Source organism: Phyllopteryx taeniolatus, chromosome 9 (assembly GCF_024500385.1).
Source record: "Phyllopteryx taeniolatus isolate TA_2022b chromosome 9, UOR_Ptae_1.2, whole genome shotgun sequence".
Classification (NCBI taxonomy): domain Eukaryota; kingdom Metazoa; phylum Chordata; class Actinopteri; order Syngnathiformes; family Syngnathidae; genus Phyllopteryx; species Phyllopteryx taeniolatus.
Genome location: NC_084510.1, coordinates 18,763,527 through 18,907,705, shown reverse-complemented (window position 1 = coordinate 18,907,705; position 144,179 = coordinate 18,763,527). Strand labels below are relative to the sequence as shown.

Sequence of the window (144,179 nt, the reverse complement as noted above, 5' to 3'; positions counted from 1 at the left end):
ACACAAAACATAATGAACTTGTTTTATATACAGTATATGTACTGTAAATAAATACCATGTTTGTTGCTATTTATTGAGGACATTCAGTGTCAGGATGACTGATAAATGATTCCAAGTCAATCATAGTTCAGTCAAATTGATCTCATTTAAAAAAAAAAAAAAAAAAAAAGATGACATTTCCCCCATTCAGATAAAATTATCTGTTGTTTTGTCTACCTTGTCACAAAAAGGACAGGAATTATTGGAGTAAATCAGTAATTGTCTTTTAATTAGATGCCATGTCTTTTAATTAGACGCCATGCACATGTCTATTTCAGTCAGGGGGGTTTCAAAGCATCCAAGCAACCAGTTGAATTCTAATGAATTTTCTGGTGACAAAATTAGAAGGCCGTTTTGTTGAGATAGACTGCAATAGTTGTCGGTCACTCCGGCAGCATTCTTATCACGCACAGATTCATTTGGACAGAGCAGGTCCAAAGTTTCTGCTTAAAATTAATTAAACCTTTTTGATGTCATTTGGTTTGTAAAGTTACAGTTAATTGGTAATCACATCTATCTCTCGTCATTTTGTCTTTTTTTTTTTTTTTCCTTTTTCTCAAATATGAGCTTGAAGATTTGAGCCACAGGAATGATAAAGAATCAGTGATCACTTTGGGGGTTTGCTGATATTGAATATTTTGAAAGCCACAGTTTTGCCTCATCTTGTTAGGAATATTAAACAGCAGAAGAGAAGTTATGTTTACAATATTTTTCTGTCACACTTACTGCTGTTATACAGTATAGTAGTGCCTTGAGTTACGAGTACAGGGGACCCCGGCTGTTCGTGGGGGATAGAGAGCGGGCCACAATGTGAATAGTGAAAAGCCGGGGCCAATTGACGGCCATTATAATTGCATTGAAAACAGCTTTTCTCTGCGGTGCCTTCTGCTGTAACCAACTTGCAGACAAACGAAGAGGAGTTTCATAACAACTGTCACTCAGTAAGCTGCAGTTATAATAGTCGTTTTCTCACAGACGAAAAAGAATATGACTTTATTGTTATATTATCCATCTACTTGTTGCCGCACTGTTTGTGTTTAAACCGCTGTTGCTTGAAGCATTATAACAATGCCATAGATACTATTTGTTAGCCCGTCTTTGGCATTTTCCCATCGTGTGTTAACATTAAGCTAGCAGGCTTTAAGGCAAGGTTTATTTGGTTGTTTTAAATACACAATGTGTAATTCTCTTTATGTGCAGTTTAACAGTAAACTTTAACTGGGAGTGGCAATAAACAGCTTGACACCTTATTTATTTTTTTATTTTTTTAAGAATGGTTTACTATCTGCCGAACTCCTGCTCGTTGTGAAGTGAGTTAAATTCACTCACCATACAGCGCTCGTATCTCAAATTTTTGTTTGCAAGTCCATCCATCCATTTTCTGTACCTTTTTATCCTCCACAAGGGTCGTGGGAATGGTGGAGCCTATCCCAGCTATCTTGGAGCGAGAGGCGGGGTACACCCTGAACTGGTCGCCAGCCAATTGCAAGGCACATATAAACAAACAACCATTCGCACACACATTCACACCTACGGGCAATTTCGAGTCTTCAATCAACCTACCATGCATGTTTTTGGGAAGTGGGAGGAAACCGGAGTGCCCGGAGAAAACCCACGCGAGAACGTGCAAACTCCACACAGGCGAGGCCGGGATTTGAACCCCGGTCCTCAGAACTGTGAGGGAGATGTGCTAACCAGTCGGCCACTTTTCCGCCTGCTTTCAAGTCAACTAGAACGGTCCCGTATTTCATGGCTGTACAACCTTTAGGCTTGAATTTTACACTCGGCCCCATTATACTGTACATGTTCGATGAGTATCTACAGTGGCCTCTATAGATGGCAGGAAGTAGGCACATAACATATAAAAGCCAATTATTCGTGCAAAGGAGTGCAGTAAAAGGCAGAATGTTTTACTCCAAAACAGTTAAGCATCTGCTGTTGGTATCTTATGTTCTAATAAAACTGTCCTCTTCAGGAGATGTCTTTTAAGAGAGATGTCGCATATTTCCTCTTACCCTATTCAAAAATGACCAAATGTTCTTCTGAACAGTGCCACAGAGAGGACTTCTGTCAAAAAGCGGTCGTCTTGCTCCCAGAAATCCATCGCTGCTTCATCGACTGCTTTGGGGAAACGGCACCGTAAAACATGAAAAGGGATTTATTGAAGATGGAGGACTAAAGTCTGCCCACATTCAAGACAAAACTTGATGGAATTGGAAGAATTATCAAGAACTTTTTTGTATGTGATGTCTTTTTTTAACTTCATGTGATTTGTGTTTAAATGTTCGGCATTTAAACACTTTGTTACTTTGCAATCCACTGTGTGTCTCTCTCCGTTTTATTAACAACACCAATTCCACTGAAGTTGGGACGTTGTGTAAAACAAATAAAAACAGAACACAATGATTTGCAAAACCTTTTCCACCTATTTTCAATTACTACAAAGACATTTGATTTTCAAAGTGAGACTTCGTTCAAAATGAGAATATTTGCAAAAAAGAGCAATGTTCATCAATTTGAATATTACATATCTTGTCTTTGTAGTGTATTCGTTGAATATAGGTTGATTTGCAAATCATTGTATTCTGTTTTATTTTTTTAAAGTTTTCTTTTTTCTTTTTTTTTTTTTACACACCATCCCAACTTCATTGGATTTGGGGTTTGTACATTGTGTATGCTGCTCATTGTTTTTACATTAAATTGGTTTCAAAATTCCAAGCTGTCTGTATGATATGCACTTTACATCTATGCCAAGATTTATTGATCAATTTTAGTGTTACTTTGTCAATTAATTAGATGGTTAAATTAGTATTTGCTGTACATTTATTTTTTATGCAACATGTGCGAATCTAAAGTTTTCAACTCTGGTCTAGTTATTGAATTAGGAGCTGTCTAAGTGATCCCCATAATAACAAGACATCTTGAACTGGATGAAGGAGTTCTCATGTTTTTTGTCAGGCCAGCTTTGGAGAGTTCACTCTCGCAAAGCTGACAAAGACACTCAGTTGGATTTGATCCTCTTTGATGGAAAAATGACAGGTCACTAATTCAATCAATCCAATGCTGATGGAAAGCTCAGGTCACGGCAAGTGTGTCCACACTTGTGGAGGAGATGTGGTGTTTATGTAGATGTGAATGAGGGAGGGAGAATTTAATCTTGATTGAAAACAGAGTTTGCCTGGAGCCTGGACAGAAAGCGGCGCTCCAGACTCTTAGCTCTCCCATGGGACCGAGCAGAGACAAGCTGACGGACAAAAGCTGGACTCATACCTTCGCTGCTCATTACACGTCTTCTGATCCCATCTCCTTTGACTTCTTCGCACTGCACTGCGTTTTACCTTTCTTCAAATTAGCATGGATTGTCCTCCTGCTTGGAACAGCACTCAGGTCCCAACTGGCTCCTGATTCTGAGCCCATTTCAGAGTGAGATGACACAAAGACTTGATAAGATTTCCATACAGTCAAGTCTCTAGGAAAGATGTGTGGAGCCTAAAGCCTTTAATAGGAATCATAGCCACTATTTGTATGTGGCACCGCTGAAAGACTGTAATCTTTGTAAACCTCTTAACCATGTGCAAGTTATATGTCGTGTCTCAAATGCCCTGCACACAGTTGTGATGGCTTTTTAAAAATGTTTTTATTGTTTTACTCCTGACCCTCCTTTAGACTTACCTAATAGTGAAGAAGTAAATTCATAGTCACGGTGCCGACTCAGCAGTGACACATTGCAGCCACATTACAATAGCTCAAGTGATATTGCCTTAATCCTGTCGGAAAACAATTTATTGGGTGAAAGTAATTAAAGCACAGAACATGCTTAAGATTTAATTTAATGAGTGCAAAGATCATCGGAGATTTGGTTATGAAAGAGTATGAGGTTGTCCAGGGTGCTCGACCAGATCGGCTTTAAAATCTGGCTTTAGTGGAATATTTCAATCCACTACCCTTTGAGAGTAGTGGTGACAAAAGAAGTGATCAGTGTTGGAAAAGTTCATTTTCTAAAAAGAAATTTTCAAAATAAGCTTAATATGCTTATATGAAGCAAATTTCATTTGTTTTGAAGAGCCAAACATTGATTGCCTGATCTCCCTAGACAGCATTGACAATAATAATAATAATCAGAGGCTGGGTTATCCATCCATCCATTTTCTGAGCCGCTTATCCTCACAAGGGTCGGGAGTGCTGGAACCAATCCCAGTTATCATCGGGCAGGAGGCAGGGTACACCCTGAACTGGTTGCCAACCAATCGCAGGGCACATATAAACAAACAACCATTCGCACTCACATTCACACCTATGGGCAATTTAGAGTCTTCAATTAACCTACCGTGCATGTTTTGGGGATGTGGGAGGAAACCGGAGTACCCGGAGAAAACTCACGCAGGCACGGGGAGAACATGCAAACTCCACACAGGCGGGCTCGGGCATTGAACCCCAGACCTCAGAACTGAGAGGCAGACGCTCTAACCAGCCGTCCACCGTGCCAGGATGGGTTATATAAATCAAAATGATCTGCTTACATTCCTGCCTCCTGACACATTTTGGTTGACATTTTTTGGAAAGATCAGCTGTAGCCAAGTTTTAGCATGCTGACTTTGGCCTAATCATTGTTGACCTGTTTGACTGCTCTCAGCGTTCTTATGGAGTTCTCAAAAAGCTTGTTTTTGTTACAAATAAAAAGATTAATAGGCGCTTATTAGATTTCATGCTTGAGTTTTTGTTTTGGTCCCAAGTTTACCGATTTTTACACAAATTTTATTGTATTCAGGATTTTCTGCCTTTAGAACTATACCTAACAGACACTGTAATGATTCCCACTCACAGAGATCACATTAGATGATTGTGTTATAGTAGCCAGGTTACTTATTTAGCCCAAGGGTCACCAACCTTTTTCAAACCGAGGTACTTCTTGGGCACTAATTAATGTGAAGGGCTACCAGTGTGTTACAAATGTCTGAAATCATAAATTTGCTCAAATGATTCTTGATCTGTTATTAATAATTAATGATAATCATCTATATCACAGGTGTCAAACTGGTGGCCCGGGGGCCAGATCCGGCCCGCCACATCATTTTATGTGGCCCGCGAGAGTGTGCATCAACTTTGTGTTTTTGCAAAAATACCAAAATTGCAAATCGGCTTCACTTTTAAAAATGTTGAGATATTGCAACACATTTTTTGTTACCAACCCCCCTTTTAAAATAAAATTAATTCATACTGTATTTGAACAAACAGTTTTTACTGGCTTCTGATTTCAAAATTAATTAATCTATATGAAGACTGATCATATCAATGTTTCATCACAATTATGATCAACCATTATTTTACAAGCTAGAAAACATAAATAACCTGCAATGCTTTTTTTTTTATTTTTTTTTAATAAATCTTTGCAAGCGTTACCATTTTAAAATGATCACTTCGACAACATTCCAAGCATATCACAATGTCCTATAACTGGAGAGCTTTTTTTTTTATTGATGGTGAAGTCGCCTTGAGTTGGCAGCCTATTGCAACATCTCTGCTACTGGTAATTTTCCACCCTTTTTTTGGCATTTAATGTTCATTGTGTGTCGTGTCAACCCGTTGTGGAATGTTTAAACATTTTTAGTGACATTCTTTGGCGGAGCGTATCAGAGCCAAACTCGTCCGGGAGAATGTCTGGAGATGGATGAGAGTCGGCGCTTAGAATGTAATAAACTGAAGCAAGAGAGAAAACTAAATGGGACAGGAGAATTGAACCTATCTTTCTGTATGTGTGTTACTCTCCAAAGGACAAACTATTGGCTGTTGGAAAACTACACTTGTTTGTTGTTTGTTTACTGTCAAACTCAGCTTGTAGAAAACATGAGTGATGTCATGCACACTGTGATCGGGTGATTTCAATTTTAGTGTCCTGGCGATCGAGATTTATGATCCCAGCACCCTCATAATGATATTTGGAGATTTCAATCTTGGTCCTCTCTCTCATCTCCTAACAGCTTCACACAACATGTGCAAGCAGAGAGAATAAAACTGCACCTCTTGTATGCTAAATGTTGCTGCTGGTCAAATGTAAAGGGAGCTCTTGTATATTTGAATTAGCAAATAATGTTTTATTTAGTTATTTATGATTGTATTATTATTATTACTATTTAATTTTATGTTTAACTCCAGCACTTTTTGCAGCTGTGGTTGTTGTTAAATTACTATAGAAATAAAGTGGAGTTGCGTTGGATTGGATTGGACTATCGCACTAGTTGCATCGGAGTGTTTGCATGCCATATGGGACCATTTCTGTTGTGCTAATTGTTCCTTATGTGAGAGTAGCATATCATCAATGGCACACTTAAAATGATTTGATAACCTCTAACATATGCTGACTTAAAATGTAATCTGCTGTTGCAGGTTTCAGAGGAAAACATGCATGATTTTCCTTATCTACACCTGCTAGATAATTAGACACAAGGGCTTTGTCACTTTTGATTGAAACTCTCAAAGGTATGAATTGAAAAATATGTTATTAGGGTTAGGGTTATTAAGTCATTATTGTGTATATATTGTGGTTTTGAGTGATATAGAGCTGCACTGCATCACACTGAGAACATTTTGATGGTGCACCTTTAGTTGTGGCTGTTTCGATGCCAATTCGACTTCAGTCAACATGAATGTCTGTTGTGTCCGTATTGTGACTGCACTTAAAAACACACTCACGTGTGGATGACTGTCAGTAGTCCAGGTTTAACTGTTATTTTCCTGAGCCCTTAGCACTGTAAACAAACTATTGTAACACAGATAATACTGAGTAATTTTCTTGCAGTACATGTTTGAGGTGCAGGTTCAGGTTTTCCACATTTTGCTTTTTTTGCTATTTTTGAAAAATGTAAAAAAAAAACAACAAAGGAAAAAAATAATTCAAGTGTGTATAAGTATTCACGGCGGCACGGTGGCCGACTGGTTAGAGCGTCAGCCTCACAGTTCTGAGGACCCGGGTTCAATCCCCGGCCCCGCCTGTGTGGAGTTTGCATGTTCTCCCCGTGCCTGCGTGGGTTTTCTCCGGGCACTCCGGTTTCCTCCCACATCCCCAAAAACATGCCTGAATTGGAGACTCTAAATTGCCCGTAGGCATGACTGTGAGTGCAAATGGTTGTTTGTTCCTATGTGCCCTGCGATTGGCTGGCAACCAGTTCAGGGTGTACCCCGCCTCCTGCCCGATGACAGCTGGGATAGGCTCCAGCACGCCCGCGACCCTAGTGAGGAGAAGCGGCTCAGAAAATGGATGGATGGATGGATAAGTATTCACAGCCTTTGCCATGAAGATCAATATTGAACTCAGGTGCATCCCGTTTCCAGTTTCTACAGTTAATTGGAGCAGGAAAAAATTGCTCCAGAGCGCTCTTGACCTCAGACGAGTGCGGCAGTTAGTTTTTCAGGTGGACGGCCAAATGCATACAGCCATGATATAATATTAATCCTCTGATGCATGAATTAGGAAAGCCTTGGTCAAGATTTGTTTTTAATTATTCTCAGAGCATGAAAAAAATTACAACTTTTCTCTTTTTTTTTTCTAAAATATGATTATTATTATTTATTTTTTTTCATGAATTTACAGACATGTCCAATTCAGTGGATTATAGGACCAAAGGACCGCTATGCACCAGAGGGTTAAAGGAATGGATTCAGGACGACTCTGAATATCCTTGAGCAGCCCAGCCAGAGTCAAGAATCGATTCCAATTGTAATCTCTGGATAGATCTTAAAAAAAAAAAGAAAAAAAGCTGGTTACTGATGCTCCCTTTTCAACCTGGTGGCCAAAGTGCCCAAAGATAGATGTTCCAAACTTGTGGCGTCCATTCCAACAGACTTGAGGCTGTAACTGCTGCCAAAGTTGGATCAACACAGTTTTGGGCAAAGGTCGTGAATACTTGTGTACGTATGACTTCTGAGCTTTTAGTTTTTAATAAATTTGCACCGAAAAAACGTATTTTGTCATTTTGATGTTGTGTGTAGAGTTTTGAGTTTAAAGAAAATCTTTTTTTTTCCATGCGGTAAGAAGGCTGTAACATCAAAATGTGAAAAAGCACTGTGGATGCACTCCGGTTGTAGGCCTACTGTATATTTAGGTCAGCAAAAACCCATAGTGAAGTTATATAATGTGACACAAATTTATATGTAAAGTTGATGTGAGCGAGGCTCACTCATGTTCTGTATCACTTTTCTTGGATTTTTTTGGAGTGCTCAAAACATCTGGGAGAACAAAAGGTTCCCTGAATTGAATCGCAAGTCAGGTTTCTTAGTGGCTTTTTAAACTTTGTGCTTTGACATTCCTGAAGTAACACACAAATCTCTAGAGACTCAATAGAGAATGTACACACATAACATAATATCCGTAGGGACACATTTTTGAGAGAGTGCTATTTCTTTTAGCTGAAATCTCAACAACCAGAATGACATGTAGCCTCTGCCACGTTTTACAAATGAGTCCATGGTGATTAACCAGCAGGATTATCTGCGCTTGTTATCAAGTTTATTATCATATGGCCTCTGTGGAGAGCAGAATGACGCCTGCTCACGAAATGAAGTGAAATGCAATCCTTGTTAGGGCTTTTTGTCACTGCAACTTGATTGTTTCTTAATATAATCATATGTCATCTTGAACTAAGGGCCAAAAAAAAAAGCCTTTATCCCCTGTGGTGTAAATTCTAATGAACTGCCATTCAAAGAGTTTTAAGGATTATGTAGTTGTTTAGTGAATAGTGACTAGTTCAGTTTGTGGATCAGTTGAACTAACCAGAAAAATCGGTTCTGCTTGAGCTAATCATTGTAACAGTTAATTCATTTGAGAATTCATGTTGAATATGGAAATTATAATGGTGCCGGGCTTGTCATAACGAGTATACAGAACTATCAATCATCATCAATCGCCTTTGCAGTCATCAAATTTGGAATCCAACTGAAAGTTTCAGGAATACTATGGGCCAGAAAAACTGCTCTGGAAGAAGCCAGCAGCAGACAATTATCAGTGTGCTGCAACGAACCAGATGCGTCACTGGCTCCAAGTAAGCCCTTCGATAATTGAAAAGCGCCACAATTTAATAGCTGAATAGACGATAGGTTGTGATAATTTTGTTTCTGGCATTTAAAAATGTTCACACGTTCTCCTCGTCGCCTCTCATTTTGCCTGCCCTCTTCATCATGGTTATGCATCACGATGCCATTTGCACCTGCCTTTCGGATGCTAGATTTAAGGATGCAATCGTAATTCGTTTCAGGTTTGATAAATCACAATGTGCATGCTAAATTAATATAATTGCATGTACTCCTTCCAGAACTGCACAGCAATTTTGCGCATTTGGCTAACGCAGTCCTCGGTGCGGCCTGTTATTAGATCAGCATTCCACATCTTTTTGTGTGACAAATCAAGTTTGTACGCTCTTCAGTAAGTAAGGCCCTATGCCACTAAGGTCGCAATTAGGTTTTACTATGGATAACATCTTTTTACTCTTGCGTGACAGGTAATTTCTGCATTATTAAAGTTTAAACAAGTAGTAAAATTGTTGAAAAGCTTTTTAAATGAGCAGATCCATGTTTTCACACCCACTGTTTGGGAATTCTTTTCTATTCGAATAATACTTGGTTGTATATTTCACACTATAATTTGTCGCGCATTTTACGTTCTCCATTATTATCCCTGTCATGTCTCCTGTTACACGTTGCTTTGATTCACTCTTATTTTCATTACTGCTATGAAAATCCATTCCTGCCTTTAGGTGGCGATTCAACAAAAGGCAAAGAAAACTCCCCATGATCAAGTATTCTCTGTTGCAACCATTGTCTGATTCCTGCAACTGTTTATGTAATTATCAAAGCCATGTAATAACTCCATTATCTTCTGCCTCTTGCCCAGTCGTTTATCAACATTTTAATTAGGAAGAATAAGTGCTTTCAGCTTATTTTTCCAAACAGTTCAAAGAAATGGCCTATTTGAGTCCAACTAGCCATTTATTAAATTTGAAGTAACACTGCTTGGTCGCCACAGAACCATAGAAGGCAACAAAGTGACTATGTTTGTCTTGCGTCTGTTAAATGGAATGCCATACTGATGGAAAACCACTGGAGGGTGAACTGGTTTTGTAATTGTCTAACTTTAAGTCTTTTGTTTTCTTTCTTCTAATCAGTAAATTGTCATGTGTGCCTGAAAGGGAACTGAGTTTTTTTTATGTTTATTACTGTAGAACTCAGCACATCACATTAGGCTGCTCGAACATTTGCCCCAAACTTCGCTGAAGCTCGCCGGTTCCTCCTGTGGCTCAAAGCAAAGGATTCGAAAAACAATCTGAAATTGGATAGTTTCATTTTTTATCCTGTCAGTGTAGCACTGTGGTCCTGGGACACTTTCTGGCATTTGTTCAAATGTGCCTCAACCAACTATTGCAGTCTATTTGTAGTACGGTGGAGCTCCTGAAGTAAAGAAAAGTACACCTCTAAAGTCACACCTTGCGCTTATTCCAAGATTATTTCCAAAATGAGGAGCAGTCTCAATAACGGCAGTAAGACTCCAGTGTTACTTATAACATATGCACTCCTTTGTACATATTTAACAAGTAATGTTTAAAAAACTGGGTAAATTGCATCTGACATGTTAATCACCTTTGCGTTACGACATGAAGAGTGTGAAGTTATTTTTCACATCTTAACACAGGTTTACTTATTGTCACACTCTTAAGACAGTTAAGGATGCTAAAATGTTACTTGAAATTGTCTTTAAAGTTAGTATGAGCTTTATGATGGTAAAAGTTTGTGAAATAAGTTGCACAAGCTTCTTCCCATCCCCAACATCTTTCTCCATAAGTTTGCTGCCACAGAGGTTCTTAAAAGTTGATGTGGAAAGAGAGAAACAATTTCAAGGACCCCTTTGAATGTTTATTTACTATGGTATGAGGCCGTAGGAATTACATATGAATATTTCACTTTTATGCAAATGAACCTACGTATTCAATCGAAACGCGTTTTTTTTTTTTAAACAAATTATATACAATCCGCAGCATTTTCAATACAAATAGTAAAATGTCCTAATGTACCCAGGTCATGTTTAAGTCTGTTTTAACTTTACCCTCCTGTCTTTGTCCTGTGCATGTTGTATGCATCAGTGTTATTTGGGGTAAAATAAATAAATAAACGTTTTACCCATATTTGTTCTGGTTCTGATTTTTTTTTTAAGTCCCAATGAATGTTCCTGCAAAAAATAATAAGCTGAATGTTGGAAAAAAAGTAATGTATTATTATGTGATATTTAAGGCCAAGAGCATTTAGTCTGTTGCGCTCATGTTGCATTACTATGCAATTCAAGAAACAGTCTCAGAAGTGTGTTCAACGTCATTTGTGTTTCAGAAGGTGAAATATGGAGACTGAAGAGAGCTAAGTTACAATTTTCCGGGCTGGATTGTTAGCCATAATATTATCTTTACACAGTTTGACGCCTTAAGATGAAGGGATTCAATGTTGCAGTTACACTCTCATAGCTGCACGTCCACTATATTGCCAATATTATATTTGCTCACCTGTCTTGACTCACATATGATTTTAAGTGGTCTCCCATTTTAAATCCATATGGTTTCATATTTTGTTGGTCTACCCTTCGCAGGTGTAACAGCTTTCAACAAGGTTTAGGAGTGAGTTTATGGGAATGTTTGCCCATTCTTCCAGGGAATATTTGTGAGGTCAAACACTGATGTTGGATGAGAAAGCCTGGCTCTCAGTCTCCACTCTAATTCATCCGAAAGGTTTTCAGTCGGATTGAGGTCAGGGTTCTGTGCAGGCCAGTCAAGTTCATCCATACCAAATTATTTCATTTATGTACAGTATTTATGGACCTTTCTTTGTGCACATGTTGGAACAGGAAGGGGTAATCTTCTAACTGACTGTCCAAACTCTCTTGGTAAGATGAAGCATTCAGTTCTTTTCACTGGGGCTCCGGGGCTAATATTTTGGACATTTCCAACTTTGTGGGAACAGTTTGGAGATGGCGCCTTCCTGTTCCAACATGATTGTGCATCAGTGCACAAATCAAGGTTCATAAACACATGGATGAACAGTTTGATGTGGATGAACTTGACTGGCCTGCACAATCCTGACCTCAACCCTATAGAACACTTTTGGATGAATTAGAGACTGAAAGTCAGGCCTTCTTGTCCAACATCAGTGTGTAACCTTACAAATTCGCTTCTGGAAAAATGGTCATTAAGTCCCATAATCACACTCCTAAATTTTTTTATGTGTTATAAATGCAGACGGGGGACCGATTTTATATTAAATGAACCCTATGGATTAAGAATGGGATGTCACTTAAATTCATATCTGAGTCAAGGCAGGTGGGTGCATACTTTTGGCAATATAGTGTATCCTTAATCACTATTTTAGAGGCCCCATAGTAGCACAGTTTGTGAGGGCTTGGCTCAATCAGCTTTGCTTGGAAGTCGAACGATCGCATGTTCAAAGGGGAGTTTGCAATTTAAAAAAAAACAACTTTTTGTAATATTTGTTAAAACAGTCATAATGATTTGACAGTAGTACATGATAACTATGATCTGAGAAAAAAAAATGTGTGGTGGATGTCAGACGTATTCCTTTCATAAATATGCAAACCCTCTGAATCACTAGAAATCAAATCATTGAATCTTACTGGCTGGCACAGCTATGGGGGAGGCACCCAAACGATTGGATGTGGGGATAGTTTCGTGGTGGACGGAGGGGCCATAGGCGCAGAATGGCAGCCACACTTCTGTCAGACTGCTACAGGGCAGCTGTGGCTACACAAGTAGCTTACCACCACTAGGATGTGACTGTGGAGTGAATGAATAATGCGTGCAATTGTAAAGCATCATTGAGTTCCTTAAAAAGCGCAATATGTCGAATGCATTATTATTATAGAGACATACACTGTACATGAGGTCTGCAGATATTTTTAAGTCGCCGGCAGTTATCACGAGCTCATTCTGTATTTAATTAGGGTACCCGCTCACATTGTCTGTTGCCATGTTGGCCAACAGCAGTGACAATGCTCCAGTCAAGCATGGATCGCTGCGATTACGCATTGTCCTCTTCCGCACATCTCTTCCGAGATGTCTCCATGTGAGAAGTCATTGCGCCTCATTTAAAGGGAATGAGAGGAGCTACTTTGATTGGACAGAATTTAAATTGGCTGTGTTAGCTCCCACACCGGAGCACACCTCTCTCTTTTAATTACGCCTGCTTTTGCTCATCTGCAAAATTACCAACACCCGGTCCAACCCGCCTCCGCGCAGATTTACACCGCTCGCCATGCCGGATGCAGTGTTTCGGTCAAGGAAATAGATCTCCAAATGTCATCGGTTTTAAGTTACAATTTTTGCGAGTTTGCTGGAGAGATCTCAGATTAGAACAGTTATGCAACAAGTAGTGATTTCTATAAAACTCTTTGGAGTGCTAGAGCAAGGATTCAAAGAAGAATCCATTGAAATTTGAAGCCCATCCAAGCCCAGTTTTTATTCCCGCTTGTGATGTTCTTTTTGATGTCAGTGAACAATGCATTTATTCGTAGTAATGCAAGAAAGCGTCCATCCATCCATCCATTTTCTGAGCCGCTTCTCCTCACTAGGGTCGCGGGCGTGCTGGAGCCTATCCCAGCTATCATCGGGCAGGAGGCGGGGTACACCCTGAACTGGTTGCCAGCCAATCGCAGGGCACATACAAACAAACAACCATTCGCACTCACATGCACACCTACGGGCAATTTAGAGTCTCCAATTCATGCATGTTTTTGGGATGTGGGAGGAAACCGGAGTGCCCGGAGAAAACCCACGCAGGCACGGGGAGAACATGCAAACTCCACACAGGCGGGGCGGGGATTGAACCCCGCTCCTCAGAACTGTGAGGCTGACGCTCTAACCAGTCGTCCACCGTGCCGCCAGAAAGCATACAAAATAGTCAAAATTGTTTAGCTTTGGCAGAGGCCTTCAATGCAATTTAACGATGTTTTCTCTCTGCTCTTGTGCTCACTATCTTGCAAAATCCAGTCCTGTGATTCCTGTCTCTGATTGGGTTACAGAGGATCCAGACATGGAAGCCGATGAGTCCCAAGCAGCACATTCAGCATAGAAAGAAAGACAGCCCTCCTTGTAGTGGGTATAATTAAATTCACCTTCTTCTTGTCTGCCAATGTGTCAATAAATGAATGTTTTTTTGTCAGTCTTTCATGACTGCAGGCTGCAGGAGGGAACTATCACTTAGTTGCCATGCAACCATCTTGCAGAACATTAACATTGATTCTGTTTGATGAACAGAAAAATGATCATAATGCCTGTGAGTTGTTTTTCCAGGTTTTTCTTTGGGAACCGAAGTGAATTGCAGCTCTGTGTTTTTCTATGCACTGGCATTTTTACTGATTTGATTTTCCAACTTCTGCGCCAACGACGACTCATTCGTATATTTTGAAGGATGGCTGGGGTAGCATGAAGGAACGGGGAGGGCTGATTTGATAGTGGTGCATCCCAGCACTTTCTGCTCTAAAGACGATTCCATAGCCCAATATGATCGGAATGGAAAAAACATCAACAGTGCCTTAATGCACTCCAAACATGGTGTTATGGAATCATTGTGGAGTTTAGAATAGAAAGTGTTCCTTGGTGACAGCACTCAGCATGTCGTCAAATGCATTATCTGCTCTGATCTGGTCACTGGGGGCTACCACTTAATCCTGTTTAACCACAGGATGTGAGTTATTCGGTGTACTCTTTATCAGAATCAGAATCCTCTTTATTTGCCAAGTATGTCCAAAAAACACATAAGGAATATGTCTCCGGTAATTGGAGCCGCTCTATTACAGACAGTCGATTGACAGAGAACACTTTTGAGACATAAAGACATTGAGGAAAACAGTCACTGAGCAATAAAGGGTTGCTAGTTATCTGGTAATGTTGGTTCATTTTTTATTTTTTTTACAATTGTGAAAAAAGATGCAGGGTCCTCTAGCACTTAGAGCAGTTCGAATGACTAATATTGCAATAGTCCGGTGCAATGACCATTGTGCAAAGGGCGCTGAGACTTCAAGCGAGTAGTACGATAATCTGGGACAATGTTGATTGTGCAAATGTTGCAGATACTCCTCAATCAGTGTGCAAATGGAGCAGATGCTACTCTGGCATGAGTGGCCAGCATTGGTCAACAACAGATATGCAAATAGTGCAGTGTGGTGAGACTACTACAGTGAGTGCACAAGTAATATATAATTGGCCCGACAGAGATGTGACAACAAACTCAAGACAAAAAGACAAAAAAAATTGCTAGCATGTTGCAATGGAATTACTGTATCTCATCGGGCTGAAGATCAACAATCATTTTTCAGCACAAATATGGTCACGTAAATTATATATTCTGACCAAGGCATTGCTCATTCCATCATGCTTTAGCTTAAAGGTATAATCCACAACTACTTTTTGTTTAAAATATGTAATTTTCACCCAAGATCCTATAAGAGTAGATGATAGACTGCTGATTAAGCCTATCAACTTTTGACACATCTTCCTATATTTTTCAATATGCATTTTTTTATATTTAGTGACTATCCTATACACTCCCGCGCTGGATCACTTGGTGGCGTTCTAAAACGACGTAGCGGAAATTCCGTATTTTAGCTACGAACGGGCAGGCCCATATATGGACAACATGCAGGTCGACTGAGCCATAGAGAAAGGAGAAAGCATGCGGGCTTGGAAGGAGGAGGAGAAGGGTGGACAAGCATTTAGCCTACGTCTTAAATATTGAAGCAATGAATGTGTTGTTGTCATGCTGAATTACATTTCTGGGGGCGCCAGAAATCACGGATTATAGCTTTAAAACGAGAACCCAATGTTTCCATTTTAAGAAAAATCAACTTTTTAATACTCAAGGGCATGATTTAGTAGCAGTTAGTTAGTAACAGTTGAGTTTTGGAACCTCCCGTCAATGGACACTAAGTCACTCGCATAATTAGTTAGGCACACCAGCTGGGATAGGGTCCAGCTCACCCATGACCCACCTCAAAGAGGATAAGCAAAGAAATTGGATGGAAGGATGGAAGTTAGTAAAGTAGTTTACTGTCAGAACAAATTAATCTACGTGTATATAAATTACAATAACACCCCTCAGTATAACCTGGTGAACTCATTCATTTCTGAGCAGCATAGTGCACTAGTGTTTAGTGTGTCTGCCTCCTAGTTTTGAGGTTCGGGGTTTGAATCTTTTCTCTGGCCTTCATTTGTGGAGTTTGCGTGTTCTCCGGATTTCTCATTCCAAAAACATGCATGTTAGAATCATTGAAGAATCTAAATTGTCTGTAGGTGTGCATGATAGTTTCCAGTTCACTCTTGACCCTAATGAGGAAAAGTACTATGGAAAATGGATGGATGGATGGATAATTCAGTTCTTACTAAACCTATTCTTCCTAACCTTCTAATGTGCACTCCAGATTCTCTCAATCCGAGAACCACCTCTGAGTAGGTCTTCTGTAAAATATCAATGAGTGTGCGGTGAATCCATGAAGATGAACAAATCTCGACTTCCTGTTCTGGGACATGATTCCATCATTCTTGCTTTGCTGAAAGACGTGGTCTGAATAGGAAGTCGCCTGCTTACTCTCTCTGTATGATCCAGGTTACTCTTCTATAACACCAATATTGTGCATTTTGCTTACAAATACCACAACAGCACAAATATTTTAGATGTTGAAGTCCAATCTGTGTGTTTGTAATTCTCGTAACAAAATTAGTACAGTAAGATTAGAATCAAGACTCTATTTCAAGAGTCTGCTTGATATCCCAGTGTGAACCTGATATATCCGTTTGCTTTCATCCATCCATTCATGCTTGTATATATTTCATGAAAGCCGGATGGTAAATAAGAGGAAACAGTTGAGACTAGAACGAATCCCATCCGTCTAGTTTATGGACACCTCAGAAGATTGTATCTGTAACCTCTGTGGAGCTAAATACAGTTGTACCCAACATTACATGTGCATTAAAGTGCAAGATGTGTATGTACACAGCCAAATGGCTACAATTGTATTATTAAGAATCTGGGTTGGAAATCCCTAATAGTTTATTAGTTAAAGCAACACAAAAACATTGTTAAAAAATTATTGTTCACTGACTTCTAATGAGTAAGTATCATAGGAAAATACTCTAGTAGCGTATGTGTCATTGTAATTCCAACCTAATATAACTTTTCATGATCGATTATCTTGGTGGACCAGCCAGGACCCCTTTCATGTTGTGTTACAAAGCAAGATCACTATGGGAACATTCTAAAAACCGCATCAGTTCTGACTTTACAAAGATAACAGTTCTGTGTAATTCATGGAACCTGTTTATTATTTATTAGAGATGTAGCGCTATTTTAGGCCACTGCATGACTAAAAATGTTTGCCCCTCCTGCAGTTAAAAAGGGTAGCCTTGATATAAGAAACAGCTCTTAGTATGATGCAGTGCAATTCTATGCCAATGTAAACTGATCATTCATTAATTTTCATTCCATTTTGTTTCAATGTACAGTGTCACCTCCTCCCTTCTCGAATCTAAGCCCAAACATTCAAAAATCACTCGTGCTTGTCTGTCAGGACCATCTTGACCTTCCCGTCTTGGGAAAAAGAAATCAATGACAATTTTTTGGCAAAGTATTTGCATTAGGAAATTATATACCGGTATATATATATATATATATATATATATATATATATATATATATATATATATATATATATATATATATACTTTTGATTTAAAAAAAAAAAATATTTTTTTAACTCAGTTGCTTTCTGTTACAGTAGATGTTGATTGTCCATGAAAAATGCTCAATTCCTATTTTCTTACAAAATGTCTGAAGGTTACCTTGTGAAATTACATTGCCATGAAATTATATGTCCAGTATGTTTGTTTGTTTGGAGAAACTGACTTAATTTGTGAGCTCAAAGATGAAATGTTTCATGAATTGATTAAGAATAAATAAGATTTGTAGTTGCCCGCAGAGCAAGTTTACTATGTGCTTAGCTGCATACTATGCAGACGGTGTGGTCTTTACTGTAACTCAGACTTGGTCTAAGGTGAGGACAGCGCTTTTTTTTTATTGAGTTCTTACTAAATTTATAAGTGACTCATCATTGCCTCGGCAGCTCTTTAGATCCCTGCTGTGACATGCAGATCAGCGCAACAAACAGTAATGAAAATGCAATGAATGGCCATGTTTGCTCCTTGGCAGAAGTAATTATGTCCGGTCAGTTTACCCTGAAACCATCCATCAATCATTTATTTATTATGAAGGCAGAATAAGTAGTGAGATTTGAACAACACGGTAAAACAGGAACTTGTTTTTTATTCTATTGCTGTTTTGAAATGTTTCGCATATGGTGTACAGATGAAAATGTAGATCCCTGTACATTCCAAAATGGATTAAAACAGTGTAATATGCATGACAGCCAGGCCATTAATTGTCTCTGTTGGGCGAAAAGTTGATATAAAGCCTACTCACTCCTGTTCAAATGCTGTTTTGTTGTTTTTGTGGTATAAAAATTCGACCAAGAAAAAAATAAATTCAAAACGTTTTACGCCATTAATGTGACCTATAACTTTTTCCAAAGGTTATGTTTGGTGGTGGGAATTATGAACAGTTCAAATAGTGGTCAGAGCTAGCACAAAACATTCAGGTTTCTGCTACAGAGCAGAAAAAAATGGCAGAAAAGCCTACTAGAACAGCTGAGATTTACTTGGGGTTAATCAGAGGCACTTTAAATGATGCCAGGTGTATACTTTCATTTCAGTTTGAATGTGGAGAAATCTTGCTCTCTTTATCAATGTTTAATAACAAAAAAAAATAATTTAAATGAAATCAATTTTAAAGAAATCATATTTTCATTTCCTGTAGAATAATGGTTTTGGAGATGCGACGATTCCGCCCTACAATGATGTTACAATGTAATGTATCTGTTTATCAGTTAAACATTTTGTGTCAATGTCTATTTAATGTGGCAAAAGACATTAGACACCACTCTGGGATTGGCCTGCTGTCTGCTGGCATCAGTTCTCCCGCCTGCTCCATGGCATCCACAGGAGTGGCGCGGGCAGGCCTTCAAAATCACAGTCAGGGTGGGAATGCATTTGCACTTAATAGCTCGTTGTGATGTTGTCCCCAGCAATTACTCAGCTGGCTTGTTGGAGGGAAGTCATAAGTTTGGAAGGATGATGCCTAACTTAGGTTTGGCTTGCCTTGCTGTATGCTTTCAGCATCTTGTGCTTTCTGTGGCTGGATAAAAAGGGCATATCAAACTAGTAATGCATTCTGATTATTTCAAAGAACACACCTTTAAGTTTTACACAATTTGTCCTCGGCAAGTTCCCCTAAATCTTCCTGTCAATGTGCAGTTTCCTATCAGTTTTGAAGGTGAAGGACACTTACAGTATGTGAATATCGTGTATATATATATTCAACTTTTCCTTATCTGTTCAATGCAGAAAAAAACATGTGTTTTCCAGCATTTTAGTTGCTTATCAGTCAGTAGTGAGTATTTGCTGTCACAAAACACCGCATAAATAAAAATATTGGAGGAAATGCACAAAGTCATTGGTCCTTTAAAGCAATAAGAATCAACAAAATCTGGTGGGCAAAGAATGACCTGGGGGCCACATACGACCTGCTCCATTTTTTTAATCCAGCCCAAGAAGTATTTATAATACTACATTGGCCAGAGTCTTGTAATTATTGTTGCATTAATTTCGCTGTTTTTTGTTTCTGTTTCTAAAATTAAAGTTATGTTTTATTTATTTCTTCTTTTAGAAATGTATTGTAAATACTGTTACTGTTAAATACTATTTATTGTAAATACTGTGACAAAATACATAAAAAATGTATATTTTCTTAAATAATAGCTTAATAATTAGTTAAAATAATTATAAATACGAGAATAAAAATGAGTGACATATAATTTCATTAAAATTAACTATTTAGCATATTTTGTATACACACGGCCGGGCAATTTGGAGTCTTCAATCAACCTAGCCTTCATGTTTTTGGGATGTGGGAGGACACTGGAGTACCTAGAGAAAACCCACGCAGGCACGTGAGGCAGATGTGCTAACCAGTCCCCACTGTGCCGCTTGGCCTACACTAAACCCTATTTTTTTCCCCTAACCGTTCATATACGCATCCAAGTTCTATTCAAATGCATCGTGAGCCCATGGCTTATTATTTTATCACAACACAGGAAACTGGTGTAGTAGAATGGACATTGGTGCTGTTCAGACTGAATAAAAAAAGCTGACATTGATGCAGTGTGAGCCTAATCCTCAGTCGTTCCTCTTAATGGGCTGATAGAACTCACTAATAAACCAAGTTTCACTTGCTAAGACGATTACGTTAAACTAAATTGGGGATTTTTGGCCATTGATTCGATTCCCTTTGGTGTTTGGCAGGATGGGCGTGTTAAAGTTTACACTTGATGACCATGAGGAGCTGAAGAGCTGGATTTTCAGGAAAGAATGCAACGCTCTTTGCATGACAAAATTGCATAATCACTGCTTTCGTACCCAATTTAAAAACAAATGATTTTAAGTAAACACACAAAAGTGTCTTACTTGAGAGGCTTGGATTTGTCACCACATCAATGAATTTTAAGGATTTACCCATCTGCTGGAATTAGTTACTTATTCATTTGTGCATTTCATTTCTGCATTCATTTATGAATATGTACTATTGTACTATTTATTCAGTTACAGCTTTATGTTGCTTTTGGATTACACTTGTTAAATGCCTCAAGCTGTAATCTCGATCATGTTGCATGATAACAGCAACAGTTTCGCCACAATAAATCTGCCTGAGTGTTCGCATCATAAATTCACAATGTGCCACAACACAGGCGAACTGTAGGTAGAATACATTTATATTGTTTATATTGTACATAATGGTCAGTGTCCCTGCTTTTTCATACTTATGTGGTTTGAAAAGGAATCATTTAATGCTTTCACAAGAACACACGAGACGGGCAGTTAGTTGTATATTGATTCAAGTGCACAGCCTATTTACTGTAGGTTCTCTAGGCGTACCTGATAAATAACTGATAAATTCTTACATCATTTACATTTACATGTTTTTTTTTTGTGGGGGGGTGGGGGGGGGGCTCAAACTGCTTTCATCCCAAGTGATATGTACGTGTCGTACAGTACGACACAATGGCTTTTTTTGTTGTGGGGCTTACGTCACTTTCAGAAAAATGTTCTCAAAACCACAACTGTATCATGTAGATGTGGTTTCACAGCCATGATAACAGAATGACAGAGGACTGGAGGCGATGGAAAGCTTGCATAGAGCAGTTAGTTTAAATTGCTTTGTCATGTTCAAACTTGGCGGCACGGTGGTTAGAGCGTCTGCCTCACAGTTCTGAGGACCGGGGTTCAATCCTTGGCCCCGGCTGTGTGGAGTTTGCATGTTCTCCCCGTGCCTGCGTGGGTTTCCTCCGGACACTCTGGTTTCCTCCCACATTCCGAAAACATGCGTGGTAGGTTGATTGAAGACTCTAAATTGCCCGTAGGTTTGAATGTGAGTGCAAGTGTTTGTTTGTATGTGCCCTGCGATTGGCTGGCAACCAGTTCAGGGTGTACCCCGCCTCCTGCCCGATAACAGCTGGGATAGGCTCCAGCACTCCCGCAACCCTTGTGAGGATAAGCGGCTCAGAAAATGGATGGATGGATGTGCAAACTTAATTTTACTCTTTTATACACAAAGTCCAAAGAATACATCCTGTTAGGAGTGAGGCTGTGTTCTGTTTTCATATACTTTATCAGGTGAGGACTGTTGAGGATCCTTTCAAAACATATTGTTACTCCAACCTGGTAAATGTGCTGACACATTCCCCAGGCATGAGCTGAGAAAATCTGCTCACTGATGTGTATCTCTCCTGTTGGACTGCTTAGTCGTGATCTGTATGCCTTATTATGCCAGAACATTTTAGCTGTGCAACAGGAGAGTTGTATATACTCCTTCTGGTGTATTTTTTTTATTGAAATGGATGCGATGAAACAAAACAGGAACACTGAGCCAGGCAGTGCTACCTGTGTGTGGTGGGAGGGGATAAGGGGATGCTGGAGGGGAGACGGCACCCATCTACACAAAAGCCCATCGGGGAACTCCACCTGACAGGAGTGGGGAGGCTATTTTTTTTTTTGTAAATCATGATGAGTAAGTGAATGACCATCATTAATCCATCATACATCAATTTGATTTAAAATTCCTGCAGGGCATCCATAGCAATCACAGCCTGTCAGCTTTGCCCCTCTTGTCGACCGTATTTTCTTATGACGAGCCCGTTTTGTCCACAGTGGCCTGAAGCGTAGCTTTAGTCTGCGTGTGAGCGTTTGGACGTGAGTTGTGGGCTACAGCACCTCCTTGTGAGTGTTCTCATTTTGTATTTGTGTCTTTGAGTGTTTGTTCCATTCCATAAACACTTGAAAGTGCATTGGTGACTGGCTCTCCTTTCCCACATGCAAGGGCATTACTGTATTCCTACATTTTTTCCCCACTTCGCTCAAGAAGTGGTGTATCTGAAGCTCGCTCAACACTTAAATTTTGACTGGGAACACAGGGCAAAAGAGTTGACCAGGCAACAGCTTCTAACTCAAAAAAGTAAGTTGCGGCACTCGTAAGTCAAGGTACCACTGTACAACTTGAATCGTACAGACCTCTACCAAGGTTGAACTGTTTACACAAAAACGATGCGTTTGTTTTTCCGTCTGCTTTAGCAGACCACTTCCTGGTTTACAGAAGATGATGTAAAATTATGGAAACAGTGAAAATACAGTGTAAAAAAAATTTATTCATCAAACAACAGTGGTAACTAACAGTGGTTGTTAGCAGGTTACTCTGGTTCATGGAGAATAAATCTCAGGTATCTCGGGAGGACTTCATTGCGAATCTGTGCTCAAATTTAATGGGATCTTCTTTAATACATGCACCAGTTTTTGGGCGATCCTACTGGGATTGAAAGAGTACCGCTCACGTGCGTGCGTTTGTGCTTGGTGCACAAAATGCTTGGACTGGCAGTTTCACAAAGTTATCAATTTGACAGTTTTGCGCAGTAAGATGTTACAACTTGATGGCAATTAGATGGTAAGCCTAGCAAGATTAAACAAAAACAAATGACGTATATTCCGGAAAACCTTGTACGCAAACATAAAACACCCGCCCTCTTTTTTTAAAGGTTGGCCTTGGTTGAGTGCTCTCTTAATTTTACTTCCAGATTGTAATTACATGGAAGTGCACACTGCAAATGTTTGTAATATTGGTTGTCTACACGAGAGGGACATTATCAGTGCCATAAACCTAACCCAAAACCGAGCTCAGTTCCCACAACAGCACGCTCAGAGGTACAAACTGTCCAGTGACCAGCAATTAACGGAACTATATGGAGTTAATGGCCCGAGAGAGGCGCACTACCAGTCTGACAGCGTGCTGATTATCCGCCATCACATGCAGTTTCCAGCCCTCTGACAGGTCTGCTCAATACACTTGCAAGTTCCTGTATTTCTCTCCACCTCTCTGGTCCTTTTATCTGACTATGACGCCTGAGAATAAACAATAGCTCATTTGGCTGCTGCTACGTGTTCAATGTTCATTTTAAGTTGTCTATCGAAATCGGGGGTGGGTAAACTATTATGCTCAATGCCAACGTTTGATTTTTTAAAAAGACAGATGGGCCAGGTCAGTTAAAATGTGTATGTAAAAGAGTTTATTTAAAGAATATAATAATAATGAGTTCCAATAGTTTAATGTTATCATTCATAATAATAATAATCATCATCATTATTATTAATAATAATAATTTCCCCCAAAAAATATTAAATGTACTGTGCATATATATAAAAGTCTTACATATTTTGTTCTTTTATTATTTACAACCAATGTATTAACCAGTTATTTTACCCAAATAAATAAATATTTGTGTGTCAAATTGTTATTTTACTATTTAATTGAATATTTACAATGAACAAATGAACCAATTCTGTTGACTGTATATATTTTTTATATATATATATATATAACAACTACCAATTATTTAATGAGCTAAATAAATAAAATACATTTTAATCAACTAAATTGAGAAACAAATTTTACAGGACTCATGATGTGGGCCAGATTAAAGAATGGAGTGGGCCATATGTAGCCTGCGGGCCATGCTTTGCCAACCCCTAATTTAACTGAATAACTTATTAAATACAATAATATTATGTACACCTCTCAATATGATACAGTGCATTTTTACAACCACAATAAAACACTTTGTCAAACGAATACTTCTCTGACAAGGTCAGTCCAAATGAGCATTACTAACTTTGCATTGTTTTTATCGTTGCGGTCAGAGTTGAGCATATTTCATCTGTTTTGTGTAATGCTGTTGCCAGGCAGTAAAGTTTATTAGTGTCACATTCATGCCACTGTTTGCTTAGTGTTGAGTGCATGTCAAATGCAACCACAGCGTGTATGTCAGTGCACGGTGCCCTGCTTTAAATGCCACAGAGTGCGGAAATGTGAGTGAACTTGTTTTGTGAGCTGAGCTGGTTTTAGCGTCTACGGGTTCTTGGAAAGGCGGCTAGAAGGTGACTCCTTGCTCCCCAAGGCCGGAACGCGCTCTGAATAATGTCACATAGGGACTCGTAATATTTTGTTGCTGGCCTCTCATGTCCTTGACTGTGGCACGCTCTCTTAACTTGTGACCTTCAATTGCAATGGTCAGGAATGACTAAAAAGATTCATCAATATGGGATTGATGCTTGGGTAGCACTGTGAAAGAGTGGTTAGCATATCCGCCTCACAGTCCTGAGGCTGGGGGTTCAAATCTGGGCTCTGGCTTCCTGTGTGGAGTTTGGTCTCCTCTTGCTTGTGTGGGTTTTCACCAGGATTCCTCCCACATTCCCAAAAATCTGTTTCTCTATAAAGTATTTACCCTGTAACTGATTGGCGACCAGTCCAGGGTGTTGTATGCCTTTTTTCCAAAGTCTGGTGTAATAGGCTCCAGCTCCCCATGACCCTTAATGGGATAAGCAGTACAGAAAATGGTTCAATGTATCAATGCTGGAGCCTATCCCGGCTGACTTCGAGCGAAAGGCAAAGTACACCCTGGACTGGTCGCCAGTCAGTCGCACGGCACATATCGACACAGACAACCATTCGCACCCACATTCACACCGTCACTGAGTGGGAACCGAACCCACGCTGCCTGCACCAAAGTCAGGTGAGTGTACCACTACACCATCAGTGACTTGATTAGACACTCTTTCTTTTTTGTTGTTGTTGTTGTTGTTGTTGTTTTTTAAAGCGTGCATCTTTTTGACATTGTTAATACAACTGTTACTCCTGCAGAGGAGACGGTAAATCTTTTGTCATGTTTCTCGGGAAATTAGGCCAATTTTCACAAAACTTGGCTGTGGTTGTGGTGAGCTAGCACCACCCAAGGACAAAACCATTGCATTTTATGTTGATATATTTAACATGACAAGTTAGGCATTTTCTGTGAGCAAACAACAGATGAGTCACTGACGGATTTATCGAGTTAGCTTTGTGCACATTTTAATTGCCATTAAAATGTCACACACTTTATTCCCAGTTACTTTTTTAAATTAAGCATCGTTACCTAGAGAAACGAGGAGAGTTATTGCCAGATTGGGAAAAAAATAGTACAATGTGAAAATAGTGGTAGAATTTTAAGACTAAGATTATGAGGAAAGCAATTACTTTTACACATTTTATTTTAAATTAAATAAAAACATTCTGAAATAAAAAGCTAGAATAAAAAAAAGTCTGATTAGTGTGTGCTAAAGATGTAATATTTGAAAGTATTGAGACTAAAGGTGTACCTATGAGAAAACAGGACATTACATGTACAATGTAACTATTCTCATAACATCAAAAATTACATTACACTACAAGAGTAAAGTAACAGAATTATGAGAAAAAAGATACATTTGTAATTTTATTTTGAAACATTTACTGTACAGGGTGATTGAAGAGTAACTCCCTATTTTAAAATACTTACAACCTCAATTCCAATGAAGTTGGGACGTTGTGTTAAACATAAATAAAAACAGAATACAATGATTTGCAAATCATGTTCAACCTATATTTAATTGAATACACTACAAAGACAAGATATTTAATGTTCAAACTGATCAACTTTATTGTTTTTAGCAAATAATCAATAACTTAGAATTTTATGGCTGCAACATGTTCCAAAAAAGCTGAGACAGGGTCAGGTTTACCACTGTGTTACATCACCTTTTGTTTTAACAACATTCAATAAACGTTTGGGAACTGAAGACACTAATTGTTGAAGCTTTGTAGGTGGAATTTTTTCCCATTCTTGCCTGATGTACAGCTTCAGCTGTTCAACAGTCCGGGGTCTCCGTTGTCGTATTTTACGCTTCATAATGCGCCACACATTTTCAATGGGAGTCAGGTCTGGACTGCAGGCAGGCCAGTCTAGTACCCGCACTCTTTTACTACGAAGCCACGCTGTTGTAACACGTGCAGAATGTGGTTTGGCATTGTCTTGCTGAAATAAGCAGGGGCGTCCGTGAAAAAGACGTTGCTTGGATGGCAGCGTATGTTTCTCCAGAACCTGTATGTACCTTTCAGCATTAATGGTGCCTTCACAGATGTGTAAGTCACCCATGCCATTGGCACTAACACTGGCTTTTGAACTCTGCGTCAATAACACTCCGGATGGTTCTTTTCCTCTTTGGCCCGGAGGACACGACGTCCACAATTTCCAAAAACAATTTGTAATGTGGTCTCGTCGGACCACAGAACAATTTTCCACTTTGCATCAGTCCATCTTAGATGAGCTCGGGCCCAGAGAAGCCGGCGGCGTTTCTGGGTGTTGTTGATAAATGGCTTTTGCTTTGCATAGTAGAGTTTCAAGTTGCACTTAAGGATGTAGCGCCGAACTGTATTTACTGACATTGGTTTTCTGAAGTGTTCCTGAGCCCATGTGGTGATATCCTTTACACATTGATGTCGGTTTAACCTCTTACAACCTCGATGCAGTGCCGCCTGAGGGATCGAAGGTCACGGGCATTCAATGCTGGTTTTCGGCCTTGCCGCTTACATGCAGTGATTTCTCCAGATTCTCTGAACCTTTTGATGATATTATGGACCGTAGATGATGAAATCCCTAAATTCCTTGCAATTGTACATTGAGGAACATTGTCCTTAAACTGTTGGACTATTTTCTAATGCACTTGTTCAGAAAGAGGTGAACCTCGCCCCATCTTTGCTTGTGAATGACTGAGCAATACCAAGGAAGCTCCTTTTATACCCAACCATGGCACCCACCTGTTCCCAATTAGCCTGTTCACCTGTGGGATGTTCCAAACAGGTCTTTGATGAGCATTCCTCAACTTTCTCTGTCTTTTTTACCACCTGTCCCAGCTTCTTTGTAACGTGTTGCAGCCATAAAATTATAAGTTAATGATTATTTGCTAAAAACAATACAGTTTGTCAGTTTGAACATTAAATGTCTTGTCTTTGTAGTGTATTCAATTAAATATAGGTTGAACATGATTTGCAAATCATTGTAATATTTTTCCAATTTTTTTCTTATATGTTCCATTATTAAAGGAGCAAGTCTATTCTGCCAAACCAACGACTTTGGAAGAACTTGAAGGGCGAATACGAGAAGTTATGTCTTCCATCCCTCAAGAGTTCCTTGTGAAATCAGTTAATGCGGTTCCCAGGCGGCTTGAGAAACTGGTGTCTAATGGTGGCGCCCATATCGAATTTTAAATAAAACTCCATGCAATACATTTTATTATAGTTCAGAAATAAATTACAAGTACTTAAAAATAGGGAGTTACTTTTCAATTACCCGGAATAATAATACAAGAATAAAGTTGTTATTTAGTGAGGAAAAAAGGTATTTCAAGAAAAAAAAACAAGGGCACAGTTACTAAGCTAATATTACCATCATAAACACATGACATGAGTTAAGATGACGACTGTTGAGGATTACAAGTTTCACAGGCAATAAATTTGTCAATGTTTTGTGACATAAATGTGACTGTATCTATATTGAATGTACAGTATTCAAGAATACATCTTTTCTCAGAATAGTATACATTTTTTAATTATTCTGCTGAATAAATAAATCTTGCTTCAGTCTATCTAGCAAACACATTATGGTACTGTACATACATTCAAGTTCATTTTGATGGGAGTCTGATTTATCGCAGCAATAAAGGCAACAGGAAGTGGAGCGTAGTTGACTAGTCATAAACTTTGATAAGCACAATATTGTCACTTTTGTAAACCAACATATATATGATTGTGGAAAATTCCAAGTTGTGTGGCACCACCGCCGATTGTAATGAAGGGAGTCACCAGAATGAATTTGTTTTCAACAAAAAGTGCGACCTGAACTTTTCCATTTTCCCTGTTCTGGCATACACCAACCGGCCACAACATTAGGTACACATACACAATATACTAGAACTTTATAAATGGTGTGTCTATATGTAAATAATAATGTTAAATTTTGATTGAATTAATCGATGAAAATGGAGACCTTAGAGTTGAAAAAAAAGAAAGAACATTAGGTTTATTTTGAGAGAGTTTCAACAAGCAAATGGTACCGATTAGGTGGAATGACTCATGAGCATTTATTTAATATCCTTGTTATCCATTTTAAGGTACGCTATTTGTCCTCACTTGTAAGACAATGCTACTAGTGTGCCCTAGGCGTACTACTAGTGTGCTGAATTGTTTTATTTGTGAGTGCAAAGCACACCAGGACATGAATATGGACTAAATGCTCAAAAGTCCATAAGGCACGGCATCAAAAATGTTATTGTTTTGGAAGCTGATGCCTTCGATCTTGAGCAGAAAACCTCAGGAAACTGGCATAATTCTCTCAGAAGTGAAGCCCGGTTGCAAAACTCAGAGCTGAATGAGATATTGCCCAAGTCGAGCCTTGTGGCTCATAGAGTGGGTGAGATATATCTCGAGCTGGTGCGATGTGCGCCTTAAATTCTTGTTTACACTCATGCGAACTTCTTAAAGTGCGCCGCTATCGTGCGGGAAATGCCCCCTCCTCTACAGAGTGATGTTTGCATGTATAATACATCACCCGCTGAGATCCAATTGACAGCAGTGCCTTGCACCCTGCTGTGTATCGATTCACTTCATACATGCACCTCATGAGACCGGATCACCAGAGGAAAATGGCGAGCTGAGAACTTTGTGTACTGTGCGATTACATAAGTAGCGTGCAGATATCGTCTCCTACTTCATCAGGGGCTTAGGCCTGAACCTTGTCCCTAATTAGATCTGTCAACTCAAAGCCCCGGAAATCTGTGGGAACTCCAGACAGAACTGCTGAGCCACTGGAATCATTTGGGAGGACGGGAAGCTGGATTCATTTCTATAATAATTGTTTTTTTTTTTAAACTGAAAATGTGTCCATGATTAAAACAAAAAAGTGCAGTGCAAATTTAAGACAAACGTATGTGACCATAATCCGTTCCGTGAGGATGGTCCAGTTATGAGTTGGTTGACTTATTTGGAACAATTCACTCCAGAGTCTAAACTGTCGCCATCATAAAAACTTTATTTACTGTACAGGCAATGTTTGATATGATATTTTATCATTTTTAATTTAAGTCTTAGCACATGTTAGCCATAATAATCTGTTAATAGCAATCACCATGCATCTCATTTTTTTCACATCAAAGGGGGAGTTTGCAATTTTCCAAAAAACGATCAGTGGTGTTGACAATAAAGTTGATCAGCCAGGGGAGCGCAATGAAGGGGCGTCGCACAGGGCCCCATTAAAGCCAGCTCTGCTACTGCGTGCACCTCAGTGTGGGGCGTGGCTTCCTTCAGAGACTCGCAGGAAAAATTAGTGAAATTTCGCGGGCAGTTTTAAAACTGCAAACACTTCCTTTAACTGTCTCCCAAGTATGTAATGATTGGCCACTAATTGTATTGAAAAATGTTAAAACATCCATTCATCTATTTTCTATAGCACTTGTCATTGGGCTCTGTCTAGCACACTTTGGGCGGGGTACACCCTGGACTGGTCCCCAGCGCATTGGACAGAACAAACAGACAAACAACAATTTCATAAATGAGCTACTGCAAACTGGAGTGGAGCCCCATATTTTTGTCATTTTGCAGGAGAGTGATTTTCAATTTTATGGCTGGGATAAAACCTGGAGACTTTATATCTTAGTGTTTTATATGGCAATGATTGCTTTTTCTGAATACTTGATTTTACAGAAATTGTGGTTTTCCACTGATTTTAGTTCATTCCAAACATCCATCAAATCTATCAATATTTCATTCAAAATGATAAATAACATTCACAGATTCTAACATGCAGATCCGCTGGCACACAAGCTAAAGCGCTACTTACTCTTTGAATCTTTTATCAATCTCTGAACCTCACTTTCCAGGATGTTTTTGTTGAGGTGAAGCCTGGTTTAATGAGCGCGGCCATCTTGGAAACGGGCGATGGCCTAGTTGTTGAATGTCCACCATGCTGACCACATTAAAGCTTAACATAGCATAACATATCATCGTCACTTCATAGATCCAAATCGAAGCCCTTTTTGAACATAATCTACCAATCACAAGTTGTTTCAACATTTATTTCACTATTTCAGTCAACTCTGTAGGCGGAGGAAGTGGACCTGTCACTGTTTCAATCCCTGTCACTGTGTCTATGAAGACATTCTCACGACACATCATTAATATCAGTTCTTCCCCCAACCCCTCAACTGTAATTTTTCTTACATTCCAGTCTTTTTCAGTGACGATTCATTCACACCACAAAGAAGCTGGACATCTGTCATGTCATCTTTATTTTCTCCACGGCAGGGAAATAGCTTTCGTAAACCTCTTCACTCAAGCCTTGAAGGGTCTATGCTTTGTGCTTTTTACACCATTTCACAACCATTTGCATAATTTGCTGCTTTTTCTGAGCCCACCTTCAACAACGACTGACTCACCAGACACATTAGATACATCCGGATTATTACCTTTGTTAAGGCAGGATTGTGGCTCGAACAGTAACATTCCAACATAGTGTCATTTAGCTGGGTGTACAACATCGAGAGTGGGTCCTTGAGACGACCCACAGGCTATGCTCATCCAGCATCTCTCCAAAATGAGCCCTTGATCCTCGCAGAGCTCACAACTAATTAGTTCCGCATCTCCTCAAAATATTAAAAACAAAAACAAATCCATATTTATCCCCAGGACATTTTGCCCTCCAATGATAAAGAGAAAGTTGTTATGCAGATCCAAGTTGGAGGAACAACTAGATGACCCCCACTATTCGCAAGGATAGGGACCAACCCCAACCGCCATTAGCAAATTTCCGTGAACAATTGATGCTCCCCGAAAAGTGATTAGAATTGCCTATATTGATAGTTCAAACCATGAAACTATGATCTCAAAACATTTGAATAACATTTAAAACGCTTCCAAAACATCTTCAACCATTGCTGTACCCTTAAAAATATGCACATACACAATGTACAGTGGGCGGCACGGTGGCCGACTGGTTAGAGCGTCGGCCTCACAGTTCTGAGGACCCGGGTTCAATCCCCGGCCCCGCCTGTGTGGAGTTTGCATGTTCTCCCCGTGCCTGCGTGGGTTTTCTCCAGGTACTCCGGTTTCCTCCCACATCCCAAAAACATGCATGAATTGGAGACTCTAAATTGCCCGTAGGCATGACTGTGAGTGCGAATGGTTGTTTGTTCCTATGTGCCCTGCGATTGGCTGGCAACCAGTTCAGGGTGTACCCCGCCTCCTGCCCGATGACAGCTGGGATAGGCTCCAGCACGCCTGCGACCCTAGTGAGGAGAAGCGGCTCAGAAAATGGATGGACAATGTACAGTGTCTGTACGTACACGTTATTAATTCTGACGATGATGCTGATAAAGAATTATTGTTGCGGTGCAGTACGGCGTAAAACAATGCAAGTTTGACTCCAGAGCACAGTACGGGAGTAACATTGATGGTGCAGAGTGCAAACGAAACCGCTGGATCCATGCAGTGACAGTTTGGCGTTCATCAATAAGTTTAGCGATGCTGTGCTGAGCGGTTGTAAGATTGTGACTTTTTTCTTTGAAAAAATCCAGCTTTATTCCCATAGCATTACAACTTTTTTTTGTCAGAAATGTGATTTTTTTTTGGGTTTTAAATTGTAAATGTACACTTTTTTTGCTAGAAAAAAGGCAAACTTTTCAATTCCTGTGGCATTAAAGGTTATCCAATGTGGTTTGGTTTAATCAGTGTTAGTAAGTGTTGTAACACTCATGAGCGGTCTTGGTCTCTAGACCAGTCTTGAGACCACATTTTGACGGTTTTGGTCTTGTCTCAGACACGACTCACAATAGTCTTCCTCTTGTATCGGTCTCGGACTGGCCAGACTCTGGATTTTCCATCGAGGCAGGTCGAGACCAGCATTGATCTGCTATTCTTCAACTTCATTAATGTGATAATAAGGAGAAGCACTTGGTAATACAACAAATGCTTTCACCTCATGGGTTACCAACACAAGTGTTAAACACAGGTAAGCTAACGTTAACTGTAAGTAACATCAGCGAATCTAATTTTGGCTTTTTGAGATGAATATTTCTGTCTTGATTTAACAATATTATAATTTGGCTTTAGCTTATTCTAGATCAAATAAACTGGCTATTTTTCACTCTTTATACCATTGGCAACACTCATAAACTCGCTTTACTCTCACATTTCATTTTTAAATACATACAAAGATTTTTTTTCAAGAATTTAGTTGGAAAACAAAATCCTTGATTTGATATTTTTGCATATTGCGCTTTTAAAGAGCTGCAGACATCATGTTTTTGGCTGTCAAATCTACTGAAAAGAAAATGAAAATTAAAGAGAGAATTCTCTTTAACTGTTCAACCTTGTCATGGTTTTTAAAATGGATTTTTATGGTATTAGTCTTGTCATGGTCTGTGCTTGTCAGGGTCTTGGTCTTGACTCTATCTCAACCCCTAGAAGTCTTGGTCTTGTCTTGCTTTTGAGTTCTGGTCTCATCCATATCTTGGTCTTAGATAGTGTGGTCTTGAGCACAACACTAGTGTTAGGTTTAGGAGGGGTGCGTGGGAAAAATGTCTCCACTGTAAGAAGAAGTTTGAGAACCATTGATTCAGAGTTTAGGGTATTCAGTTCATCCATGTTTTTGGAATGTTGGAGGAAGCCGGAGTACCCGGAGAACGCACACACAAGCACTATGACAAAATGCAAACCAAGTTTCGATCCTAGAATCTCTCACCTGTGGAGCAGACGTGTTAACCACTATTTCAATGCAGTGCCAAAATAAATAATAACAAAATTAAGATAAAAAGGTAGCATACAATAAAGATGGCAGTCTGTCTTCCTTTATCAGTGGTTACGTTCCAAAAACTTCAGCTTCTTAATAGCACAATCACTAGTACTGTTCACATTGTTAGGAGCCATATTGATGGCTAATTTACAGGGAAACAAACAAAGATACCTGAAATACCTGACGCACTGAGCGAATGACATTTACACTGTGTAAGGGAAAGCACGACTGACTGTTCGGCATGGATGTCAAGAAGGATAGTTCTTGAACCCAAGCGATACTTTTATGAAAGATTTGTTCGTGAAGTCAATTCTTTAGTGAACCGAGGTTCCCAAAAGAATCTGCCGAGCAATAGCTCGTATCAAGAAAAGCAATTAAGTTGAGGTTCTACTGTATTTGTATTCATTCCAAGAATATGTTAATTAGTCTTTACCGAACTTCATTCTTCACAGAGACTATCACTGGGATGACTGCATTGTAGCTGTTTCCTGGCTTATTCCCTGTGGCTGACCAGAAGAATGTAGTTCATGAAGTCAGTATATTTTCCTCACAAATTCCTTAGTCATTGGATTAGATACAATCAATCACTTTCAGTCTTTTTCCCTTGCCCTTTCACTTTCCAGGTAACACTGAATCATAATCACTCTTCACATTACTGCTCTCAATTTGCAGTCAATCCACTGTTTTCCAGACTCCAAGCCACAAAGAGGGGAGTCTGGGGGATGGGGACTGGCTCTGTCTACCGGACTGGAGGCCTTCTGATGGGGTCTGCAAATGCATGCACTTTGGTGACTTTTTTCTGACTTCCTCGAAATACAGCGGATGCATTCTTCCATCAGTGTTTTATAGTCCTGTACAGAGTTTGCATGTCCTCCCCGCGCTTGTGTGGGGTTTCTCTGAGTACTCCAGCTTCCTCCTACATTCCAAAAAGCATGCATCTCAGGTTCATTGAAGTGTGAAGACTCTAAATTGTCCTTAGGTTTGAATTTCAGTTTAAATTGTTATTTGTCTATATGTGCCCTGCAATTCACTGGCAACCAGTTCAGGGTGTATCCCTGCTCTCATCTAAAGTCAGCTGGGATAAGCTTCAACTCACCTGTGATCCTATTGAGGATAAACTGTATAGAAAATGAATGGATGAGATACTTTATCTCAATGTCACCCTTATTAAAAGAAAGTCTCTAAATTCCATATGAGGTTTGTATTTGTCAACACAAAAGTGCAATGCTAGATATAATCACTTGTTGTTGTGTCCTTGTATAAATCTAATCTCTGTCCGACTGCAGTTGGTGGACTGGCAGTCCCATGGGGGTGCCACGAGGATCAGGTTCAGGTCCCCGATTCTTCTCAGTTTACATAAACAACCCCCCAAATTGTTTTCAGAGTGTTAATTGCAATCTGTACGCCGTCATCTATGTCTTTGCCATACACCTAGTCTGGCTGAACAGCAACTAGCACAAGTCTTATTTACGTCAACAACTGGTATAATGTATAGAAATAAACAAATGTAATACATACAGTATAAAAGTGTAATACAGTAACTTGTGAATGACATTGTATGTTAAGAAAACTGGTTGTATGTGGTTCTCAATCAAAGAGCAGATGTCCGCTGGCACTTACAGTATAAGGTGCATATTAACAATCAAATAATACAACAATTAAATTAAACAAAGTATTTGGGCATCATTCTGGACAATCGTTTAAGATTCCCAAGTTAAATACGTAAAAAGGTCAAAACAAGCCTGAATTGTTTCCGTTACATCAAAAGACACTTGTCTGTTCATGCCACAGGCATTTGACTTCCATTATTGTAAACGGAGACGCCACAACTAGCCAGGTGACCCAGGTAACTATTTGCCTAGGTCCACGAGCTGAAGGGGGCCACGAGAGACGGCTGATATTGGACCATATCAATGACTAAACAACTGCACTGCTTCAGACACTGTTGCGACGATATGATGGGAAATCCCCCTTTATAGTGCCCCTTGCGAGCTGTTGCTGTCTGGTGGGTAAGAGTCGGCACCAGAAAGATGGCTCATATTGGTCTATATCAACGACACAACTGGAAACTCCACTACAATGACATCTTGAGATTCGGGACTCTCCCTAATGGGGCCCCTTTCTGACAGGCTTGTTGATTTTTACCAAACTTCGTTGATGTCAATTATTGAATAGAAGATGTCCTAGATTTTTCCTTCTTGCCTGGGCCCCTTCATTAGATCTTAGAAAAGTCCCTGACTGTGGTTGTACAAACCCCAATTCCAATGAAGTTGGGACGTTGTGTTAAAATGTTTTTCGTTTTTATTTACAATGATTTGCAAAACCTTTTCAACCTATATTCAATGGAGTACACTGGAAAGACAAGGTATTTAATATTCAAAGTGATCAACTTTATTGCATTTTTGCAAATATTCTCTCATTTTAAATTGGATGGCTGCAACACGTCGCGGGCCAAATTCAATATTTAATGAAAAATCACTGCGATGTGAATGTTTGCCTTCTCTGCAGAAATGTAGCGTTCAAGTTTATCATATGACAAAGGGTGTCAAACTCAAATTCACGGTGGGCCAAAATTTAAAATTGGGACAATGTCCCAACCTCATTGGAACTGGGTTTTGCATCTGGATGTGAAATGAACATGAATTCTTCTCTCTCTGTCTTCCATTTATCTATCTCCAACTACCTTTCTTTTTTATGGAAATCTTTTTTCAAAGGCCAACAACAAAACAACCCAAAAAAATAAAAATGTTCTTCAATAAAAAGCCAAACTTCAAACTATTAGTCCCTGCCTAGGAGTTGATAAAGGGCATTTAAAAAAAAAACATGTATTCAATTGTTATATTCTTTGTTACAGCCACATTGCTCCACACACGACAAACATGTCTGTCTTTTACTTTAGTGAACAGATAATCTGCCTCCCACCTGTCTTGGAAGTTCACCGTTTTCCATCTTTCGTTTGGCCATTTTTGAAAAGGGGAAGTGTAAATTTGCCCGAGGAGACTGGTGGCATAGTTGCTAACGACAGCAACAGAATGGGAAGGGGCGCTCGCTGGTCGAAACTGATGGTCCAACACACTAGTGAAGCATTCTGCATCCAAATATAATTACCTGAGGGGCCTGAGGTTGACACATATGCTTTAAACAAACAATTAGTCAATCAAAAGTGGAGGTTGTTACCCTTGAAAATGCCTTGAATTTTTTTTTCTTACGCAGCTCTATTATTTTATGTAGACAACACAGTATGTTAATGAAAATTCTCAGGTACCTCCACAGAAGTGCTCACTCTTCTACTACTGATGACAGTATGGATTATATATTTTTGTTTCGCTTGTTTGGGTGTGATGCGTTCAAAGACACGCGTGCAACTGGTGCGCGCGCGGCGTCCCCTAGCGGCTGTGGGGCGCAGCCTGTTTGGTGGGCCGTGCAGTTGGCTCCAACACAAAACGCCGCATATGCTGTTGTGCTGCTCTCGTACTGCCCATTGCCAGTGTTCGCGGGGAGGATGCCGGAGCTCCTCTGTTTTGCAGTACTTCCATCCACTTTCCCCCCCCCCCCCCCCCAGTCTCTCTCCTGATTTTTGCTTGACATTGATGCTGAGAATTTGGTTTTGGATTTTTTTTTTTTTTTTTTTTTTTTTACACCAGTGACAAGTGAGTTTTATATTCCTTATTTTGCTCGCGATCGATGTTTGTCTTTACTGTTGTTGGAAAGCATATTTGGACCAGTGCATCTAAATTGCAGCCATTGAGCCAGGCACTAAATATGTTTGGAGGATCTTCGGTGTGACGCACAGACCGCGCCAATGGAGAGCTTCGTGAACCAAAGTGACTTGTGGCCGGTGAACGACTCGTGGTCCTCCGAGCCCAACCAGACGAACCCCCTGAAGAGGAACGAGGAGGTGGCCAAGGTGGAGGTGGCCGTCCTCGCCCTGATTCTCTTCCTGGCGCTCACCGGCAACCTGTGCGTCCTGGCGGCCATCCGCAGCGCCAAGCACAGCCATTCGCGCATGTACTACTTCATGAAGCACCTGAGCATCGCCGACCTGGTGGTGGCCGTCTTCCAGGTCCTGCCCCAACTCATCTGGGACATCACCTTCCGCTTCTACGGGCCGGATGTGGTGTGCAGGCTGGTCAAGTACCTGCAGGTGGTGGGCATGTTCGCCTCCACCTACATGCTGGTGCTCATGTCGGTGGACAGGTGCCTGGCGATCTGCCAGCCTCTGCGCTCCTTGCACAGGAGGAAGGACCGCTTCTACGTGGTGTTCTCCTGGAGCCTCAGCATGCTCCTCAGCGTGCCCCAAATGTTCATCTTCTCCCTCAGAGAGGTGGGCTCGGCCGGCTCCGGGGTGTACGACTGCTGGGCCGACTTCATCGCGCCGTGGGGAGCCAAGGCGTACATCACGTGGATCAGCCTGACCATCTACATTATCCCGGTGGGAATCCTGAGCGCGTGCTACGGTCTGATCAGCTTCAAGATATGGCAGAACTTTAAGCTGAAGACCAGGCGGGAGCAGTGCATCAGCCTGGCGCCCAAAAGTGGCAAAGGAGGCAACGCGCTGGCGCGCGTCAGCAGCGTCAAACTCATCTCCAAGGCCAAGATGACCACCGTCAAGATGACTTTTGTCATCGTGCTGGCTTACATCGTGTGCTGGACGCCCTTTTTCTCCGTGCAGATGTGGTCCGCCTGGGACCCTGCCGCCCCACGCGAGGGTGAGTCACAATCCTTTCGTTTGTCATTCTTCCCAGTCTGCGTGGGAAACAAATCTCACGTCACACTCCACCAAACGAGAATGGCACGAAATGTTCATCAATATTCATATCATTTACTAACAATTTGACTCAGTGTGAAAGCGCAGTCTGTACAGCACTGGATACTGAAATATTGCCGATCTTCTCAATTTACAAATGAATTTACATGAATGGCAACAGGTTCATTCCGTGCTCCCAAACTATGGGCCCAGGGCCATTTGTGGCCCCCCGTCCGTTTTTTTTTGTGGCCCGCGGCATGTGCTGTACAAAAAATAACATTGGGTGTGGGTGGGGGGTTGCAACACCCACATTCCCCAAGGGTGCGACACCTCCCCACACTGCGTTCTAATTTGTCAATGTCCTTATGTGCCTTGGTACTCAGACTTTGACTATGTTGCACATCTCTCCTAATCTTTGATAGTTCCACATTTAATTTATACTTTTTATACTGTATATACCATAGTTTTATCTAGCATCTTTATGCTGATATTTATTATTTATACTTTTTTTTAATCATTTTTTTTTATAGCACCGTGGGCCCTTGAATACCATAATTTCAATCCTCTGCATGTGCTACACATACTTTAGAATTGACAATAAAAGTACCTTGTACCTTGTACTACAAATACTAGAATTTGTTTTTTAGATTTGCAAAGAATTCTATTTACGTAAACACGAGCATCCTTCCTCTTTATAATGTCTCATGAATAAAGAATTTCAGTTTCAGAAGCAAATTTCTTCCTTCACTTTCTGCTGTTTCTCAAGGTCTCATTTGTGAACATATCACATTAATGTTTAATTAAGATCTTCAAGCAGACGCTGCTTCAAAGATTGTCATCTTATTATAGAGTTCTCTTATTTTGGATCTGAATATAGAGATCTGGGCGGTACGGTGAGCGACTGGTTAACACATCTGCCTCATAGTTCTGAGGACCCGGGGTCAAATCCGTCCCCGCCTGCGTGGGTTTTCTCCGGGCACTCCGGTTTCCTCCCTCATCTAAAAAACATGTTGATTGAAGACTCTAAATTGCCCGTAGGTGTGAATGTGAGTGCAAATGCTTGTTTGTTTACATGTGCCCTGCGATTGGCAGGCGACCAGTTTAGGGTGTACCCCGCCTCTTGCCCGAAGATAGCTGGGATAGGCTCCAGCACGCCCAAGCATGTCATCATATGGCTCTTGTTTGGCCTTTGCCACCTCTATCTTTGCCCTGTGTCGCATCTCAATGTATTCCTTTCGCCTCTCCTCGGTCCTCTCAGTGTCCCAGTTCTTCTGAGCTAACCTTTTTCCTTGTATGATTTCCTGTACTGTGTGTCCTGTACACCATCCAATGCCAAAGCTCTGTCAAAGATTATAATTCTGAAGTGTGTCCCAGTGCACAAAGCGAAGTTCACAAAGGCAGGCTTGGCTGAGTTTTATTTCGTTATCTGTTTGGCTGTCCATGCACGCATTTTAATTGCTCTGTTTTGTTTTCCAAAATGCAGTGAGTGTTCCTTTTACAATGCACAAGGCGCCCTCTCCCATGGGTCCTGTGTCGCCCATTCTGCTGCACAGTGTCAGACGGCTAATCATTAATCAAATTAGCGTGCGCGACCGCACGCCCACAAGCTTTATGTGTGCCCTCTGGGGTTACATTGGAGCGCCTCGTTGACATTTAACAGCAATAACCTGCAAAGCATGCCACGCACTGTACGGTCCCCACGGTCATCGGTCTGTTGGACACAGGCCACACCCATGTTGCCACAGACGGCTGTCAGTTGGGAAGATTGTCACTTGTATTACAGCTACAAGTGAGCAGACCATGATCAATACTATGTTGATTTTACACCAGGCTGTTGCTGTTTGGAAATAGACACGTCATTAAATTAATGTAACTGATGAGATCCAATAGAATCTAAAAGAAACTCACCTTTGCACAGGTGAGAATGCTCAGTTTTGAGTTTTAATTATTTAACAAGATGTCCCAAAAGTCACTATACACTTCCTTTTTTCAATTTTGCTATTGGGCGTCAGTTGGATAGATATGAGGCCATCAGCATTTGACAACTTGGGCTTTGCAGTTTTTCTAAGCATAGCATTCCCTAGCCGACTGACATTGGAGCAGCGTGGCAAAATTGCTGCCTGGCACAAAGTTTTTCTGTCTCCGCCTGCACTTCAGCAGTTTGAGAAGCTTTATGGCCATCACACCGCTCCAACACAAAGTACAATTTACACTACACATGACAAGTTTCTCAAAGGCTTGCTACTACCACCACTGATGAAAACACCAAAAGTTCTAGAGCAGGCATTCTTGCAAAGCTCGGGAAAGTCTAGCTACTGGGCTGCACTGGAACTCAGCATCAACAAAAGATTGATTCAGCGGATGCTTTGGGTAGTAATATATCTTTACAACTCAGGTTGTTCAAAGGCTTCAAGCGAAAGCTTATGGTGCCCAACAACAAGTGCAGCCCTCCAAACACACTTTCCTAGGCATTGCGCAAATGCCTGCTCTAGAAGTTCGGTGTTTTTATCAATGGTGGTAGTAACAAGTGTTTTACTCTGAGGTTTGTCAAGAACAGATACTGTTTAAAGAAACTTGCCACTGATAGCATAATTTGTACTATGCGTTGGAGCATTGTGCCAGCCATAAAGTTGCAGATGGGGACGGAAAAACTTCTTACCAGGCAGCAATTTTGCAATGCTACTCCAATGTTAATTGTTGTGCCATAGGCGAGGGAATAATATGCTTACAAAAACTGCAAAGTCTAAGCTGTCAAACGCTTAGGGGCAATGGCCTGATATCTGTCCGAATGATACTTGGAAGTAGAAAAAAAAGGAAGTGTATCATGTCTTTTGGAACACCCTGTGTGTTTCTCATTGTGGTTTGCAGTTGTGGTGTAAAGCTACACTGCATAAAACTGAGAGCTGTTCCAAATAACTTGTCCCTCCTGTGTGGCTGACTAACAACGCATGTTCAATTGTGTATATCGTCTGGACGTTTTGTTTTTGTCTCACCACAAAGAGGGGATATTTGTCTTGCTGATAATGGTATTTCCCAAAGCAGCATGAGAAAAAAGGTTTTAAAAGAGGCTTGAATAATCTTTAATCAGCCAAACCAAAAAGGTCAGGAAGTATCATGGCAAGGGGGCGGTAAACAAACTTTGATGGAGAAAATGATTCTCCTTTTCTTTTGTGTGTGTGAAAGGTTCCAAGTGACTGTGTGAATGCCATCCTTGACTCTCAAGCCACATTGTTTGCTTTGGAGTGCAGTGTGGCGCATTTTAGAGGACCAACTTGGCAAACAGCATGATTCATTAATTTATTTTTTTATTATTCTCACGTCTGCATCCGTACAGGAAGGAGGCTGATGGTTTTTGTCCACGTGAATAACCCTCGTAAAGGCCGCAATTATCTGATCCACGTGCCAGTGTTTGCGTACCTTAAATAGGCCAGAGTGCAAGCTGCCTTTGTGCAGATCACGATCCATTAGACTGACACTAATGTCAACTCAGACAGACAGCAGACAGCACTCAACAACAAACCTAAGATTCCCTGTTCAGGTGAATTTCAATACAGGAGAATATTGTAGAAAAGTTAATTCCAAAAGTGTATATTGTACAGATTTATTAAACACATTTGGGAATACTTTATATTTCTACCTAATTTCTATATTTAAAAAAATCATTTCCATTGTTTCTTATGCAATGTTAAGATCTACTGAGATGAGACTTATGTGGTTTTCTTTCGCTGTAAGCTAATAATACAATTTTTAATAATAGTAATAATGAAATATTTCACTTTGTGTGCAGCCAATCTATATAGTATATGATTCTATATCTAGATATTATACAAACCTACCAACATCAAACGAGTAGCATTGCTTAACATGGTTTAACACAAGCAACACTTCTACTTTGTCATCCATATGACTACTAGCAATCAACTCCAACTATCATAACACTGAAACACTCGCAAATGCTGGACAAAAGGACATAAAAGCTGCCAGTCTTTGCTGCTCAGAATGTCAGTTTTTCAAACAATTGTCGGAAAAAGTCAAAGGAATAATCAACACACACACACACACATATTGCTGGCTGAAAAGATCAATGGGGTCCTTTTGTTGTTTTCATTTATTATCAGTGCGCAATAGTCAAATACATGTCATATAATGACATCAAATACGATGATGGTTCAAACTGAAATAACTGTTTAAAGTGGATCATATTTTTCACCAAAATTTTGATACATTGTATACAGTTGAGAGGCACTCAGGGCGACTGGTTAGAGCGTCTGCCTCACAGTTCAGAGGACCGGGGTTCAATCCCCGGCCCCGCCTGTGTGGAGTTTGCATGTTCTCCCCGTGCCTGCGTGGGTTTTCTCCGGGCACTCCGGTTTCCTCCCACATCCCAAAAACATGCATGGTAGGTTAATTGAAGTCTCTAAATTGCCCGTAGGTGTGAATGTGAGTGCGGATGGTTGTTTTTTTATATATGCCCTGCGACCAGTTCAGGGTGTACCCCGCCTCCTGCCCGATGATAGCTGGGATTGGCTCCAGCACGCCCGCGACCCTAGTGAGGAGAAGCGGCTCAGAAAATGGATGGATGGATGTATACAGTTGTGCTCATAAATTCTCATAACATTTCATAATTTGGTGCACATCTTACAATTTCTGTCGGAGTGTGTAAACTTAGAAGCACAACAGTAAATGTTGACAAATGTTATTTGGTTTTCCAAGCAAATTATCTGGTATCGTGATATCATTTTAATGCTTACTATAACATATTAAATGTATATACTGTAATATTTAAGTTATATTTTAAAAAACACTCCGTAAGTGTTGCCCTTGAATATCTTTCCAGAGTGCAATAATTACTCTTAAGATTCACCAGAAAAAAAGGTGTTTGCTGACATAAAGATGAGAGTTAAAGATAATTTCTGTCTTGTAAAAATTGTCACTCATATCAGAAATTCAACCTCTACTTCCTTATTCAACTCAAAGCACAACAAGGAGTGGAATTTTATAGAACATTTAATGAAATCTACAAGGGCTCTATAGGGAAACACACAAAGGGGTCTAACTACAAAAAGGAACCGAATAATGGTGGAAGAAAGAAAAATAGGCATACGAAAAGGGAACTAGAACATCATGTGTTGTGGGGCTAAAGTTGAGAATGTGAGCGTTTAATGCGTTGAGTGAAGGCGAGGAAAAAGTTGGGATTTTGTGTCAAGCTAGTAATTTCCCGCAAAATTTCCCAGTTTGGTCCCCCGGAGAGAGGGCCCCATCTTTTGGCTGCTGTCAGTTCAAACAAAGAAAAAGACTCTTTGATGACTGTAAACCAAGATTTCGAGGGGACATGCTAATTAATTTAGGGTCCACTTGACATACGCCAGGCATCCTTTTAGTGGCCGTTTCACAGCAGGGCCACAGGGAAGAATGCAGTTTATCGAGTTGTGGGGGAGGTTTTGGCAATTGGATCAGAGTCACTACAGGTTAGACTCCTTAATTCCCTCAGAATCTGAAGTGGTCAACTCATCAAGAATTTTTGGACAATTCTTTGGGAACTTTTATATTCTTTCAGTGCACAAGCAAAAGGCAAGGTCTATAAAATGAGTCTTTGGATAAGTTTGGTGTGGAACAACCCGCGAGACATAGATTTGGTATGAACTATAACAGAGATTGTACACAAACATCTGCTGTTATGGCTGTGAAGGGGGAACAACTTCATATTTTCCGAATGTTTCACCTCCAGTAGTTGTAATGGCACCGTGCCCCAATACTTTTTATTTGGCATCTGAATTGCATGTAGGTGACATGTAACACGGTGCACTTCATGATCTTTTTCAGTGATGTTTCACTAAGCAAAACTTGACTCACTTTTTCAATATCGTCTTTCAGCCGGTCCAATTGTTAAGAGCTGAAATACAGGGTGACAATGTCCCCTCACCTTCATGTTTCATTTATTCTTTGGCTTGGCTTCAACGGAGGAACACATCATCATTACGAAAATGATCAGCAGGCAGTAATTGCAACTGCAAAAACGCCCCATTAGCTGACGCCTGCGATTTAACATTTAGCCTGCACGGCTGGCTTTCATTGCGACACAAAAGCTGTGGAAGCTGAAAGCCTGGCCCAGACGCGCAATTTCCAACATATTGGCGCTCAAAAAAAATCTCCCCCCACTGAGACTGCTGACTAACCCTGGCTGTGCTATTGCTTTGCATTCAGCACTTAATGGCCAGAAAGCCCAAGGAGTTTCAGTTTGCAAGACTTGCTAAAGGTCAACTCTTTTTTTTTTTCTTTTTTCTAACCCTTTCTTTCTTTTAACGTCACAAAGGATTCACAAAAACAGCAAAGAAACAGAAAGGTCGAAACAGGACTGAGAGGAACCTTTTATTTTTTTGGGGGGGTGGGGGTGTCGCTATCAGGGCTGACTTTCTAATAGATGAGCCTCAGGCCCCCACGAGGGATTCATTTTCATTTGCCTTTCAGTTAATCACTCCTTGGGAAACCTTTCAATGAGAGTGTGATTATTTGAATGAGATGATGTTGCCAGAGTTATTTTACCTGTGGCATTGTTATAAATATATTAAAAAAAGAATAATACAGACAACACAAATCATTCAGAATGTAATCAAATTTAGCAACTGAAGTAAAATGTTTGTCACCTTCCATAGGCAGCAGAGTAGATCTACTATATTCTGTTTTTCTCATTACACCACCCAATTTCCCAGCCATTTGTGGAGAGCAATAGGCCAATGGAAATCCATCCATCCATTTTCTCTACCGCTTATCCTCCCTAGGGTCATGGGCGTGCTGGAGCCTAGCCAATGGAAATGTTGATTAATAACAAAACGAGGGGCTCTTGTACAGAGAACTGATTGGAACAGGAAGTCAGACAGAATTTCTCCAAAAACAGCACTGCAAAGATTCAAGGACTTAAATTTTCATACCAACACACATTTACACAAAATGGCACGGAATTTCAAGTACAAGGTCCCACATTCCCCCTCCTTGAGCCATCACCTTATCGTGGTGGAGGGGTTTGTGTGTCCCAATGATCCTAGGAGCTAAGTTGTCAGGGGCAGGGTCACCCATGACAAACAAGTCCTATGTGAGGGACCAGACAAAGCACAGCTATGACCCCTATGATGAGAAAATTGATTGGATTGCGGTTTGGTGGCCCCAGTATTGCATCTCTGCTTTTTGCAGATGATGTGGTTCTGTTGGCTTCATCAAGCCGTGACCTCCAACTCTCACGGGAGCGGTTTGCAGCCGAGTGTGAAGCGGTTGGGATGAGAATCAGCACCTCCTAATCTCAGACCATGGTCCTCAGTCAGAAAAGGGTGACGTGCCCTCTCCGGGTCGGGCATGAGATCCTGCCCCAAGTGGAGGAGTTCAAGTATCTTGGGGTCTTGTTCACGAGTGAGGAGAGAATGGAACGGGAGATCGACAGGCGGATCAGTGCAGCGTCTGCAGTGATGCCTACTTTGTATCGGTCTGTTGTGGTGAAGAAGGAGCTAAGCCGGAAGGCAAAACTCTCAATTTACCGGTCGATCTACGTTCCTACCCTCCCCTATGGTCGCGAGCTGTGGGTCGTGACCCAAAGAACAAGATCCCGGATATAAGCGGCCGAAATGAGTTTCCTCCGCAGGGTGTCCGGGCTCTCCCTTAGAGATAGGGTGAGAAGCTCGGTCATCCAAGAGGATCTCAGAGTAGAGCCGCTGCTCCTCTACATTGAGAGGAGCCAGATGAGGTGGCTCAGGCAACTGTTTAGGATTCCTCGAGGACGCCTCCGTGGTGAGGTGTTCCGGGCATGTCCCACCGGGGGGAGATCCCGGGGACGCCCCAGGACACGCTGGAGAGATTATGTCTCTCGGCTGGCCTGGGAACGCCTCGGGATCCCCTCGGAAGAGCTGGAGGAAGTGGCTGGTGAGAGGGAAGTCTGGGCGTCCCTGATGAGGCTGGTTAGCACATCCGCCTCACAGTTCTGAGAAGCTGGGTTCAAATTCAGCCTCGCCTGTGTGGAGTTTGCATGTTCTCCCCGTGCCTGTGCGGCTTTTCTCCGGGTACTCCGGTTTCCTCCCACATCCTAAAAACCGCGACCCTACTGAGGATAAGCGGTACGGAAACTGAATGAATGAATAAATGTTCCATTGTACAGCGGGTACTCAGTTTACAATGATCCCGATAATATATGACATTAAGAATGGTGAAAAATGAGCTAATGATACATGATGACTGTATCATTGTTACCCAACCTTTATGTAGACAACAATTTCAAGTCACACTGCCAAATAAAAATGTAAGAAAAAGTCTATATACGGAAATAATGACTAATCTTTTCTGGATTTATTCACAAATGTGCTTACTCTGGGTGAAATCAGGGTCTGTTTAGTTCAACGCAAAGCTATTATTCTGTTGTATGAATGGCAACGGGCCGACACGTCTGCCTTTCACTATACATCGCTGACATCGCGAAATTAAAAAAGATACATTATTTGTAGTACATAAATAATCATTTTTGGACCATTTAAGTGAAATTGGATAATTTTCCTTTTGGTTGGACTCACTGGACTCCAATTACAATTACATTCTGATTTTTGTACTTACAAATTCGGGTTGCTGCCGTACAAATAGAATTTTGTAGTAAACCAATGACCCCCTGTACTTGAAAGAAAGAAAAAAAGTGCTGACCGGGGAGCCACTTCCCCCTGTCCCCTCAAAGCACAGTCACCACTGATTCTTGACATATGGCATTTAACATTTTCATCTCATGTTTTTTTTTTTTTGCTTTTTTTTTTTACTATATAGCACAAACAGGAGAATAGCTGAGATAGTGCTACGGTCAAGCCTCGGAAATCCAACCTTGAATATATTGCTTTACATGCGGTTCCACATGTCATTTGTGCTGCACACTTTTCTCCCAGTGCAGGAGTGGTGCAGACAGGCTCCCAAAGACGAGCAGGCATGTCACAGAGGTTAAATATTGGTTATTCTACACACCAGAATAACAACCATAATTAGATGGAATAGTGATCAGCCTTGTTGTGGGGGGGGGGGGGTGAAATAATAAATAATTGAAAGAGCTTTCCTACGTTCCATTGGCGAAGTCCGTAGCTTGGCAGTCCTCGGTGTTGACTACACGCAGCAGGATTTTTTTTTTTTTAATTGTAAATATTGAACGTTGACACTCCTGATTCTCACCCTGACCGTGTTCCAAGCAGATCACACAAAAAAATAAATCACTCTTAATAAACTGCACACCACAGGATAATCAGTCAGAATAATCTTGAATGCAATCCGATAATTGGCCCTTTGTTGACTTTTCTTGTCCCTAGTAAAAAAAAAATCAGGTTCAAAGTTTTCCAGATGATCTTTTTGTCTGCAGAATTTAAGACTCCAGCAACATTGTCCTGGTACTTTTGTCCTGCGTGACCAGGTGCATCATTACAGTGTTATAGAATAGAATAGAATAGAATAGAATAGAACATTAATGTCACTGTCACAGGAACAATGAAAATCTTTATTATTTAAACACTTATCACGGTTGAGTACTTATCTTGTTTTTAAGATCACAGGTTTGGTTTGCTTTCAGTAGAGTAAGGGAACAAAAATTTAAAATACTGACCGGCGTAAATCTGTGCAGAGGCAGGTTGAGCGTATTTTAAAGAGGGAGGTCTGCGCCACAGTGGGATTCAATCCTGTCCAATCATCGCGTCTCCGCTCATTCCCTTTAAATGTGGCGCAATGACATTCCCACATCGAGACATCTCAGTCAGTCTCGGACGGTCTTGTCAATTTGTCAGTTGGTCCGTCTGTCTGTCTGACAGTCAGTCAGTCTATCTACCTTTGTTCCCCCGACTGATGTTTCCTGTCCTGTCCTTTCCTGCAGCAATGCCCTTCATCATCTCCATGCTGCTGGCCAGCCTCAACAGCTGCTGCAACCCGTGGATCTACATGTGCTTCGCGGGCCACCTCTTCCACGACCTGCGGCAGAACTTCCTGTGCTGCTCGGCGCGCTACCTCAAGTCGTCGCAGTGCCGCTGCGAGCGCGACTTGGACTCCAGCCACAAGAGCATCTCGTCCTCCTTCGTCATTAAGAGCGCCAGCAGCCAGAGAAGCATCACGCAGACGTCAAGCACGTGAGCGAGCGCTCGGGCGTCAAATATACAAAACCTCGCCAAAGACTCTTTCTTAACTGGCCCTGAAGGACACTCAGAAAATACAAATAATAATTATTTAATTTCCAATACAGCCATTTATGACGTGAATAGAGAATGATTTATGGCTGTAGAAAAGCTTTGAGTGCAATTCATATTTTCAGGGTAATTATGGCCTAAGCCAAGCAATCAACAACAAGCCCATTTTTAAGATTCTTTTTTTTTTTTTTTTTAAATTTAAATTAATGCACAGTAGAAGGGTGATTAGGACGGAGCTGCCATACAAGAGAGCTCGAGGAAGAACAAAGAGAAGGTTGATGGATGGAGTGAGGGAAGACATGAGGGCAGTTGGAAGATGCAGGAGATACGCTCACATGGAAAAGGATAACACGATGTGGCGGCCCACAAGCCGAAAGGAAAAGAAGAAGTAGACAGTGTATATATACAAACTATTAATTGGGCGTCAGTTTCACTCAAAATCATTCAACCAAACCTGTAAATTCAATTCAATTCATGTAAATTGTGGAAACTTTTCAATAAGAAATACTAATTGCTTCTTATAATATTCACAGTGTCAGGCTTTTTAAATGGTTCCTGTGTCATCGGTCCATTGCTGGTGAACTTACTAGAAGTTTGGAACCACTGCAAATGTCGCAACAGGGGTGGAATTCTTTGGAGTGCAACTGAAGGGTTTTCTCATATTTTGGTGACCTCATTTATAGTGAGAAGAGAGCAAAATATTGAGAACACCTCTGTGTGAATTCGACACCACATCCACAATAATCATTTGAATTTTACATTCATTTAATATTGTGCGCATGTACATACTGTATATGCTTGGTGTGCCGACAACGTAGAAGAAAGTGCAGCTGACAGTATCAGACCTGTGTGTGAATGCGTGTGCACGTGTGTTATACATGTGTGCCATGTTGTTGTTCACGTTGCATCTGCAGTTGATTGCATTCATGTCAAATATTTATATAATGTACTGTGAGAGATGTGAAAACTGTCATTGAAGAATGCTCTTATAAAGAGAATAAAGTACAAAAAGAGGAGAACATGCTATGCTAACTTCGCCCGGCTGAGCTGTGTGGAAAAGTCCTTAAGATGGTGTGCTGGAAGCTTGCCTAAGGGATAGTTCTCCAATGTTGTGACTAATTTTCTACCTATAAGGTTTTGTAGGAGTTGGCCACAGAATATATTCAAATGTGCAGCCAGCTGGGCTAAAATTACACAATTCAGGGATGGAAGAAAGTGGAGCCTATCCCAGTTGACTTAGGGCGAGAGGCGGGCGACTCCCTGGACTCAATCACACGGCACATATCGAGACGATAGCCATTCACACTCACATTCACACAGTAACTGAGTGGAAACTGCTCAGGCGAGGGAATCGCTACACCGTCATTGACCTCAGGTAAACTCCAATTCATACACTGTATTGCGATGCAATTCAGGCTTGAGTTCTTCAGATCAATGAACCTCATCACCTCCCCGTGACTCATTCTGCATTCATTCTTAATCACAGCTCATTGATTATTGCCGCCATTCATTAGGACTAATCTGAATGAAAAGAAACAAAGCACTGCACAAGGTTCCCTAAAGGGTATTTCTCTTATTGGTCTCATTAAATATTGAGCCAACATATACAGTATGCATCATATATCAAATAAAACAATCATTCGAAATGTTGGACGATTGCTGCAAAGTTTTGACTGTTGTGCACACATTTTTGCTGTCCTTTCAAGTAGGCTACGTTGTTGTCTGAAAAACCAAAACTTCAATCAATATTTGATTTTGTTTGGCTAGAGAGAACGCATGGACCTTGCTACTTTGCATTAATAAATGCTGCTAACTGTAAGATACAATCACTGAAAATGTTTCATTCTTATGAATACATAATATACAAACTACTATCAGATACAGTAATACTGAGCCTACTGTATAGTGTCCTTTCCTATTGGGCTGATATTTAGTGAATGACAAGCCTTTAAAAGGTCTTCAAAAGTCTTAGTCTTAAACTTCCTTAAACCTGCAATTACCCTGTTTTAATACTGAAAGAAAGAAAACGTAATAATATAGAGTAAATAACCAGACTCAAGCTAACAATCATGATTAAAATATCGGTGCTTTTGCTCTCATAGCACAGTGCAGTACACAAACAGTTTTAATGGAATAAAGAAGGGTGACGGTAATGATCTAAAATATAAATACATTCATTATGATGTATTATAAATGCTTTATGCTGCATAGGGAACAATCTCCGTTAATTCAACATTGACTAAAATATGATTTGGGATTTATTTCCCAAGCATATACCTTTGGTCACACAGTCTGGTGGACTTCTATTTGTCTTTGTTGTGAGGGGAAAAAAACTCTCATTCCCACAGATCATTAATCATAATAATACTATACCATTGCCATAATGCAATTTTATGCCATGCCCGCACAATAATAGAAGACAACTATGTTGTATCAACTAAAATTAAGTGACTGTGGAGTCGGGAATGATGACCCTTTATGCAGTGATTCACAAGCACTGTGCCAGGGAGATCATCTGGTGTGCAGGAAATTGTTCAGTTTTATTTCATTGGCATAATATAATCTATCTTTGTTCATCTATCTGTACCAGTGACCTATAGTGACACATTTCACACTAAGTTAATTTGTGAGCGAATTGAGACGAGATCGTCATTATTTCAGTATATAGGCATACACCTTTTGTGACATCTTTGTTTGCTGCTGTGCCGTGAGAGTTAATAAAAAATACTGTGCACTACTCATAAAAAGTAGTAGTAGTATTGAAAGTACAATTATTAGGTTATTAAATTATGTTTGCATGTAAAGGTTATACTGCATTTTAGATTCATCCTGAAATTTCACCTGAATTTCCCTAACTTTTTGTGTGTCGTTAATGTACCTACAGTACATATAAAGGTTGGGAAGCACTGCTCGAGTCATTCAAAAAGATGTGAAAGGGTGCACAACAGCAGCCTCTTGTGGGGTGTTGTGATTAATAATGCAATCAGCTTTGAATCATGGGAAAAGACACAACGCTGACTCAGATTGACGTTGTTTGTGTTTAATAATTAAACAAGTGGTGCATTAGACAAATCCAGTCTCAATAGATGCTCTGGAACATTTGTTTTCATTTGATTTAATTTGCATTGAATTATATAAACAAGTAAATCTAATTGCATTTGTCATTGTAAACGAATTTAACATTTTCCAGCAGAATAACTAACTGACATACGTGACACGCTTGCATGCACGCTTGTCGACGGCGATTCTCTCCATCTGATATGAATTATTGTCCTGACACGTTGTGGACGGAGACCGAGGCGCATCCTCACGGTTTCTCGATGTTATTAGTTTATCATGTAAACGGCAACTTAAATTGTCAGGAGAATTTAGTAAGAAATCTGCACTGAAAAGTGATGCATTATATGGTACCTGTTTGTGTGTGTGTGTCATCAGCCTGCAGAGAAGCACTTTGAAATAATAACGACACATTCCACAAACAGTTGCTGTCCATTTAAAAGTGCGGAGCCCCAAATTTTGTTTCTTTTCCTCGAAAAGAAATAACACCAAGAACTGATTTTTTTTCCCGCCCAAATTTGGAGATACCTGCTTTTCATTGGACAGGGACAACACGTTGGAATGATACCAGGCGGAAAAAGCTGTTTTATATTTTTGGGGTAATTTCTAAGCATTTCTTATTGTACTATTTTCTTCAAATCCATTCACTCGAAAACAATCGCAACAAACGTCAAATTTCTACTCATAACTGTACTTTTTGGTATAAAATCTGACTAAATGATAGCAAATCCTTCAAGGATAAGAGCGCGGGGTACAGCAAGGTGCGCTCCCTTGCCGAGGTGATGCAAATATGTCAACTTTCTACTAATAACTGTACTTCCATGTCCAAAATCTTTCTAAAATCTCATAATAATGGGCCCCTTGGAGATGAGAGGGTGGTGAACAGCATCGTAGGGTACCAAGGTGGCGCAAATAATATCAATTTTCTACTAATTACGGTACTTTTTTTGTACAAAATCCTTCTAAAAGAGGGTGGGGAACAGCATGGTAGGGTGCCAAGGTGTTGCAAATATCTCACTTTTCTACTAATCACTGTAATTATTTGTACAAAATCCTACCAAAATGTCATGATAACAGACCGCTTTAAGGTGAGAGTGCGGTGAACAGCATTGTCGCATGATAAGGCGCCAAGGTGGTGTAGAAAAAGATACCAGACCTCATCTGATCGCACTATTAACAGCAGTGTCGTGTGAGTTTTTAGACTTCCTTGCGCACTGCCACTCGCACGCTGCTGAAGATCTTGCCCAGGGCTTCAAACAACGGATCGCAGAAGGTCTGAATGCACAGCAAGTAGATGCGGCTGACGCACTGCGACTCGATCAGGCAGCTCTTGATGCAGGGCATCACGGCCCAGATGTGGCAGAAGGAGATGCAGGCGAACAGGAAGCCCCAGAGCAGCGCCACGGGGATGCCGAAGATGGCGGACAGAATGCGGTAGCACCAGTACTTGGACACGGTGAAGGTGGTGTAGCTGAGCTTCCATACGCCGTCCAGGCTGTGTGTGCCGTCTGGCTCTGCGATGACATCCTCAAACTCCACCTGGTAAGAAAATGAAGACGGCAAATCATGGCTAAATTTATCTAATTCAAATCACGTACTAAAATTGCATACATGTAATGTAGCCATAATGAGGGATTTTAATTGAATTCACACTCATTGATAACACATCTATTTTTAAAAACCTTATTTTAGAACAAGGAGTGCCTATCCTGTGTTAGCTGTCGTACGCCCGCTAAGGTTTTTGCCTTATGTGTGTATGTATGTAAATGGGTAGACTGACGTGACAAACAAACCTTGTGTGGCTCTGTTACGTAATTCTGTTTTGACTTGTTTTGGTGGTATCGTGGCGGTACCGAGTTATGAGATCTTCTACAGCCGAACCACAGCATTTTGGGAGGGGGCCTTAAAAGTGTACGTAAATGGAAAGTGATGGACCACGTGACAGACAAACCTAGTGTGGCTTGTTACATACTTTACTCTGACTTGTTTTAGCAGTGTCATGGCAGTATCAAGCTATAAGTTCCTCTACATGTGGTTATTATTTTGTGTTATAAACGTATAGGGTGGTGTGCCATGTGACAAACAAACCTAGTGTGCCTAATTACAGACACAAATACAGATAACATCATGAGCTAGCTATAAGGTCTTCCACATCGTTACCACAGTAATATTTTTGCCTTATATGTGTACCACAGTAATATATTTTGTGCAAAGTGTGTATGTAAGGGGACAGGTAGTCATGCAATGTGACAAACAAACTTAATGTGGTTTGTTACATCCGTTGACTTGTTTTGGCAGTAGCAAGCTATGAGCTCTTCCAGAACGGCGCCACGCTGATTTAATTGCGTTACAGATCGCAAATGCAAATGAGTAGAGTTATGTGTGATGTGATAAACTAACCTAGTGTGGCATACGCTGACTTTGACTAGTTTTGTGGGTGTCATGCGGTAGCAAGCTGGGAGGTCTTCCTAGTCTGAACCGCAGTCGTTTATTTTTGTGAATTACTACTGTAACTACTACTACCACTGCGGCTTGTTACATGTCTTTGACTTGTTTTGGTGATGTCGTTGTGGTGCATGCTATGCATAAAATACCTCTAAAATGAATATTTACTAATCCAAGTGGTAGTTAGGAAGATATCTTTTAATTCAACTGAGAGGATGTTTTGTGTCTCTAGGCGCTGCTGTTTTGGTTAGCAGTTCAAATGGGCTCAGTAGTTAACTGCGTGTGAGCGAAAGTGAGCTAATTATAGTTGCCACATGTGAGTGAGCCATGTTAATATGGACAGTAGTACAAGTACTGTATGACGTGTGTATGCAAAGGCTACGGTGCAATCTGCAGTTGGTCGATTGGAAAATCTGTCTTGCATTCCCAGCTGACTCGTGCAGAATGTTAATCAACTTTTCAGACAGGCAGGCAGCAGACGCCCTGCCCATCTAAAAACATTTTGTCTTTGCCTTCCGAACCAGCAGACAGGATCCGTTCGGGCTGATTGTTCAAAGAAAGCAGTCTGGACTCATTCTCGGAATAAATTGCTGAATTTGTTTACACTTTGTCAAGGTCTGAAAGCAATCTGAAGGGGAGGGAATTGCCTAGTGTTTATGTGGTCGTAACAGAAAATCGCTGTAAACAGAAATGTGATTATTGCTTACATTCTAGAAGTTATATTAGAAAAAAAAAGTTGGTATTAGGGATGGGCATTTGACTACATTTCCGTGAATGACGATCAGGAAAATGTATTGTTTTCATTAAATATTATTTTTGATGAGATGGGAGGTCTATGAATGTTCTGAACTCCTATTTCCTGGTTTTGAACTCCTTTTTAAATTTCAATTGAGCAGGTGTTAGCATACAGGAGGTCAGCACGAATGTGATCAACTTCTTGGCTTCTTTAGACAGCAAACGTGTTGGGACTGAATCAAACGTGCCTCTCATTGTTGCTCTACATTTTGAGACACCATTAATCAACAATCAACTCCCAACAATGAACCACATCGTTAGCAATCAATCATGCCCCTCCGGGTTCCCAACTTATTTTGACACGAACACTGCAATCATAAACATATTTTTCAATAACACCTGTCCGACAATGTCAAAACAGAATATTATCGTCTTTGTGAAAGTAGAAATTGTGAAACAGCGCTTGTATTGTCTACATCAGACTATTCAAGTGTACCTCATGTTGGGCCCTGTGAGTGAATATTCGAGATATATTTTTGTTTTAGATATCTTGTATTGCATGCCCATAGGTTAAATACGGAGTTGAGCGGACACTAAGCACAAGCTCTGTTCTTTGCGACGATTGCAACCAAATCTAATCTCTGCTTATATATTCAATTCTGTGCTGAAGGCAAACGGGTCCCAGTGATGCCTGCTAACAATCACAGAATAAACGGTTGTCAAATCTAAATAAAACATGATAGCTCTGGATATCAGTTGCACAAACACCGCGATTCCCAAAATAAACGCGATGTTCCGGACAGGCAACAGGAATAGTTCCTGCTCTATTTAAGGAATTGTGATAGAGCACAGCAACCTGTTTTCCGAGCTGCAACTTTTTGCATTTTCTGCTCATGCATGTGCACATTCTACAAGGATTTGTTTTTTTATCATTTTCCAGGGTGGGGTCACCGTGCAGCACAAACCTTCACCACGTCCTCATTGATCTGCTTGGGGTCTCTGTTGATGAGATCGATCTCCTTGGTGTTGCTGTCCTTCATGATCTTCTCCTCGTTGGTGTTGTACAGGTACTGGTCCGCCATGCTTGATGTGATGAAGACAGTGAGGGGAGAGCCGTCAAAGCGCACACTGCAGGCACAGCGGATGGCTTCTGAACCCCTGCGTGTGCTGCGGCGACGCTCCCGTTGACATGCCAGTGGACAGCTGCTGCACGCCCTGGTAAATTTGGAGGACTGACCTCCCACCCCACACACACACCCGTGCACACGCACGCACATACAATGCAGCGCGCACAGACAGTGAAGCTATGCCTTAAAGGAGAGCCCACGCTTGTGTCACATTTCACATGAGCTTGCGGGAGGCTGGCTGGGCAGGGTTTGCACTTTGGCACCAACTTCCACCGCACACTGACACACACACACACACCCTCCCGCATCTGGAATGTTGTCTTTTGCGGCTTAATTAAATTAGCTGCGAGGTAAAGAACATTTAACAGCAGAGGAGTTCAAATAAATATAGTGTCAGTTTCTGCATCTGTTGTCTTATGAATGTGAACTCACCCTGTTAAATATGTTGCACAGCACTGAAGATGTATTCAACAGATCGTTAAATTAATTCTGATTTGGGATATGGATCAGGAGGCGTGTCATCTCTTTATTCAGTCAAATTATCAAGCGATATACTCAGCATCCACATCATTAGGTACTCTTGCATCCCCTAATGAACTCCAGTCCTAAGTTGTAAGGAAAGAAATTCTTAACATGGATGGTGACGCTCAGTTTTGATTATTCGTGTCAGAGAGGAATTAATTTAACAACATGTTTATTATTGTGGATATATGCGAAAGATACAAATTTTAATTTAGGGTATTCTAAATTCATTTAAACTAAGCAATTAAAAGTCTAATTTGGTGGGGGGGAAATTATTTTATTGAATCTTTCAAAGTAGTCTTTGATGTTATGTCATTACAAACTCTAAGAAAATAATAAATGTTCACACAACTGTAAAATTACACTGAAACAGTATCATGCTTTGTAACTACAGTAAAAATAAAATAAAATAAAGATAAGAAAGAAAAGATAACACTAGTCCACTAGAACTACAGTCTGTTTAACTAACCCTTAACCTCAACAAATTAACCCTTAACCCTAACTCTTCAAATGGTTCAAGTCACATTGATTGCACAGTCAGTGGGTCATGTTTGCTGTCCTCCAGATTCCGTCGACAAACTCGGTAGTGGCCAACATCGGCAAATGCCTCTTCGTCGAATCCCTGACACAATCTCGTAGACCCGTGAGTTTTATGACATCATCATCTGTTTGACTCTGTCACGCAGTTATTTTCTGCTAACTTTCAAGCAGAATCAAGGCTATACGAGTGGTCGGTTAATGAGAAATAGCGGCCACAGACATGTTTGAGGACATGAGTGATGAGTTCGTGATGACGGGGTCCTGATTGGCTTCACTGGAGATGGCGTTATCTGCAGTAAAATGGCTATGACACTTGTCGGTTTCTGAAATAAAACCTCCATTTTAGTTTTTCATATAAGGTGTTTGATTTTGCAGGGTTAGCAAATGCAACATCAAACGATGACCTGATTGGCTGTCTGCTGGTAGGCGTGGTTCTATTTTCGTCTAACTGGCACTCATCCACTTTTGAACTCGTCAAGTGTTCTCCATACTTTGTGCTATATCCACTAACATTTTGCTTTAGACTTCCCCTCTTCAGTATCATAGATATACAAATTGATTGTAGATCTTTTTTTTTTCCTTTTATTTTGGATTTTTTAATATTGACTATATATAATATTGACTATCGCAAAATTGCTGCATCGTGATTATTGCAATAAGTGTGTCGTTTGTCACACCTATTAGACGTACACTGTGAGACTCAAGTGTTTTACACTGATGGTGGAAACATTTTAAGCCCAATTATGTGGTGCGTATAGCCAGGCTGGCTATATTAGGCCGAAAAGTCCTCCTCAATTATGCAGTTGCTGCTATCAGTCAGTCCTTTCTATAACAGAATGTTGTCTGCAAAAAAACTCATATGGCGTAATGCTACCAAAATAAGAATAGGAAGGGAGGTTAGCAGTCCCCATGGGAACTTGGAAAAGAATTGTTGTTTTATTGGCTATCATGTTCACGCAAATGGCATCGGGGTATGCATTAGCATTTGCCTCCCTGTTTCCCAGGTGGAATAAATGGGCCGAGGAAAGAGTGGAGGAATGGGATCAGAGTGCATGGATCCGATCCAATTAGACGGGGAGCATTCCTGCTGTGGCTGGCCAGTGAGGAGGGAGATGGACGCAAATAGCTCAGCAGAGAGTGAAGGTGGCCAGGCCTCATCCGTTGAGAGTCAAAGTGAAGCCACCCGAGCCAGACATACGTCACACGGCCAAGCCGGACCTAAATTTAGGCCCCTTTTAACTGTGTGATGGAGAGGGGAGCTGTCAGTAATGCGGTTTAGTTGTCAAACAATGCAGACCCTTCAAAACAATATGCATTTTGCTTCTTAAGCGGGCCTTCATGGCATGTTTGATGCTTTGTACCAAACTGGATCGCATTTGTATCACGCACGCGGACGTGAGTCGTGACAAGTTCAAAGACTCTTCGCCTTCTCCTGAGCGCCGGCGACCCACATTATTTCCATCATTCACTTGCATATAGCACGCAAAGCATAAACAAAATAAAGTGTGTGAGGACAGTAGCAGGGTTGTCACTGGCACGGCGGGATGCAGACCCGGCTCGCAATTTAGACAATACAGCAAATGGTGCCTTGAGATACGAAGTTTTTCAGGATACAAGCCGATTTTTAACTTTGGTCAAAAACTTGACATATGACACTGTTTGGTGGCAGTGAACTCGACTCGACTTACTTCACAACAAGCAGCTGTTTGGGAGATTGTGAACAATTCTTCAAAAAAAGAGGCTCCAAGCTGTGTATTGTCACTCCTAGTTGAGGTTTACTGTTTACTATTTGAAACAACAACATAGCTTTGCCTTAGAAAAGTCCTTTCAGCTTAGCGCTAACAAACAATGCAAAATTCTATAGACGGGCTAACGAATAGCATCCTTGTTGCGGTGTTATAACCCTTAAAGCAACAAATACATATAGACAGAATATATAACAATACTCACGGGCATATATTATTTATCCTCTGCAAAGTACGACTAACATTACTGCTGCTTACTGAGGAGTTTTGACCAGCTCCATGTACGTCCGTGTGTGTAGTATACTGCCCCACATGGCCAAAGTGCGCACACCAAAAGGAGTACAATTTCCATTGAATTGAAGCAAAAAATGTTTCGAGTGAAGAGTGTGTTCACAGAAGAAATTAAACCCGTATGTCAAGGCACCACTCTACAGGCAAATGCTCAGGGCCCCATGGCCTCCAAGGGGCGCCACAAAATCAGGGGGGAAAAATGTCACTTTTTCACATATTGCTATTAACTCTCGAAATGCAGCGATTGGCTGGTGATCAGTGCAGGGTGTATCCCGCCTCTTACCCAGAGTCAGCTGAGATAGGCGCCCTAGTGAAGATAAGCAGTTAAGAAAATGGATGATGGAAGGAACTTTCAAAATGGAAAAGCTAATATAGATCCTAATGTAAAGCAAAGCCCAATTTATATCACTACAAATATTTTTCCGTCCTTTTATTGCATGGTCAGAGCAAGCTAAGTTCAACCAGAAAAAAAACCCCAAAAAACCCATCTGTAGCACACATTAATGCATTCGTAAGTGCGATGCATTTTACTTAAATGTTTGAAGTCATGTAACTAAATGTTGATTTGGAACTGCTATGTACTGATTCTGAACTGCTATGTACATGGCACACTTATGTGCTTTTATAATTTGTTCTGTGTAGTATTGTTGGTTTTCTCTAAATGCAACATGATGGTGGTGGAAGTCGAGTATGTCCCTACTGAAGGCCCAGGCAGCAAATGTTCAGAGTTGCCCGGGCACTGCCGTCAACTGTAGGTAGAGCTTCAGTGGAGGTGCAGCAAATTGAAAAAATTAAAAGTCAAATTAAAAACAGTATATGCCTATAGCTTGTAAGCTAATTTTAGGCAAGCGAAAAATGCAAAATGGATCAATTTTTCATTCCTATGGCCTGAATGAGTTCCAGACAATCATCGAAACAGACACTGCCAACCATGTTTTCATTCTCGTATTTTCACAAAGATTCACATATAAGGAATTCATCTTAGTGGATCCTAACTTTGTTAAGGTGCAGCTGTTAGTGTGACGTCACCTGTGGTGTAGTTGTTCATTCGCCTGACTTCAGTGCAGGCAATCTGGGTTCAGTTCAGTTCCTACTTAGTGATGGTGTAAATACAAGCGTGAATATTCATCTGCCTCTACATGTGTCCTGGGATTGATTGGCTCTCAGTCGAGTTCAGCTTTCTCATGAAGTGGGCTGGGATAGGCTCTTACAAATGATAATCAGTAGCTATATTGTAGAAAATGGATGGCTGGATGTTTGTTTGATGACAATAATCAGTATATTTTCCCAAACAGTGCATGTTAATGATCCTCCTCCTTGATGTAGGGGAGTAAACAATCATGGAGGACTGTGTGGCTACTCATATGTACTCTGTAATCATTTTCTTATCCTTTGAAATGCATCTTTTTTGCAATACATGCACAATCCGATGAAATCCAGCACAAGAGCTGTATGAAAATTGACTTGATAAAGATAATAAGGCTCAGTTTTGATTGACACTGGCAGAAAGGTATTCATTTTACAACCGCACAAAGTCAGACAGAGACACACTTGGGAAATCACCCTAAACACAACACTTTGAGGAGAATGAGGCGCGCATATTTATACTCATTTTCTTTACAGTTAAACCCTGTTCCATATAAATTATGAATCACTTACAGTATTAGAATTAAATAGCGATAGCGCAACCATGCATAATTTAGTCCACCTGGGGTCAGCAGTGTGCAGTAGCTGTAACAAATGCATAGACTGGCTGAATTGGATGAATAGCATTTTCCTTTCAAATAGCAATAGAAATAACATTCATTCACAGGATAGGTAGGTCAAAGTACGTTGAACCTCTTGGCTACAGAGTCTCCAAGAGCTAATCGGTGTCAGGTGTGAGCCCATCTGAGCCAATCTGTAGTCCAATCAATGAGACAATATTGGAGGTGTGACTTAAAGCTGCTCTGGCAACTACAAAACAGCAGGTTAGAATTATCTCCTATCAAGAATCATTGCCTGTTGTGTACCATGCCTCGCTCAAAGGAGCTTTCACAAGACTTACAATTAAGAATTATTGACTTGTATAAAGCTGGAAAAGTCTCTAAAAGTCTTTTTGTTTCATCAATCCATGGTTAGACAAATTGTCTATAAATGGAGAAAGTTCACCACTGTTGCTTCTCTTCCAAGGAGTGGACGTCCTGTAAAAATAACTGCAAGCGGACAGCACAGAATACGCAGAGGTTAAAAAAAAAAACAATTTAAAAAAAGAGGAATGCTACAGCGTCAACTTAAGACTTACAGAAATGGGTGACACATGCCTATATCTCCTTTAACAAATCTACCATATGTAAAACATTAAAGAAGAATGGGGTTCATGGGCGAACACCAAGGAGGAAGTTGTTGTTTTCTTAAAAAAAAAAAACTGAGTTATGGCTAGGGTCCGGAGTTTGTAGTAGTAGTAGTAGTATGCTGATTGGGGGTTCAAATCAAATAAATAACAACACAAATGGGAAAAAAGAACATCTTAATATGTTGTGGTTCTCCATGTGTATTCTGTCATATTCCCTAATGCAACAAAAGCTAATCAAGACAGGAAACTAATGTAAATGTGAAAAAGCCAATATTACATAAAAGACGTGTAAATGTTGGTTAGTGAGAATCATTTGTTTGACATGGCTGTGACCACAGTGTCTTCCTTTTATGAAAGGCTAATACAAACAGTGACGGCCATAAAATAGCACTTTGTTGGGACTCTAAGAGCTTTATCAATGTCCTGTAGTGATTTCCATTATATATTCACCGTCACTGCCTCATTGTACATGTTACTATTATATAGCAAACCTGATTCTTTCTTGACTACCCTTAGCCCATTTTCACACGTTGATGAGACTATCCGAGCATAGAGGCTGCATCCAGTCATGCATGCACACCCACAATAAGTAGACTTCAACCAGGATATGTAAGGCATACATCCAACCCAAAGATCCTTGTTGCTATGTGAGCCACTGGCTCACTCAATTGCCATGACGACCGAGGTAGATGACATTCAGCGTCTATCAGCATATCTGTTGCACACAGGAACCCGGCGGTATTGGCTCTCAGATTCATGAGAGCTCCTCACTCTCCGGAACCCGCTGTGTTTGTGCTGCGTGATGGCTGATGGGATCATTTATTGATATGTGGGAGTTGTGCTATGCTACTGCTTTTCAAGTCGCACCATTACCAGGCAACATTAACAGCCAGTACTTTACAAAGCTCAATCGGTAACTCTTCAATGGTACGGACATGGGGAAAAAAAGTGCACTTTAAAGCAGCTTATTTTCCATCGAGTACATTACTGTCAATTCTTGCGTCACATCACAATAGTTGCACTTTTGAAAACTACATGAGATACACATTTGCACGAACATTTTGCAGTGCCGCACCACATCCAGCAGATGGCATTTGGGTGGAAATGTGTATAAATGTTTTTGGGAGTAATACAAGTTTGTGTTCATGGCATCTTTCGCTGTCCTTTATTTGCTGTGTGGGGCAGTGTGGTGAGCAAGGAAGAGCAGAGGCGAGTCGGTACTGTACAGTGGAAAAGTGGCATGAATGGTAGATGCCCCACCATTATTTAAATTTAAAAAATAAAGTTTACCACAACCATGAAATAGTTTATGGTATAGCCAAAGCACCCATGCCAAAAAGTGAAAGACCGCCCAGGATGTAGTACTGCAATTAAATAACAAAAGGCTAATTAAGTATAGAAAAATGTAACATCAAAACATTAGACCTAATTGTGAACTTCTGGTATTTGCCCAGGGATCTTAACCCCGTGGTCCATAGTGTTTTTGGGACTGGTGTTGACACTGCTGGAGCGGGTTTCTGCTGTGCTGCTGGTTCTCTGGATGAATTGGAGGAAGTTCTCTTGCAGGGAGCCCTCGTGGCTGGAAACACCTAAATCCACAGGCTGGGTCAGGCAGCAGCGGCGAAACTTGACCAGCTCTTCTCTGATCTGCCTGTTCAGCAAACCATAGAAAAACGGGTTCACTGCGAATGAGGAGAAAGCGAGCCAGTTGACGGCCTCTTCTAAGTCTCCCGGGCTGTGCATGGAGCCAGTCAGAGACATTTGCAGGTGGAAGATGAAGTAGGGCAGCCAGCAAATCAAGAACTGACCCACAATGAATACCAAGGTGAGGGCTGCCTTGCCCCCGCTGAACGCCCTCTTTGGTGAAAGTCTCTGGGCCAGAGAACGGTTGGTGTTGATCATGGTGGTCTGGCTGCTGATAGAGTCAGACCGATTCTTATCCGGGTTTTCATTGGCCCACGTTGAGACAGTCGGCACTTGTTGCAAGGCAGCCGAACGAGCGACCTTGTACACGGCGCAGTAAACGGCAAAGATAATCACTGAAGGAAGCAGGAAACAGAGAACACTGTAGAGCACTGCAAATACTCCCCTAAGGCGGCTGTGGCTTGCATGGAGAGAGCAGTGGGCTGCAGCAATTGAGCTTTGGTTTCCATATGCCGGCCATCCAAACAGAGTGAACAAAGCCAAGAGAACTGACTTGAGCCAGATAAGGAGCATGACACCGATAGCTAAATTGATGGTCATCTTGACTTCGTAACGCATTGGGTGGACAATGTAGAAGTAGCGCTCCACGCTGATGGCCGTGATAGTAAGAATGGATAAACAGATGAGAAATACATTGAGGAAGAGGTAAACCTGACACTCCAGAACAGTGAACACGACGGTGCCGAAAAAGGGCGAGCTAGATATGATCCCCAGGGGCATGAGGAGAATGGCGCATAGCAGGTCCACAGCGCAAAGGTGGCATACGAAAGCAAACCTTTTCAGGTGCGGAGCGCGAGCAATGGCCACCATCACTCCGATGTTGCCCAACAAAGCAATTAGGTTCAGCGTCACCATGCAAAACAAGCCAAAAAGGTCTTTGAGCTGCGACTGGGAGCTTGTGACCACACCCACGTCGGAAGGAACTGTTGGATGTTGCTCCCATGGGACAGTTGTAAGATTTGGCTCTGGCTGATTTGAGAGAGAGGAAACCATGGGATCAAACTTCACGGCCATTATTCTTGCATAACTGGATCGGTTTGTATCGGAGATGTCTTTATGGCTGGATGTCCTGAGATCAAGAGACAGAGACAGTTAATCGTACAATCAGCAAACGTCATTGGCTAGAACAACAAACTGAAGGAATAAGTGTGGTCTAGTATTTTTTTCCAAGACTCTGTCACAGAGGCGCTAAGGAGTTCTAAGAGATCCATCCATTTTCTATCGCTAATCGTTTTCAGCGCCAAAGGAAGCCGTAACCTGCTTATTGAGGTACAAGGCAGACTGCACCGTGGATTTGGTCCCCAGTCAATCATACACATAGCAAAAGACCATTCAAACACTCTCCTACAGTCACTAACCCTAACCCTGTAGCCCAAAAGTTAACCGTGTTTGCCACGATACTATGAATGACTTACAAGGTCCTTTAGGAAGAAAAATAGAAGGGACCTTACACCTGGTACACACAAGGATTTTGTTTAAAATCAAATGTATTTATTTTTTTAAATCTGTGACAGACCCCAGAAAAAAAAAAAATCAGCCATTTAAGTTTGTTGATCATCAGCGGAATAGAATCTTTGTGTGTTGAGATTATCAGAGCACAACACACACAATACAACCAAAAAAAATTTAAATCTTTGTGTGTGGGGTCTGCAGCAGATAAAATATCTTTTCAGATTCGAAAAATCCTTGAATCAGGCCTGAAGCATTTGATGAAATCATGGTGTGCCAAACAAGACCCTTCTACTCCAGTCCTGCAGGTGGCAGTAATGCATGTTACCAAATGGGTACCAACTGCCACAGAAGCAAGTTTTTTTCACCACCAGAGCTCTACCTGCTGGATATGTTGGTCTTCCACTTGGTCACAGTGGCCTGGATGCTAACTTCATCTAGTAAATTTCTTGTGTCTACACATCTGTACGTTGAGCCACCAGGATCTGAATCAAATTCGGACCCAGACGACACTTACCAACCACGAGAAGCAACCTCATTTCTCAGTCTGTGGCTTTGCTACTTAAAGCTGGGTCATCAATAAACAGACTTATTTGTCATTATTATTAATCCAATATTATTAGTATTATGTATAGTCTTTCCGCATTTTCAACAATTACCTTCAAACGTACAGTATAATTTACAGTATTTAGGAAGAAATCTATGAATTTGCAGGGTCTTTAATTTCAGGCTGGTAAGGCAACCGCTTCTAAACATAAATGGATATATTGGAACAAATAAACTATTATGCTTTGTTCCATTCTGTCCCGAGTGCTTGTGACATTATAATAAACAATGTTTTGATTATTACACAGCTTTCTAGGCATCTGAATTCAGTCATCTTGGTTTTATAAGGATAGATCATGAAATGTACTGCATATACTGTAGTTAAGTTATCAAAAATACCCACCCATGATCTTCTGTGTGCTCTTACAGCTCAGGTCAAATCAGACAGCGTAATCAGAATTGGGAGTTGTTGCGTCTAGAAATTCCACATAATTAAGTCGGACAATCAAGCTCTTGGGGTAAATCCCTCTTTGTGTAAAGTCAATTGCTCAGCATCCTAGGTGAAGATCCATGCTCTTGCAGATGTTTGACCCAATACAACAGGTTGATGACAGCCTCATGAGGTCCAGATATTTCCAGTTAAGCAGCAGTTGATCTCTGACTCCATTCTGATTTCAGATGCTTCGTCCCTCTTTTCTGCCCTGCTACAGTAGGGCTGCCATTCAGGACTCGTGCTGTGTATGGCACGGACTGTCACACATTGTATTGTGTGTGTCCTGTTTTCCCCCCCACTTCTCTCAAAGTGAGTGACATACACTCCACTGTCCCCAGTCAAGTCCAGTCTTCCCTGGGTCCTACTTCCCACCAAATTAAGGCATTACCAGCATTTGAAACGTTTATCTAAATTGGCTACAGTAAGCATAACTTTAATATTAGTTTTGAAAGGAAACGTGGAAATTTCCATGTATAATTATCGAGTGTATTTAATATCCAGGAGTTTATAGTAATGAGATTAAAAATACAAACTAAACACAACAAGTAGTTAGAGGGACATATTTATTTGTTGTCATATAGTGCAAATCACAGCATGTTGGTCATTCTACTAACACCGCATGGTGCTACAGGAAGCTCCAAAGTCAAAGACAATCCGTTCTGTGACACTGGTTGACAAAACCAGTGTCAAAACCAACAATGTTTCCCATTTGAAAATATATAAAGTGAATTCATTACTTCAAGGCTCGAACTGTGGCCAACATAAAACAACAACTTTACAATAAAATGCTTCAATTAGCATTGTAACATTCTTCACGGTCATACAAGTAGAAGGAAAAGTCGTGAACCACTGTAAAGTCAAACACCTGACAACACATAATGAAGTGTAATGGGCAGTAAAAATGTTGGCAAGCTTTTTGTAGGTCATTTTCTTGCACCTCAATATACTTCCAACTACATGCTATTTACGTTAGCATCTGTTTGGTCAAATGATTTTGCATTTGCAAATTAAATTAAACTAATTGCATTGCTCATCTCGTACTAAACGTTCCAGAAAATTCAGTTTGAACTCCAAATTGTACCACTTTTGAGGCGTTTGACTATGTAGGTTCCACTGTATTTGTAAAATTTCAAGAGACAATCAAGGCAAGGAATATACCCCAAATATTTCTTATTTACAATAGACATACATATTGCTTTGCACTTCCTGGGCAATTTCTTAGCAGCTTAAAATATAGACACATTTTAATTATATAATTATAGAACAATAATAACATAATTCTGCTCCAATTTATAGACTTTAGATCATTTTAAAGAGTTTTTCGAGAGGACTCAGAATAGGCTTCACAACCAGAATGCCCATCAAGTGAAGCATTAAAAGCATAAGCAGACATCAAAAGATTATGTAAGGCATCTATCAAGATTATTTACAGTTACCTGTCATAACATTAAGTACACCTGCGCGATTCATTTACTGTGATCCAAGCCAAGGTACAGTTAATATTGATAGTTTTAGCCAATCAAAGGATGCATCAATTAAGCAAATGTCTGCATACAAACTAAAGTGAATAATCTTTCAAACTCAGTATCTGTAAAACAACTGGATGAATACAGATAGACAAATAAGCAAAGCCAGAACTATAAGTAGTCATGCCTTCTCTTTTTAAGGAAATGCCTTTACCTGGGTTACATATTCAACTCAAGCAGGTAGCGCAGGCGACACTGACTCTCTTTGTAGATGAGATACTCACTGCTGCTGAAGTTGCTCCCCGAGTACTGAGATTGATATATAGGCTTACCCTGCGGGACAGCCACCTTCTTGCCCTCAAGGGTGATGAAGATGTCTTTAGAGGGATCTGAAAACACACACAGTCATTTCTCGTGTATAATGTGCATTTCCCGCCGCCCCCCCCAGATTTGTATTGTTTTTATTTATGTTTAACACAACGTCCCAACTTCATTGGAATTGGGGTTGTATGAGGGCGCTGGGATGCTGAATTGCAATCTCTTGATCACAGTGTCCATAAATGGCATCACTTGTGTTGGCTGCAGCATCTTAAGTTTTAATGTCAAGTTTTAATGTCAACAATCTGCAGTTTTCCAACTGCTGTTAATTCTTAATGATAATTCTATACTGTACGACTATTATATACTGTAGCGAGTAGTGACAACAATTCAGTTGTGTTACCTGAATTGGAGCAAGTATCTAAATATCATTGGATGACCGAAATGGGGCGGATGGGGCCAGTGAAACCGAGGAAGGAGGGGAAAGTGAGTGCGCGACCATATGTTGAAAGTGCCCAAAGCGGGATTAAAATGGAAAAAAATATCAATGACATCATCGACTAACCGATGTCAACACGCATTCATCACCTTGTCGTCGACTAGAAAATATTTAAAGTCGTTCAACCCCTACCTGCCGCCACGCTTAAGTGATAAAACTTGTGATGTTTCTAAAGTACCTGGTTCCACGTGACCTCGTGCAACTACAGAATCATATCCAAGTGGAGGCATTTTCAAGGAAGAGTCGTCTTCGGTGATGGTATATTCTTTCCCAAGGGCCACTTCACTCAAAAACATCACACCAGTATCTTTAGACGTGCGCACTAAAAATGAGAATGAAAACCATTTTTGTCACCATTACCGTGATTTCCAGATGTGATTGTGATAAGTCAGCATTTATTCAGCCTTACCATAACATCCTGACTTGAAGTTTTCAGATGCAAAATAGATACCCTGACCAACGCGACCCCTTGAATGGGGCATTACCCTTAGGCCGCTCTTAAGTATAGCGGCCACTACTGCTATGTCTGTGCCATGCCACAGCAGACGACGGTTCTCCAGTGCGTCATTCTCTTGAAATCGGTCCCCCTGCAATGTGCAATGATTAAATTTGATCTTCATTTTAGGATAAAGACCAAAATACAGCCAAGATCCTACCTCATTCTGTCTGTCGACTTCCCATACATTGACAATTTTTGTTTGACAATGTCCCTTTGTTTGCTGTAGGTACGTTTCTATTATCTTGAATGCTTTTGTGCCTTTGCGCATCAGAGAGAGCTTGCACTTAAGAGAATTGTAGTCCTGGTCAAGAGGGTGAGGAACAGTCGCGATCATCTCTTCCTGTGCCTTCTCTGTCTCTGATTTCAGGGTCTGGACGAGCTCAATGTCAGCAAGCACCTACAAGTGCATTCAACAATTTGGGAGGGGAATCATTTGAAGAACAGCCAATGGACATTGTAAATAATGATAATTTAAAAAACATTTTACAATCAGCATCTCTTTCTTCTTTTTCAATATTTCATCGTTGTCAATAATTGGTGGTCTGTTGCGACCAAAGTTATGGGGGATTGTTGTAAAGAACTTGGAGGAAAGTTCTTCGAGACGTGACTCGCTCTTGCCACTCAACGCTTCTTCGCTCTTGCGACTCAAAGCTTCTTCGAGGTGGCCCAACACCTCGAAGCCCTTTGCGATCTGACACTTACTGAGCTTACCCAAAGGCATCTTCTTGACATCTGTATCAAGACACAAACAAAGTGCACGCTTGAGATTTTAAGTTTGCTACATTGAGATTACGTAGCCCGGTTTGAAAAAATTTACAATGCAGGTAATTTAAACATTCATAGTTTCTGTTCAATTGCAAATGTTCTATTTGTTTTCAGATGCTTTCTTATACTTTCTACCTGTGCAAATTTCCCTAACCCTTGTTGTAGTAACAGACTTCTGAAAGCCGTGACAGGCTGACGAAGAACGAAAGATAGGTGGGAGGTAAAGTCAGACTAACTTTTGTAATAATAGTCAGTCATACAGACATTCCATTCAATGTCTCAGTCATCTATCTACTTTGCGAAATTATTATGGTGCCTGAACCGGTCCATGTACTGAGTCACACCCACCTAAGTTCATACATTCCATGGCCTCCTTAAACATGTCATTGCTGAAAACGAGCTTGATGAGCGCCTGTGTAGGTGCATCAAGGCTGCAAGGTAGGACGTTTTTAGTGACCTCGACAGCCGTTCCATCAACAATGTCCACCTAACAAATATGACAACACAAAGTTTTTGCAAAGGTTAACAATATGGTTTAAAAATGTTTCAGTGTTGCTAATGGCTCTGTGACATCAAGTTTCCCTCATATTCAACCAACCTTGCATGATCATCGATAAAATAACATTTACCTTGACCTCTTCCCCATCCACCTCGATCAAGGTGTACTTCCCAGAGTGAGACACAAAATTCACGCGATCACTCCAGTTGTTCTTTGTCTTGTCCTTAAACTTTTTTTCAAAGTCCTTCACAGCACTGTCAACGTCCGAAAAAGTATTCAGTTTGGATTGTCCTACCTCACCCTTAATTTGAATGAAAGGGGAATCGGTTATCAGTTAAAATATCCAATAAAACACAGTTAAAAATGAAAATGGAACACATAATAATCACAGTATAACTTTCTCAGGCAATTAGGACTTCCAGGATATCAACCTGTCTAGTTAGGAAGCAAAAATGAACAAGGCAGCCCATATTGACAGTGAGCAGGTCGTGGCCCCAGACCATTTCCTCGCCGTTCTTTTAGGATTATATCTGGCAAGCCGGGAGCACCCTAGTTGCTAAATACGTACAATGAGATCCTCAGATTATTTGTCAGACCATATACTGGTGCCCTAGACGCGGGATTCTTGACGCATTGCAATTCCGACTTTACGTGGCTGGAGCATGTCAGCAGTTCCTGTATGAACGTACCGATGCTACAGGGTTTATACCACGGACTTCCAGTTTTAACAAGAAGTATTTTTGTATCCCAACACATCCTGTCCAGGAGATTTCTGATGCCTTAATCTAGAGCAGAGAGGAGATCCAATCTCTCTTTTTCATCATAAGCATCATTTGGTTTTTTTAAGCCGTGTAGAGTCCCTTATTTCACTCTAATGCAAGACTTTTGAAACATGTAAACTATATACATGACCACATTATGAACATGTAAAGCCCAATGAGATCTGATACATGAACTGTATCAGTTTTGATTGACAGTCACAGTGGTATAAATTCAACAATGTTTGTTATTGTGGTTTTAGTTTACAGTGTAGAATTGCACCGTATCATACTGCGGGTTTTATGTAACTTCCTGCCATTTCACATGACAAAATACAACCGCATCTCTGTATAATGCAGCACAAGTTACAACACTGTATGGAACATCACAGTTAATATGCACATTGTTGAAATAAAATGTTTTATCTCCAGTTGGACGGCGTGCGACTACCGCATGACATCTGTTTTGTTGGTGTGACTCTATGTCAATCTCCTTTCATCTTTGCCAAATCATAGCTTTAGTGTCCATGACATTGCCTTTGATTTTCTTGCAGGAAAACTCAACTGTCTGGAACTGCTAGGCGTTAAAGCCGATATGTAAATGATGTTATTTCATTGAGTTTGGATCCTTCAAACAATGATGGTGCAAAACATTTATTTACCTTCTTTCCCACTGTCAACACAGGTTGTATTAGATATTAGTAGTTTGCACTTTGTATATTTATCGATAACGCATTACTTTTCATTTCATTATTTTTTCATGTCTACCATTTGTAGTTTTAATGTGCAATACAACTATTATGCATACATATCAATATGTGCATATGAACGGTTTCACACACTGTCCATATTGAGTGTATTATAATTCATCATTACATCATCCATCCATTTTCTGTACCACTTATTCTCACTCGGGCCGCGGGCCTGCTGGAGCCTAACCCAGCTATCTTCGGGCGAGAGGCGGTGTACACCCTGAACTGGTCGCCAGCCAATCACAGGGCGCAATCATTTACACTTACATTCACACCTATGGGCAATTTAGAGTCTTAAATCAACCTACCACGCATGTTTTTGGGATGTGGGAAGAAATCGGAGGGCCCGGAGAAAACCCACCCAGGCACGGGGAGAACACGCAAACTCCACACAGGCAGGGCCGGGATTTGAACCCCGGTCATCAGAACTGTGAGGACGAAGTGCTAACCAGTCTCTACTGTGCCGCCTCATTATATATCACTAAATATACAGGAAGATTGAAAAGTAACATACTTATAATTTATTCATATGTTGTAATATTTTTTTTTTATTCTTTTGTGCATGTTCCATGATTAAAGGAGCAAGTCTATTCTACCAAACCAACGACTTTGAAAGAACTTGAAGGGCGAATACGAGAAGTTATATCTTCCATCCCACAAGAGTTCCTTGTGAAATCAGTTAATGCGGTTCCCATGCAGCTTGAGAAACTCGTGGCTAATGCTGTCGCCCATATCGAATTGTAAATAAAACTCCATGCAATCCACTTTCTTCTCATGTTCATTTCTTGTAAGAATTATAGTTCAGAAATAAATTACAAGTACTTAAAAATAGGGAGTTACTTTTCAATCACCCTGTACTTTGCATTTTTTTTATACAAATATTACTGTAGCACCATCATTACTTATCATATACCAACATGCAACTTTTTTATTTATTTAGATTGGAAATACATTTCTTTTATATCTGCTCAATGCTTCAATGCTGCTCTTTGTATTTTTTATTATTATTATTTTTTTTCTAAATTAAAGTATACGTGTGAATATCATAGCTGTGAACATTTCGCTCACGGGATGAATAAGGTACACTATCTATCTTATGATCAGTGAGTCTATGTTCACACAACTTAAGAGGAGAATGTTGAAGATTTCCAAAGACAAACTTACCACCCTTCCCCATCTGTTCCATGAATAGTACTCATTGGCTTTTTTAATGACTTGAATTACATAAAACTTATTATTGTTATGCCCAATGTTTGTCTGATTGAGCATGCAGTCATAGTCGCCGTGCACCTGCAGGAAAACAATACAGAATTTTGGTTGAGTCTGTACAAAATACAACAAATGGCTGTGCCTTGCCGTGAGTGGTCACCTTTCCGCCGTTTGACAGGAAGCAATGCTCGTCCACCTTCTTCGTGCCTTTGACTTGTGGCCCTGCAGCCAGGAGGGCCTCATTCGTGGAGGTAAAGGCATCCTTAGTCTTCGGTAACTCGGGCTCCGTCTTCGCCTTCTTGCCGCGCGCCTTGGCTGCAGCAACAGAGCGTCTCTTTGGTGCCATGATTATTCTGTTTCAAGGGCGGTATGTGCACACGCACGCACGCGCACGCGCACACACACACACACACACACACACACACACAGCTGCCATGTTGCTCAAGTGGCCGCGATGTCGGGACATGTTCAGACATGCCCTGCTAATACAGCCATCACCACATTATTAAAATCTGTGTGACGAGCAGCTAGTAATACGGGTCTCCATCCCGCCCCCCCCCCCCGTAATGTATACATGTGAAAGATGTATAATTACAGTGTCTTAAGAACGAATCTGCGTCGCCATAAAGACGTCCCGAACTCACCTTTTAACTTCGAATGGGCTCTGACGGGAATGAAGGCGGGTTGTTAGACAAGGAGACACACACATACATATATATATATATATATATATATATATTTTTTATTTTTTTTCTTAAAACACCTCACAGTTGGAGGTCTGCACCGTCACGAAAGTCTGACTCCGGGAATTCGGGAAGTTTTCCGAGTGTTTACAGTAGCAGGAAGAGGCGGAGCTAGACTGTCAACCTTGCAGCCAGCCACCGCGGTCCAACACAACACAGCTATTCGCTCAAATCTTGGGCTACACCGCCACCTAGCGGGAATCTCGGAAAGTGAAAAATGCGTTGTTTTTCAAAGTAAAAGCAGGTGTTTGCAAATGGCTTGCTTTGATTAAACACGAAAGATAATCAGTTTGCCCCTCATAAAGGACTACAGAAATCAGCGAATATTTACTGTTGAGCGGCTGGAATCAGAGGATTTGGACTGTTTTAAGTTAAACAATGGCTCTAAACAATTGATCGATTATTAAAAAAGTGGTCGTTTACACATCACACATCGGAATGGGACAGTTCATGTCACAAAGAAGGATAACATAGACCTCGGCTCCTAAAATTATCTTTGTATTCAACTAATCAGGCCCAGATTTCACACTGAGCAAATACATTTGTGAGTGAATTGAGACAATGCGTGTGGAGTACTGTGGTGACATTTTTGTTTGGCGTTGTGTCATGAGATTTTTTCGAATGTAAAATATGTGCTTTGGCTCAAGAAAGGTTGGGAAACACTTCCATACGTCATAAAGCAAACTCATGTCACCAAAATGATACTAGTGTCCAGATGCTGATTTGGTGCATATTGCATCAGAAAGCACAGACAGTACTCCTTTCCATACTTTTTGTTGTCTGTCAAAAATAATCCTAAAACTCCTATAATTTCTCCACGTGTGCCAAGAAGGTTGCAAAATCTAGTTTTACCATGTGTGCTTTACTGTGTTCAATTTGAAGAATATATTTAATTGGGGAGGGGGGAAAAAAATCACATGCTTGTTAGATCAATCTTGTGTGGCGAATATGTTTACTTAATAAGGCGCCCCTCATGTTAACACTAACAAGATCGCATTAAAATGAATAAAACACAAGATGGCAGTGTTAAACTACTGCTGTGGCAGGCTCCAGTTTCCTTATCACTCCGACTGCATGCTGCTGTGTTTGTATACTGTATACCACAGTAGAGGATGCTAATATGTGTGCTTGGAATGTTAACACTTGAACTTAAGTGAATAAAAGTGCACCAATTGTAAAATACTGTCATCGTATCCTCTGGTGCACATTTATTCTTTTCGGCTGAATCTTGGCGAGATCTCCATTCGAATAGAATGCTTTGGCAGAAGATAGATCACAGTAAATACGTATAGATTATTATAATAAAATTGATTTAAAAAGTCTATCCACCACTGTGCAAATGCCAGGTTTAGTGATATAAAAAAGTACAACACAGTATTTATATAAAGAGTTCGCGTAAGAATACAGCAAGGAAACAAATAATGTGAATGATTCATCTCAAATAAACTACAAATGAATTCTCGTATTAATAAAAAAAAAACACATTTTATTTACATAAATTACAAGAAAGCACAAACTGTTCACCAAAATCTACATGAAAAACATCCTGTATATAATACATTGAACAGATTCACGATCATTGTTGCAGTAGAAACGAGGGCAACACTCGATGTAACCTTAACTGGCATCAATTTACTTTGTAATTGCTTTGAATCAAAGAACAGAAGAAAATAATTGGAACATTGTACTCACAGCACTTTGAGGACAACAAAGTCAGGACAATGGTCCGCTTTAATATCTGAGACACCTGATTGAGGACTAGTGGTTATATAATTGTGTTTACGTCTGGTGGAGCTACTCAGCTGATCTTCACAAGGAAGACGTGGTGGAGTCCACCACCTCTCGGCCGTTACACACCGTCGGAACAGCGTTGGAGGCTGATGCTGATGCTGCAAAACAAAGACACGGAACGCGTGGCTTTAAAGAGGTAGACACACAATGTGACCCGTCACCTGCCAGCGAGTGTGTGAAGTACCTTGAGAGAAACTGGAGGCCGGGCCGGTGGTGACGCTGAAGCGGGTGGTGGCCACTCTCAGAGTGCTGACATTTTTCTGCGGCTGGAACAGGATGATGTGGACTTTCGGAGCAAACAGGCAGCCCAGGACAACCGACCCGCTCAGACTGACCGAGATACACATAGTCGTGGTCTGCACCTGCAAACGTGTTCAAATCCACTCATGAAAGTCTGAATAACTACCATAAAATACACAATAGTGTATAACTACTACAGTGTGGTCATTCATTTTTGACACTGATTATGTGTCAGATTCAATTGAATTAGTTACAGTATCAACAATATCCCCCTCGTGCGAAATATTTGGAAACAAGTGTAACATGATTGATACATCGAGATTCGTGCGAAAGGGAGGGCAAAGGCTAAATGACCCTTGTTCAATTCAGAAGATGCTTTGAATATAATTGCATGCGCAACTGCATTGGAATGACTTCAGTGATTTTAATAATTCAGTGTTACGAAGGAAGAGGAGAGGACCAGGAATCTGCTTCTGCAGTAACGTTCTTTGAGAGATGTTTCCGGCTGGAGGATAAAGAACAGCGTGTAAAGCTATGCCAGTTTCACACCTTTGAAAAGTGTGATTTTATTTCAGGAAAACAGCACTGCTTTGCGCACTATAAATCCTGTCTTCAGAATGTATTGCTCTTTTTACTGTGCTTTGTGCTGTGTGGTTATTGAAAAGGTTTTTCGATGAGCCAGCAAGAGGAGGACTGGTATGGACCTTGAATTTCATTGCCCAGTGTGTCGTTGCTTTGGCTTTCTATCACAAGCTCTAAATAAATCTGTCATGTGCAATGCCCCCCCCCCCACTGTCATTAATGTAGTTCTTTAGTCATATTTTAGTGTTAAATTGGTGAAATATTATTACCAACCCATCCTGGTTTGATGAAACGACAGCTGAGGATTATGCAGGACTTTTCCTGTATTCGAAACTCACTCAATGGTTAAATGGGTTGAGTCTGATTGAAGGTCCATCTCTGAGCGCAAAAGGTTTGGTAATGTGTCAGAGGTTGTACTTCTGCCTATCCTGGCAGCCCTCGGTGTTTTCATGGAGGCGCCGTCTGTGACTGTGGGTGTTTAATCAGTTGTGTTTGCTGCCAAGATGAAATGACCAGGCCTGACATACAAGACGAGACCTTTCTCCCTCAGGGTGCTGAGAACAGCTTCAATATTTCATATGATAATCAGATGAGCTATTCATGGCTCAGTGGATTGTATTTAATTCATGTTAACATTTCATGGCAGACCACAGTCGAATTTTTCCCCTCGACTGGAGATTTCCATCGGGGTGTGACAACAATTTGAGAAGCGGTATTAAACTCAGGAAACACTAGTAACATTTGTACACAACTGACTCTATGCTTCACTCGTTAGTTATTGGTCAAAGGAGATTTTTGTATCTGTTTGATGAGCCTACTCTGGCTGCAGATTCCACATATTGCCAGCAGGGGAAAGGGGGAAGGCTTCATCTGAGCAGCTCCATATAGTCCCAGGACAGAGGGAACAGCTGGGACTCTGCATTCTTGTCTTTCACACTCCATTCCACACAGCAATGTGCAGGGACACACTGGGACGTCCAGTTCGCTTTCAGCCCTCGCAGTCCTGCCTGTCTTCTTTTTGTTTCTGCAGAGGCAATTGTGTCAAGGGATTCCACTTGTCTGCGTCTCCCTTCTGCTTTCCTAATGCCGCTATGTGTTCGGTTCCCAGGGGCAAATACCCCGACAACGTCCATCACTAATTTCTGTGGCAGTCTGTCAAGTTTGTTTATATGGCACTATTTTAAAATGACTATCTGATCGAATGTTTGGTAAGGGATATGTTGAGATTCCAAAGGTAGCCACTGGGGTAGTGGTTCTCAACTGTTGTCACCCTGGGACCCACATTTTCCAATTGTGGCAAAGTCATGAGCCACATTTATAGAAGTTAAGAACAATAAAGATTTGGGCGGGTTAAAAATATCCTCTGAAAACGTGTAGAATATTATATTTTGAAGGCCGTTTCAAGTGAGTTTGCTGTACTGCCAAAAGCATATTGGCAGCCCTGACATCCACCAGCCACAGGCTGAGCTGCAGTGTATTTGTTTACAGGGTAAACTAGTAGGTAGAGCCCAAGGGAGTAACATTTCTTGTCCCTTTCCGATTATGTTTCATCTGGGAACTGAAAAAAATATTTATACAACTACGCAATTTCCCCGCTAGCTGTCTGCGACCCATCCAAAATGGGTCTGCGGCCCACTTCTGGGACCCGACCCACCAGTTGAGAATCCTTACACTCGGGGAAGTCATTCGCGTTACAATATTAATGCATGATTTTGAAAACAATAACAATAGTACTGTATCATGCTACAGCAATTATGTGCCAAGCAATATTTAAAAACGTCTCCACGCCCGTGCGCAAATGCCAGATTTTTGTGGTATAAAAAGAAAATATTGCAATCATTTCAAATTTTTTTCCACCATTATGACCTATAACCTGTACAACTTAAGTAAAAAAAAAAAATCTTTTAGAGAGGGGAAGTAATTATAAACAACTGAGATAATGTGGTTGCACAAGTGTGCACACCCTCTTTTAACTGTGTTCATAATTATTAAATCACAATCATTGAGAGTCAACTTTCCCTAGTAATATTTTCTACTGGGCTTTTCTTGGCTTTTTTTTTTTTTTTAATTCTTGATTTAATTTACTTTCTAGCAGAAGCCTGAAGGTTTTGTGTTAACACTGACTGCTGTTTAGAACTGTTCATAATTCCTTCTTTTCTTGACTTTCATTGCACCATAACACATTTTCCCACATGCATTTGGGAGTTTTCAACTGTGTTTTGTGTGTACAGCAGTAGTGTAGCCCACCCATATAAAGAAGATGCAAGATTGTTTTCACACGTAATATAAAGCTAGTGCTTGGCATAAATTTCTGAAGCTCCTTCAATGTTGCTGTCGGCCTCTTCGGAGCTGCTCTGACAAGTTTTCTTATTATTTTGGAGTGATGTCCAGTTCTTGGTACTGTCACTATATTTTCTCCATTTGATGATGACTGTCTTTTCATGTCAAATTTTGTGCCTTAAAGTCTTGCGTACCCTTCTCCTGACCGATACCTTTGAACAATAAGATCCCTCTGATGCTGTGGAGCTCAATGCAGTTGGTGTGTTGTGCTGTAAGATGTGACTACAAAAATGTCATGAAAAGCCTATTAGAATATATGTCACATTAATGGTGTTTTTTGTTTTGTTTTTGTCATGATTATCTTGGTCTCTTCTTTTTATATTACAAAATCCCTTCTTCATTGATGGTGCAAACGAACAAAAGTCAAAATCGCCGTGTGGAAGTTTAGTTATTTTGATGCACTAACTCACCCTGTAGTCACTGGCAGTGACATAGAAAATGGGCTGAAAAGCCAGCCAGATGATGCAGGTTGTGTACATGGTGAACCCAATAAACTTGGCTTCATTGAAGTTTTCAGGGCACTTGCGGGTCTTGAAGGCGTAAACCGTGCAGAGGATGATGAGGACGCAGTTGTAGGTGAGAGACATGAGCATGCTGGAGTCTTTGCTGTTACACTTGAGGGTGACTACATCTCTCTTCTCTGGGCTCACTTCCTTTCTCACTCCCGGAGCTTCTATGAGCAGCCAGACCACCACCACCACCAGCTGGCAGGAGATCAGACCTCCACAGATGGCAACTTGTGAGGCTGGGCTGATAAATCGAGGTCGTTGGGCACCGCCCTTAACGCCGTTGAAGATCCGAGCAATGCGATTGGTCTTGGTCAGCAGGGCTGAGTAGCACACGGCGAAGGAGGTTCCTAAGCCCAGACGGCGCAGTGTACAAACGGCTGTGGAAGGTTTGGCGATGTAGATGAAAGTCATTGTGTAGCACATCAGCACTCCCAGCAAGAGAATGTAGGAGAGCTCACGTCCGCTGGCTTTCACCACGGGTGTCTCGTTGTGTTTTAGGAAGAGGCCAATGACGAATAGAGTGCACATCATCCCCAGACAGGAGATGGTGACAGGTCCAATGGCCCAGGCATCTTCCCAGCGGATGTACTCCTCAGGTAGGTCATAGCAACCTGTCAGATTAGCCAGAGGCCACTGTCCAAAGCTGCAGTCAGCACACGTGAACTCATCCTGCAAGTATTGGTAAGACTGACAAGGGATGCAGATCCAGCAGCACACATCTCCAGGCTGCATACTCTTCACCTCATTCTTCCTGCAGGGGTCGCTACACTGAGAGGTGGGTGCCCCAGCCCAGGGGATGAGACTAGTGTTCAGGATCAGACTCTGAGCCCAGTAACCGACCTTGCGATAGCTGTAGCGTCCACCTTCCTTGTGATAGTGGAAAATGTTGTAGCGGCCGAAGCTGTCTCCGAAGGCGTCAAAGCGGACGATATTGTCTGTATCTGGTGGACGAAATGGTGCTGTTGGAAATGAATGAAAAGAATGTTAAAAAACAAAAACTCTAATAAAACAGGGACAGTACATCATCCAGAAAGCGCTGGACAATGACAAAGACAGCTTTTCAATAGCCTCTGTCCTTTGGATGGGTTGCACTATAGATTGTGTAACACAGCAAAGGAGAGATGCTATTGAAAATGACTGCACTGCAGCCTATTTTATGTAGACAGGCAAAAAACTAACTTTTTCTCTATATGAACAGAGCAAGTGATGTTACAACTACAATTCAGTCGACCCTTGAAAATGGTGGTAGGGGTGTGGAGCTAGTTCTCTTTGCAAAATTGAACTTTAGTTTTTTTTTAAATCAAGCAGCAGTGTAGTACTTGTAGTTCTGATAGTGCGTTGCAAAGTACAATAATAATAATACACTTAAATTGGGAAAATAATCTAATATTCTCGTTTTAGAATTATGCAAATGAATGAAAAACAAAATCCACTTTGATATTGGCCAGTGAATACTTTGCTCACCCTCAAACTTGGTCTTGAGAATATAGTCCCTGTAAAACTTCCTGCCATTGCCAGGTTTAAGAGCATCGCAGACCTTGGTGGAGTTTGGGCACAAGGCCTGCCTCATGTTGTGCAATGCCATGGCCATCGCATAAACTGCATTCACCACAAACATAATCTTGGATTCAGGTTGAAACGGAGCCTCTCGCAGGGAGTGCTTCCCACAGCTTAAATTGTGGAGGCTGCACTGGAACTGGTTCTCCCAGAACTCTCGGAACCACGGATTCCTGGTGTTGTTGTACGGATGGAGAGCCGTGAAGTAGTCATTAAACTGGGGGATCTGATAGGAGGCCAGCTCAATGGTGAATGCGCCATCTGCAACAGCTTCGCTGCCCCTCACCACACTTTCCTGCGCGCCCCAACCTTCGCTGGCCACCCAGGTGAAAGTGACGTTCATGCGGTTGGCCGCCACCAGAAGCTCACGGGCATCTTCGCTGCGAGTAAACAGGATGACCACCTTGGCGTTGGACTTCTGCTGCAGGGAGCGGATCACGTTCTCATAGCTCCAGCGGCTCATGGAACGGCTCACCTTGGCTGAGGTGGCGATGCAGATGTGGCGGGCTCGGGCCTCCTGCTGAAAGGCATCAATACCGGTCTCGCCGTAGTCACCTTCCGATGCGACTGTCGATACATACGTCCAGTTAAAGTAACGTAGGATTTCGGCCATAGCCTTGGCCTGGAAGAAATCGGGGGGTACGGTGCGGGCAAAGTAGTCGTAGCGAGTCTTGTCACTAAGTTTGGCACTGGTGGAGGCGTAACTAACCTGAGGGATCTGAAAGAGTCGCAGCAAGTTGGCCACCTGGAAAAAACATAGGATCATAGGGTGAATACATATACATATATATATATTTAGATTTTTCAGCCATTATTGAATTTACTACACATTCATGGGAACAATTAAGTGGAAATATAAATGAATATGAAGGGGATGGGGACCGCACGTGGATGCCATACCTGCCGAAACATGCGTAGTAGGTTAAATGAAGACTCTAAAAAGGTGAGAACATGACAGTGACGGGTTGTTTTGTCTACGTGTGTCCTGTCTCTTATCTAAAGTCAGCTGAGAAAGGCCCGTGACCCTAAACGGGGTAAAAATGGTAGAAAATAAATGAATGCAATTTTGTATCCATCCATCCATTTTCCAAGCCACTCATCCCCTCAAGGGTTTGAACCCACATGGACATTTGTCACCTTAACCACTCGGCCAACTAGCGAGTGACAAGATGCCACAGTGAATAGAATTTGTCAAAAAACTGCAAATCCTGTCAGCTCCCACTCCGTTTTGGAAAGAAGACGTAGGTGCAGAGGATGAGGGCAGAAAGGTTTAGGAGTAAAGAAGAACAAAAGATTAAAGAAACTTTTCTAACTTCAAGGTTTTGTGAGGGCGGTGACAGTGAGGACAGTGTGCAGAAGAAGTGACAGCGTCTCTGTGAATGCCTAAGGGCAGTTAGACTGATTTGAAGGGGGGAAAAAAATAAAAATTACGGTTGGGATTCATGCAGTCTCTTATTTTGGCCTGCACTCATGATCTCAGATATATCAACACAGCATTTAGGAGGAAACTCAAGCGCTCCAGATAAAAGTCATATTCCACCTCAATTGTCCCTTTCTGGATACTGTACGACCACAATTGTGTCGTGAAAGCAATTTGGTTAAACGCTGCAACTAAGCATGTGAAACTGCACATACAAAATTATTATCTATCCAAATGACTCAAAAGGCATAATAAAACATTTTCTAATAGAAGTTAAAAGCATAAAAATTCAACCTACAAATAACTTGAGTCTCCCATTGCAAAAGTGGACATGCTAGAACATTTCTTGTGTGATGCATCACTGGGCTTAAAACGTGGGATCTTTGCATTCATGCAGAATCCGAGGGATGAATATCAAATGAGTCAATCTAGCAGAAATTTCCAGGCTTGAACGTTTGAACTTCTGCACACACACACACACACACACAAACACGCAAAAAATGACGTGAACTCCTGGAGTCAGATTTTCCTGTCGCCGCTCATCATTATCATAAGCAATTTAGGACTATTTCTGTCTCATCTAAGATATCTCGACCGAAATGAAAATCTAGATTGCTGAAATGCACGAGTGCACATTTCATATCAGTTCAAAGGTGAGGAAGCCAGGTCAGCTGAAGAATGCGTATGGCCTGATAATGACATTTCTGCAGAAAATTGTATTTTTCCTTAAACAGCCTTGGCAGTATTTCTCAACATGTGGCGAAGCAGCTGGCAGCGGTGTGCCTGCTCTCTTCAGACTCTTATCTGTCGTGGCAAGCTACACAGAAACATATATTTAGCCAAAGCCCACTTACTAAAATGAAAAATTGCATTGCAATCCTCCTCAAATTTAGGTAGCAATGAGTAACCAAATTGTGATGTGAAAAGGCTGGTGTTGCCTCGTAGGTAGACATTCTACATAATTTAAAGCCTCTTAATTGTTTTCCTCTAGGATGTTTCATTAACAAGATGCTGACTGAACTGTTGAGAGGTTTGAAATAAATTAATAACTGTCCATAAATTGCTGTGATATACTTTTCTTTTTTGTTTTACTTCCTGTGTAGTATGCGGACACAATCTTGTTTCTGTTGGTTTGTTACCACAAAGGCAGTCGGAAGGATGAGAGGACTCCTGCAGGGAAGTTACAGGTTGTAAGACAAGTAGGTTAAGATAACTGGCTGGTGTGGAAAAGCAGCGTGATGACCCAATGGGATTTATTCCAGCCATCAGAGCTTTTAAGCAGAAACGGTGGTGCTTTGAGATGTGAGTTCAATTTGTTCCGTGATCACATTCGTGTCTCAAATAATCTTTTCCAATTAAAATGAATGGAAATGCAATTAATCCGTTCCACCCCCACCAAAATACACCCAAAATTAATTTTTAAACGTTTTTTTAGTAAAATTGCACTCCTTAAGTATTGTGCTGTATAAAACACACAGTAATAACATTTGCTCTCCACACAAACTGCTAACATGGCAAATAACAACAAGGCTGCACCCAATGTATTGACCTTCCTTGGTCTTCTTCGTAGGACTATTGGCAATTTGCAAACCATCTTAATGGCACATTACTGCCACCAACTGATATAGTCCTTCCACTGCAAGGAAACCAATGTGAAGTGATGGTGGATGGATCTTGTGAAGTGTGCTACTGCCATCTAGCGGTGTGGGTCTGAATCACACTTGAATCTCAAATTTTGCTTGTATCGCAAGACGAATATTTTGTGACAGCTCGTATCTTCGATCGATCAATCAATCAATCAATCAAATGTTCTTTATATAGCACTTTTCATACGTTTGAAACCCAAATTGCTTCACAGAGTTAAAAACAGAGAATTAAAATAGCAGGAAATATACAAAAACCCACCCCTCTCATACCCACATATACATGTAACACACTCATACGAACACACACAACTACACGTACACACAAGCACAGAACTTATTGACTAATAGTATAGAGACATAGCAAGCCACTGAGGATCCTGGGTGAGGAAACGCAACCTGTGAGAGCCATCCACACTGAAACGTGCCACAGCCCGCATCCACAGAGGATGCCACATCAGAGACCACCACGACCGGGGTAGACTGGGTGGGACACCTCATATTGCGTATAGACCCCCAGTCCTCCCGTCTCCGGGAGGCTGTAGAATGGCATCCCCGCGGGCAGACCGAACACACCTTCCGGCGTTGATGGTCCCATGATGAGACACTGGAGTAAAACTTAAAAGACTAAATGACAACAACATAGGATGGAAACTGAAAGATAATCGGAGATACAATGAAACAGGGTGGGTGGGTGGGTGGATGGATGTGTTGATGACTAAATTACTAAATATATATTAAAGAAATAATTTAAAAGCTAAATAAATCATATAAAAATCTGTTAAAACGCAACACAAACAGGTGAGTCTTGAGCCTCCTTATTGAGGCATCAACAGTCTCTGCGTTCCTGTTCCAGAGGCGTGGGCCACAATGGCTGAATGCAGCCTCTCCATAGGTTTTTGTTCTAGTTTTTGGAATAATAAAAAGGCCGGGTGCCAGAGGACAGCAGGAGCCACGAGGGTTGATATGATAAAAGCATATCAGATACATATTATGGCCCAAGACTGTTAAGACACTTAAAAACTAGTAAAAGAACCTTAAAACACTTGTATGTCAAGGCACTCGTATCTGAAGGCACCACTGGATTGTGGAAAGATGCTCGACAAATTTGGCTTGGTTGTTACCAACACTCTTCTCTGTGGTATGTCAAATTTTGAAGACAGTCATTTTCACATTAGAGGGACTTTAAAATAAGCTCGAGCATATATAACGAATGTGCTTACTTAGCACATAAAGCACAATGTATGTTAATATCGTCACGTCAAAGCCCATAAGCAGTTAACAGTCGAAAGTTAATGCATTCTGTTCTCACAGCAATAGAACTCTTTTGAGGCTTTGCCGTATAAAAGAAGCAAAAAACAGTGAAAGGTTCCCGTAGAGATGTGATAATATTTTCTACATGAAAAACCCATCCGCCCCTCCCAGAAGACCCAAACAGAAGAAGAAGTTTTTGATCCTTGGTTTAGATCCTGCCCCCTCATCCTGCCAGATGAAGTATGTCTCATCTACTGTGTGCTGCAGTCGTCTTCAACAGCCCTCAAAGAATGTAGCAGCCATTCATGCTGCATCACACATTGAGCGCTTCCATTCATTAACAAGGTCAGCTACTCTGATTTGACAAATGCAAAGCTTGCCGCAATATTAAACCAAAGTCTGAGATGTGCTTTCTCTCTAAGAAACGGAGGTTTTAGATTTTGGATACACACAATTTGGCATTCTGCTACCCAGTTCTTCACATATAATATGAGGAAATATTCAATGAGTTGCTAAGATGATCATCTGTATTGCAACGACACAAACAGACAGTTCTGCCAAGCCACAGAATAATCTAATCATATGTGAATTATTTATGATTTCATGAGCACATTCTTTACTTTTCTCCATGAATAATGAAGTTTCACTGTGTGGCTTTCATCAGTGTTGTTTTTTTTTCATGCCCTAAATTCTGTCATGTGTGTATCCATGTTTAAATAAATCCCTTGTATGACTGATGTACGCCATGACATTGGCATTCATGTCAACCTGCACATGAAGACGACGCTATAAATAGGGCCGTTTGTGCATGAATGAAACAACAATCCTCAGCCCATAAATTTAGCTGATTATTCCACGCCTGTAAGATGAAAGTGTCAAAAAGTGCATTCGTGTCAGGAGCTTTGTCTTCATGAACAGCAGTGTGCGTTCTTTTGAATACTTCTGCAGTCTTAATAGTCAAAACATGTGGATCGCTACCTTGGATTGTGCTTAAAAACAAAAATATTGCAATTATTGGCATCGCTATCAACTACCTTTTTTAAAATTTCAATTGAACTGACCTTCACCTGCAGAGAAAGGTTCATAATTAGTGAACATTTGAGTGTTTGGCATTCCACAAGTGTTGTCCTGGTGATTATAATTATTTTTTTTTTTGCCGATGGACACTCTTTTAGCAGTGCATCACAATTAGCATCATAGATCACTATGGGGTACAGAAAAAAAAGTCGAGTGGAGTCGCTTCAGTATATAGAAATCAAAAGAAAGGCTTGAGGCTAATGTTCCTGGACTGAAATATGAGATACATCTGATTAGCCCACGCCTTTGGACGGAGAGTCCTAAATGAGGAAAATGCTGATGAAATACAGACACGGTGTTGGACATCTTGATAGATGAAAACATTTTTTTTTTTTTTTTTGCATGCAAAATCAGTATGCAAACAACCAGCTGAATATTTTGAGTGTCACACCTGTTTTTTTAAACGCAGCAGAGAATTTTCATTCGAAAGCCTTGAAAATACATAAATAGGAGTGACATTGAAAGAGTCCAGATGGCCTCACAAAGTTATTTGTGAAAGCACAAGAAAACGTGCTTTGATTGTTGGATGGCTTGATGCCACGTGACGCCGGGTGGCTCTCTCTCCATCTCCTTGCCTCCACGTCTGGCCGTCACTGTGTCAGTGTTTCTGTGAAACGGGACTGTCATCTGATGCCTCCGTATCCTCCATGCGCATCTCTGCCAAAGCACCAGACTGCCCGGCTGCAACCACAGATGGGGAAGACAGGAACTAGCCCGCGAGAGTGTCACAGAACTTCGCCTCCGCATGTAACGGCAGCGTGGCGATTGTCACACCTCCACAACAGCGGCGCAGAAACACGCTCCTTTTTTGTGACGGATTTAGAGAGCACTTGCCACCTGTCAGTTCAGCGTGCTCCCACCATGTCTCCGTGGTGATCAGGCTCTTTAAAATAACAGTGAAATTGTGGTGTAGCGGTCTGATCCTGAGCTGGAAATACACTCACTTAAACCTAGGGATTAATGCACAAATCATGCAGAATATCGCCTAGTTGTACATAATGTACACTCTGCAGTGATTCTAGACACATTCCAACAACACTAGGCAGCCCAACGTTTGCCACTGGCTTTTTTTGTTGACATATTGGGTGCTTGGTCATTGGTATCATAGTACTTATTAACGTAGGCGTAGATGCCTTTCAGCTAGACGAGCACAATTCCAAGTCAATGGGCCATTTACAGTTGCCCGGTGATGAACAAACAGGTTATCGGTTCAGGGTGGGCGAAATCCGTTGGGAAGGGAACAAGCTTCCCTGTGATCAGGGCTGGTGTGGACCACCTTGGGGCCTTGCTTGGACTCACGTATACATTCCCAGATGTATGCATGAACTACAGTGGCCCTTAAAGGCAGAAAAAATGCATGTCTTCTAAATGTGACACATCACAGAGACGAGTGTTGTTAATACAACTGCCAAATTTGAATGATCCCAAAAAATCGGCAGGTAGCCGAGGCTTTGTGAAAAACCTGTCTCGGCTCTCAAACGCTGTGGGCGTGTCCGCTGAATGCGTGAAGCCACGCCCACTGAAAAACTGATGCAACAGTGTGCCCTTGCTATATCACGGTTCACCTATTACAGATTCAGTGGATTGTCAACTTTTCTTCACATTGATATCAATGCATAATTATGCATGTTATTCATATTCCAGGATTGTGAGTGTATGCTGTATTGTTTTTCTGGTAAAAGAAATGCTTCCTAGCCTAAAATAATAAAACTGAAAAAATAAATAATTAAAACACATTCCAAGAAATACAATGTAAACATAGTTTACAGTACTGCTGTGCATTACTGCATGTTTAAGAGTTTACAAAGCATTTAAGAGTATAGAAAGTGTTTATAAGAGTATGGTAGAGGTTAATAGGAGTGTGGGGAAGATTTAGCAAGAGTTTGAGAAGATTCATACAACTTTAAAATATGTGTAAATAATTCCCAAAATATGTGGTTGCTGCTTCACAGACTTCACCTATTGCGAGGGTGGTACTAAACCAAACTCCCGTGATAAACGAGGCATGACTGTACTTCCTACAGCATTTTTCTTACGCCTACACATCCCGACATGTTTGAGCTGTGAAAATATATCTGCTTTAAACCTCTGGTGGCTAGAAAACCGTTTATCTCTTCAGGTTGTCACCGGGCAACGAGAGGCGCTAGCCACCACCTAGCTCACGATCGAAAAGGCTTCCGGAGGCGACGGCGCGGACGGGCGGCGGGTTTGTCTGTGGCGTCACCGCCGCAGTTGCCGCTTTTCGGTGTATGGGTTCGCAACATAACATTTCAGGGAAAGTTAACTGTTTCTTAACATGGCCATTCACACGACATTTTAGCACATACTTCTTGCTAGTTTTAGACCCTCAATGCTTTGCGTTCCAACAGCATGAATAACATTAAACTTGGGAAGTTAAAGAATGACACTGAGCTGTTGTGTAAATTGTGACAAAAGGAAGATGCATTGTTAGGGCGTAGGCATAGCTAGCTAGCTAACTGCGCACTGTGGTACAAGTAATTCGAATTATTCTAAGTAACTCTCAATTGCGCCGGATAACCACTGATACGGACAAAGGCGTTCAATTCTTATAACAGTGGGGGAGCGGGGACTCATGCCGGACCCAAGTGTGTCACTGGGCCCCATTTTAGCCACGCCCCAAAAGCCAGGAAAACTGAAATGGTGAAAAACAGTTGAACGCTATTTTGCACAACACAGTCCTGTCTTTGCACGTTTTCATCAATTCTTCAAATGCAAATGTGAATGTATGTAAAGTGAAACAAGTGCTTACAGGTCCAAGGGTTCAAGGGCACAAATACTTGACACCCTCCCAGTGCTGATAATCCTCCGTCTGCAGCATACATTTGGCCCTGTGCCCAAAAAATGGATGGATAGTTTTTGGCTACCACTTCTCAAAATATTTGGTTGTTTTCTCTACAGACAGGCTCCCGTGCATTCACCAGTGTTATTGCATGGAAGTCATTTACTTTAGTTGTTAGTTTGTCTCTTGTGAAGAAATGAATACGATAATCTGGGTAGCTGAATGACCTAATGGCCTGAAATGTCACACAGTGGATAGAAGTAGGCCCAGCTCAGCAGCATCGTTTTTCGGAATGCCTTTCCTGTCCAGCTCTTCTTTTCAAAAGCCACATTTCATTTACAAATGTGCTCGGACATTACATAAGCTAGATAAATGAAGTTTCCCAGCCAGGGAAGGAAAAAAAGGCTCACTGGTCATGACTGAACTTTGTTACAATAAAGAGGGTCAACCATGGCAAGAAAGGGAACAGTGTCCTGTGGTGCAATCCTGCACATCAGGCAGATTCACTGCGAAACCACAGGCTCATAATAGTACATCCATAAATTACAACAGGACAGGGGCATTCTCTAAGGACCCCAGATACAGGGTCTCACTAAAATTACACCTCGTTCATCAAATCCCGTATTTCCAAACTGCCTTTTACATCAGCAATCCAATTATAGGCGCTGGATTCTATAAATGCATTATAGGCGCTCTGGATTCTCTTCGGATAACGTACAGATGTACTGTAGCCGTAATTAATATGCTGCAGTTATGCATCTGCGTTGACGTGTTCTGCTGACAACAAACCATGGCTAACCACCATTTCCTGACCTTTGACCACAGAAGTCAGGTCATCCATGAGGCTGGGTGAAAATTTCAGCGTTTCAGCTGAAGCGGCATGTAGAGTATATGGATGCCCAACAAACATACTGCATATCCTCTAAATTACATTGTTCTTCAAAAGTCGCTGGATTGTTTGCTGGCACAATAAATACCTCATCCCAAACAGATGCATACCTGTTTTCCCTCTAAGGAAGAAATATAACAGCTGGTGCCACTTCATAACTGTACAACTACACATGGCCACATTTCTACCAAATGGTACTGTTTGGTTTGGTTTATTTGGCAATGGTTCAGTATAACACAGGTTCCCTGATTTAATTAGCGTTACCACCGCGGGCTGTAGATGATGGTAGATACGCATAGTAGATCCAGACCCACGGCATTTCTTTTAAACAGGGCTTTTGTTTTTCCTCACATTGTGTAACGCCAGAGGTTTGGTTAAAAATGTTATTCTTCCTTGAAGACCGTTTTGAAGACAAATCGCGAAATAATAAAACATACGGCAAACCAAATACCCATCAGTATTGTCTTATAGCTGTGCAACATGTGCAAACTTCACAGTAGAGTTCATATCTTAATCAATGTCATGCTTGTACCTTATTAAAGAGCTAAGACAGGTCACACTGTTCAGGAACAAGTGACCATAATATGTGACACAGAGGAAACTAATCATAATCCACCTCGAATTGCACTGCATTGCATTGCATTGCATTTTGATAGGGACCTAGAATTAAAAGACACACAAATGAGGTAGTTACACATTTAATTCCCATGGTAAAGTGGAAGAAACAATTCTAAGTTGACCAATCAGTGGACAGCAGCTGTCTCCAACCAACACAATGCCTCCTTCAAATAAACAACTAGCAAAATAATTTGTTTGAGGATATAGGATAATACAATATCTGTACAGGGCTTCAACATTTATCCATCCATCCATTTCCTTCCGCTTATCCGAGGTAAAATAACAGTAACAATGCATATGTTATGTCTAACAAAGCCAATAGTTCTTTGAGGATGTTATTTGCAACCACCATGCAGATATTTCAAACATGATCCAAAGTGAAGTGAACCTTACGTCATCAGCTGAGGCAGCAGACGTGGTCCTCAGCTTGCCAGGCCGATGGGTTGAAGTTAATGCTCCGAAGCAGCTATATTTGTGGATATTTACACAGCCAAGATCCGCGTGACACGCTGTCCCTTCTCACAATGAGATTGGGATTATATACATGTATGTTAGTGCTGAAGACTCGAGACCCAATTAGCGGAGCTTTCATCACGCCCGCGCGAGGGAGCCGAGCGGGGCGCTGCTGCCTCGGCGAGTAAATCTGCCGTCACTAGTCATCCTGTCAGCCAAATCTGTGCACAACATCTGCAGCATGTCAGCCTCTGACAGCGCCGCTGTTGAAGTGTGAATTACAGAGAACGAAAAAGGCATGCTCCAAATTAGATCAGCTAAGCAGGTAAACAGATCCTCCCAATGAAACCGATACTTGTGTTACCAACCTGTGCTAACGTCTCACTAGGTGAAATTGCACATGGTGCTTTAATCCAAATGGGCACTGTTAGGATCATCCATCATGGTCTCTTTGCTGGGTGTACTATCGCTACAGAGGCAAAGGTACACCTTTTGGGAATTGCTCCAACTGCTTACACTTTGGTCATCCATCCATTTATTTTCTATAATGCTACAGCCAATCATGGCTGACTTTGAGTACGCACTTGGCAGATCACAACGGGGCACATAGGCTGCATTCGCACTACATATTTGACCCAACTCCAATTGTTTTTTTCATATGTGGTCCAGTTTGGAGAAACGGTAAATGCATAAACTCAGATCCAAATCAGGCCTTGATCCTCTGTGGTTAAAAAAAAAAAAAAAAAAAAAAAGGAAGAAAGAAAGAAAGAAAGAAAGTAATATTATATGAATCTGACAATGTGACTGGAATGGCTGTGGACACATCAGATGTAATTGTGAATGTGCCGAGTCGGCGTGTATTAGTTTACCTGCGTTCACATTTGTATTTTTTCAAGTATTGAATAAAATCACACTGATATGCTTAACTTGTACCTACGCAGAGATATAAAATTGGATATGGGAACTAAACTGGGATTGAGCATCATTGAGTCTTCAATGTACCTAAAGCGGCGTGCACACATACCGTTTAACTGACTTAATTTGAGCATTTTTCATACTTCTATTTATTTTCTAGCAGTCTGGATGCCCTTTGGCTCCATGCTTCCTCTCACAGGTAGGAAATATGGAGATATCATTATGTGGTGTGCTCACGATGACCCACATAGCACACCACAAAGTAATAATGATTTACTAAGATCCCAAAGCAGCAGTCGCTAAATTACCCATGCATTCACTATAAACAGATTGTGGGCGCTGTTGGCAACAGGCATAAACGTGGAGGAGTGGTTTAAAAGAGGGTTTTGCACTTAGCGCTGATGGTTTTCACCATGGAACATTTTGAAGAGCACCACAAATTCTAAATTAAGTTTGAAGGGATGAAATTGGATGTGTCACTGGAAGAAAAACATATTACTGGGAAAATAAATTGATCCCTCGGATAATTTTGGAAAAGCCAGCAACTGCGGTCATGTTTTTGGATGTACGGGTAACTGACAACATTGTGTTTAAAACTTGGGACAGCACGCCCATAAAACTGCTCTGAGAGAGGCGCAGATTGTCACTGTGCGCTGAAATGACCCAGACCCGCAGAAACGCAGAGTTGAAAGGAGTTTTGTCATAGGTGATATGACATGACTCCTTCCTGTGACTGGTTTCAAGTCAGGCCTTAGATCATTCAGAAGCGTCGAAATTGCATAGCTGAATGGAAGATATGTTGCAATAGTTTTTGTTTGTGACATTTTAAAAATGTTTACACAATTGGAAAGTATCTCCGTCGTTTCTAATTTTACCTACGCTAGTTTGGCACCACTTTGTGTGTTGGTTTGCACTTGCCTTTCAGACGCACTATTTAAAGATTCAAGATCAGCCATTTCAATTTGCGTTGGGTTTGATAAATCACATTGCGCATGCTAAATTAACCTTTATAGACCCCCCAAAAAAATGCACGTAAATTTAGTGCGTTTGGTCGACGCGATCCTGGTTGTGCCTGATTAATCAGCTTCGACATCTGTTTGTATGAGCAATCAAGTTTGCACCCGTTTTTGCAGACACAAACCTTTGGGGTCGCTACGCTTCTAAAAATACATTTCGATGTTAAAAATATCTATGTGTTTATGCCGCTTGAGGTACATGGTTTTAGACTGTGGGAGTAAATTGAAATACCTGGGGAGAACCAGTCCAAACTTCACACTCAAAACCAGAAACCAGAAAACTTGATACTGTAACGTGACATTCATCTGTAGGCTACATACCTGAATAGAAACATCGCTGTAAGATCCTCCTATAACTCCAGAGATAGCCAACGGGACTTCATCATGGATGGCATAGGATCCATCAGGGCACGTGTACTCGCTGTCGTCCACTTTGGTGAGTGATGCCCTGACAAACTCGAGAGATTGCTCCAGAGCGTAAGTGTCCTTGGAGCACGTGTCCAGTATATGAGCTCCTAAACGAATTCCGGGCAAGATGCGCTCATCCCTGTTGATTTCATCGAGAGCAAGCAGCATGGCCTCCAGTCGCTGGATTCCTCGTTGCGCATTGATCTTCCCGCAATCCTGGGCGGCCTCACCTTTCTGGTGCACGGGGAAGAGACCGCCGATCATCAAATCTCCCTCCAGCGTGATCTCCTTTTTGGAGTCTGTGTTATAACCAACCACAGGCAAACCCTGGGGAGCCTGGGCAAAGAGAGTCACGCATAGGAGCAGGAGGAGAATGTGGGACAGCCGGAAGGGTCGGGGCACAGGGTGCACCCCCAACACTGGGGAGTCCCCCAATGACATTTCCCTTGACGGAGCAAGGTCCTGACTGTGATTTTTTTTGGTCAGCGTCTGCTCAGGTTTGGATGTCGTCGCCTCTGAAGTTAAAAGCACAGTGAGGCACAGCGGCACCAGCTCTCACAACACCAGTGTTTTTATTCTGACAGAGGCCATTGAAAGCATCAGCGTGATCCTCGTGCTCGGCCTCCTCTTCTGCGCTTTCGTAGTTTACAGCCTGCAGATCAAACGGAGAGAAAGTCACTCCCAGTCACATATCTTATTGCGGCTGTGAGGACCCAGTGCTCGATTGCAAGGGCAAGTGCATCGGCGGTTATTCATACGATCGGAACAAAGAAGAACCGATGCAGTCGCTGGAAAAAAAATCATACGGAAAAGCGTTAAAAATGGACATGTTTAGCAAGAAAGATTAAGAGTTAGGACAAAGCCACTGTATTAAATGATACTTTACTGATACCTGAAAAATTCAACAATGGAATTACATTCTTTGTTAAATTGAAATTGAAATCCAGAATTAAATATCCATCCATTTTCTTATTATCCCAGCTGATTTCGGACAAAAGGCAGACTACACCCTGGACTGGTCACCAGTCAGTCACAGGGCACATATAGAGACAGACAACCATTTACACCATCACTGCGTGGGAACTGAACCCCCGCTGCCTGCATTGGAGTCAGGTGAATGTACCACTAAACCAGCAGTGACCTAAATTAAGTGTCACAATTATTATCTATTTTGCTATATATTTAAGGGTTATTGCGTTAGGCCGCAAAATGTTATCGATATTGGATTAAAGGTTTTTATGTAATCTAGCCATCACTCCACCCAAAAAATAAACAAATACTGCCTTGGTGGAGGCAATAACAAGCGCTGAAAATCTTTATCAACAACCCACAAATACGTGCCGCTGATCCACTTCTAAACTCCATGATAATCCCCACACAAATGACACACACATTGGGATATTTCTTTTATCTGCCACGCAAAGTAAAAGTCTAACCTGTCTCAGTAGCTCAGTCCCAGGTTTTAAAAGGAACTACATTGAACTGAATTGAGAAAATCACGGAACTAAGTCAAAGCTGATAATCGAGACAGTATTTCAAGGTTGAATGTGTCAGTGTTATGTGTGGAGCTAAAGCAGATCCTGTTAATACACTGCAGAGGCGAAGGGTTATTGTTCTTTGTCTTTGCTCTTTGTGTCGGTTTCTTGGAATCCCCGAGGCTTAATTAAGCACTCGGTTGACTGTGGGTAAAGTTGTATCAGAGTAAATCATCGAGCCAGAAGGATTCGTATCCTATCCAGCGTCTCGGCTAATCAGCTTGACAGACATGCAAATAATTAACTGCGCTGAAGTCAGATCATGGACGGTAAAAACGGGGGATGTGAAGGAATCATTGGCAAGGGTGTTGCAAAATAGCAAGCTGCCCATTAAAACAACTTAAAAACTCTCAACAGGAGTCAAGACTGCAGACAAAGATTCTTTTGGGGTTTCCTCTGTTTTTCCCTTCTTCCTCCATCCCTCTCCTCCCTCTGCTCGTTGTTTCCATGGAAACTTGCTGGTAGCTGGAGAAGGTGAAGAGGGAAGTAGAATGCAGACCAAGACAAGTTGGTGTGTCTGGCCATGCGTGGTGCTCGGTCCTCTGGGGGAACTGGCAAGCGTGCCTTGTGCGAACTGGCCCGACTCCGGTCACGGCTTCTCATCTTCTGTCGCTCATTGAATGCCTAAAATGATCCTCATTATATTTGTTTGTGGTTTCTTTTTGGAAAGCACTGATGTATAATAGTCTTCTCGTCACCAGCTCTCCTCTACGAGTCCTATGCATGGTCCCTTGGTAACAATATCATAAAAAAGTGATGCACGACGACAGCATGTCAACGTGTGCTGGTGTTACCTTGGTTATGACTGGCACTGAGTTACAATCAACAAATGACAGGTTACCATGCATATCGATTGAGTTCGACAAAAAAAAAAAAAACACCCGAGAGAAGCAAAGACGAATGTAATACTTCTTGAGAATTTGTCGATTTTGCCTCGTGGCTCACGTGATACTTTTAATGAGAAATGAGAGGTGGCATGTTGCATTAGATAAAGAGTGTGGATGTCAGACTTTTCATTCGCTCCCTCAGCAGCTTGTCAACGAGTGTAAGTTCACGGCGTAAATGGGTCAAGTCACTTCTACTTCCCTCGAATACAAAAGCACCAGCAGTCGTGTTACACAAGAACATTCTTTAATGTTTGAAGTGCTGAATGCACACTACAGCTCTGCAATGTTTGAAGCTTTGCCTCATTAGACAAAACAAAAACTTGGGAGATTGTTGACAAAAATGTTTCTTTTTTATGTACTCCAACACAAGCTAACAAAGGTGATGTACTTAGTACAACGCCTCAAGAAACAAAAGTGACAAAAGGATTTCTGGCTGTCACATTTGCAGCCTCCTTCTCAAATGTCCATACCCCAGGAGGCCTGCAAGCCCACCAGTGGATTTTCTTTATCTTTTCTGTCTTGGTTCGCTCCTGTCTGTGCTCTTTTGATATTTCTCTTAGTGTTCTTTCAAGGAATTGTCTCTTTGCCGCAAACATTTCTTTAGTCTCTTAATACATTTGGGGAAAGCTTGCCCATTTTAGAAACCTGCTCTCGCTCGAATTTAATTGCCAACATTTTTCCATATTCACACATTTTCCTCTCTCACTGTAGGAACTAAAATGTATTTATTTTGTGTAGCTAGCCAAGCAGGTTTAAATGATGCGGGGTACTATGCCTCCCGTGAAGTGCAATTTAAGATCAAGCCAACATTTCTGCGTGGACATCTGGCACAAGAAGGAACACTCAGTTACCACCATACTGACTGTTTTTCATTTGATTGTTCTATATTCATAGGCTAGAGACGTTTTTCATATAAATCATGACTATAATTTGTGACATTACTCCAGCATCATTGAGTGATAGACTACAACATGATTTAGGGCGCAACAAAATACGATTGAACTGTCGGGCAGCGTGCCAGGTTCTGCAAGGAGTTTTTATGAGTGACCGAAAGTCAGCCACTAGTTTAGCTGCAATTTGAAATGTGAATTGCGGTGAATGGCGTTGCAACGTTGCAGCTCTTAACGGCCGATCCAAAATGCCATCGCATGGAGACCTGTCACGATAATTACTATATTGACTTATTATTTGATAAACAAAACGGACACGATAGTTTTTCCAGACTCTATAAATTGTCATTGTTGTGATGAGTGGGAGCGCCAATCACACGGTGAGCCAAAAGAGTTGGACGGCTCTGCCACGCCAAGTACTTCCGGGGCCCACAGTCACAAGTAATAATTATAATTGTTTGATTATGTGGTTTAACAATAATACTTGACTGTATTTCAAATTTCTTATGTACCGGCGGCTAAAAAGCGAAGCGCGGAGTCGCTGTTGTCACTGAAATGAGAACTCTGTTGAAAAATGAGGACCCCCTGTAGATACATATGGGATGAATAAAGTATCTAACATAGCTGAAAATATAAACAGATTCTTTCCAAAAAAAAAAACGAAATCTCTTTTTATCAATCAAAGGAAGCTGCACCTCACATTTTTGACCGCAGTCCAACTACACTATTTTCTCGTGACACTACGCTACAATAAAACAAACGATGTTTTGCATTTGCATGGTATTCATATTGAATTTTTGTTGAAATGATTTTCTACTATGCCCATCTCAGTTACTGACACCAAGCCAGCTCTTCATTGTTACTTTTATAAGCTTAAACGAGTCCAATAAGATATAAGATGCTGGTGCACATACAGTACACATTTAAGACGCAATATCCAACCACGGAATATTGCCTCCTTTTTTCTTCCCTTTCTCCTCCTGTGTGACCGTCTCTACTTTCTTCTGCAGATGGCCTTTTTTAATTCAGGAGCATAAATCCCAGCAGCCTCTTCCACACTTCAAGCCAGACCGTGTGAAGGAATGGCAACAGTGGGGGGAGGAACAACAAAAGTACGACAGAGACAAAGCAACACAAGCAAGTGGGTGGAAAAATGAGATGAAGAAATTTGAGGTAAGAGTTTGAGAAAGATGTCATTCGGGTGGATTCTTACTATGACTCTTATTTGGAGAGTTGATATTAACATGGCAATATGCCCCCAAGTAGACGCAAATGTTGAGCAGGTGGAGGTCACTTACTACGTGTGATGCATCCACATTGGAACGACTCAGTGAAAGATAAAAAGTAAGAATTGCCTAACAGCACATTTTGTGCGTGCAGACAGAAAGACTGGCCCTGAGTAGGTGAGTGGGTTTAGGTGGGGCTTGTTATTGGGAAGGGAGGATGGACGACCTGCTGCTGATGCTGACATGACACTCGAATGAAATGTCAGAAACATGAAGCTGAAACACTAATATTTGGATTGGACTATTTGCTTGTGGACGCAAACTCAGTCAGTGAATTCACACCAAATGATGCTCCTATATGTAATTACCCCACGAGATACTGTTATGCAACCGTGGGTCCCTTGAAAGGTACTATATATAGTATGTACTGGAAATCAAGTTGTTATTATTTCATTATCACTCACTGAATACTAAACAAGAACAATGGACCATTAGTCACCTGTAAAATTAGCAATCCAGCTGCTAAACTATTTATAGAGTGTCATCCAAATCCAATCATTTGTTCAGGATGCAACGTAGTAAGAACACAACGAGGCGAGGCTCATTTGAACGACATGCTTTAAGTGACCTGATACGAGCCCGGTTCGCAATCGGACTGAATGTTGAATCAGGTGTTGATCGTTTTGCATGTGAATAAAAATCAGATCGGAATCACATATCTGCCAGTGTGTGAAATGTGAAGACTGATCGGATTTAACTTGTCCTTGTGACGTGGGTATCCAAATGCTCCGATTTGAGTCTGTGTAATGGGTTACTTCCGCTCAGGCAGCGTGGATTCGCACTCACTGACGGTGTGACTGTGAGTGTGAATCGCTGTCTGCCTCTGACTGACTTGGAACCGGTCCAGGATGTAGTCGCCCTAAATCAGTTGGGATTTCCTCCAGCTCCCTGCGCCTCTGAACAGGGTGAGCAGTAGGTACGTTTTACCAAATAACTAACTCGGCAGCTATGTGGTCTTCGAGGTCGGGAGTGCACGTAAAATGCAGGAAGTACAGTGGCCCTAATGGGTCAAAAAGGAAATTGGACTGGTAGTGGAGCACCAGGGAGCGGGCACGAATACTAAATAGTGTTCAAGGCATTAAATTGGAATTCGGTTATAAAGGTCTGCAGTGGAAATGCAGCTCAAGTTCCAGTTTCATTTGACATATACTTGATTTGACATACAGCTACTGTATATTTCAGTTCTGTGAACATGTAACCCAAGACACTCATATCATATCAAATCATCTTTCTCCTATGAAATGAATGGAAATGACAATAATCCGTTCCAGGCTCCCGCTCCCCTAAAACTGTATGTTTTTAAGAAGAGAAATAGCACTCTGTAACATTGTACTTCATACAGTAATGACATAATTAAATAGAATGTAAGGAATTAAAAAGTTATTGACACATTTTTTGCTTCAAGTCCATGGACATTGTGCTGCTCCTTCTGATGTGTGAGCCTTGGCCACCTGGGGGCACTATAATACAGACGTATGGAAATACATGAAGACACTCGCTCCTCAGTAAGCCGCTGTAATATAACTCTGTCTTCACTGAGGATAACAAATATATGCCTGTGAATATTGTTATATTATATCTACACTGCTTGTATTCAAATCACTGTTGCTTAGAAGGTTGTAACACCACAATGGCCTGATCAATAAACTCAATAAATAAACAAATGTCAGTGAAAATCCCATCAAATACAATACAAAACAAACACAACGTAACGTTGTGTGTTATCTAAAACAACAATGTAACATTGTCTGTCATCTACTCTTCTCCAGACAAAGTGAAGTGCATAAATCATCTTTTTGAGATGTAAAGTTCATTCCGTGCTGCCTGCAGCTACTGATCATCAAAACAAGGAAGTGCCTCCTGAAAATAAAGCCTCTGACCTTTTGTAAGAAGGCCAAGGAGACAATTAGCGATGAGGACCTTGAAGTTGAAACTGTCATCACATGCCGTTCATTTCACGGGCTCGTTCTGGTCGCCATGGTATCCACATTCTTTATTTATTTTTAACCTGTCCTGTTTAGTTGCATGTCCATGCAGAATGGTGGCTCTGTATGCCTTTTGTGCTGGAACAGTTTTGCTGTGCAACAGGGGCGTTCGAAATACTCCCTCTGCTTATTTTTTTTATTTGACGGAACAGACAGAAGGACAGAACGGACAAGGGGAATAGGGGTGTGAACCGCAGCAGAACAATAGTTAGACAGTCTAGATATTTGAGCACAAGTAACGTTACAACAGTCAAATCCTGTTCTTATTTGTGGATTGGAGGTGCGGGGGGACACCTGGTGAGGACATGCAACAACTAACAAATAGAACAAGGTGAGAGAGGACAGAAAACGGCAGGACAGGACAGGATGTGGGAAATGAACAAGGCAGTGCTACTGACGAGTGGTGCAGTGGGATGCTTTTTATAGTGTCTTAACACCGGTAATAACCTGTGAGTTTATTAGCTTAATATAGCCTGTGATATTATTAGTGGTCTCAGCACAAGCAATTAAAGCCTATATGGTGTGTCTATGGAACTTATTAGTGAATGAACACCATATCACATGTATGTTAGTGGTGTATGTATGGAGTTGCTGAGCCAGCACAGTGACGAAGGGGGGCCGGGCGAGCCCATCCCGCGGGAGACCCAGCTGTGGGAACACCACCCACTCCCCAGGAACCAGGGCGGTCGCCCAGCCCAACCGAAGCGCCCCTCCCTTTGGGACTGGTCGGGGCACTTCGGTTACCGGACCAACGCACACCCCATTCCGCCTTCCTCATCAAACATTCATCCTCTGGCTGTGTCTCACACAGATCGTTACTGGTCTCAACTGCGTGATGGATGGATGGCACTTTTGTTTCTGAGGGCCGCACACTTTTTATTCTTTTGCTTTTTTTTTTGCATAATTCATCATTCCATGGCTGCACTCTTTTGGCAAGCTGTGTTTTGTTTTTAATCAATAGAAACTATATCTGTGGAAGTTACTGCAAGGTACATTATCTTGATGTGATACGATTTTGAATTCCAGAAATAAAACATTTTCTTCATTGGATTATCAAGATTTTATTTCATTTACTGGATCATCGTGAATTTTACAGTGCACTCTGCAAAACTTGAGTACAGCTTTATTATTACCGGTACCTTGTATTACCTTTTTCACAGTAGTTATTTTGAAATGGTTAAGTAAAGGCGGCACGGTGAACAACTGGTGAGCACATCTGCCTCACAGTGAAATGAGAACTCTGTACATCTCTTACAATAGTGAGGTCGTTATTAGGATCGGGCATCGTTTGAATTTGAGCAATTCCTGTTCCGATTCCGGTTCCTTATTTCGATTCCGGTTCCAAACGATTCTCGATTCCAATTCCTTTAGGGGGCTGGGTCAAAAAAGTTTGCATGGTTTAAATCAATGGTGTCCAAATTGTGAACATCCATTTTTTTAGCAGCCCGCAGCATAGATTAAAATGAACATTTGACTCTGGGTTTTATATATATGCAATATTAAATAAAACAATAAATGAAAAAGGAAAATAAGAGGACTTCAACACAAAGGATGGACTTTGGGAGTCACTGATGATTTAGTAGTACACTCGCCTGAGTTTGGTGCGGGCAGCGTGGGTTCAAATCTGAGTGAGAATGGTTGTCCATCTCTATATGTGCCCCACGACTAACTGGCGACCAGTTCAGGGTGTAGTCTGCCTTTCGCCCGCAGTCAGCTGGGATAGACTCCAGCACCCTGCGACCCTGCACAGGTTAAGCTGTACTGAAAATGGATGGCTGGACTTTGGGGCCATTGCTGCTTGCTCTACTTGTCTCACAATCATAAACATTTACAGAAAATGACATAAACATCTTAGTTTATTTGAATGAAAATTGGTTGGAATGGCATTTATTGACCTAAATTGATAATTTTCTAGTGATCACCAGTTTTCCAGCGCTGTAAGTGTCTTCTTCATATTATGTAACTTATTAAACTAATATGCCATATTTATATAAACTGGAGTAAATCTAAGCTCAACTATCAACTTGGAACTAACAACATCACTATTTCCATCTCTTTTATAACAAGCTCTGATGCAATCATCTATATCAGTAATTCGCAAAGTATGGTACCACTGTCCATCCATCCATTTTCTGTACCGCTTATCCTCACAAGGGTCGCGGGCCACTAGTGGTACGCAAAAGAATAAACCAATTAAATGATCAAAATTTAACTTTTGTGCAATACATTTTTAATTGAATCATGAAGCAGTTTTTTCCCCAAATAATAATAATAATGTTAGAGTGGCTTAAAATAACATTGAATGTACTTTTTAGAAATAAAACCTCAGCCTACTACGCTACTGTATATTAATGTTGGTCATGACTCGGGATGGTGGTACTTGGAGGGCTAAGTATTCTTTAAAGTGGTACCTGGTTTAAAAGGTTTGAGAACCCCGGGTCTATATCATCATCCATTGTTATTTTTTATAGTTGCAGGCAGAAGGAAACACATTATAAGAAAACCTCGGACACACGAAATGAGAAGTAGTCATTCATTGTCATCACACGCGTTACTTTGAATCCAGCAGACACTCCATAGGAAGTAATTTGTCGGAATCTTTCAGCACCTGCACATTGACCTAACTATATAAATGTAAATGGACTTCCACTTCTCTCGCGCTTTTCTACCTTCAAGGTATTGAAAGCGCTTTAACGCTGTCTCCTCATTCAGCTACTGATGACGCATAGCGTCAGGAGGAACTTGGGGTTCACTATCTTGCTCAAGGGCACTTCAAGATGGTTACAAGAGCTGAGGGTTGAACCCACAATCTTCAGGTTGGGAGATGACCAATACCACCTGAGCCATGCCGCCCCACACCTCACTTAAGTGTTAGTTCGCTATTTTATTTTATTTTCAGGCTGTATATTCTGACTGGAATTTCAGTATATGGGCCACAATTATTATTTCGCTACATGTTTTAAGTACATTTGTTTTTTTTGTTTTTTTTTTAGAGAGAAAGCACATTAGAGCAAGCAAAAGAAGGCTTGTACATCAATGTTGAGCTCTGTCATTGACTACAGCAGATGTTGCGTGGGCATCAGGTGCACAATACAGCAATAAACACACACACACACACACACACGATCGAGTGGAGCACAGTGACTACGAGGACAACCTTATTCAACACAAGCTGCTATTTCCAACAAACTCCGTTTCCATTAAAGTGAATCAAATTAAGTAATGTAGGAGGTATTTGTTTACAGGTCAGTGATTGTTGAAGCCAAACTCTCTGTACTAGTCAATTGAAATGTAACAGGTGACAAGGCAAGTGTGGTGTTGGGGGCTTCACATGATGGCATGGGAGCACATACTTCTTCACACATTTGAATAATTCACCATAATCAATATCATTCCACATCCTTTTTGGTCTCAAAAATCCCTATCTGGATTTGGTGTTTTATAAATTGACGATTCAAACAAAATTGAACTTGCAGGCTTGTTTCAATATGTACTTTAAACCTGATCGACCATTTTCTTATGCGTTGCTTCCATTTTATTAGGTGGGGGGAATTAATGATGATTCTACGAGCACTCTAACTCCTCTGCCTGCAACAACAAATATAGTTTATTTGTTTGTCTTTTCACTCTGCAACACACACATTGCTGTTCAAATATTGGTAAAAATCCAATCCCTTTCTTGTCAAGTCCCAAAAAAAAGGATTTGTCTAAAGAGCTTGATTAAAAGCAAAACTAACATGGCTTTGTCAGCTTGAAAGCACCCCCAAATAAAACACAATTTATGCAGGCAGAAATTATGACAGGGTGTAATGAAGCTTCACCAACAACCTGAATCAACTGTCTAGTTTAAGACCAGCAGAAGTTACCTAAAAAAAAAAATATATATATATATATTTGCATGCGTCCACAGAGACTTCTTACCTGTGCGGGCTTCCTTTGCTTCCTGCGGGCTGGACGAGCAGCGCTGAATCGGCAAACATCCTCCGGAGCGCTCCCGGACGTGTGGAGTGAAGGAAAAGAAAAAGAGGGAAGGAAGGACGGATGGCCAAGTTGAGAGAGAAAGAGACGCTGTCCGTGGTGCTGCACGCGCGCGCCGCCGAAGCTCCTCCGAAGTCACATTTCACCTCAGACGCTCAACGCAATCGACGCCCACTTCATCGATCCGACAGCGAGGGGGGGACAAGTGGCTTTGAAATAAATAACGCCCGAGTTGAGATTCGACCTGTTTTATCGCGCAAACTGGAACATTCTACCTGTTACTCCACAAGCTGCTTGAAATGATCTTTTTTCGAAAAATGTGTGCTGGACTGCAGATGAGCGCACCCAACCGGGTTGATGCAGTGGCGAGATCATCATTCTAACCGCAAACTAGGTTGTGGTGTAACATTTCAAGCTCAGAACACTCTGACTTGCCCCCTATTTGTGCAAGAAAAGAAAGGCTCTTTTTGGAGACTGCTCATTTTTAATTTGGCCTCCACAAACGCGTTGTGACACGTCACGGGAGAGTGTGAGGTCACTCCCAGATGGGACCCTGTGCGCACAGGGGTCGCCCCCCCCCCCAAAAAAAAATCCTTCTCTTTCTCCACCAGAGATGTAATGAGATTAATATTTAACATCGCAGGGAGGGAATCATCTCCGTGCCCTCGAAGCTAGACAGCCCAGTGGGTTTCACTATTCATTAAATCACTTGTTGGCCCACTATGTCATCAGCGCATCTCCCAGACTGACTTTCATGTTTAGCCTCAGGCTGGACTGGACTCAAGTGTGGAGGACATACAGTGAGGAGGACAAGTCGCGTGGGGGATATGCAAATGAGGACATGCGGTGAAGTAATTCATGAGGACATACAGTATAGTGACAACATGTTGAGAGCATAAGTTGGGAAGACATTGCAGACAATCAACTTTGCATGTGTTATGTTTTAGTGATGCAGCAAATGTTCGGCCGCCGAAAATGGCCCAAAAGTGTATTTTCGGTGGCAGACCGAAAGACTTTTGTCACCGAAACAAGATGTTGTTATGACGCAGGCAAAAAACGCGGCTAGCATGCGGTTCTGTACACTATGTAAGAAACAAACAAACAAAAAGGCAAAAATCTCGACCTCTCTACAGTCTACAATCTCTGCAGTACAGCAGTTCACAATCATCATTATCTAATAACATGACAAAAAAGTAAAAACATTCAATAAAACACATCGTACTCACCAGAGATGCGTATTATTTATAGACAAACTCCATCCTCATTTGCTAGACGTGTGTTGTGTAAATCCTTGACTGGGTTGAAACATGCCAGCCAGCTACAAGCATTGTCCGGCTTATGTCCTATGAGACAATATATGGTCACAATGTCCAGTTTGTCTTCAAAAGTCCGCCTGGAAAATCCATTTTTAACCATTATTTCCGTCATGTTCGTCATCTTGCTCAGCCACCTGCTCACGTAAAACAGAAAAATTCCCACTCGAATAGCTTTAAACCAATCAGAGAATGGAAAAATCACATCCATCCATCCGTTTTCTGTACCGCTTTATCCTCACTGGGGTAATTTTAAAAATTCAGATGAATTATTCTGGAAGTGTATTTCTTTTGGTTGGCAGCTTTGCAGTCATAGCCATAAATACAATTTTACCAATAACTGGCATAGTCATTTCTTTGCGTTTCTGCTTTCAGCCTTGGGTTCCCCATTTTTGGCTTTTGGTTTCAGCCAAGAATTTTCATTTCGGTGCATCACTAGTATGTGTTTGTAAAGGGCTCTGTAACTGCGTGTTTTCATTCAGCCATTTTTGTTTTGTTTTGACATGAGAGCAATAATGTGAGATACAAGCGCTGTATGGTGGCAGTGAATTCAACTCAACTGACTTGATGCATTATCCACATTGTGTCCTTCAAACAACCTCCTCCCTTTCCATTAGAAAAATCCACTTAGCTTAATGCTTACAATGCAAAACGTCATAGATGGGCTAATGAATAGCATCGGTGTTACTGTGCTATAACCCTTTTAACAAGGTATATTTTAACTAAAAGGGTGGCGCAACACATGTAGACAGACAATATAACAATACTCACAGGTGTATTTTCTTTGTCCTCTTTGAAAAATGACTATTACTGCAACTTACTGAGCTTAGTTGTGAGCTTCCCTATTTGTCTGTATCATAGTGCCCCCTGGTAGCCAAGGTGCATACACCAGGAGCCACACAATGAATTGATGCACAAATTCTTTACATCCAAGTTGTTATTACTATGTTTTTATGAGGTAAAATATTAAAGAGTGCCATTTTCCTTATTTAAAAAAAATGTAGTGTGTGTAGTTTCCATGTACTTTCATAAAATGTAGTGGAGAGGACAGACATGTGTTGAGGACATACAGAGAAAACATGTAGGGTAGAGGACATACAGGGTGGAGGGAATGAGGTGTCCAAGCAGTGTGGAATAATTGCAGTACCTGGTAAATGTTGTGTGAACATGGCAGAAGAGAAGTGGTGTGGGCATGCAGTGTGGAGGATATATTCAAGAGGACATGCCACCAAGATGCTTCAGTAAGTATGGTGTTCGTCTGGTTATATTTGCGCCAAACACATCTTTTGAAATTATGGTCAATAAGTTGAGTGGTGGTATCACCTGACCATAACACATTTTACGATTTTGTGATTTATTTTTTTTTTATATCACAAAAATCTGTCATTTGAACAGCGGTGTGTGGACGTTTTGTATCCACTTCATTAAAGATTTGATGAGGACACGCAGTGAGGAGAATACGGTATATAGTGTGGACATGCAGTCTGTCCTCCACACCTCGTTGATCAGAAGCAGCCATCAATGGTCACTTGGTCACGAAAGTCAACCAATTACTTAACAAGCTTTAATGGCGAACATTTATCCCCATGAAACAACAGTGGAGCGACTGGTGGCATGTTACATTTTAGGTGACGCTCACTGTCGATGAATTTATCCAGACTAGATTGCACCTTCAAGGAAGAAGCTGTAAAATATATGTTTTTCTCCTTCTCGGGGGCTTTACAATTTTATTTAAAAAAGAGATGGAGAGACGGGGGAGTCAGAAGTATTTAGAGTATAGGTCATGCTGCTCATTAAGGAGCACTAGAAGGCAGATGTATGCCAAATAAATAAGCAGGGTGGACTGATTCACTCTATACGTGATGTATTGTCACACAAATGTCACAGCAGCAGCAAATTCCCACCAGATATATGCGACACTGTCAAGGTGACTGAATTTGAATAATTCAAATATTTGTTGTTGTTAAAAGCAGCGTCCAAGGAAGCGTGAACAAATTCAAGTTCAAGTGTACATGCAGTGAAGACTCTACGTAACATCCACTAACAACCCAGGCTAAAGCTAAAGCGCCATCCCGACATACTAGTAAAGTGAATGTTTCCATCCATCCATCTATTTTCTTATAACGCTTCTCCTCACTAGGGTCGCGGGCTGCTGGAGCCTATCCCAGCTATCTTCGGGAGGGAGACGGGGTACAGCCTGAACCGGTCGCCAGCCAATCGCACGGCACATAGAAACACACAACCATTCACATTCACACCTACGGGCAATTTAGAGTCTTCAATCAACCGACCACGCATATTTTTGGCATGTGGGAGGAAACCGGAGTACCCGGAGAAAACCCACCCAGGCATGGGGAGAACATGCAAATTCCACACAGGCAGGGCTGGGAATTGAACCCCAGTCCCCAGAACTGTGAGGCAGATGTGCTAACCAGTCGCTCACCGTGCCGGCGTCAATGTTTCCAAAATACATTATACGTTTGAAGATACTGCTGAAAACATGCTAAGAGTGAAAACTATCTACTACTGAATTGTGGAGATCCATCCATCCATCGTCTTCAGCTTATCCGAGGTCGGGTCGCGGGGGCAGCAGCCTCAGCAGGGAAGCCCACACTTCCCTCTCCCCAGTCACTTCATCCAGCTCTTCCGAGGGGATCCCGAGGCGTTCCCAGGCAAGCCGAGAGACGTAGTCTCTCCAGCGTATTCTGGGTCGTCCCCGGGGTCTCCTCTCGGTGGGACGTGCCCGGAATACCTCACCAGGGAGGCGTCCAGGAGGCATCCTAAACAGATGCCCGAGCCACCTCATCTGGCTCCTCTCAATGCGGATGAGCAGCGGGTCTACTCTGAGATCCACCCGGATGCCGACACCCTGTAGAGGAAACTCATTTTGGCCGCTTGTATCTAGGTACTTGTTCTTTCGGTCACAACCCACAGCTCATGACCATAGGTGAGGGTAGGACCGTAGATCGACCGGTGAATAGAGAGCTTCGCCTTTCGGCTTAGCTCCTTCTTTACTGCAGACACTCCACCGATCCGCCTGTCGATCTCCCGTTCCGCCTGTCGATCTCCCGTTTTATTCTTCCCTCACTCGTGAACAAGATGGCAAGATATTTGGACTCCTCCAATTGGGGAAGGATCTCATCCCCGACCTGGAGAGGGCACTTCACCCTTTTCTGACTGAGGACCACGGTCTCAAATTTAGATGTGCTGATTCTCATCCCAGCTGCTTCACACTGCTGCGAACCGCTGCAGTGAGAGTTGGAGATCAGGGCCTGATGAATCCAACAGAACCACGTTATCTGCAAAAAGCAGAGATGCAATACTGAGGCCACCAAACCGGACCCCGTCTACGCTTCGGCTGCGCCTAGAAATCCTGTCCATAAAAGTTATGAACAGTATGACAAAGTGCAGCCTTGGCGGAGTCCAACCCTCACTGGAAACGAGTCCGACTTACTGCCAGTAATGCAGACCAAACTCTGACACCGGTCGTACAGGGACCGAACAGCCCGTATCAGGTGGTTCGGTACCCCATACTACCGAAGCACCCCCCACAGGATTCCACGACGGACACAGTTTCAAGTTATATGCGTGACTTCATTTAGGTTAGCGCAACAAACTGCACCGAGACGACCTTTACATTTTAAATGTTTTATTATTACAGACCCATACGCTGGACGCATACACACACACAACCATGTGCTGTACATCATTTCCAATGTGTCACAGCAGTCTACGATGCTGATCGACTGGACTTTTATGATGCTAAATATAAAAATTGATGACTGAATGTGCTCTTTACTGGCACACTCACACAAGCTAATGCAGTGAGACCTAACCACAATGGGGGAAATGATCCAATTTCACTTAATTAGTCAGAAAATTCTTTTCTACAGTTAAAAATGAAATTGTGGCACATAGCCATGTCTCACATTACTTCTACTGCTGTTTGTATTAAATAAAAAATGAATATTCATATAAAAACGGACAGTTAGCAGTGGTGTAGAATTGTAATACATTACAGTCAAACCTCAGTTCACAAAGGCCCCAGTTCACAAACAAATCGCTACAAGTCAGTCACAAGCTATCAAACTTTTCGCGTGTCACGTATTTCAAATACAGGTACTGTATCTTTTGATTTTTTTTTCATCATGCTATTAGGAAGCTTAATCTTAGTATTGTTGAAAAAATAAAAACTAAACATGAAAGCGATGTTCATGTTTCTGATCGTGATACACATTTTCGCTTGGCGAAACACCATCCGTACTATTTTTAACAACAAGAGGCAATAAAGGGTTCATTTATTTCTATGTTTCTTTTTAACTAAACCCAATAACACTATGTAAAAACACATGTAACCTGGTTCTGGGATCTGAAATCGATTAATTCTATTTCTATTCATTTAAATGGGGAAAAAAATACATGCTCACAACAAATTAAGTTTGTGAACCGTGGATTGACTGTAACTACTCCTTTTCTGTGGCTAATTGTAAATAACATGTTATTGACAAATTAACTGTAAATAACATCGTTAAATTAATGCTTCCCTACAGTGCCAATCAAAAGTGAGCATTAGTACCTTTCAAAATAATTAAGTTTTAACAGAGCAATGTCATTAGATCTTGCAAGTGCACCTTTGTTTTTTCCAGTGAGACCTTCAGGTATGTGGCATATGTGACTGGACATGGTTTAAATAGGAGTATTAATAGTTTTAATGAGATTAGTTTAACAAAAGTAATCAAATGGGTTTGGATCCAGCGACATGGTAACATAACCAGCAGCAACAACAACTGAGACGCTCTCTAGCGTGCCACCATTTCGTGCCTAACATCCCTTATATCTCAACATAGTCACTCCTCGCCGTCGTCCCCCAAATCCTCCTTGTCCGCCTCCTCCACCTGCAAAATTTCACCAGATTTTCTATCGCCAGCCTCAGGGACCTCTTCTCCCTCGTCTTCCTCCTCCTTTCCCGCCTGCTTCTCTTGATACATGTCGAGCTCCTCAAAGGACGAGCCGCTGGCCAACGAGCCGTCTGAGCCTCGCTCGCTGCCTTCTCTGTGCTTGGCGTCTCCTTGCGCGTCCATCACGTCCCTGAGAGGGAGGGACGAGGCCAAGGAGGCGGCCGTGGATGCGGCCAGGGACGTCTCTCGGCTGTCCCAAGGAACGCCGCCGCTTCCTGAGCTGGCATCACTGTGAGAGTCGGCACCTGCGGCGACACGGGAGAAACGCACGAGTGACCAATTGAGTAAGGAATATAAGGTAACACACAATGGCAACTATGCATTAAAGGTGGGGTCGGCAGTGTCCCACTGTTAAACGGTGCTGTTTTTCTTTCTTTCTCATGTGCATTCTATATCTATTAAAGAGATTACAATTTATACATAAACTAATGATTATATTGGAGCTGGGCAAGTTGCCTTTCAATAAAATAAGCTAATTTCCATCTGTAGACTACAACATAAAATAAAATAAAATAAAATGCAGCTTTGGGTTCACAACAACTAACAGAAACTCATACAAATATACAAAAATGTAACACACTGATCAAATTTACAGAAATATAAAACCCCAATAAAATAAATTACAATGCGATAATTAAAATAAAGTGCCAAAAAAATCTCTTTTATAATGACAACGTAACGTGCCAATGAAAAATATCAAAGGTTACAGTGTGAGAACAATGCTAACACTTGTAAAGTAAAGTGTTTTTAAAGTCAGAGGGGTTTGAAAATTTGCTAAATATTAGAGGTATCAAAATTAATTGATTAATTGACAATCGGTTATCACATTAATTAACAACTATTTTGATAATCGATTAATAGTATAGAGCCATTGTGTAACTTAAAATTGACAAAATCCTTTGACAATAAAATCGATGAATCGCCTGGTGCTAGCTTCAACTATTGTTTTTGCTTCCTCCACCCTGGACTGGTCACCAATCACAAGCTACATAAGTGATATGCATTATTATAAATAATAATAATATATTATTATTAGAAATAATACTATAATTCAAACTAGGCAGCACGGTGCACACTGGTTAGCACATCTGCCTCACAGTTCTTAGGACCGAGGTTCAAATCCCAGCCTCGCCTGTGTGGAGTTTTCCTGTTCTCCCCGTGCCTGCGTGGGTTTTCTCCGTGTACTCCAGTTTCCTCCCACATCCCAAAAACATGCATGCTATGTCGATTGAAGACTCTAAATTGCCCCTAGGTGTGAATGTGAGTGCGAATGGTTGTTTGTTTATATGTGCCCTGCGATTGGCTGGCAACCAGTTCAGGGTGTACCTCGCCTCTTGCCCGAAGATAGATGGGATAGACTCCATCACGCCCGCGACCCTAGTGAGGATGAGCGGTACAGAAAATGGATGGATGGATAATAATTCAAACTCATTCACACCTACGGACAATTTGGAGTTTTCAATAAACTGATAATGCATGGTTTTTGGAATTTGGAATATTCAAACCCAAAACCTCTGTTAGGCAGCTAATGACTACAGCAACGTACTGCACATGCTTTCAAAAGTTAGTTTTTATTTTCATAAAAAAATATATTTTTGTATTTGAATTGCAGTTTATACTAATGATTTATCATGGTCAAATTTTTACATTAAAAGCTACAGTATTTTAACAGTGGTTTATCAACTTTCTATATCCCGTCTGCGTATTAAATGCTAAGTTTAGTAATCGTAGCCTAATTTGAATATAAAATGACTGTGAAGACTAAAAAGGAATAAACTTGTCGAGAAGTCACAGGCTGAGTGAAAAAGCTGTGCAGGAGGGAAGTATGGTGTGCTGCTTACTTTTCTTTGGCTGAGCAACAAAAGCCTAACTTCCCCTCATTAGTCTTTCTCGCTCAGTTTCGATGCCACGCAACATTTCACTGCGCTTCTCATCACTTTGGCTACTGCGGCTCGAACGCCGCCTGGAAGAGTCACATCAGCTGAGCGTGTCACTGATCAAGCGCAGGTGGCGTCTGAAAACATTACAGGCTGATCATGTGACTGTGCAAATGTCTGTCAGTGACACGAGCACACTTCCTTGTACAGTACTGCATGTGGTGTAGTCATAGTGAGGCAAGTCCAATGCTTAAGTGGCAATATGTTCCAGAGGATTATGATGGCCATCAACTGACCATGTCACTACTTCCAGCTGCTCCCCTCTGGGCACACAGCTACACACTCCCCTGTGCTGGTCTTCTCTCTCATCCTTCTTCACCCTGCATCCACTGACAACGACCCGATGCTCCTCTTCCTCTAGTCATTTTATTCTGGTATGTAAATATCAGAGGTGGAGGGCTTGAGTCAGACTTGAGCTGACAATTTTAGTACTGGATACTTGCTTGGCTAAAACATGTAATGTAAATGTAAGACTCGACTCGATTTTCAACTACAAGACATTTGAGGACTGATATCAGGGCTTTGTGATGGCCACTCTAAAACACTGACTTTGTTCTACTTAAGCCACTTTGAAACCCGTTCTTGCAGCATCCTTCAAATCATTGTCCATTTTGTGGCCAAGCTTTAACTTCCTGGCTGATGTCTTGAGCTACGGCAGCCATATTTCCACATAATGTTCTTTCTTCATGATGCCATCTATTTTGTGAAGTGCACAAACAACCCCATACTGCCACCCCCGTATTTCACAGGTGGGATGGAGTTCTCAAGCTTGCCAGTTTCTCTCTTTTGCTTCCAAACAGTAACGATGCTTATTATTCTAATGCTGATTACTAAAGAACAGGAAAAAGTAGAATGAAACTTTTTTCCTTCATGTCATTTCTTCTCTTTTTTTCTATTCTTTCATTTGGTAGATTCTGTGTTTATATAGTCATAAAACACAATATTCTGTGGGTTTTGAAAAATTGGAAAACGTCTGGCAATATGGGGTTACAGCTCTGAAAATGGCTGGCAGTGAATGAATTAACTTATATCTTTAACCAAATAATGGCTTGCTTGAAATGTGGTGGGAACTCCTCTTGACCTGCTTGATTTGTTTCCACCATAACCTGGGACTTGCTTGAAACTTGAAGGTTATGACTTGAGACTTACTTGCGACTTCCACATACAGTATGTGACTTACTCCTACCTCTGGTATATACACTGTACTGTATACATACGCTGAACAAAAATATTAATGAAACACTTTTTTATTGGCAGAACAGGAAACATGCTGTTGTATATCCCGATCCAGAGCATCCCAAACATTCTCAATGGGTGACATGTCTGGTGAGTATGGTGGCCATGAATATTATGCACATACTATTGTATACATCTCCACAATAAAAATTAAATAATACAATTTGACAGACATTGCCAAAGATAATTTACTAATTTAATTAATATTGTGGTTTACAATGTGTAGAATTTTTCTATATCATAACTGAGGTTTTGTAATATTTAGGTTATCTTATTTTTGTTTGCAACACAGTATTAGAAACATCACACAGTATAATGATTTTCTTAACCCTCTTTTAAGTAACTGAAAATTAGCATAAAAATGAATATAGTGCTTTTTTTCAACTGTATTATTAATATTTTTGCTTGGCTAGGGGAAATTACAGGATTTGACAAAGATGACTTAAATATAATGGCAATACTATTACAAGGTGTTCTTTAAAAAAAGAAAAGTAATATCACCCAGGAAAAAAAATGAACACGTAAAACATTAAACCAACATTAAACACATTAAATGTAGTTTTTTTTTTTATATACATACAAAAATTACAATTGAGTGAGAATTAAATGTTAATGGACTACGAAATTATGTAAAATTTTTGGGAACCCCTTGGATATTGAACTACAACCACAACAATACACATCTGGCATTTGGGCGCGGGGTAGTTTTACTCATTTACTGGCCTGAAGTTGTTTATTTTTACTTATATTATGTTGTGGTACTTTCTGCACAAATTCTACATAGAAAATATGTACAGTCAAAACTCATCAAATACTCATCGCTAATATCCTGTTGTTGTAATACTTACTCACTTCAGATGAATGTCACGAACACAGTATACAGTACAAAAAATAAGTCAAGCCGGGACTGTGTTCAATCACAACGTAATTATCACTTGGGGTGTTCTATATGGGAAGTCCAATTGCGTTATTTATCTAGGGGCTGAGAACTATTCTGTTGATTAGCCAGCGAGTCCCAACAGGAGGTGGTGAATTGGATGCTCTTCACTGAAGTGTGAATGGGGTTTATGATAAATGTAGATTATATTTCCACAGGGGAATGCCTCTAACAATGCAAGGGCATTTATTGGAAATAATGGCTCTATTTAAAGATAATTGGCTGGACTTCTCCTCCGAGGAGGTGCTTCGGCACGCTGGATGACCCTCAAGCGCTGTCATAAAAACGCCAACCCGATTGAAGCCAGCTGGACCCCTCACTTTTCCATGAGGTTTGCCTAATTCAGTTGCTAAATTGGGCCCATCGGGATTATTATAGCTTCGATTGAAGGTCCTGAAGAGAGGATTTTTAAAGAGATAATGTAAAAAGACCAGTCAAGAGTTCACAGAAGGTGCACAGATGAGACAAGAAGTTAAAGAGATGGATGTTGTTTACAAGTGAAAGGACAGAGCACTTTGGGATTGATATCGGACCTCATGCAGGGGTGCCTAATGTTAAGAGTGTAATTGTAACCTTGGAGGGGTTTTTTTTTGTTCAGTTAACCCGAACAATGCTTTCCGTGATTCACTTTGTGAATGCACATAACTGCAAAGCTTGTTCAGTTACTAATGATTCTGTTCCAGTCCTTATTCATCCAAAATATTAACAGAATATACAAATGAAACCCTCTAGCCTGCTTTACAAGGAGGCCTCATTTGTGTCCTCCAAAAATGAACAAGTTTCTCGTAGTACATAATTTTGCTGGGGTGCTGATGGTCAAGTACGATGAAGCACGAGGAGGCGCAGGTTATTTCCCAGGCGCACGAGTGGGATTTCCACAGCTGTGTTGTCAGACAAAAGCTTAGCTGCACTGATTGAGCTGGCACTTGATAAGAAAGCTTAATGGTGTACCAGTCAAAAGATACACTCTCTCTCTGACACAGGCTCCTAAAAATCTAATCCATGTAACACAATGTGTACAGGTAATACAGTTGCTTGTTGATCCAGCTCGTAACTTGGTGGTTTTATCAAGTGTAATTACTATATGTTGGGGGGGAGCAGAAAGTAACAAAAGCTGCAGTGCTGTATGTGTGCCTTTAAGGGGTGTGGCCGAGTGAGTGGCATCAGGAATTTGGCCAGTTCGTCTGTGTGGGAGCGTCTGGTCGTGACTTTTGGCCTACTGTAGCTCCTTGCGAGTGTTTTCATTTTGCATTTGTGTGTTTTACTGTTTATCTCTTGCAATAAACAGGTGAAAGTGCATTGGTCACTGTGGCTCTTTTTTTCTACTTCACTTGAGCGGTGACGTACATGAAGCTCACTTATAACAAACATTTTGGCTCACAATTCAAAGCACAAAAAAAAAAAAAAAAAAACGACCAAGTGACGGTTTGTAACTCGACAAACTCGTAAGCTGGGGCACTCTTAAGTCAAGGGACCACTTGGTGACTTTATGATCTTGTTTTCACAAGCTGACCAGTTTCAACTGATTGCTCATCCCCCAATATAAAAAGACAAAACAATACAAGAATGTCACTGAAAGGTCCATTTAGGTTGTGTCTACCAGCAAATATAAAGGCTCACTCGCTGCCCTCACGTGACCACGAAAACGTACGATAAGTGTCGGAAAAGGAACATAAAACACCGGAATATTCCGTTAAGAGCCCCGGTGAGAGGAAAATGAACTCCATACGGTTTAAATTAACTAACGACCTCCATTTTTGGTTTGTCAATACAATGCAATAAGGGACTAATATAATATTCAAACTAGTGGAAGACATTTTAAACCCACACTTGTGTTTTTTTACCTTAAAAAGAAAAGGAAGCTGGGGTCTAAATAAAAGGAGTGACGATCAGCTGCTGTTTATGCAAGCATTTAAGCCTTTTGATGCCTAATTCAAACATACAGTTATGCTTAAAGTTTACAGACACTGATCGAGGGCATAAATGTCATAAACTGGGTCAATGATGTTTTTGTTTTAATTTATTTGGATTTTCATTAATCCACACGTCAAAACAATCGATAGAGGCTCAAATGTATCCACACTTTCACCTAAATGTTTTATTTTAACAAGATGTGCTGAAGGTTCTGGAATGTCTTTTGACAATGCAATGTTCTACTAACATATTATAGTATTTTTAGGTTAATCAATGTTCTATACTTAAAACAATCTTTTGATGAAGGCAGAAAAGCTTAATAAACGTCTTTATAGGTTGTGGTCGCTATAGCACATCAAGAAATCAGTTTTCACCAAATCAGCAGGATAACAAGCAGATTTAATTCATTACATATGCTAAAGAGTGAGAGATGCTAGGGGTGAAGAAGAAAGAACAACAACAAGGAGGCTAGTTGGTTATCAGTTTAATCAAGATGCTCTATTTAGAACAAACGGGTGCACAAACACCCTATTAGAGCTAAAGACATGTTCTCCTATGCTTTCACTTATGGGTTGATGATTGAATCCTAAATGGAAAGTACATTAAATAAAATTATCTTGAGCCATCATGAAGATACAGTGGGTGCGGAAAGTATTCAGACCCCCTTAGATTTTGACTCTTTGTTATATTGCAGCCATTTGCTAAAATCCATTTGAGTTATATTTTTCCCTCATTAATGTACACGCAGCAACGCATATTGACAGAAAAAAACTGAATTGTTGAAATTTTTGCAGATTTATTAAAAAAGAAAAACTGCAACCAGTCGTCCTGTCCCTGCAGCTGAAAAACACTCCCACATCATGATGTTCCCACCACCATGCTTCACTGTTGGGACTGTATTGGACAGGTGATGAGCAGTGCCTGGTTTTCTCCACACATACCGCTTAGAATTAAGGCCAAAAGGTTCTATCTTGGTGTCATCAGATGAGAGAATCTTATTTTTCACCATCTTGGAGTCCTTCAGGTGTTTGTGGGCTTTCATGCGTCTTTCAGTGAGGAGAGGCTTCCGTCGGGCCACTCTGCCATAAAGTCCCGACTGGTGGAGGGCTGCAGTGATGGTTGACTTTCTAGAACTTTCTCCCATCTCCTGACTGCATCTCTGGAGCTCAGTCACGGTGATCTTTGTGTTCTTCTTCACCTCTCTCACCAAGGCTCTTCTCCCCCGATTGCTCAGCTTGGCCGGACGGCCAGCTCTGGGAAGGATTCTGGTCGTCCCAAACGTCTTCCATTTAAGGATTATGGAGGCCACTGTGCTCATAGGAACCTTAAGTGCAGCAGAAATTTTTTTTGTAACCTTGGCCAGATCTGTGCCTTGCTGCAATGCTGTCTCTGAGCTCTCCAGGCAGTTCCTTTGACCTCATGATTCTCATTTGCTCTGACATGCACTGTGAGGTGTAAGGTCTTATATAGACAGGTGTGTGGCTTTCCTCATCAAGTCCAATCAGTATAATCAAACACAGCTGGACTCCAATGAAGGTGTAGAACCATCTCAAGGAGGATCAGAAGAAATGGACAGCACCCGAGTTAAATATACGAGTGTCACAGCAAAGGGTCTGAATACTTATGGCTGTGTGATATTTCAGTTTTTCTTTTTTAATAAATCTGCAAAAAATTCAACAATTCCGTTTTTTCTGTCAACATGGTGTGCTGTGTGTACATTAATGAGGGGGGGGGGAAATATTTTAGATAATATTTACATTAATGAGGAAAAAAAATTAACTTAAATTATTTTACCAAATGGCTGCAATATAACAAAGTGAAAAATTTAAGGGGGTCTGAATACTTTCCGTACCCACTGTAATTTTGGTCGCACAAGGTGTAGAAAGTAGGGCTGTCACGATCGACTCATTAAAACCGATTACCCTACAGATGTTTCGTTGAGTACTCGAGTAATCATCACCCCCCCCCCCCCAAAAAAAAAAAAAAACAACAACTTACTAACATGCATTTTATTCTAATTTCTGAAGGCTGGACTTCTATCCTTAGACTGCATATGTTGGTACTGCGTGTGTGGTATACACTCTGTACTGAATTTGAGACAACAAAATCAGCCTTTGCCAAACGGTTAGCATTTGTGATTAGCATTAGCGTGCTAGCGATGACCATTTTAGGAATATAAAAAAAAACACGAACTACCATTTAGCTCACTCATACATCATGTTATATGTACATTACACATCTTAGAGTGTCTTAAATCACTCACACTATGTCGTATTTGGCAAAGTTTCAATGGAAGAAAACTGCGTCCGTCTGCAATAAATGTCCGTGTGAAACATTGATCCCGGCGGCGCAAACATTGTTCTGGCGGAACTTGTTGGGGGGTGTGGTCCCCGGCAGAGCTTCGAGGCAGAAATTCTACATACATACGAAATAATAATTTAAAAAAAATGTTCATGTTATGTCCTAGGCTCTGCAGATAGATAGATGGATGGATCTATTTCTGATCATGATATACCAGTGTAATAGACTTTACCATCATATATTATGACTTTTCCATTGAATCACTACCTTGCTTTGCTGATTGGCTGGAAAAAAATCAAAGGGTTCTACTGCCTTGTAGCAACATATACGGTATCCATATTTATTTCAATTCAAGTAATTCAGCTTTGCTGAAGACAAAACTAAATCAACAGTTACAATGTACAGAAAAAGGTATTGAGACATATCCGTTCATCGATTATTAGTCATTCAGGGCCTGTGCAGTGTCAAGAGATCAGGTGTGTCACGGGAAATTATCTAATTTCACTTAATTGATCTGAAATTTATTATTTACTAGAAATAATCCATCCTTGTTCATCTAGCTATTCCAGTGACATATAGTGACAGGCAGAACAAAATATAAACTCTCCCACTAGTCACAGCTAAATTGTTATGGAACAGAATAAAAGCTTGGTGTTCAACTAAACATGCTCAGATTTCACAATACGTACATTCTTAGAGTAAATTGACAAGATCAACATTATTTTAGTATATATACTTTTGGTGATGGTATGGCGTTTGATTTTTCTCATGTAAAAATGTGCCTTGGCTCAATAAAGTTTGGGAAACACCAATCTAGAATGTTCAAAAGATTGATAGTGACCAAAGCTATGTAGAATGTAAACCTGCTACAAGCAGAAACCAGAGTTATTTACAGAATTTAGAAGGTCAGAGAGCAGCTCAGCCCATGATGTCCTTTATTTAGTCGTTTGTACTTGTTGACAGTCCACCCGGGCGAGGATGCGTGATAGCGGCTAATATAGCATTGTGTTCTATCACATGTACTTGGCATGACAGAATAATTACAAAGTCTCATTTATCTTCATGTCCTCACTGATCATTGTGTCAAAGTTGTTTTATGTCTCTCTGCAACCTAATGTAAGCTGTCGTCGCCACCAGAGCAGAATCAAACCTGGGTCACCAGCAATCAGACGTATGAGCTCTCAGTGAAATAAATGAAAACTTCTCTCGGTATGCGGAATGACGGAGATTTGACACTTGACTTGTCTCCTATGTGTAAAATATTACCTGTAATGTCAGTTCCTCTGTCTTCATCAGAGTCTTCTTCTTTCACATCAGCTTTGGCTTCAGCCCTCATCTCGGGAACAAAGAAATCAGTCTGGCGGGACAGTGGCACCATATAATTGGTGACAAGTGAGTCACAAATCTCAATGTTTAGGAGGTCTGACAGCTTCCTCTCCTGTCAACATTCAAGACACACACAGAAAAAGGCAAAGTGGAAGATTAGATACTAGGGCATCAAACTTTCATATGATTGCCATATTCTCCTGTTCATGCAGAGGTCTCTGGCTTGTGCATCTTTTTGATACACGGATTTTCCCATCCAGACTTCTAACACACCCATCATGCCTAACGGGGAAATTTGAGCGCTACCACCAAGGAGGCGTGATTCACTAAAGTCTGAGGCTGGCTGTAATTCATTGAGCATTGAGATTTCCTGAGACTTGGGAATGTCATTGAAATCAATTTGGAAAATATAGCATATGTCGTCAGTCAGTGTGGTATTGTATTAATAGTAGGAGCCCTGCGCTTTCAAAGCAGCAGAATGTTTGAAGCGGGAACAACTCCTCTGCTCGGAGGTGAAAAAAAAGTCCACTGGCTTTGATATCTGTGCCAATTATTAGATATAGTGTCAACATTCGCCCATTGGCGCAATGTGACAGGTACACATAACTGACCGAGTGACACACAGATTAATTTAGGAACTGACTGACTAACCAACTGACTGACTGACTGCCCAATTGTTTTACAAACTAACCAAATAATTGACTAGCTAAGTGGAAAACTGACTGACTGACTGACCAAGTAACTCAATGAATACTAAGCAACTGTCTTGACTACTGACTACTAGCTAACTGGACAACTAGCTGACTCACTGACTGACTGAGTTACTTGTTTCAAACATCTTACTAACTAACCAACCAACAAGCTAACTCGATAACTAACCAAGGCCTGGTACACAAAAAATAACTGGGTTGTTTTTCTCCCAATTTTGCCTCTTCTCAAAGGGACTAAAAACATCAGACTATGTACTACTTGTAAGATTATCCTATGATTATCCTGTGGTCTGATGTCCCACAGTCCCAACAGTGAAGCATGGTGGTGGCAGCATCATGCTGTGGGTGTGTTTTTCAGCTGCAGGGACAGGAATCGAATAAATCGAATAAAAGATTAATGCGGCCAAGATTAGGGATATCCTGGACGAAAACCTTCTCCAAGTGCTCAGGACCTCAGACTGGGCTCAAGGTTCACCTTCCAACAAGACAATGACCCAAAGCACACAGCTAAAATAACGAAGGCGTGGCCTCAGAACAACTCTGTGACTGTTCTTGAATGGCCCAGCCAGAGCCCTGACTTAAACACAATTGAGCATCTCTGGAGAGACCTGAAAATGGCTGTGCACCAACGCTCACCATCCAAACTGACAGAACTGGAGAGGATCTGCAAGGAGGAATGGCAGAGTGTGAAATACTTGGATCATTCCCAAAAAGACTCATGGCTGCATTAGCTCAAAAGGGTGCTTCTACTGAATACTGAGCAAAGGGTCTGAATACTTGTGGCTGTGTGATTTTTCAGTTTTTCCTTTTTAATAAATCTACAAAAAATTCAACAATTCCATTTTTTCTGTCAATATCGGGTGCTGTGTGTACATTAATGATGGGGGGGAAATATTTTAGCAAATGGCTGCAATATAATAGTTAAACATTTAAGGTGGTCTGAATCCGTACCCACTGTACATGCATATCATTGCTTTTATATGCATTAAGATGGTTTTATTATTTTGTAACCTTTGAGATAAATAGTAGTTTAGCCCTCAAAGCAGTAACAAAACCATTGCGAAAAGGCAATGAAAAAATATCAAAACGTGTAGCATTTATCTTTTTTCTTTTTCTTTTTTTTAAATCTCTATGCTCTCATAAGGGCAGTTTCCAAAGCAATCCCAACTCATCCTCATGGGTTGTGCCAGCAATCGGGCCCAAGTGCATCACATTGATTATGCCCTTTGGACTGTGCAAAATAACACTATGTTCACACTGGCCTGCCCCTCGCTGTGTGAATGTTCTCTGTTTTTAGGCAAAATGTTCCGAGGCGCAGCGTTGCCATGGCTGAGCGGCAGAAAAACACCAGCCGGTCTATTCAGGGTAGGCAGTGAGTGAGGCAGGCTGGATGCTTTAAGTCCCAGTCCCACGACACACTTTCTACTGAGGTCAGTGTGATTTGGGCTGACTGATTGGTTTTAATCTAATCTCCTGTGAAATAAGACTGTAGGAGCTGGAATGTATCACCTGGCTACATATTACTTACTTACTTACTTACTTACTTACTTACTTACTTACTTACTTACTCACTCACTCACTCACTCACTCACTCACTCACTCACTCACTCACTCACTCACTCACTCACGCACTCACGCAGAGCCCTGCGGCTCACTATGCAAATGAGGTCCCATCTCCTTGAACCTGCTTCCATAATGAGCCAAAAAAAAATCCAGACAAAAACAGTTGGCTATATGGTAGACACACTCAAACAGACTAGTTTTTGTGTCAAATATAGAGTAGTGCAGTGTTTCCCAACCTTTATTGCACAAAGGCACCTATTTTACATAAGAAAAATCTCACATCACACCACCAAACAAATATTTTACAAAAAGTACTTTGAAGAATCTCGATAGAACGAACTAATGGTAGCGGGAGGTCATCTGATTAGCCGATTGTCCGTTAAGTTGAAGCACTTTTTTTTTTTTTAGGTCAAATGCACCCATATTACTGTGGAGTACAAAATTGTTGTTTTGTAGGTTTTTTTCCGTGGCCTAAAACGCCCAGTACGGTGCTAGGTTATTGTAAATAAATATAAGAAAAGCTTGAAAATGTTTGAAAGTTTCACATTTTATCCAAACTTACGCCGATGTCCTTGGTCATGGTGACATTGTTGACGTACAGTTCCAAATCCTTTGCCAAAGGCGAACGGCTTGACAAAAAAACCTTACTGTACTTTACCAAAATAGCATGTTCCAGACTCCAAAGACTTCTTTGTATTCCTCAGAGTTAATGCCGCATGCATGCCGCTCTCTCTCTGCTCTACATAAAATAGACAATAGATATAGCCATTGTCACATGGCCGCCACATCAATGCCCCAAATTAAACGTTGCCACCACGTAGGCACAGTAGGATCTAGTATTATTGTTTATCTGCAACCCGAAATACGTCAGTCCCATTCTGTGCCTGCATTGCGCCACAGTACCAGTAAACAACAGCGGCCAATTCTGGACTAAACAGACTTTGTCAATGGCATTTTAAGTGTCAAATGGAAACTATTTTTTATCCGTTATACCGGGGTCCATTTAATCGAGGTTCCACTGTACGTAGAAATAATGATGATCTCGTCTCAAGTTACTCACAAATGTACTTGGTGTGAAATCTGGGCCTGTTTAGTTAAATATAAAGCTATGAATATGTTCTATGAATGACAACCTGTGGATTCACAGGTTAGTTTGAGCATTTTCCATCTATTGCAAGCATGTTTAAATGTTCTGCCTCTCACTATACGCCACTGGCATAGATAGATGAAACAAGATACATTATTTGTAGTAAACAAAAACATTTGGACCAATTATGTCAACTTGGATTATTTCTCACAGCATCACTTGATGATCTGTCACTTCACAGTGGTTGGGTATCAGTCCTTGGTTACAACAGTCATTTTAAAAGATGCAAACAGAAGTAAAGGTGTGAGCAATAACAATTTAGGCATGAGAGAAGCAGCTTCCCGCGCCTTTATGTTGTATACTTGTTAATTTTATCTGTTTCCAGCTTTAGCTTGAGCTGTATAACAGCCACTCAGCAGAAGAAAACCATACACACTCTCCATATTTACACTAACCCAGGCTAAATTGAGCTCCTCCTTGGTGCGTTGTTAGGATTCCCACATAGTTTCCAGGCATGCCCTGCTACAATATTACTGGCTCCAGGACACGCGCCACTGCACTATGATTGGTTGTTGTATACCTGGAGAACACGCCCTACTGCTTCCAGAGGGGAAGAGAAGTACATGCCTTAAGTGTGACCGCGTTAGTATGTTTCCCACTAACTGTAACCCACCCTAATCCTAACCTTAACCCATCCTAAACTGCCTATTTAATTGCATTTCTGCTTAAGAAATTATATTTCAAGATATTTAGCATAATTTTATACTCATTTTATATGCAGTGAAACTTTATAGCACAAAGCCTTTATACTAAGCGTAATAAACACGAAACAGCATGGAGCCATTATTAGAATCTTGTATCAGTATACAGTTGAGTTTTAAATAGCAACAACCCTGTTTTCTTCACAGCGTGTAGATCCTTTCCATATTATTTGGAGAAAAATATTGTAGGCTGACAATTTGGATATGATTGCGCATAACTTTACCCCTCCACTATACACGCAATTCAGAGCTTCAAAGCCCAGGGTGATTGAATCTTGTGATTGTACAAAGAAAAAAATAATACCATTAGGAAAGTGGCAACAAGGCAATCAGTGTTGTGCAGTGATCGTAGATTTATTGACAGGGTATCCATTTATTATATAACTAAGTTTGTAATATGTGGGAAGCTACCAAGTGGAATATCAACTGTCCTACAGTAAGTGGGAATGGGTAAATTGCGTTATTGCCAAGGCCAGTTGCTTTTTAAGTCTCCATTTCTGTCCAGTGAGGCCTGAATGATAGTTTAGAACTCTTATCTTCCAAATTACACTTTATTGTCTGCAGCAGCGTAATAAAAGAAGAACAGAGCGAGGCTGCATTGTCGCCAATACATGTTTCACTGACCAGTAATCTATACTTCCACTCACCAGGGAGCAAGGAGATATATTAACTGTCCTGCCGTAATCAAAACTCGCCTTCAGCGCGAATGTTTTAATTATACGACAAGTGAGATGTTCCAGTTCTTCCCAGTGCTATTTTCTGGTCATCGCCGGCAATCTACTTTCCAACAGCCTGTCATTAAATCAACATGCATCCACTTAACCCGCGTCTCAGTGTGGGAGCTGCTGGGATTGTGAAGTGTTCCCCTGCAGGACTACGAGGCACAAGAGACTCAATCTCCCTGCAGACACACAGCAACACAGTCCTTTCTTCACTGACATTTACGTTTTTTTTTATTTATTCATTTCACCTTTTAGAGAGGTTTGGACTGGCTTTTACCACTTTTTTCAAGCTGGGCCAACACTGAATTCAGACTCTTAATTCTGTAAATTATTTAATTCTTAGGGGATTGCACACCAATAAGTAGACATACTTCTTGGGAAAATTGATTGCAAGCGTATAATTCCAATAGGCGACCTTTTTTCCCCCCGTGAGTGAAAAACTTGTCTTGTTCTGAAGCCATAAACGCTATTTGCCAGACCTCACATCAAAATTGGAGCAAATTTTATTGAGTGTTGAATATGGAGCACTCTCATTTGCAGTATAGAAAAGAATCCCATAGGTAATATTGATTCTGAAATGAAACTGCTTATCGATGCAATTCCTTATCAAATTCTCTTATTGATTCCCATTCTCTCTCTCTCTCTCTCTTTCTCTCTCCCTGTCTCTCTCTAGTCCCCGCCAAAAGTATTGGAGTTTAAGCAATCAATCTAAAAGGCAACACCTGAGCAACGAGAAACACCCATCATGCACATGTTCCAATACTTTTGCTCACTTGAAAAGTGGGTGTCTTCAAACAAAAGATGCTCTGTCCTGAGTTGTTTAACACCTCTACATGTAAATACCATGAAAAGCTGGAATTCTAAACTTTTGTCTCATATCTTTTGATCTGAAACCCAAATGTCTTCAGCATCCAACAAAAACAAAGAAATGTACCTTGCCGTTTCAATATGTTTTTGGAGCAGACTGTATATTAAGGTTTTCCTGATGTACTTTACTTTTTCCGTCTTATTGTATACCGTACTGTATGTGTTTTAAGATATGATTTTACTTGTTGGGCCAGTTTATTCCTAGAAAAGAGATATTTGAATTTAATTGGTGTTACAATTATGAGGGGGTCCTGGGAAAAATGTCTCCACTGTAAGAAGTACCGAGCTGGACCCAAAGTTTGAGAATCCCTGTTCAAAACAGTTAAATGCTAATGGATAGAAACAAAGCACTGTGAGGTTTTCAAGAGGAAAATCTTTGAGGGATAGTTTTAACAATACATAGAGAATTAAATAAACAAACAAAACTGCTCTTTGTAGCACAAACGTAAGCCTGAAACATTTTCACGAGCCTCCTCCTCATCTGCTCATCCACCCGACAGACTGACATCTTAAGTGAAGAAGTGCTTAAAATAACCAATACACACAGACATACTGTGGTGTCTCGTCCAACCACTTGGGGCAGTACGAAAGGAGCAACTAGATGTGGGGTGCAGAAAAGAAAAGAAACGAAGAAAGTAGCCTTGGCAGTGCTAACTGCCGTGTGCTAACTGAAAAGACAAGCGAAGTAAAGTAATTACGAATTAAGGAATTCAGCGTTTTTCTTGGAAATACACATCTCCATACAAAAAGCCTGCCGTGCCTAAATCCAGTGCGTTATTTCCTAGTATCGATACAATTGATTGATTTCCTTTTAAAACGATTTAAATCAATATATTTACATCCGGAAAGCTAACTTGCCAAGCCAAGACCAATCCAGTTGGATCGTAGGAATATAAATCGATATATCAATGAATGAATCGTCACACCATTAATGTACAGTATTTGAACAGTAGTAGCATTGCTGCGGTTACAGTAATCTTTGTTGTCCAGAGATGCTACATTAGTGTACAATACCCCACACATAAAAAAAATACAATAAAATAAAATAAAAAAGACAACAGAATTTTATCATACGGTAGCGCCATGTTGGAAAAGTTCAAAGCTAAAATACACAGAGAAATCGCTACGCGGAATTGTCAGGCAAGCAAACGATTGACCCTCCTCTCCGTCGGGAAGTTGAATCCCAGATTGAAGAGGAGCAGTGTGGTTTTCGTCCTGGCCGTGGAACAGTGGACCAGCTCTACACCCTTGGCAGGGTCCTCGAGGGTGCATGGGAGTTCGCCCAACCAGTCTACATGTGTTTTGTGGACTTGGAGAAGGCGTTCGACCGTGTCCCTCGGTTGGCCCTGTGGGGGTTACTTCGGGAGTATGGGGTACCGAACCCCCTGATACGGGCTGTTCGGTCCCTGTACGACCGGAGTCAGAGTTTGGTCCGCATATCCGGCAGTAAGTCGGACTCGTTTCCGGTGAGGGTTGGACTCCGCCAAGGCTGCCCTTTGTCACCGATTCTGTTCATAACTTTCATGGACAGAATTTCTAGGCGCAGCCAAGGCATAGAGGGGGTCCGGTTTGGTGGCCTCAGTATTGCATCTCTGCTTTTTGCAGATGATGTGGTTCTGTTTGCTTCATCAAGCCGTGACCTCCAACTCTCATTGGAGCAGTTCGCAGCCGAGTGTGAAGCGGCTGGGATGAGAATCAGCACCTCCAAATCTGAGACCATGGTCCTCAGTCGGAAAAGGGTGGCGTGCCCTCTCAAGGTCGGGGATGAGATCCTGCCACAAGTGGAGGAGTTCAAGTATCTTGGGGTCCTGTTCACAAGTGAGGGAAGAATTGAACAGGAGATCGACAGGCGGATCGGTGCAGCGTCTGCAGTGATGCGGACTTTGTATCGATCCGTTGTGGTAAAGAAGGAGCTAAGCCGAAAGGCGAAGCTCTCGATTTACCGGTCGATTTACGTTCCCACCCTCACCTATGGTCACGAGCTGTGGGTCGTGACGGAAAGAATGAGATCCCGGATACAAGCGGCCGAAATGAGTTTCCTCCGCAGGGTGTCCGGGCTCTCCCTTAGAGATAGGGTGAGAAGCTCGGTCATCCGGGAGGATCTCAGAGTAGAGCCGCTACTCCTCCGCATTGAGAGGAGCCAGATGAGGTGGCTGGGGCATCTGATTCGGATGCCTCCCGGACGCCTCCCTGGTGAGGTGTTCCGGGCACGTCCCACCGGGAGGAGACCCCGGGGACGACCCAGGACACGCTGGAGAGACTACATCCTTCGGCTGGCCTGGGAACGCCTTGGGATCCCCCCGGAAGAGATGGATGAAGTGGCTGGGGAAAGGGAAGTCTGGGCGTCCCTGCTGAAGCTACTGCCCCCGCGACCCGACCTCGGATAAGCGGTAGAAGATGGATGGATGGCTAACGATTGATTTCTAGGAATCGAATAAATGAAAAAAGAACCAGCTTTCGATTCCCATCCCTTGTTGTGCACTTTATGGGTAGTGTATCAAAATTGGATTGGCCTCAGTAAAGAGGATGGGGACATTACACGACAGGAAATGTGTAATTTGTTCCTGATTCTAATTATTTGGAGTACATTGCATTACATTATTTTCTCTCTTTCTTTTTGATGGCTCCAGTGAGGATAAGCAGTATGGCAAATGGATGGATGGATGTCGTTCCCCTTTGTACTTATTGTGGTTGAATGAATGCTAAATGAACCAACTAAACCACCTGAAAGAACATTTTTCCCGATAATTAAGGCTTTGTAAATCCTATCTATTGGCACATTGTAAAAAACAACAATATGAGCCTGACAGATAGCGGCCATCAAAAAGCTACCATCGATGTCATGTGCTGATAAGCAAAGGAATGCGCAGGAGAGCATATGTGTGAGATAATTTAATGGATGGGAAGGCAAATCGGTTTGCTTCAGCCCTGTCAAAAGCGAGCTTGACTCTTGTGCCTCTGTTGTGCAGTTGACCCGTTGAACCTCATTTCCCACTAAATCAATAAAAGTATTATGACTCACTGCGCAAGTGTAACCCTAAGAATCGAATACTTGTTGCCGGTGTTCTCAGGTGAATGCACACTGTGTGTGAAGTGATGCAGACAAACCAGGACTCTTGTTCTTTACAACTCCGAGTATATATACAACCCCAATTCCACTGAAGTTGGGACGTTGTGTTAAACATAAACAAAAACAGAATACAATGATTTGCAAATCACGTGCAACCTATATTTCATTGAATACACTACAAAGACAAGATATTCAATGTTCAAACTGCTAAACTTTGTTTTCAGCAAATAATCATTAACTTAGAATTTTATGGCTGCAACACGTTCCAAAAAGGGCCATGTTTACCACTGTTTTACATCACCTTTTCTTTTAACAACATTCAATAAACGTTTGGGAACTGAGTACACCAATTGTTGAAGCTTTTTAGGTGGAATTCTTTCCCATTCTTGCTTCATGTACAGCTTCAGCTGTTCAACAGTCCGGGGTCTCCGTTGTCGTATTTTACGCTTCATAATGCGCCACACATTTTCAATGGGAGACAGCTCTGGACTGCAGGCAGGCCAGTCTAGTACCCGCACTCTTTTACTATGAAGCCACACTGTTGTAACACGTGCAGAATATGGTTTGGCATTGTCTTGCTTTGCTGAAATAAGCAGGGCCGTCCATGAAAAAGACGTTGCTTGGATGGCAGCATGTTTCTCCAAAACCTTTATGTACCTTTCAGCATTAATGGTGCTTTCATAGATGTGTAAGTTGTTACCCATGCCATTGGCACTAACACAGCCCCATACCATCACAGATGCTGGCTTTTGAACTTTGCGTCCATAACAGTCTGGATTGTTCTTTTCCTCTTTGACCCGGAGGACACGACGTCCACAATTTCCAAAAATAATTTGAAATGTGGACTCGTCGGACCACAGAACATTGTTCCACTTTGCATCAGTCCATCTTAGATGAGCTCGGGCCCAGAGAAGCCGGCGGCGTTTCTGGGTGTTGTTGATAAATGGCTTTTGCTTTGCATAGTAGAGTTACAAGTTGCACTTACGGATGTAGCGCTGAACTGTATTTACTGACATTGGTTTTCTGAAGCGTTCCTGAGCCCATGTGGAGATATCCTTTACACATTGATGTCGGTTTTTGATGCACACACACAAGTATATGGGGGGAGGTCTTGAGGGGCTTTGTAGTGTATTTGACAAAGCTGCTCTGCAGCTGCTTGTATAAGTATGCAGCATCCCCACTTTCAATAGAATTACCAATAGGAGAACCAAAACAGGTGCTAGCATAACAAGCTTAGATCTAGATTTACTGCATCATTATGCAGGTTCTACAGCATGAGTGGGGCATATACCACCTTGAAAAAGAGACACCAAGAAGCATTTTCATAGAACTCTTCTTGCAAATGTGTGAGTTTGTTTTCTGGTCTCAGTATCTGTGCTGTGTTGCGCTTGATGAATTTGTTTTGGCTCACGGCCAACAGATTAGCGCTAGGAGACATACGAGGATCGCGCTCGCAAATGGACAACCCTTTTCCAAGGAGTCATGATAAAAACAACATCAGACATCAAACCTTGGGGGGAAACCAGAAGTTGACTGCAGTAAATCTGACTGACATATAGTGGTGAATGTGATATTGTCAGTACTATTAAATCCTTATTTGTTTGTCTATACTAGTGTTATATTTGTAGGTTTGCACAAGGCACATCTCTGAGAAAAGCATTGCAAGTCTGCTAGTCATTTATATGTGGTTGTAGATCACTAATTCTTCTTTTGCTTTCGGCTTGTCCTTTTAGGGGTCGCCACAGCGTGTCATCCTTTTCCATGTAAGCCTATCTCCTGCATCCTCCTCTCGAACATCAACTGCCCTCATATCTTCCCTCACGACATCCATCAACCTTCTTTTTGGTCTTCCTCTAGCTCTCTTGCCTGGTAGGCAGCTCCATCCTCATCATCCTTCTACCAATATACTCACTATTTCTCCTCTGGACGTGTCCAAACCATCGAAGTCTGCTCTCGCTAACTTTGTCTCCAAAACATCGAACCTTGGCTGTCCCTCTGATGAGCTCATTTCTAATTTTATCCAACCTGGTTACTCCGAGGGCGAACCTCAACATCTTCATTTCCGCCACCTCCAGCTCTGCTTCCTTTTTTCTCTTCAGTGCCACTGTCTCTAATCCGTACATCATGGCTGGCCTCACCACTCTTTTAAAAACTTTGTCCTTCATCTTAGCAGAGACTCTTCTGTCACATAACACACCTGACACCTTCCTCCACCCGTTCCAACCTGCTTGGACCCGTTTCGTCACTTCCTGACAACACTCACTATTGCTCTGGATGGTGGACCCCAAGTATTTAAAGTCCTCCACCCTTGCTATCTCTTCTCCCTGTAGCTTCACTCTTCCCCCACCACACCTCTCATTCATGCACATATATTCTGTTTTACTTCGGCTAATCTTCATTCCTCTGCTTTCCAGTGCAATCCTCAATATTTCTAACTGTTCCTCCACCTGCTCACTGCTTTCAAACATCATGGTCCACAGGGATTCCAGTCTAACCTCATCTGTCAGCCTATCCATCACCACTGCAAACAGGAAGGGGCTTAGGGCTGATCCCTGCTGCAGTCCCACCTCCACCTTAAATTCATCTGTCACACCTACAGCACACCTCACCACTGTTCTGCTGCCCTCGTACATGTCCTGCATTATTCTAACATACTTTTCTGCCACTCTGATCACCTTGGCTGCAGTGGTCCAGTCTTCTGAAGCTCCTCCTGTCCACCGAGAGCCTGTCTCACCTCTTCCCGAAAAGGTGCACAACACTCGTCCTGTCTCAGCTTCCACCACATGGTTCTCTCCTCTGCCTTTGTCTTCCTAATCTTCCTCCCCACCACCAGTCATCTTACACACCACCATCCTATGCTGTCTAGCCACACTCACCCCTACCACTACTTTACAGTGGGTAACCTCCTTCAGATTACATCGTCTGGACAAGATGTAATCCACCTGGGTGCTTCTACCTCCGCTCTTGTAGGTCACCCTATGTTCCTGCCTCTTCTGGAAAAAAGTGTTCACTACAGCCATTTGCATCCTTTTTGCAAAGTCTATCACTATATGTCCCTCCAAGTTCCTTTCCTGGATGCCATACTTACCCATCACATCTTCATCACCCCTATTTCCTTCACCAACATATCCATTACAATCTGCACCAATCACGACTCTCTCTCTGTCTGGGATGCTCAGAACTACTTCGTCTAGCTCCTTCCAGAATTTCTCTTTCACCTCTAGGTCACATCCTACCAGTGGGGCATAGCCACTAATCACATTATACATAACACCCTCAATTTCAAGTTCCAGCCTCATCACTCGAGCTGAGACACTTTTCACCTCCAAGACATTCTTAGCCAACTCTTCTTTTAAAATAACCCTGACTCCATTTCTCTTCCCATCTACACCATGGTAAAATAATTTAAACCCTGCCCCTAAACTTCTAGCCTTACTGCCTTTCCACCTGGTCTCCTGGACACACAATATATCAACCTTTCTCCTAATCATCATGTCAACCAACTCCCGAGATTTTCCTGTCATAGTCCCAACATTCAAAGTCCCCACATTCAGTTCTAGGCTCTGTACTTTCCTCTTCTCTTTCAGCCGAAGAACCCGCTTTCCACCTCTTCTTCGACTTCGACCCACAGTAGCTGAATTTCCAACGGCGCCCTGCAGGTTGACGGCGCCGATGGCGGACGTTGTTAACCCGGGACATGACCAATCCGGTATGGAATTCTTTGGACGAACGCTCATATTTGTTTGGCAAAGTTTTAAGCCGGATGCCCTTCCTGACGCAACCCTCTGCATTTATCCGGGCTTGGGACCGGCCTACAGTGTGCACTGGCTTGTGCCCCCCATAGGGCTGCATTAGGTCCCTATACACACAAAGAAGAAAATTATTACTCAAGTGGTGGTGACTATTGGTCACAGCCCCCGTGAATTCAACCAACCCACCAGCCCCACTCAAGTCTGTTTACTCACAGGACGCCATGACGGCCAAAATTTCCACCTGGTCGCACCCCATAACCTCCTCGTCCCCCCCTTTTGTATGTGCGGAAAGAGACAAAACACTGCTTCGCACAACTCTGCAGAGGTGTCCAATTTGGACTCTCCCTTGTGGTCACACACTTCCCTGGAACAGAGTATTTTCATTCTGCGTGCAATCGAGCTATTTCTTTTACATAAGTCCTCAGCAAGCCCAGGCTAAGTCCATCCCCTTTGTGGAAAAAGATGGCTCTAGGTGAGAAGAATGGTAGGCTAAGTGCTGAAAATTGCTTTGCCATATAAAAGCTGTGATGCTGGAAGAGTGAAAAAAGAAGGCGTTTTGTGGTGGTGTTATTGCAGCCTCTCCATGCAACCATGCAATCAATACATGCAGACCTGATGAACTACTGTGCAAGTGTATTGTCTGTGTGAGCAGTGGCTGCAGTCTCCAGAGATCCTCTACCATCGATCTGACAGCAGGTGAGGGGCTGTAAGAGCTTCAACCTGGGGGCGTTTGGACATACAGAAATGGGCCCATTAAGATGGAAACTGACAACTACCGAATTGATATGCTGTGGTGATCCTTGACATGCCTGCCAATCTGCCTCTGGATTTTGTGGGATCATCTGTGACCACTGGGAGCTGCGATCAAATGCCATTATACCATACATATGCATACTGTGTTCGAGTGTAAAGCGCCTCAACTTGTTCGAGTTCCCAAAATTCACACCCTAGTCTTTTGTTCTACTTAAAAAAAGTTTTGATCTTAAATCCAAAGCGATGCAATGATGCCATCTACAGGGATCTGTTCATCATTAGTTGTTTGCAAACTTAATATTCACAGACAAACTGGACAAGACACTACCTGTGACTTGACTTATACAGTATATTCGTCGATGGCAGTGAACAATTCAATTCCAGTTGATGAAAATAAACATCCATAGACACAATGTATAAAATGTGTTTTTTTTCCTTGTTTGTGGGGGGGGCCGGGAGTTCTGCCTCTGAGTCTTATTTGGGTCCTACATCTTGTATTGTCCGTGACAATGTTGATCATGAAGGAAACCACTGGAGAGGTTTGCAGCCAATTACAACGTTGTAGTACTTGAAAAATTGTTAAAAAAGCGTGCAAAGAAGGAAGAATATGGATCATATACCTAAATATGAGTAGTTTCATTTTAAAAAGACAAGACAGATTGCCGACTTTAATTGAGATGTTAAGCAGAGAGTCTAATGTGTGAGGTATTCACATGGCTAGTCTAATGAGACACAATTAAGGAGGAGAAGTGGACAGTGGCTGGGAGAGGGAGAAAGTTGACTTTATTCCTCCTCATGCAGGCCTCTAATGGTTGGTCCATTCAAACACAGGTCATAATGAGTCTCTATGTACTGCAGTGGCAAACCCGGAGGAGCTATGTGGTACCAAGAAACTGGCCCGTGAGTCATTGCTCATCTGTCAGGCAAGTTTAAATTTTGCTAAATTCCATTGGCACGACTGGTTAGAGCGTCTACCTCACAGTTCTGAGGACCGGGGTTCAATCCCCGGCCCCGCCTGTGTGGAGTTTGCATTTTCTCCCCGTGCCTGCGTGGGTTTTCTCCGGGCAACCCCACATCCCAAAAACATGCATGGTAAGTTAATTGATGACTCTAAATTGCCCGTAGATGTGATTGTGAGTGCGAATGGTTGTTTGTTTGTATGTGCCCTGCGATTGGCTGGCAACCAGTTCAGGGTGTACCCCGCCTCCTGCCCGATGATAGCTGGGATAGGCTCCAGCACGCCCACGACCCTAGTGAGGAGAAGTGGCTCAGAAAATGGATGGATGGATGGATCCATTGGCATAATGAAGCCCCGATCATTATTATCAGACTTGTGTCCACATCCCCTGTGTATCTTTACCGTGCCAATCAATCAAGCTTTAAATGTGCAAAGATTTGTGATTAATAAGGCCGTGACATTACGTTTAACTGTCAGTTTGGAAAGATGAAGCCAAAGAATAAGATGACAGACACATGGTTAAAGCAAAGAACTGGGAATAAGACACAGGAGAGAGAAAAAAAAAGTACTTAGCAATGAAAATGAATAATAAGCAGAGACAAAGCAACATATTCAGCAGGATTCACTAGTAATCAATCATTAAATAGATGTGTTAAAATCCAGGAGCCATGTGGCACCACCTTCATAAGGCATTATTTTCAATAGAGTACATTTAAGCACTATATATAGTGTGTCAGTCCATTCGTGAGGTCAGATGCCACTGATGTTGGCTGTTCAAGTTGTAGCTATGTTCTTGACGGGGTTATTCAGTCAGTCATGATGGGGTCAGTCAGGCCGCATGATAATATTGTTATATTCAAAACAATTTTTTATTGAAAACAACAACACAAATGCAAACTAAAATGTTATTTACATTTTGACATTAGTTAAAATAAACAGTTGACTAAAACATAGGGGAATATGCATGATTTGTGTCGCCATTTCCTGTTTTTTTTGTCTTCAAACATGGTGTTCATCATTTCAGTCATGCATTCTTTTATTATTTCTGCATCTGAGAATTACTCCTTGTGCTCCACGCCACTCTAAGCGAGCACTGTTTCCTTATGTTGTTGTGTTACAGATGTAACAAGAATCCTGGTCGCAGCTTTACTTGATGATTTCAGTGCATTTATCTTTCCTCTGACTTTTGTTCATTCAAAATTACTATGCTTTGTCTCATAATGCCATTTCAAATTGGAAATCATCTCAACTATAGTGTCCTAGCATGTTAAGCACACGTGAAAGTTAAAAATCTAACTTGTACATGCAGTAGTGGTGAGTGACTCAGAACAGGCTGTCTGTGTATAGCTGGCATGGAGTCCAGGTAAACATGTGCTGACCCAGACAAAACACATACATGGATTTTGCAGTGCCCACCATGTGGCTAGCCTGCCCCGTGGGAGCACATACACAATAAATGGGTTGGTCGACACTGTGCTGTGCTATGTGCAGTGTGGATAGGCCAGAACAGTTCAGGGCCACAAATAGGTGGCCGGCGGGCCATTTGACTAGGGCCACTGTTCTACTGTTTATTCAAGCATGCCCTGATGGCAAGAGTAATGCTAATATCTCATTATGGCAGAGCATAATGCTTCACGGTCCCACTATATTGCAGATTTTGATTACAGTTGTTACTCTATTTTTTATACTGTTTGTACAATACTTTTGTGTTATCCACTGCTCTTCCTCTCTCTATATATACAGTGTTATTTTTGTTTTGTTTTGTTTGCTTTCAAAAACTTTAAGTGCCGTAAATGCAACAAAAACATGGCGAGGGTGTATTTAATTAAATAGTGTATTTCTATTTCACAAATTTCACTTATGGCGGAGGTGGACTGGAAGTCAATACTCCCCCCTCAGTAGCGGTGAGAGTGAAATATAAGCTAACAATAAAATATGTATGGTGGACATATTTACAGCACACGTACACCTCTATCTGCCGCGATCGCTCGCCATGTCACGTGAACGTTTATTTTATTTTTTTTACACAAAAAAACTATAATTAAAACTCACACACCGGATTTCCTGCACTACGCCAGAGTACTTTAAGCCATGTTTTAATGCCCATGTTTCAACAATAGCGTCTGAGACGTGAGGTAATTACAGTTATGACGCTTTGCATCTATTTGGGGTACGCAGTTATTTGCTGGCAGAAATATACATATATACACATACAAACCTAACATTTTCTTTGTTCTGATATCCTCTGTTTTTTCTGTTCCATGTTGGCGAAAGCCAGGTTTAAATTGCAGGCCATCCATTAAAGCCTAGCCAGCATGGTGTTAACGACAGCCTAATTGTTACAATTAACAACAGCTTCTGCTTACAGATTTCTCTTTAGACTAATTACTGGTCTTCATGTGTGCAATACATGAGAAACACAGCATCAGATGAAGAATTAAACAAGTAAATATTGACTTGAGTGCTAGACATTTTTCCATCTCAGCGTTTGACTTGGTCTAAACAATAAACCTGGCAAATCATCAAGTAGGTACTGTAATTTCTCGTGTATAATGCACATTTCCCCCCCCCAAAAAAAATTGTTAAAAGTCAATAGTGCGCATTATACATAGTTATAGGAGAAAATGAAAAAGACTTTCACATTTTATAAATGTATGCCGCTATCTAGGGGTTATGAAAAAGCTGTATACATTCATTCCACTATTCCACCGACCCCTAGAGGTTATGAAAAAGTTGGCATTCTAGTATGCCACCTAGAGGTTATGAAAAAGGTCTAGCCTACACTTTCATTCCAATATGACAGGGGTACATGTGACTGCATATATGTACAATATATATACAATATGTACAAAAGTTTACATACGTAGGCAGAATTTGTGAAAAAAAAATTTTTTTTAATACAACTGATGACTGAACAACAACCATCATTAATTTCTTCATGGTTATATTTTGTTTAATGAGAATGCTTTTCTGAAATGCTTGACAGTTTAGTTTGAATCCCAATAATATAAAATTAAATGTTTCGCCTGGTCCTTCATGTTTTCTTAAAATAATTTTACACATCTTCCGAATTCTGCCTGGGCAATCGAACATATGAGCACAACTGTGTGTTTTCTCATTTACTAAGTCAAAGTAGGGCTGTGAATTTCAAAATAGAGCAAGTAAATAAAAAGAAAGTATTATGTGTTCAAATAAAGTGCTTAACTTCAGGATAATTCTTTGAAAAAACTAACAAAATACAGATAATACTTCATGTTTTGATCATATGGGTAGAAGCAAAATCATGCATTGTAAAAATGCATTATACACAGGTTGAAGGGTTTTCCTGAATTTGTAGCTCAACTTTGGCGGTCCACATTATATACGAGAAATTACGGTATGTATGCATGCATACAAGACTATCCATGGGCTACCATGAACACTTTTCATTATCAAGTTATACCCAGCAGATGGAGCTAATTTTCTAACTACTAACTGCTAGGCAGGAGAGCCATGGCCACACTAATTTCATCTCCAAAAGGGGGGCGCTGCAAAGTACCACTGCTTTGGGAACCACTGCTATAAGTGAAAAAGTGAGTTTGTTTCGCCACGATTTTGTTTTCGCCACAATTGCCCCCAGGTTACTGTCATCCTGTTAATTGGATTTGTGACAGAAACAATTATCTTAGCGAGATGATTCAACAAGCCTGGTTGACTGCTAAGCCCATCTAAGACGTGGACAAAAAAACAAAAACAAAAAACTCTAAGTGGAAGCTTTTGAAAAAAATACATATTTTTAATTTTCTAATTCACCATCACAATAAAGGACAAACTCTTTGAACTAATTTGATTGGCTCTCATTGCCAACAAGAGTCAACTCAAACCCACTGAATGACTAACATGATATACATCCATCCATCCATTTTCTGAGCCGCTTCTCCTCACTAGGGTCGCGGGCGTGCTGGAGCCTACCCCAGCTATCATCGGGCAGGAGGCGGGGTACACCCTGAACTGGTTGCCAGCCAATCGCAGGGCACATACAAACAAACAACCATTCGCACTCACATTCACACCTACGGGCAATTTAGAGTTGTCAATTAACCTACCATGCATGGTTTTGGGATGTGGGAGGAAACCCACACAGGCACGGGGAGAACATGCAAACTCCACACAGGCGGGGCCGGGGATTGAACCCCGGTCCTCAGAACTGTGAGGCAGACGGTCTAACCAGTCCTCCACCGTGCCCCCATGATATATATAATAAACAATATTTTGGTGACTATATTTCACCATAAGACACTAAATCACCACACGTGACTCTGGGAACAGTTTGAAAAATATAAACACGCTCATTTGAATGCTGTCGTCATTTCCAAACGAGCTGACAGTTTAGGCGCCCGTGGGCAGAGGAACATATACAGCATATGCAAATAAATGAGCTGAGGAAGGAAATGTTAATTTGTCCCTCATTTGCCACATGAAAACCAGCACAACTATTTATCTTCATTTTCAGCCCAATATGAAAAAGTTCCCCAGACGCGAAGATATGGAAAAATATCAGCTGCCAACGAGTCTCCAGGGAATGAGGCTCCATATGAAAGCATTCCTCATAGCTGATCTTGTGCTGTTGAGAGGAGGCCCATGAATGAAAGTGCAGCAGATTGCCTCGTGTTCAAAGAGGGAAGCATGCTGCACCCCTCTTCGCCGCCTGATTAAAAGTTGCAGCAGCGAGCCAGATCACATGCCCGTACATACCAGCGCAGACACACGCCTGACAAAATGACAAGGCCATTGTGAAAGCCAATTGCAAATTTCCAATTCACGTGTAGAGGTGCCAAGAAAAAAAATTTGCATATTATATATAGCGCATTCGCTTCAATAAGCAGGCGTGTACAAAAGTAACACAAACATTCCCAAGAAAATTCAAGCAATTGTATAGTCTAATCACTGATAAACTTCAGACACTTTAATAGGTACACATTATAATCTAAAAAGATCTAATACAAGAACTCCATATAAAATGCCTTTACAGAGATAAAGAGTAAGGGCATAGAATTCCACCAAGGCAGAACATTACCAGATAATGGACCAGATAATGGTAAAATGAAAACTTCTCACCCTATCTCTAAGGGAGAGCCCGGGCACCCTGTGGAGGAAACCCATTTCGGCCGTTTGTATCCGGGATCTTGTTCTTTGGGTCACGACCCACAGCTCGTGACCATAGGTGAGGGTAGGAACGTAGATCAGCCGGTAAATTGAGAGCTTCGCCTTTCGGCTTAGCTCCTTCTTTACCGCAACGGACCGATACAAAGTCCGCGTCACTGCAGACGCTGCACCGATCCGCCTGTCAATCTCCCGTTCCATTCTTCCCTCACTCGTGAACAAGACCCCAAGATACTTGTCCTCCTCCACTTGGGGCAGGAACTCATCCCCAACCTGGAGAGGGCACCCCCCGCTTTTCCGACTGAGGACCATGGTCTCAGATTTGGAGGTGCTGATTCTCATCCCAGCCACTTCACACTGGGCTGCGAACCGCTCCAGTGAGAGTTGGAGATCACGGCTTGATGAAGCCAACAGAACGACATCATCAGCAAAAAGCAGAGATGAAATACTGAGGCCACCAAACCGGACCCCCTCCACGCCTCGGCTGCGCCTAGAAATTCTGATCCGTTTCCGAAAGTTTAAATTAGAAAATTCGGTGCATCAGTCTGTGCCGCTGTACACCTCAAACCGTGGATCTCAGTCAAGTGATACGGTAGTAAAAATTCTCACATGTAGCAAAAGGCTAAAGGCTAAAAAATGAGGCAATGAAGCCCTTCAAAACTGCCCCAAAAAAGCACTGCAATGAATACCTCGCTTCAACTTCCAACATCTTACCTTCGTGAAGCAGGATTTTCTGGAATGACGGTGACCAAAATAAAAATACTGAGTTGACTGGACAAAAGTAACACACTTCGAGTGCCATTGTCTCCCATTACCCTAAGATGGTACCGGTTCATTGAAGAGAAACATCCCACTAATTTAAACTACATTCAGCGTAATGGTAAATTGGATTTTCACTCGTCTGATGTTATTTGGTTCTCTTCCTGTGGCTCAAAAACGTTGGGGACCACTGCTCTACAAAGCTGTAAAAAACAAAATAAACGTTTTGTTCTATTAGGCGTCAATTAAAACTGAGCATTGTTATCATTGCAAAAGCAGTATATGACATAGCTCACATATAGAATGTTATGAAATTGTGTTCAGTAAGTGTTTAGTGTATGTGACAAAATGCACAAACCCCATATCATTCAACAATATGCCAAATGAATACAACAGCACTGATTCATCCAATTAGTTGAGCACAGAAGAGTCCATAGACAGTACAGCAGAGCAGAAAAGAGGAGGCAGGCTGTCTAGTGGCCCACAAGGCAGCATGAACTCTTCACTCATGCGCATTCGCTCCTCTTCATTGCACTTGGGTGCATCCCATCACGTCCTACTCGCCACAGCGCTCAGCAAGACGATATTTGTGGTATTCTTACACTCGGCCTTGCGTTGCCTTGCTCCTCTGAGCGATGGCTTCCTGAATGGCATTAATAAACGCAACAGCCCCACTCGGCATCTCCAGAACTCAGTAGTCATTTATGAGGGAGCTCGGGTCAGATGTGTTAAAGACATAAGCAGCCCACTGCGAGTGGCACATTTTGTATTTCTGTCCTCTTAAAGACAATAAGGTCTGACTCTGTTTACAGTCTTAAATAAAAATAGCCTAACCTCAGCATTTGACATGAAGCTTTCTGCAGCTGACTCACTTCATCAACTTGATCGCCAAAGTTCCTAATAGGCTGTTGTTGCCCACTATGTCTGAATTACTGCCAGGGGTGCACTGCCACAACAGATGGGCTGTTTTTGCCCTTTCTTAAGATATGCATTTTATAGTTAATACAGAGTTGCGAGCCAATTTTGAATTATGGTGTGTAAATAAACTTCTCATTCTCCTGCAGCCACTAGTTTGCCATTCAAAAAGGCTTCTGGGTGTGGTTGGTACAGTTGAGAACAGATGTTGACAGTGCCGTGAAAAAGTATTGGCCCGTTCTCAAATTCTTATATTTTTGTGTAGTTTCCCCACTTGAATGTTTAAGATCATCAAATAAATGCAAATATCGGAGAAATATAACCCAAGTGAACTTAAAATGCTGTTTTTAAATGGTGATTTAATTTATTAAGGTAAAAAACATTCTAGGTTACCAAGATTCCTGGCCCTGTGTGAAAAAGTAATTACCGCCCTTGTTAAATCATGAATTGTGGCTAATCACAACTTTTGTTTAATTTTCACTTATCACACCCAAGCCTGATTACCTCCAGACCTCTTCAAATCAAGAAATCACTTAAACAGAATCTGTCCCGAGAAAATCAAGTCAGACAAAAGAACTAAAAAAGCTGCAACAAACTGACACAATCCAAAGAAATTCCAGAACAGTCGTGAGAAAAACTAATTGACATCTATCAGTCTGGAAAGGGTTACAAAAGCAATTTCCAAAGCTTTAGGATTCCAGCAAACCATAGGGAGAGCCATTATCCTCACATGGAGAAAACATGGAACAGTGGTGAACCTTCCCAGGAGGGGCTGGCCTGCAAAGATTACCCCAACAGAACAGCAATGACTCATCCAGTAGGCTACAAAGGAACTCAGGACAACTTCTAAAGAACTGCAGGCCTCCCTTGCCATAGTTAAGGTCATGACACAACAATAAGGAAGAGACTGGAGTTTCCAAGAGTTCAAAGGCAAAAACCACTGCTGACCAAAAGGAACAAAGGCTCGTCATTTACAAAAAAAAAACCATCTGGTTGATTCCCATGACTTTTGGGAGAATATTATATGGACTGAAGAGATGAAAGATGAGCTTTTTGGAAGGTGTGTGTCTCGTTACATCTAGCGTAAATCTAGCACAGCATTTCAGAAAAAGAACATCATACTACCAGTCAAACAGGGTGGTGGTAGTGTGACGGTCTTGGTGTAACCATGAATTCTGCTCTACTTCAACTTTTGTATTGAAATGTCTGAAATGCATTTTACTTAATATTAGCTATTGTGAATTGCCCTTTTACGGTCACAATAAGAACTCCTTCTTACGATATCTAATCAGATTAAAATCCCCGTCTAGATCTCTACCCTGATGATGGTGCAGGCCTCAACACAAAGTATGACCCCAAGATTTGAATTGTCTCCTCAAGAAAAAGGCATCTCAAACAGATCATAGGATTAACTCCACAAGTACGTTTTGTGATGGCACCGGAGAATGGTACCAGAGTTGGCAAAGAAGAAAAGGGTGATGATACCCTCAGAAACGGAAATTGAATTTATTGCATCGTAGGAAAGCATTACATTTGTCTCTGCCCTGGCTGCTCGGAATTATACAGCTAAGACAACAATAAATAGGCATTAATAAAAGAACAAAGTTCTGTTTAGCCTTTATGTAAACAGACTCACCTCCCAGGCATAAATAATATCCTTGCAGAGGTGGGTGGAGCATCAAAAATTGGACTCAAGTAAGAGTACTGTTACTTTAGACCAATATGATTCAAGTAAAAGTAAAAAGTAGTGCAAATAATTCCTTCCGCTCGTGAAATGGCACAATCGCCTCACTGGGCAGGGATTACAGACAACCGCAACATCTTTTCTCAAGTTCGAAGTAGAGTGCTTGCAGGTGGATTTCAAAGTCTGTAAGGTAGAATTTGAGGCCGTGGGTGTTGTACCTCTTCTGACTGGGAGCCATACGCTGTTGTTTCCTCCATTGTTTCTGCCATGCTTCACATAATTTAGTCACTTTGAAAAAAACTTTGCTTCTGTGTGGGGCTGCGAAGACTTTGCGTGTGGTCATGTGACTGCCTGGCTCCGTATGAAATGTGAAATGATGTTCATGGTCATGAGTGGATTGGTGAAACAGTCATGTTACAGCACCCAAGGCACAAGTCTCGCTGAGAAACAAAAACAAATACATCGCGCAAGCAATACTAGATACAAAAAAAATAAGGGAGCATAATGCTTGGCTTTGACTACAAGTAGTCTCATGATGGCACTATAGTACTGCCATAACATCTTGCTGTGTCTCGGTCCGACATTGGCAACAATTCACGACATGTTACGATATCACTGTATCCAGTCTTTAATGATCAATGGGCTACATCTTGTTAAATCAAACATCTTTAATGATCAATGGACTACATCTTGTTAAATCAAACAGAGTCGGGGATGGTGGGACCGGATACAACCATCGGGGCAACAACAACTAGGGGTATGTTCGGAAATACACTCAAAGAACACTGCTACACACTCTGAGCGCACTCTGCTACACTCCAAACTGTTTGGCGCGCTGTTGGAAAGTGCTGAGCACTCTCTTTGTAGACTTAGATTGAAATTCCCAATGATTCCCACCACGATTTGGGGTTTGGGCTGTCCATTCATTAAGGAGAGCTTGAGGTAACGTTCACATATTTTAATACCGCTTGCAAGCAGGCAACATAACATTATATAGCTAGCTAGTGCTAGCACTAACGTTTGTACGTAAACATACCGGCCTTCTGTCAATTCATGCTCTAAAGTTTTGGTAAACATTTGATTTTTGTACATGAATAAATGTTGACAACGGCGGGCAAGGTAGGTGATGTGCCGGTCGCAATACGCAAACCTATTGGTTGACCTCAAGGTGCTATGTCAGAAGGTCGTTGTTCATATGTCACATTACACGGAAGATCTCCCCCCAAAAAAATCAAACATGCTAGACTTTTTATTTTGGTGTCGTAGGGCTATCGTAGGGCCAAATCTTTCTTTTGGGATTTTTGTCATTTCCAACAGGGTGTATCTGAAATCAGTTGGTTTCCAGCTCCCGCTAATATGATGAGACGATGAAACATTTATATGGTTTCACAGACATAATGGCCAAACAAAGGATGTTTTTGTTCAACCTGCAGTAAAGCTGTTAAAAGAAAAAAAATGTGCAGGACTTCATCACTGGAGGTGTTTGGGGATGGACAGTGCCTGTCATTCTTAACTTTTATTGATCACACTTTTAGTGCAATCCCCAACTTCCCTCCACCGCGCCATTCCAGCTCAGCCGATGGCCACATTAATCCCAATCTGCAGTGTCTGCCGTAATGCACACAGCATTAGCTACGGAGTGATCAAATTAAGCGGCAGCGCGTTCACCCACCTCTGCAATCAGTGCCACTTTCCAATGGAGACGACTGCACGCTTACAATCAATTTGCCAGGCTAATCTAATGGAGTAGCTCACATGCATCTCGGTGCCTTGATTTATTTCTTACACGGTGACAACATGGCAAATAAGATCAGCGGCAACACTGACACACATACTGGTCAAACATCCTGGAACCCTATTTACATGCATTTGTGTCCACACACGCGCACAATAGCATGCTTTGCTCTATTCTATGATGCATTTGCCACAAGCATGTACAGCCTGTGCAAAGACATGAGACTTCACACTTCCAGCCTTTTAATCAACACCCATTATCTCTCCGCCATGACTTTAGCGGCTTCGCAAGTAGGTGAGATGTGAGAGTTGCGTCACAGCGAGGCAGACGGGGTGCTGGCGCTAGGACAGACACCAAATTCACAGCAATATTTGACACATCCACCTCTGATCCTTCTGGACTTAGACAAAATTCTTCATTTCTGTAAAATACAGTGAACCAACCCCTATTTATTCAGGGGGTATGTTCCAGACTCACCAGGAATAAGTGAAAATCTGCAACATAGAAAGACCATGAAATCCTTTTTTTTTTTTTAAATATACTTTTACCCCTCTCGCATGCTTTAAGCACATTTAAACATACTAAAACACGCCTTTTAAGCACATGTAAATGTATTTGAACACACGCCAAAAATGGCAAGCATAAAATGAATAGAAAATACCGTACATACTCCAGTATCTGTGTGTTAAGATATGTGGCTTTAAGAGCCGGGGTCTGGTGGGCTGGCTTGTGCAAGATGGAGTGAGGTTGGCCAGTTGGAATGAGCTATGGGGAGTCTGCATGTGAGTGTCTGGCTGTGAGCTGTGGTCGACAGCAGCTCCTGCGCAAGTGTGCTCATTTTCTTTTACTGTTCTCCCAGT

General features: G+C 41.4%; 7 protein-coding genes across 14 annotated transcripts in view; 2 read left to right on the top strand and 5 right to left on the bottom strand.

The window, feature by feature from the left end:
* Nucleotides 1-2,757, top strand: part of rad18 (RAD18 E3 ubiquitin protein ligase) — a 36,816-nt gene extending 34,059 nt beyond the window's left edge. For 6 of the 7 annotated variants that reach the window (XM_061785584.1, XM_061785587.1, XM_061785588.1 and 3 more), the window contains one exon: nucleotides 2,090-2,757. In XM_061785584.1, coding sequence (XP_061641568.1) covers nucleotides 2,090-2,182 — 93 coding nt within the window. In that variant the 3' untranslated portion in view covers nucleotides 2,183-2,757. The remainder of the gene's footprint in view (nucleotides 1-2,089) is intronic. The other variant, XR_009790204.1, reaches the window with a different exon arrangement.
* A 34,313-nt stretch (nucleotides 2,758-37,070) lies between these two features.
* oxtra (oxytocin receptor a) lies at nucleotides 37,071-51,233 on the top strand. Its single transcript, XM_061785846.1, has 2 exons — nucleotides 37,071-38,133; nucleotides 48,043-51,233. The coding sequence occupies exons 1-2, from the start codon at nucleotides 37,227-37,229 to the stop codon at nucleotides 48,294-48,296; spliced, it is 1,161 nt and encodes a 386-aa protein (XP_061641830.1). The 5' UTR covers nucleotides 37,071-37,226; the 3' UTR covers nucleotides 48,297-51,233.
* A 140-nt stretch (nucleotides 51,234-51,373) lies between these two features.
* cav3 (caveolin 3) lies at nucleotides 51,374-55,890 on the bottom strand. Its single transcript, XM_061785847.1, has 2 exons — nucleotides 55,552-55,890; nucleotides 51,374-52,945 (listed from the first exon to the last, which is right to left on the bottom strand). The coding sequence occupies exons 1-2, from the start codon at nucleotides 55,861-55,863 to the stop codon at nucleotides 52,604-52,606; spliced, it is 654 nt and encodes a 217-aa protein (XP_061641831.1). The 5' UTR covers nucleotides 55,864-55,890; the 3' UTR covers nucleotides 51,374-52,603.
* Nucleotides 55,891-61,949: 6,059 nt separating this feature from the next.
* On the bottom strand, nucleotides 61,950-65,741 carry gpr61l (G protein-coupled receptor 61-like). Its single transcript, XM_061784906.1, has 2 exons — nucleotides 65,249-65,741; nucleotides 61,950-63,919 (listed from the first exon to the last, which is right to left on the bottom strand). Exon 2 carries the CDS (start codon nucleotides 63,862-63,864, stop codon nucleotides 62,572-62,574), a length of 1,293 nt encoding a protein of 430 aa, XP_061640890.1. The 5' UTR covers nucleotides 63,865-63,919; nucleotides 65,249-65,741; the 3' UTR covers nucleotides 61,950-62,571.
* A 143-nt stretch (nucleotides 65,742-65,884) lies between these two features.
* On the bottom strand, nucleotides 65,885-72,931 carry parp3 (poly (ADP-ribose) polymerase family, member 3). 2 transcript variants are annotated; one of them, XM_061784904.1, is made up of 10 exons: nucleotides 72,748-72,931; nucleotides 72,264-72,456; nucleotides 72,059-72,184; nucleotides 69,515-69,685; nucleotides 69,234-69,372; nucleotides 68,608-68,852; nucleotides 68,278-68,517; nucleotides 68,031-68,208; nucleotides 67,800-67,943; nucleotides 65,885-67,193 (listed from the first exon to the last, which is right to left on the bottom strand). In XM_061784904.1, the coding sequence occupies exons 1-10, from the start codon at nucleotides 72,810-72,812 to the stop codon at nucleotides 67,024-67,026; spliced, it is 1,671 nt and encodes a 556-aa protein (XP_061640888.1). In that variant the 5' UTR covers nucleotides 72,813-72,931; the 3' UTR covers nucleotides 65,885-67,023. The 2 variants fall into 2 exon arrangements, with proteins under 2 accessions (XP_061640888.1, XP_061640889.1); XM_061784905.1 differs by lacking the exon at nucleotides 72,748-72,931 and having other exon boundaries at nucleotides 72,264-72,650.
* Nucleotides 72,932-74,034: 1,103 nt separating this feature from the next.
* On the bottom strand, nucleotides 74,035-103,486 carry grm2a (glutamate receptor, metabotropic 2a). The gene is made up of 6 exons (XM_061784901.1): nucleotides 102,863-103,486; nucleotides 92,272-93,010; nucleotides 79,773-80,610; nucleotides 78,210-79,267; nucleotides 74,822-74,999; nucleotides 74,035-74,735 (listed from the first exon to the last, which is right to left on the bottom strand). The coding sequence occupies exons 2-6, from the start codon at nucleotides 92,797-92,799 to the stop codon at nucleotides 74,656-74,658; spliced, it is 2,682 nt and encodes an 893-aa protein (XP_061640885.1). The 5' UTR covers nucleotides 92,800-93,010; nucleotides 102,863-103,486; the 3' UTR covers nucleotides 74,035-74,655.
* Nucleotides 103,487-107,864: 4,378 nt separating this feature from the next.
* Nucleotides 107,865-144,179, bottom strand: part of tex264a (testis expressed 264, ER-phagy receptor a) — an 83,314-nt gene continuing 46,999 nt past the window's right edge. The window contains exons 3-4 of the mRNA XM_061784638.1: nucleotides 118,782-118,953; nucleotides 107,865-109,435 (exon numbers count right to left, since the gene is read on the bottom strand). Of these exons, the coding sequence (XP_061640622.1) occupies nucleotides 109,080-109,435; nucleotides 118,782-118,953 (528 nt within the window). The 3' untranslated portion in view covers nucleotides 107,865-109,079. The remainder of the gene's footprint in view (nucleotides 109,436-118,781; nucleotides 118,954-144,179) is intronic.

What these genes read in the sequence shown, in the direction of transcription:
- oxtra (XM_061785846.1), top strand. Translation starts at nt 37,227, where the DNA reads ATGGAGAGCTTCGTGAACCAAAGTGACTTGTGGCCGGTGAACGACTCG. An exon ending in CCCTGCCGCCCCACGCGAGG is followed by an intron (nt 38,134 to 48,042) that starts GTGAGTCACAAT and finishes CCTTTCCTGCAG; the next exon opens with CAATGCCCTTCATCATCTCC.
- cav3 (XM_061785847.1), bottom strand. Translation starts at nt 55,863, where the DNA reads ATGTGCGTGCGTGTGCACGGGTGTGTGTGTGGGGTGGGAGGTCAGTCC. An exon ending in TCAATGAGGACGTGGTGAAG is followed by an intron (nt 52,946 to 55,551) that starts GTTTGTGCTGCA and finishes TTTTCTTACCAG; the next exon opens with GTGGAGTTTGAGGATGTCAT.
- gpr61l (XM_061784906.1), bottom strand. Translation starts at nt 63,864, where the DNA reads ATGGCCGTGAAGTTTGATCCCATGGTTTCCTCTCTCTCAAATCAGCCA.
- parp3 (XM_061784904.1), bottom strand. Translation starts at nt 72,812, where the DNA reads ATGTGTGTGTCTCCTTGTCTAACAACCCGCCTTCATTCCCGTCAGAGC. An exon ending in AGCCCATTCGAAGTTAAAAG is followed by an intron (nt 72,457 to 72,747) that starts GTGAGTTCGGGA and finishes CCCTTGAAACAG; the next exon opens with AATAATCATGGCACCAAAGA. An exon ending in ACGAGGTCACGTGGAACCAG is followed by an intron (nt 67,194 to 67,799) that starts GTACTTTAGAAA and finishes GTGTGTTTTCAG; the next exon opens with ATCCCTCTAAAGACATCTTC.
- grm2a (XM_061784901.1), bottom strand. Translation starts at nt 92,799, where the DNA reads ATGTCATTGGGGGACTCCCCAGTGTTGGGGGTGCACCCTGTGCCCCGA. An exon ending in TCACTGCCAGTGACTACAGG is followed by an intron (nt 75,000 to 78,209) that starts GTGAGTTAGTGC and finishes ACACGTTTGCAG; the next exon opens with GTGCAGACCACGACTATGTG. An exon ending in GGCCTCCAGTTTCTCTCAAG is followed by an intron (nt 74,736 to 74,821) that starts GTACTTCACACA and finishes TTTGTTTTGCAG; the next exon opens with CATCAGCATCAGCCTCCAAC.